Source organism: Prunus mume, linkage group LG2 (genome assembly GCF_029339155.1).
Source record: "Prunus mume cultivar Tortuosa linkage group LG2, ASM2933915v1, whole genome shotgun sequence".
In the NCBI taxonomy this organism is placed as follows: Eukaryota; Viridiplantae; Streptophyta; class Magnoliopsida; order Rosales; family Rosaceae; genus Prunus; species Prunus mume.
This window is the reverse complement of record NC_142699.1, coordinates 15,354,081-15,471,359: the sequence shown is the minus strand read 5'-3', so window position 1 is coordinate 15,471,359 and position 117,279 is coordinate 15,354,081. Positions and strand designations below refer to the sequence as shown.

The following is a 117,279-nucleotide window of genomic DNA, read 5'->3' as shown; positions in this document are numbered from 1 at the left end:
TTCTTTTTATGAATTATAAATGACTAATAATCCACTTTATAATTGTTTATGAATAAAACTGTACATACTGATTATGTTGAAAAAATAATGTACCTATTACTTGTTTATTTTATGAAAAATATAATTTACCTAGTATGAAAAGTGTACATAATTATCTATTCCAATATACCTACATTATACGACATCCAATACACCTACATTAATTTTAATGTACTTACAATTAGGATTTAGGTATTATATGCCATCCAATGTACCTACCATTTGAATAATATACCTACTACGAATAAAGTGACTATTATTTATCTAATTAACGTACCTATTTTCTTCTATAAATAATATAGCCTTTTTTCTCTGAATAAAGTACCTATTATTTGTTTTATTAAAAGCAATTTTTTTAAATGAACCTATTTTCTCTCTCCAAATAACGTACCTATTTTTTCCTCTAATAATGTACCTATTTTTCCTCTCCAAATAATGTACCTATACACATTTACAGGTATATTGTAAAATAATTTACCTGTTGGTAAATAATGTACCTATATTTTATATAAATTATTGTGTACCTATTTTTAATTATGAAAAATATACGCAATTACAAAATAACTGACTTTGTTTTTTTTTGGTAAATAATATACCTATATTTTATATGTATATATTTATATTATATTTTTCATAGGTACATTATTGGATATGTAATTTACATATATTTTTTTGTTTGCAATTTTAGTGGGCGAGATGTGAGAGGGAATGACAACTAAAAGAAATGGGGTGATTGATATGCTATTAATAGAGAGTATATTAATTACAATTATGGCAGTTAATGAAATGCTTGAAATAAAATTATAAATAAAATATGAAGTTTAGTGGCAATGATGTAAAAACATAGAAATACTATGACCTCTTATATCCTACTGGTCATTTAAATTTGAAATTGGGTTTTACACATAGATTTATAGAGTGATGGGTATATGTCTAGGAAATAGAAAATGTAGGGGTCTATATTGGACAAGCTCTATTATATAAAACTATATCCTCTTAGCCGATGTTGGTTTAAATCAGTTAGCTAGGACAATGTGTCCCCTCCTTTACATTCATATTTGATTTCATTCTTATATATAAATTAGTTTGGAACAATTTAGAATGGTTGCTGATTTTCCAATTCTCTTTTTGTCTACTTACACTTCTCTTAGAAATTCTGATTTTCATCAGGCAAACCATTTAAAGCCCGACACTCCTCTTAAAATTCTCCTTACCCCTCTTAACTTTTTGTCTCTTTCTCAAACAGACACATAATACCAGTGATTCACCATTTCGTACATTTAGATATGAATAAGTTTTGCAAAGGACCCACTTGTGTAATGGTTCGTAGCAATTGCCCCCTAAACAAGGTTCTATGTTTAAGTCCTAAGAGTATCTCCACCCATAAGGGCTAAGTCTAGGACAAGGGTAAACAAGGGCTGTTAATACTCACGTGAATAGTGGCAGTCTTACCTTTTTTGATTCCACCCCAAAAGACTAGGACAATGGCAAATACTATTCATTTTACTTTATTTTCTATTTTTTTTAATACTTAAACCATTAATTTTGATGAGCTTTTTAGATTATATTTTCGGCTGTCACTATTTATTATAAAATTCTCACTTAAAATTTAAGATAACATTTTTTGGATAAAATTTTCAAATAAAATTTTCGGTTGTCATGTGTCCATATTTATTATAAAATTCATATCTTACTCATCATACAATTGAAATACCTACTCACTCATCATACAATTGAAATATTCTCGGTCCTCATAGTCTGACACAATGGAATAAAAGGACAACTCAATCATTGGCGGAGGCGGTTCCACCGGATCACGACGTGGGGGAGTATTTTCCTTCGGAGGACATAATAGTGCCATTATTTTTGACACGGAACGCACCACTGGAACCAACTACGGGCATTGTTCACTTGAGGAACCATGTGTAATGGTTTTCCTCTTTTTTGTTTTCCCTTGAATAATCTATTTAAAAAAAAAGAAATTGGAAATGCAAGAAATATATATATATATATAATGATATTAAATTGAATAAAATGACAATTTTTTTTTTAATTTACCATGTCGCCAAGATTTTGACCTCCTCGAATGTTTGTCCACGACCCTCCAGCTTCGATGGAAGAGGCCATTTGTATTTTTGCACAAATGAAATTTTGTAGTAGATAATTTGGTGTGGAAAGTGAAAAATATTGGAATGAGATGAATTTGTGTGAAGATTTGTTGTGAAAAATTAATAATATTGGTAGGTATTTATAGAAAAAATTTCCAGAATTTTTTGATATATTTTTTTCAAATTTCTAAAACTAAAAATTGGACAGCCGTTGGATTAGGCAAGATTTTTTGATTGGAGGCTCCAGGAGAAGCCACGTGGCATATAACCATTGGGCTATGTGGGTTGGTGGGTCACGACGTCAGTGGTGATTTTCCAATTTTTACTGTTGCGCGTGGAGCAAAAAATTTGAAAATCAGCCCGATGTCAGTAGCCCTGTGGCAACCCATGCAGGATTTTCCTTGGGCTTGCCCGGCTGATTTTCCTGTCTTTGGAGATCCATTTTGAGCGGGGAGGAGGGGGAGCCTGTTGCCTGTCTAAGTGGGCTGCGGTGGAGTTGCTTCTAACATATATATAGTGTGCATGAGTTTAATATATTATCATCTTTTTTAATTTAAAAAAAGTCCTTAAAAAAATATGAATAAGTTTTTTTGACAAGATGATAAGTTCAGACTTATCAAACATGTGAAATGAAATGATAGTCATTTTTTTTCCGTGAACAAAACGCCTCCTCGGAGTACTGTCCCAGCCCCAACCCAGCCCAATCCCCTACCTTCCACTGGACCACTACCAAGTGTTGGCCACAAAAAATCAAAGAGCAATACGGGTAACGAGGATCTTGGGGGAAAAAAAAAAAAACAAAAAGAGTAACGAGGATGTTTTTTTGTCACCAGTAACAGTAATTGGTTAAAAACAGAAAGAAGAAAGTAAAGAAGAGGAAATACTATGTCAGAGATCAAAGCCGGACAAAATCTTGACCATGCTCACTCACACATGCACGCTATTTGATTTTGATTGATTCGGAATTTCGGATCAAATTGAAATGCATGCACAACTGCCACGTACGTATCTACCAGACAGTCAGTAAGTTTTCTTCTACCATTGTCAATAAAGGGAATTAATTATATTGATTTTAACTATCAAATTCGTTGTTTAAATTGCCTTTCCCATTTGTTTAAAGGTCTGTCTGTGTGTTCTTGAAGGGAAGCGGTCAGTGTGGTCAGGTCCCATTCACCGACAAATAGGACCCATCCCATGAATGATGATTGTTCAACTTCAACCAGGTGAAACCAAGAAATTCCCACCACGAAATTTTCCATCTGTCAATAAATTTCTGAGGTGGGTTCTTCCCTATTCTTCTATGCCTGAAACTGATTTTCTTCTTGTTGTTATTATACATAGACATAGGCCTGGCCTGGCCTTCATTTGTCGTTTCTGGAAATTTTTTTTTTTGGGGGCGAGGGGACTGACTGGATGATGTTTTCCTTTTAGATATTTTTATTTTCTTTGTTGTATTGATCGTGTACTTGGATAAGAATGTGGTCTAGGATTGACAGCGATTTCTGATTGATCTTTGTCATTGTTAGTGGGTTCGGATATTTGTGGCAAGTTGAGGAGGGTATTGATCTTCTAGCAATTTCCTGCTTACTTTTTCAACTGTAATAGCTTTCTGTTTACCCATCAAATCTTAGAGTTACAACAATTACGTCAGAATTTGAGCATAAGGTTCATCCTCACGTGATTTCGATTGATTGAAACTGAAATTGATGTCCGATTATAAAGAGCCAGTCATATTTTAAAATCTAAGATGTTGTATATGTTGTTGCCTAAATCAGAATCTGTCTTTATTTTCCAGATAGTCAGGGTGGTGTCTAAGGGTGCACTGCGAGGTGCTGCCCATCTATGGGAGATTGATATTCAGTAGGAAGAGATGATGGATAAGAAAGAGAAAAAGTTCCTTACTGTGGCGCCGTTTGAGTGTGCTTGGCGAAAGGATTTGAAGTTCCGGGAAGCGGGGCGGGGTTGCGTGGCTTTTGAAGCTTTTGCTCACAATGATGTAACGCTGGTGTTCCGGGAGAATGTGGGGAGCCAGCACTATCACTACAAAAGAGATAATAGTCCTCACTATACTGTTATTCTGGGTAGTCATAGGAATAGGCGGTTGAAAATCGAGGTAGATGGGAATACCGTGGTTGATGTGGAAGGTGTTGGACTTTGTTGTTCTTCTGCGTTTCAGAGCTACTGGATCAGTATCTGTGATGGTTTGATCAGTATTGGTAAGGGAAGATACCCTTTTCAGAATCTAGTCTTTCAGTGGCTAGATTCAAATCCAAATTGTAGTGTTCGTTATGTTGGGCTTAGTAGCTGGGATAAACATGTTGGCTATAGGAATGTCAGTGTATTGCCATTGACTCACAACCATATATCCTTGTGGAAGCATGTGGACTGTAATGAGTACATTTGTGAGGAGGATGGTGAAGAGGAGTTGGAAGATGAACAAACGGTTTATGAGAAATGGGGGATTGAAAATTTCCTTGAAAGTTGGGAGTTATCTGATGTTCTTTTCATTGTTGGTACAGAAGAAAGCCCTGTACCTGCTCACAAGACTATTTTGGTAGCATCTGGTAATTTTCCTTTGAGTTCATCGGAAGATGTTATCCAGCTAAAGGGGGTAACTTATCCGGTTCTCCATGCACTGCTTCAATACATTTACACAGGTCGAACACAGGTATGGCTTAAAAGTATGGGGAAATCAGAACTGCATATCTATTGAAATCTCAAACGCATGGGATAATTTGTATGAATATGCAAAAGATTACAAATATATGTTATTTTCTGCTACAGATGCTCGGGAATCCTTGAAAAGTACATGTTTTATTGCAAGAACCCTGTGTTTGTTTTTTTTTTTGCATGACATTCCTCTCTCTCTCTCTCTCTCTCTCTCTCTCTCTCTCTCTCTGATTATATATATAAGAAAAAACCTACATGTGTGTTGTTTTTATGTGCAGTTCATCATCCTTACTATTTGATACAGACTTTTATGCTAAATATGCTATCCTAGATGACTCTTTGCAGTTCTAACTTTGTTTCAGAGGTGCCAATTCTAATAGGTCTTATGGAACTGTTTGATATAGATTCCAGAACCACAACTTGGTTCCTTAAGGGCTCTAGGCTTACAGTTTGAAGTTATTCCATTAGTGAAGCAATGCGAGGAAGCAATGGAACGATTGAAAATAAATAAAAAGTTGTTTGACTTTGGAAAAAGTGTGGAACTGTCATATCCATACACTCGGCCACATTGTTGCACAGGCTTCCCCTTTGGAGTTCCCGTCGATGTACTGAGGCTTAAACAATTGTATTTAACGAGCAGGTACAGTGACGTAAATATCCACATCGAGGGTCATGGTCTTATTGCCCAGTCACATAAAATTATTCTTAGTTTATGGAGTCTCCCATTCACAAAGGTGAGCCTATTCATTTTTATTCTGCTTCATATTTTTATTATGTTTTGTGTACACCCTTGTGCTTCTCAGATAAACCACATATAATTTTCCTGGAGGGGAAATGCATCATTTTAAGAGCATGATGTTGGTCATAAATGTGCTCTTGGAGTGCACTCTTTTCTGTTCCTGCACATTTTGTTTCCTTAAGTCTCATGGATAAGAATTCTAGAAAAATGTTTCATCATGCAGATGTTCACAAATGGAATGAGTGAAACAATTGCCTCTGAGGTCTTTTTAAGAGATATATCACCTGAAGCATTCAAGGGTTTGCTCGAGTTCATGTATAGTGGGGAACTCAACATAGAAGCTACTATTGATTCTGGTGCCTTATTGCTCCAACTTTTTCTGTTGGCTGATCAATTTGGAGTCACTCTCCTTCATCAGGAATGCTGCAAAACACTTTTAGAATACCTCTCTGAGGTAGTTTGGTAATCTTTATCCTTCTACATAGTTTAATTCATCTATAGTAGTTCAAATCAGGCCTATGATTTGTCAGTTTTACAGTATGGCACTTGCATGACTAAAATAAAAGAACGGAGAAGTGACCTGCGGTTTCGGACTTCTGAAAACAAAAGAAGAGATTCCTTTTATGATAATGAATTATAGAGATATTGATACCTCTCATGTGCACATTATATGCAGGGATGGAGTTCTAGTGGAAGGTCATAAAGCAAGAGTTTTACTATTATGCACAAGTTTAATGGACGTGGAAGCAGACTGTTTTGGCAAATTAATTGGACTGTTACTTTTGATGCTAACTGTTGAGGTTTGTTGCAGGACTCAGTATGTTCGATCCTTCAAGTTGTTTCATCAATTCCATCATGTAAACTTATTGAAGAAACTTGCGAGATGAACTTTTCAATGCACTTTGACTATTGTACAACTGCAAGCATTGACTTCGTTTTGTTAGATGAGACAACCTTTAGCAATATCATTCAGGTAGGATGCCACTGTTCTTAAGCAGAGTTGTTAAATAAATTGAAGTTTGGTATGATAACCTAATATAATGGGCCAAAGTAGTTGTCACTTCAGCTGCTTAAAAAGATTTTATGAATATGGAGTTGGAGGAAACATTTAGAATTTGGTACCTTTTCATAATCTATTTTTGAGTATTTTCTTATAGTAGATTATGTTATTGCAGCATCCCGATTTGACTGTAACATCTGAAGAAAAAGTTCTCAATGCAATCTTAATGTGGGGTGTGAAAGCAAAGGAATTGTATGGGTGGGAGGTGGTAGATGAAATGATAATTTATTCCACCCCAGAACTTCTTTTTGGGGATAGGCTGCAGACAGTTCATGTCCTTTTGTCCTTTGTTCGATTTCTGTTACTGCCCTTGGCCTTGCTTGAGAAGGTATGCGGACCTTGGATATAGAGATGTATCACTAGCCTACCAAAGACTTGAAATCTTTTGTCTGACTTCACCATTATTCAATAATAATCTTGCAGTTGGAGAAGAGCAACATTAGCAGGAATATTTCTACATTTAATAATCTTGTGAGTTGAGCATTTCTTATGATTAGTTTTAGAAAAAACGAAGCTCTACTCCTGTGTGAAAATAATTATCATTACTGAAGATTTTTTCTTTTTTAATGCCAATATCACAGGTCAAGGAGGCCATCAATTGTATCAAGCATGGATTGGCAGGGCCAGAAAATGAGCATAAGTGAGTGTTGAAGTATTACATTGTTCTTTCATGTTCAAACTTTTTGATCTTTGCTTTAAGGAGGCCATCAAATTAAATTGTTTATTTGGTTGCTGAGAAGAGAAGAATGTACAGGAGAACCAACCTTTTACTTCCATAATTTCTCATGGTTCATGGAAATTCTACATGCATGAAATAGTTTAAAGAGAAATTATTACATGGTAGAGGGCCATGCACCATTATTATTGAAATAAGACCTGCATTATGTCAATTTTGAGGAGATTTGGAGTTTACATGGTGCATCAAAGTTGTATGGTGTTCATGATCCAAGCTTGGACTTTTGGATTTTTAATAATGTGCATGCTCTTTAATCCTATTGATAATGTGCTTGAGAAGGATTCCTGACTAATGTGTGGATGGATATTTAGTCAGTTAACATGGTTTTACTTTGTAGCCTGAGAATCCAACACAGACGATCTAGTTATAAGGAGCTCCAGTACATACGTGATGGGGACAGCAATGGAGTTCTGTACTTTGCAGGCACATCATATGGGAAACATCAGTGGGTTAATCCTGTTCTGGCCAAGGTCTAATTCTTTCATCTTTCTTCCCTTTTATGACTCTCCATGGGTTTAGTAGTTTTTAATGCAGCTGTCAATTCTTTATAAATTGCACGTTTCAGAGAATTACTATTACAGCCAGCAGTCCCCCTTCTAGGTTCACTGATCCCAAGGCTTTGGTCTCAAGAACTTACCAGGTACGGTAAATTGAAAGATTAAGGTACTGCGAATTGAAATAATGTAATAAGTGGTTGCTGGAGCTTCTTTGCATAGTAACTGAACAGTATATGTCTACATCAGGGAACATCCTTTGCTGGGCCACAGATCATAGATGGACACAATTGCACCTGGTGGATGGTTGACATTAGTGCAGATCATCAGGTATTTCTGAATGTTCGCTCTCTGTCATTCATTAATAGATATCATCAATGTGCTTTTTACATATAAACATCATCATTTTGTAGAACATCGTAATCTAATAAAGTTGACAAATTGAAAATGTTTTACGTCCTCGTAATCATGTTCTTTTGGACTACCTTCCTGTCTAGTGCATAGGAGTTTGTTTTGGTTGGCTCTCTGATGCATGAAAATTGGCTGATACAGCTTATTTGCAACTACTACACCTTGAGGCAAGATGGATCCAGGGCTTACGTGAGATATTGGAAGTTCCAGGTAAAATACCTTTTTTTCCTCAGTTACATGAGATGAGATATTGGATGGGAAAGACCTCCAAACATGAGATATTGGAGCCGTTTTTACAAATTTTTTTAATGATATTGGTTTTGGGGGTTTTATGAGTATTGCTGGATATGGAAGAAGAATGTATGAAGTGAGCCTTTGTATATGTCTATGTTAGGGATCTCTGGATGGGAAGACATGGACAAATCTGAGAGTACACGAGAATGACCAAACAATATGCAAGCCTGGGCAATTTGCATCATGGCCTGTTACTGGACCGAACGCTCTTCTTCCTTATAGATTTTTTAGGGTTGTTCTGACGGGTCCTACAACAGATGCTTCCAACCCCTGGAATTTCTGCATTTGCCTTTTGGAACTATACGGATACTTGCACTGATACTTGTGCAAATTTGGTCAGTGGTCACCAGTCTACTTTTTTTTCTCTCCATCCAATTTATGTCCTGTATATCCACATGTATAGTAGTTAAACTGTATAAATGATAAATGAAGGGAACTTAGGGGCTTGCTTCTTTCAATTGTTTGCTCGTTGAGCCCCCAAAAAAGCCCAAAAGTTGAGTAACAAAAGAGACATGTATACTTTCGATTCAATATAATAGATGTCATGATAATTTCGATTGAGCACGTTAATCTTCACAGGAATGGGTCGATTAAAAAAAACATAGCTATTACATTAACAATAGAAACTACATGAAAAACAGACACACAAGCGTCAAAAGATTTGGCATCCAATTCATGCATACAATAAGCCAAGATGCTCTCTGGTTTCCTCTCTTCTTTTACACCATTTTTTAGGGTTTTGAAGGTATGCACGCAACGGGCTGATTACCTCCGAACAGGTGGTACAACACCCCTACCAGCTGTTCCACGGCCGGCAGCTTGAGCCTGCACAACAATATATAATTAGTGAAGCCAATTCCATTTTCTTTTCTTTTTTTCAAGAGTCGGTCAGGCTTGACAAGCAATATTTTCAGAGTTTTGTATATCTATGCCTCAAATATGATGGTAAAAGACCAAACTAAGGAACACAATCTGCCTTGTCTCCACATTTCTCACACAGGAAAGTCCAAATGGAAGGCATCAGGCATGTCAATTTTTTAAACTATAACGTTTGTCAATGCACAGATTCTATATCACTATGCTTTTAATATAACCTGTTTTTAAAAGGTTCCATGGACAAAATAGGAAATAGATAAAGATTCAGTAAAGAACAGCTTACTTTAGCCCGCATTGCAACAGCTCTACCTCTGCCAACTCCTAGTGAAGCGCCCTTACCCTTCAAGATTAAAAATCAAAGGTTAGTTAAACAAAATGTACACACTATGGAGAATTCAATGATCATTAGAAATGAAATGTTACCTTGATTCTAGAATCCAGACGCTTGAACATTGGAGCATTCTTCAGCATGTCCGGTATGACCATAAACCTATCAAAATTTCACATCAATTTCAGAGGAACAGTCAATTTGGAGTAGTAAAGCAACATAACTTAGGAATGGATGCCGTCAAACCAAAAGCGAGCTATATACCTTACTTTGCTCCCTCGAATAAAAACATGCTCAAGCTGTGAAACCTTTCCGTCCTGTAGAGGAGTGTAACATGATCAGAAACTAAATGAAAGAAGAAAAAAAAGGATAAACCAATTGTTCAAGCTTTGAAAATAAGAACAACACAATAGCATATTCTTTTCAAAATTGAGAATCATCATCAGGACATGGAAGAAGATCAGAGAAGAGGAATGCATGTGACAGACAAAGGAATTAAGGTGTCAGTTTTTTCGGTAACAAAGAAAAGGTATTAAGTGCTTGGTTTAAGTCAAGGAGACCAAAATCCAGTTATATTGAAATCGCTTGATCCAGATGTAATCTGTACATCAAAGGAAAAGATTTTTAACCCCATGATAAGGATATTAGCGAGTTTAAACCTTACTGGCTCATTCTATTCCACATTTTGAAATTGGGCAATTAGACCATCTCTTAAGATTCTCCACCACCCTTTTTGAACCTAAAAAAATTGAAAAAATCATTCAGCTTTATCTAGGTCAATCGCCTCACACAGAGTAGAACTTCAGTTCCTTTACAATTCAATCCGCCTTTTTAACCGGATTTTAGGGCTACACCGCTAAAAGCCCAGGGTTTTGGAACACTATTATGCATCGATATTCAACCACTCTAGGGACTAAAACAAATTCGCTAATCTTGCAAGAGATAGGTCAGATTTATATAAAAGGTGCAGTGCGCGTGAAATCTAGGGTTTAACGTGGCAGCGGAGAATGCAGGGCTTGAAAATTAACAACACATTGAAAAAAAAGGAACAAAAGAAAGATTAGATTGAGTAAGTGGTACCTTGGCGGTGTAGGTTATGTTCTCGAGCTGACAGTTCCAGTTATCCTCGCACTCCACCATGCTTCCTCTGTAAAGCTCACCGCTCTTCAGCTCCACTGTTACCACGTGCCCTGACGCTTCGTGAAGAAGCTTCACTGGTATTCCCAAGCTTCTGCTCATGACTATCTTCTCTGCTGTATTTCGCTCTGCAAAACCCTAACTAAGACCCACCCTCACGGTTGAATTCCCTCTCCCCGTTATTTATAGGGCAAAATGTAACTTTTAGTCATGGTTTACCACTTTTAACACTATGGACCTTGTGGTTTCAATTTAATCATTTTTGCCCATGTAATTTTCAATTTAAGCAATTCAAGTCCAATCTCCAATTTTCTGTCAAATTAGGTTAATTGCTTTGCTGTTACTTGTTGAGGGGCATTTAAGTCCAAAAACAAGAAAATCTGTTTGGTAGTCCTATTTTTAGAAACTCAAACTCAAGAACAACTAAAAAACACCTTAATTATTAAAAACAAAAAAAAAATATTTTTTTAGTTATCTTTTCTAACATCCCACAAATTCTCAAATTTTTAAGACTTGAAAATAGTTTTCAAGTTGCATGTCAAACAAGTTTTTGAATCTTAAAAGTAGATTTAAAAACTCATTATTTTAAAGAAAAATCAAAGTTTTTAAGCTCTCTATTTTTTAATAGCGTACCAAACACCCCCTGAACTATCTGAAAGCTACGCGATACACGTAGCGCCCAACCAACGGTTGTAGACGACTTTTCACGGGCAGCGGAGGGAGCATATATACTTTGTTCCAATCGCAAGCAAATCCCTTACCCAGAAACAGAAACAATCGAATTGAACGACAAAATGTTGGGTATAACTCATGTCCCACGGTTCTTTCTTTCACGCATTGCCATTTTTTATTGCTTGATTTTTGTTACTTTATATTTATTTAGATTTAGGCTTCTACTGTAATTATATTACATCAGCAATGTAGTCGCTAAATATCTAAAAACATGAAATAACAGTCGTTGATGGAAAATTAAGATACAGAGACATGATAATATCAAATGCTATTGCTACTGTATTGAGAGAGATGAGATTTGTGTCTAGCTCCGACTCACAGTGAGAGTGAGTGAGTGAGTGACAGTCTGACAGATAGGAAGAGAGAGAGAGAGAGAGTAGGTGAAGAAGATGTTGGGTTCTTTGGTTCTTCATCATCCCACTCCTGCTGCTGCTGCTGCTGCTGCTGCTCTTGGATCCTTAACAAGCAACCGCTACCTGAGACTGAGGGTAGGCAACTCAACCGAAATGTTTCCTTTCCTAGTTTAATTATTAATTAATTAATTTCTACCCCCTAAACCCTAAACCCTATTCAGTTGGATTAATCAGAAAATACGTTTCTAGCCTTCCTGGATGGTAATATGCACTATTCATCATCTTCAACCACAACCACAACCACCATATAGATTTTTTTAAAATTTATTTTTATAAAGAATAATTTTTTCTTCCAGCCGCATAAATTGTGATCTTAATTAGTTTCTGTTTTGTCTTGAACCTTGAAACCTCTTCTTCTTATCATCTCTCTTTTTTACTACTATTATTACAGGCCTTGAAGATTAATCGACACTCTGGCAAAGAGCAAGCACCACTAGTGACCTCTGGATCTCAAAACTCATCGCTTGGGTACCGCAGACTTGTTTCCCCGTCAACAAGTTCAATATGTGCCAAGGTACCTAATACCTATGCTATGCTTCACATTTTTATCATCAACTACTAGACGACAGCCAATCTTTACTTCCCAGTATCGACTTTTAGTAATAAAAAATAACCCATGATCTGTGCTTTCCTTGTTAGGGGGAGGATAGTTTCAAAATTTCAGCTGTTTTTACAGAAGACAGCTCCGCAGTGGCAATGACTGATGAAGAGATGGAAAGTATTGGAATCTTGAGCATCGATCAAGCCTTGGAACCATACAAGGAGCACTTCAAGTATAGAATAAAGAAATATGTGGATCAGAAAGGGCTTATTGAGACATATGAAGGAGGTCTAGAGGAATTTGCTCAAGGTGAGGTGACTTTTATTGTTACCTTTCTTTTTGTTTTTGGTTTCTTAGAACAGATTATTGAAAACGTGTTTGCTTCATCTCTAGGTTATGTGAAATTTGGATTTAACAGAGAAGAAGATGGAATTGTGTACCGTGAATGGGCTCCTGCTGCTCAGTGAGTTCATTAGCTTCTGAACTACAATTTCATAACCTCTTGAGGCATAATATTTGTCTTAATCGCTTAAATAGAAGCTATATTTCTTGTACCTTAGGGAGGCACAGCTTATTGGGGACTTTAATGGATGGGATGGCTGCAAACACATGATGGAGAAAAACCAATATGGGGTTTGGAGTATCAAGATACCAAATTCTGGTGAAAATTCAGCCATTCCTCACAATTCAAGGGTTAAATTCCGGTTCAAGCATGGAAATGGAGTTTGGGTTGATCGTATCCCTGCTTGGATTAAATATGCCACCGTGGACCCAGCCAGGTTCGCAGCACCATATGATGGTGTGTACTGGGATCCACCACCATCAGAAAGGTGCCATTTATTCATACTTTCCTCTTCTAAGTTGCATTAGGTGAAAAAAATGGTTAATTGATATGCATAGTTTCCGGGGAACATAAATTCTTGCATCTAAGTCCAAAAGCTAGAAACATGCTTCATAACATATTATAAAAGTCAGATTGCAAATTACACTTAAATAATCTTTTGGAACTTCTACCTTGGCTTGGCCCATTTCATCCAAACAAGAGAGTGTTTTGACCATGCAGGTTTCAGTTTAAGCATCCTCATCCTCCAAAACCCAAAGCTCCGCGAATATATGAGGCTCATGTTGGAATGAGTAGCTCAGAACCCCGGATCAGTTCATACAGAGAATTTGCTGATGATGTTTTGCCTCGTATCCGAGCAAATAACTATAACACAGTCCAGTTGATGGCTGTGATGGAGCATTCCTATTATGCATCATTCGGCTATCATGTGACAAACTTCTTTGCCGTAAGCAGTAGATCTGGAACACCTGAGGACCTTAAATATCTAATTGATAAAGCCCATTCCCTAGGCCTTCGGGTATTGATGGATGTTGTTCACAGCCATGCAAGTAACAACGTTACTGATGGCCTCAATGGCTTTGAAGTTGGTCAAAGCTCACAAGAGTCCTACTTCCACACAGGGGATAGAGGCTACCACAAGTTATGGGATAGCCGACTTTTCAACTATTCTAATTGGGAAGTTCTCCGCTTCCTTTTATCCAACTTGAGGTGGTGGCTGGAGGAGTTTAAATTTGATGGGTTTCGATTTGATGGAGTAACTTCAATGTTATATCATCACCATGGGATAAACATGGCATTTACAGGGGATTATCATGAGTATTTTAGTGAGGCAACAGATGTTGATGCTGTTGTTTATTTGATGCTTGCCAACTATCTGATCCATAAGATTTTGCCAGATGCAACTGTAATTGCTGAAGATGTTTCTGGTATGCCTGTTCTTGGTCGGCCTGTCTCTGAAGGTGGTATTGGTTTTGATTACCGGCTGGCAATGGCCATCCCTGACAAATGGATTGATTACCTGAAAAACAAGAATGACGAAGAGTGGTCAATGAAGGAAATTTCATGCAGCTTGACAAATAGGAGATACACTGAGAAGTGTATCTCCTATGCGGAGAGTCATGACCAGGTATGAGGTTTTGCTTTTTGTGTCTATGTGTTGTTCTATTATGTATGAAGAAAGAGACAAAAAGAAGAGGAGATTTCAAGTTTTATCATAGTGAATAGGCTTTCCCAAACTACACTTATAATATCATTCCATTTGTTTCATTTTCTCATTTATTGTTGCCAAAATTGCTCCCCCTTTCCCCTTTTCTATCTCTTACTTGCTTTTGGTCGTAACCACTTGCAGGCAATTGTGGGTGACAAGACAATTGCCTTCTTTTTGATGGATAGAGAAATGTATTCTGGCATGTCTTGCTTAACTGATGCTTCTCCTACTATTGAGCGAGGGATAGCGCTTCACAAGGTTTTTTCTGTTACTTCTGTACAAGAAGCAATCTGACGCATATTGTTTTTTGGTTCATAGCTGTCTATCTGAACAGTCTCTTTCTTATACTCTTATGTTGTTTTTTGTTGTTTTTTTAATGTATGACTATCAGACTGCACCAATCATGTTCACCGCCTATATAACTGACAAAATTGCAATTTATTACTCTTCTTAACAATGATTGTGGGGCTGACTTGGATTTTTGGATATGGAGAACTGAACTACTGTCAGATTTGTTTGAAGATTCATCTCTTAAATGCTTTACCATAAATCTTCACTTCATTCTTCTTCTTTAAAAAAAAAAAATTCAATTTGTTGTCATTGTTGTCTCCATTTTTGCAGATGATACATTTTTTAACAATGGCATTAGGAGGTGAGGGCTACCTTAATTTTATGGGAAATGAGGTAAGCACATTGGCAAAGTTTGCAGCTATTGTTTTTTAATTGGAGAGGAAATTTTGAACATATGAAAAAGTACTGCTGCAACCCAGTAGAAAGTTTGGTTCTTTGTCACTCTTAAATTGCATGCAACACATGGAACTGAGAATAACGGGCGAAGGAGAGCTGGCTGTGTCCTTTATATTACCACCTTTTGTCAAGTGTGGGGAGGGAGAGACACTAAGGGTTACTAAATAAGTGGATGTGAGTTCCCTAGAGAAGGGCTTACTGGCTCTTCCTATCAATCATGTAAAACCCACTTTTTCTTAAGAGTCAAATGTACATCCCCATAATTCCTTCTGCTAGCTTTGTAGTTTCAAGATTTCTTTTGATAGTTTTCTTACTAAATGATTTGTGTAGTTTGGCCATCCTGAATGGGTCGACTTTCCAAGAGAAGGCAATGGGTGGAGTTATGAAAAGTGCAGACGCCAATGGAACCTGGTGGATACAGATCACTTGAGATATAAGGTTAGAAGACAAATTTTTAGTTTTTGGCATTTGCTATGTTTTGCATACTTTATTATTCTTTTTGTCAATGGGCTCCTTTTGCACTGTAATCATTGAAGGATGAAATGATAACTGGCCACATAACATTCACATAAAACTTTAATTACTATACTTACAATATACGCATATAAACTAACACAAATTAAATAGACAACTAGGCCGGCAAAGTATTATTTGTTTTTTTTTCTTCTGAGGTCACACTTATTGCAATTGAGGAACATACATGCCTTTGACCATCTGATCTATATTTCAGATCTGATGTCCTAGATTCTTCTGTTATAATGGTTTGATCAGGTGCCATATCTAACCTAGGAATCTGCGCATGTTTATGATTGATAACTTATGGCATGGAATCGTGGTGGGACATTATTGATGGACTCTGCCACTTCCACCTCTGTATCATGCAAAAGGGCACCCATGTGTACCATGTATTTTTGTAGGATCTTAATATATGATTTCATGTTGCATAGTTGAAATTTCTGCTTTTACTTGCAATATATTTACCATTTCTTACATCCTTATGCTTGGAACTTGTCCAGTTTATGAATGCATTTGACAGAGCTATGAATTTGCTTGATGAAAAATTTTCATTCCTGTCGTCGACAAAGCAGATAGTGAGTAGCACAAATGAAGAAGACAAGGTCAGATAATCTTCTTTTTTAACCCAATTAGAGATAAGCCAGTTAAATGATAATGTAAACAAAGATTGTTGTTTGAAACATTGAGTAATTGTTGGATGTTACAGGTTATTGTCTTTGAGCGTGGAGATTTAGTTTTTGTGTTCAATTTTCATCCAGAAAACACATATGATGGGTATGTTTGTTCTTACCTTTGCAGAAGTATCTGCATGCTTGTTTGCTTCTGCACAAATAATGTTGTTTATTTGAGTGACTTGTGTTGTGTGATGAAACATACAGGTATAAAGTTGGGTGTGACTTACCTGGGAAGTACAGAGTTGCACTAGATAGTGATGCTTTTGAGTTTGGTGGACATGGAAGAGTAAGTGATTCCTTTCTATACCTATTCCTGGTTGGGGTGAAGGAGAGTACTGTTAAGGATAATGCCTAACAAAAGAAACAAAAAAACATAAAAACAAAAAGGGAATGCATCATGTCTCTTTTTGATCAGATGCAAGCCTATTGATTATGTTGATTTCACTCTACCTGGCAGGTAGGCCATGATGTAGATCACTTCACATTCCCAGAAGGAATACCAGGGGTTCCTGAAACTAATTTTAACAACCGTCCCAACTCCTTCAAAGTACTCTCACCGCCTCACACATGCGTGGTATGATAATCTTTATAAAAAAATTTAAAAAATTATTTATGGTTTTATTGAACATTATTATGATGTATTTCTTATTTCAGTGCAAATACATATCTAAATGTCACGTCCTGCCTAAAACTTCACTAATGAAATATCAGTGATTGATTTGATTTTTAATTGTTTCTTTGCAAATTTTTAAGGTTTATTATCGAGTGGATGAAAGTCGGGAGGCAGATGTGGATGAGACATCAATAGCAGAAGTTGTGGTTGGGAAGGAGAATTTTGAAGAGTTGGGTTCCGTGATAGATGATGGCAATATTGGTCCAAAAGCAGAAAAGAGTGGCGAAGGGTCATCAGATGACTGAACTGAAAGTTTTACTCTCTGTAAATTGTGGATGTGAATAAAAATAATGGGGTTTGCTATCAGTGTTAAAAACAGTATAACTGGGGTCATCAGATGACTGAACTGAAAGTTTTACTCTCTGTATATTGTGGATGTGAGTAAAAATAATGGGGTTTGCTATCAGTGTTAAAAACAATAACTGGGGTCATCAGATGACTTTCAGATGACTGAACTGAAAGTTTTACTCTCTGTAAATTGTGGATGTGAATAAAAATAATGGGGTTTGCTATGAGTGTTAAAAACAATATAACTGTGGTCATCAGATGACTGTACTGAAAGTTTTACTCTCTGTATATTGTGGATGTGAATAAAAATAATGGGGTTTGCTATCAGTGTTACTAACGTATTATAATAACAATTGGCTTTATCACACAAGTGCTGCAGAATGAGCAATTTAACATATGTAAATTGGATGCATAACTTGATCTTCTCTTTTTGCCTCCGCAGAGAGCAAAAGGACATTTATTCAAATGAGCAACGCTCAACAACACGAAATTCCTTTTCACCCATTCAGCTAGCTAACCTTGCTTGGAGCTTAAAGCGATCCAGTACTTGTTCGGTTTTACCTAGCTTTGTACCGAAGTTGAGAAAGAAGTCTTTGTATTGGAAGCCTTTATAAAGTTGGGGATTGCTTGCATTAATAAGAGCTGCAGCAGGTTCTATAAGGCAGTCATTGGAAGGCATCACGAAAAACCCAGCTGAAATCCGAGCTTCACTTGAATTCGTCACTGCCCGATGTTCAGCACTTTTCAACTTGCCATTGCTGATAATCTACATCCCCATTCCAACCATAATTTGTCATGGTAAAGAAAAGAAGGAAATGAGGGACAATGCAATAATCTTCAGCATAAAGAAGGGTGCACTAGTCTAGTACTAGTAGTAGTGTAGTGTACCTGTAACTGGTAACCTACATTAACCACAAGTGCATGTGAAAGAGGCTCCACACCAATCCATTCCCCATCCTTGAAAACTTGAAGACCATTTACATCCCCTTGAAGTAAAATGGTTATGAGGTTTGGGTCACAGTGTTTAGGTAATCCCAGAGTCAAACTTGGTTCTGCGCAAGGTGGGTAATAATTAACTGAGAGTAACATTTGCTGGCTTAGTTCATCCCTAAAATACCCAGCTCCAACACCAAGTCCTTCGCCGATTAGCTCCAAAATATTCGAAGCCAGTTCCCTCACTTGTGTGGAACATGCCCCAACAAGCTCTCTGTAAATGTCATTGTCATCATCACTAAGTATATATATATATGTGATATATCTAAAGGTTGGTCTTGGACAATCATCATCATATGTCACTCACCCATATCTAATTGGTTTTTGAGGCCAAACATGTTTGCATTCCTCAAGAGGATGGCAAGGGTGTTTTAGGCAGTCACGCCAGATATGAACATCTTCCCCATCATAATTTCCAGTGCTGCTGCTGGTGAAGAGCCTGCAGCTTTTGTTGGGGTCCTCAGAGTAGAGGCTTGCTTTGTCCTCTGCAGGCAACTCTTCAAAAAACTCCTTGAACACACCCATTGTCTCACTCAACAAATGTTCTGATATGCCATGATTAATTACCTGCTCTATAAAATAACATTAACATAATTTTGTACTTAATTATGACAGTTTAAGCAGAGTTTTAAGTTACCAACCCTAAACCTAAGAAGAAGAATTTAAAGCCTAAGTAAAAAAATAACCTGAAAAAATCCAAATTCTTGGCTAGCCTTGAGTATTTGCTCGACTATATAGGTTCTTCGGTCATCAGATTCAGAAGCTTCTTCTGCTCCACCACCCAAATCGATCACTGGAATGTTGTTGCACAAAGGAACGGCAAGCTTCCCTGGTCTTGCATCAGGTGGGAATATGTAAGTCTCAGGCAAGGGTCTTTCCTTGTATCTGCTTGAAATAAGTTTCTCCATTGTTTTCATCCGAATCTGATACTCATCTCAAAATGGTTGGCCATCCTCACTCGGTTCGGTTGCATAAAGATAAAGTCGTCTTAATTTCACAAACATAAATAATATAAAACCAAGGAAATTGGCCCACCTTTTCTTTTCTACCAATCAGATGACAATACTGAAGTAGTCGAGTTCTCTTTCGTTAATTAATTTTTATTTTTTTTTGTTAGACCCAAGGGTGTCCACCGCGGACAGCAGTGACTAATCCCTTTCGCTGCGGGAGCTCTCCCAAAGGAGGTAAACAGCTGGCCACGAAATGTGCTCCATTCCCATGGGCGGGGATCGAACTCCCAACCTCATGGTTAAGGGATGAGGTTTCGTTAATTAATTTCTGTTAGTCTGCAGTTAGCAAGAAGCAAGCATCGGGCTCCAGCTTATCCAAAATGGCGGCTACTCAACTCTGAAGCTGAGCTCCTAATTAATTTTGATTGCAAAATGAAATCTGCTCACTTCTCACACCTCTCAGCCCCAATCCGTGCCCAAAATCCTAAACACACTTCTTCTTCTTCAGTTAATCTTCTCCGGCCCTGCAAATTCAGCTCTGTTTCTCTGACCTCGCCTTCAAAGCGGTCCCGTTTATTCACGCTTTGCGCTTCCAATTCCACTAAAACGTCGTCTTCCCTGTCCGAACCGGCCGTGACGGACCTCACCAAGGATGCTTTTCTTCAAATCGATAATGATGTGTCGCAAGGTCCATTGAATGTGGAAGTCAGAAACCCTAGCGTTCCGAGTCCGTCGGTGGCCAAATTGAGCTTGAGCGACCAAGCTTTCTTTCTCCTGACCTTCATCGCCTGCACGGTATTGGCCTCAATTCTATTCTTCCATATTTAGATCACTTAAATTTTTATTTTTGATGTGGAAATTGGGATTAATCTGTAAAATAAATGATAAATTTGAAGACTTTTTATATATTTATTTATTTTGATGCAAGAGTCACGGATCAAGAAGTTAATTTTGTTCATCATTGCTGATACGAGCATGGATTAATTTCATTGTGTGCAGACTTCTGTTGCATTTATGAGCTTTGTAATTGCAGCTGTACCAACGCTTTGTGTAAGTTGTCGTCTGCTCATTCTGCATTTCAGTTTAAAGGAAAAAGCAAGTGCTTAGAAAATCAGTTAATTTGTTTTAGGGAGTTTTGACTTTACAATGGGATAATATTTTTCACTTAAACCCTAAACCCTGAATCATATTCTATTCACTTCTATTTCTATCTTTCTACTATTTGTTCTTGGGTCTTGGTTCGTTTGCAATTGATCGTTCTATCCATTCTTTGATAGCTGTAAGTCACTTTAAAAATCTTTTCTTTGGTTTGAATCTCATGTTTGGAATTTGGTCCAAATTCTGGTTCCAATGTGGCTCGTTTCTTGTATATTCTGTAGGCAATGGGGAGAGCTGCAGTATCTCTTTCAAAGCTGGCGGATACAGCTCGTGAAGAACTCCCTAGTACTATGGTTGCCATTAGGCTTTCAGGCATGGAAATAAGTGATCTTACACTGGAACTGAGTGATCTAAGGTGATAATTACATCTTTCTTTCTGATTCGTTGTTATGATCCATTGATTAATCAATTGAGTGCTATTGAACCTTTCAGCATTACTTTATAGCTTCTCTTTATAATTGAATAGTGAAGATTTCATGAGGCAATTGGCTATCAGTCATATCTGTCAAACCTTTCTTATTAATTTTCTCCTTTATGTGTGTTTCATTCATGTTGTGTGAGTTTTATATCTCAATTGCTAAATTGTATTATGTATGTCATGCTTTTATTCCATTCTTCGCTCAGCCAAGAGATAGCTGATGGGGTCAGTAAATCCACTCAAGCTGTTCAAGCTGCGGAAGCTGGGATTCGGCAGATTGGTTCACTTGCTCGACAGCAGACTATGTGTATGTTTTAAGCTCCATCTTGTATAGAATTTGATCTGCTGCTGTTTTGCGTAATACAGGCTTTCCATTGATCTTCACCCACTTCTAAACAAGTACTAATAATCTATTGTGATACAGCTATGATTCAAGAGAGGGCGAGCCTGCCCATCATCTCTTTGCAACCTGCTGTTGTTGGAGCAGCAAAGAAGACTTCTCGTGCTGTTGGCCAAGCCACCAGGACGCTCATGAATATAATCTCTCGAAGGGACTTAGAGAATAAGGATGACATTGGAATTGATAGGGTGGAAATTTGAGTTTGCCGCACTTAAAATCAGTAACTTTATTCTCACCAACTTTGTGCACATACTTGTATGTACTCCATTATTTCCACCCTAAACCCTAAACCCGTTTGTGAAATAGTTTACACTGAAAAGTTTGCGCCCTTGATACAGCTTGTAGAGCAGTTATTGTAAGTGCAAATGCCCCGAAGTTAGGGATAAGTCGTCAAGATACCGTTGACTTCATAGTAGCTTATAAGCTCCCGTTGCAGTGGTGGTCCAGTTCTTCGAATTCAAGCTGTCAAAGGAGTAAGAAGTTCCTAAGCTCCTATTGTGATGCTGGTCCAAATGTGAGATTCCTTTATTACCGTTCCAAACTAAGGTTGGCCGGTACAACAACATTGATGATGTAATGGACTCTTTGTGGTACAGAGGTGCTGTAGAACCGAAAGAAAAAGAAATTGCAGAGAGAAAATGAAAAAGAGGATAAGTTTATTGTTCATTCAGCTGTTGTTTATTTATGCTTGCCAACTATCTGATCTGATCCATCAGCTGCAATTACTGAAGATGGTTCTGGTATGCCTACGCGTATGCTCTCTTTCTGAAGTATGAAGGTGGTATGGTATTGGTTTGGTCATTACCATCATACCTTTTTTTTCTTCGTAATTGCTCTTTTGTATTGCTTTCACAGTAGAAGAGACCTCCTCCTCCTCCTAATTCTATGGTTGACCGTCCCTTGCTCCTCTATTGTGTGGTTGAAAAGGAGCTAAGCGACTTGAGAAACAAAGAATATATCGCAAAAAAGATAAGGGTTATTTCAAGCAATAACATCTTCCTGTTCCAAATAATAACCTAAATTAAATAGCAGGAAGAAAGGAAAGAGGGTGATCTGATAATATTAATAGAATAGGCACGCAGGCACATCAATTTTATATAAGTTGAGTTTCAGAAACAGAGAAAACAGGGGCAAGGCAACCCAAATTTGCCTGCCTGAATGAGTAAGATACGGTTCATCAAATCAAGTCAATCAAGTAAAACATCCCAAACAAATGAAATCTTGCCTAATAATACCCGACCCTTGGAGATGGAGTTGGAGTTGGAGTTGGAGCTCCAGTTTTCCGTCCCCCACGGTTTGCAGATTTATGATTTTGATGAGAGGAGTACAAAGTAGGCTGAGGCAGAGGGGGCTTCATATTCTCTTTGTTCATCAAGCTTCTCAGCATATACCTGGGAGCCGGAGCCGGAGTTGGAGACGGAGCCTGTTGAGTCTCCACCACCGAGTAAGCAGCAGATACTGATTTCCTCAAGCTTTGAAGCTTCCTACTGCTAGTAGTAGTACGAGTGCTGGTTCTTTTGGCAGATTCTACTGTGACACCCAGCTTATTATTGTACTTATATTTAGAGCCGGACGCAGACGCGGCAGTTGTTGAATAATTTGTCTCACAACCGCCCCCCTTTACCTTGATCTTATTCTTCCTATTCAGCCGCTCATTCCTTCTAGCAGAATACTCCTCGTAAAACCTACCCCTTTCAAACAAAGGACTCGAATTCAACGAACTCAGCCTACGGCTGCTGCTGCTATCAGTATCTCCACCACCACCACAATAATCTTCCTTGCCCAATTCCTCTCCAGTTACCATCTTTTCTAAAGCCCTCAGTTCCCACGAAATGGAGCGGTATTCAGGTCGAAGCTCCGCTTCTTCCATCTCCCATGTGCCTGTGCGCCTTGCTTTCTCCGATTTTCTTAAAGAACCGCCTGAGCCAATTCCAAAACTATTTATATAATCAATTCACTTCAATACCAAAATTAAAAACCGAATTCGAAAACGAAAAACCAGACCTGTTAAAATTTTATCGGTTTGCTCGAACCCGATCTCGGACCGCCCTGCTGGGGTTGGCATACAGTTTGAGTTTGATCCGAGGACCCGACGGGGTCGAAGCCTGATGGGTGATTTAGCAAGCGGAGGCTTGCGATCTGGTTTCATCTTTGACATTGATGATTGATGGTGTTCAAACTTCAGAGCAGATTGCAAAATACCCAGAGAGAGAGAGAGCGCAGAGAAGAAGAAGGTGCTTAACTTTATCGTTGTATTGGTATCTGTGTTGCTTGGTTTTATTGTGTGAGAGAACCAGTGCCTTTGAAATATTAAAAGGTCTAGCGCCTCCAACGGTCATATTTTTTATCGGACGGTCTAGCGTGCATTCTTTGAAATTTAAACGGTAGAGTATATTTTTCATTAAATACCTGAATTTTCCTTTTAGTGTTTGAGGATTTGTCAACTAAAGCGCTCATCGATACTGAGAAATTATAAAGTGTTACTGTCTCACCACGTCAGTTGGTGATACCCCGCTCAAAATTTGTCTAAAAAAATTAAACTTTTAGCTGTATTTAAAACTTACATTCATAATAAAACTGAAGGAAAAAATAAATAGAAAAATACAGAGATTAAGATTTGGTGAAATAGTCTCAAAGTCAAAATTAAACTTTTTTGTTTTTTGTTTGTTTTTATTAGAATTCAAGAATACTATACTGGGTTACGAACAATGGGCTTTAGCTTTCGTTTAGGGCACTGTATTTTATAAAATAAGTTTGTACTTTTTTGGACTATATATACAGTGTGTTCGAGTTGGATTAGATACTCATCTCTGTGTGTTTAAGTCCATCCAATTCACATCACTGGTGCTGTTAATGTTAATCGCATTAACATCACTACTGTGAATTCAGATTCAACCACCAAGTGGAAAGTCGCAAGATAACAATCATTTTATACAAGTCTTATTAAGTTCCTGCCTCCCTTTCTTCCCTAGCCAATAGCGACACCTCTCCTTCCCTTCATTAGGATCTATCAAATATGCCTAACCGAGCTTTTTACTTAAGGGATTTGGTCGTAGAATCGACATTTGGAGGCTTGGATCGCCTCGTCGATTGGGTCAGGCCGAGGAAAAAAGGCTTAGACACTTCTTTTGTGTATTTTAAATGAAAATATTGTTCAAATTCAAAGTCACTCCTTTTGTTTGTTATATAGGGAAATTTGCTCCTCGCTTGTATAATTTGTGCAAACATGTCCTCTTTTTAAAATTATCACTAAAATATCCTCTATAAATACTTCATATTGTCTACATATCACTTCTTTTTCGCATTCCTTACTTTCTCCCAACCGCTTGTCTCTTAAGTCGCACTATGCTCCTTCATCATCTTCTTCACTTCATCCCCAAATCATCAAAACCAAAACCCTAATATGCATAAATTTAAAGCCCTTAAATGTGAAAATTATTTAGCGAAACCCTAAAATGCGAAAATTCATTGGAATCCCAAAATGCGAAAAACCCACTAGTGAAATCTAAAAATGTGAAAATGCATTTGCAGAACACCAAAGACTCCAAAACCCCAAAAGTGAAAATTTTATAACATGTCCAAAATGTGAAATTTCATTCTAGCAACCCATATAGGCAAAAATTTCTTCATGCCAAAATTCATTAGCAAAACCCTAAAAAGCGAAAAAATTCTTTCACATAGCCCCGAAAATGCGAAAATTGATTAGCGAAATGCTAGAAGGCGAAAATCCGTTCACAGAGCTCCTAAAATCTGCTTATGATTTTAACAAAATCTGCTTATGATTTTAACAATCTATGTAACTTTTTGTTTATTGATTCCTATTACTTTATATGTTTACTTGCTACAGTACCTCCTGAAACATTGGTGAAATCTTATATTGTCCTTTGGAAGTTAAAGTGATCCACTTTGACCTCTTGACTAGAGTTTGGTGTTCCATGTTGCCCCATGCCATTAACTCCATCTAAATCTCTGTCAATTTTGATCCATGGACAAATTATATGTAAGCCATGGGAAAATTCACCAATTTCCCTGTTGTATGTAGGAATAGCAGCAAAGTATTGATTCGATTGATCCATGGAGTACGTCAACAAAGTGGTTGATGGTTAGGACTTAGGACAAACACAGTGGCTTTGCTGGCGGAGCTTCTTATTAATCGCATAATTAGCATAGGGCGCCTAAGAGCTTAGCTTAGGAGAGGACGATACCCTATCTACACTACATGATATCAAGTTAATGGGGGTCTGTCTGTCTAAATCATGAATCATGATTAATTCAAGAGCTATATAGAAAACGAATAACTAGAGTGAGTGTGTACGTACGTACGCAGTTTGGTATCATGTCGATCGGCAATAACTTTCATATCATATGTCATATGTAATGGATTAGCAATGGCTTTTTTAACTACAAAAAGGTTGCTATCATGCTTTTCGTCGACTCTTATCTAACATGTGAAGTCATGGTGATCATCGATCGAGAACCAAATGCACGCACGCTTCACTCTGATAAACATCACATATATATATAGAGGGAGAGAGAGAAAAAATAAAATTAAAGAGGGTAGCTTTAGCTATGGAAAAGGACTGATATGCATTTCATATAATATTCCACAAATAATATGACAAACGAAGCTGGCGCCGCACCTAATGCAGAAAGATGCCTTTCTGCCGCTTATAAACTAGCTAGCTAGCTAGTTGAAATGACAAATTCTTTTGCCAAACACATTGAAAATGGAAGTAGAAATTATTTCCAAAGAGAAAATTAAACCATCTTGCCCAACACCCTCTCATCTGAGAATTTTTAAGCTTTCACTTCTGGACCAGCTCATACCAGCTCCCTATGCTCCCGTAATCCTCTTTTATCATCCTCCTATAAATGAAAATGACGATGATAATATTAATAGCAGGTTACATTTGCTAAAGACCTCTTTGGCAGAAACCTTAACTGGGTTTTACCCACTTGCTGGGGAGATCAAAGATGACCTGTCCATTGACTGCAACGACCAAGGAGCTCATTATGTGGAAGCCCGAGTTAACTACTCTAGTCTTGATGAATTTCTCAGCCGACCTGACCTTTTGCTTCTACTACATCGCTTCCTCCCTTGTGATGTAACAACTGTAGGTGCAAGTGTAACCAACATTCAAGTCAATGTGTTCAAATGTGGTGGCATCGCCATCGGCCTATGCATCTCACACAAGATCCTTGATGGTGCTGCTTTGTGCACCTTTCTCAAATCCTGGACTGCCATTGCTCGTGTGCGCAGCAGCACCAGCAGCCCTGGGCCCGGCTCTTTGTTAAGAACATTCTCCTCCTCCTCCTCCTCATCATCAGATTCAATATTAATATCATCATCATCATCATCATCATCAGATTCAGATGATCATCAAACAGAAGACGCAACAACATATGCAAGCGTAGCTTCTTCAATAATAGGAGGGCCCAATTTATTTGCTGCAACTCGTCTGTTCCCCACCAACGATGAATTATGGCTTAGAGATTCATCAATTCCGATGTGGGGTTCCTTGTTCATAAAGGACGGCAAGTCCTCATGCGTCACAAAAAGATTTGTATTTGATGCCTCAGCTATAGCCAACCTCAAGGACATGGCCAAAAGTTCATCATCATGTGTGCAAGTACTGAAACGTGGACCCACGCGTGTCGAAGTGGTTTCGGCTTTCATATGGCAATGCGCCATGGCTGCCTCTAAACAAAAATATGGTTTCCAAAGGCCTTCAGTGCTGACTCACACGGTGAACTTGCGCTCAAGGATATTCTTAGATGATGCTTATGAGGCTGCAGCAGCATCAGATACTGCCGCTGCTGCGGATTTAAATTTGGAGAATTCTATTGGAAACCTCCTTTGGATAGCGGCTGCCCGATGTCCGACGGTAATGCTAGATGAGGAGGAGGAGATGGTTGTGGTGGCTACTAATAATAATAATAATAGCTCCGCCTCCAGATCAAGAATATTGCATGGGTTGGTGAGTGAGTTGAGAAATGCATTGTCAAAAGTTGATGGTGGATTTGTTAAGAAAATGCGATCAGGCGAGGAGGGGAAGTCTCTCATGTTGACGTGTCTGAAAGAAATAATTAAAACAAAAGAAGAAGAAGAAGAAAAAAAAGATTATTATGGGTTCAGCAGTTGGTGTAAGTTTGGGTTGTACGAAGCTGGTGATTTTGGGTGGGGAAAGCCAATCTGGGTCAGCAGCATTGCTTCCACAGGTAATTCCGTCTTCATGAATCTCATCATTTTGGTGGACACCAAGTTGGGTGATGGAATAGAAGCATGGGTCACGTTGGACCAACATCACATGGCTCTTCTCCAATCCAATCCCCTACTCCAAAAATTCGTTTCATTCGACCCCACTCCTTTACTACTCCTTTGATATCATATTATTGTACAATATATCATTAATATTTATTTTATGCCAACAAACAAGACAGGTTAACTTGTTAATCTCATTTCACATTTTTGTGGTACAAAAATATCACCTTCCTACTAACATTACTCTTTCACAAATAATAAGCTTAACTCAACCTGGAAACATAACAGCTCAGCACTTGTAAATTACAAGCCTAACTGAGAGATTACTAACATATTTAATGAATACAATTCAACGGTCAAGATTAAAAGTATGTGATCAATTCTTAACACAAAATAGTTATTGGAGAAAAAAAAGAATTTTATTTCAATTTTATTTTTTTTGTTTATAATAATTATTATAAAAAAAGAAAGAAAGAAAAATAAAATACACATAATAATATTCATTAATTGATATGACATGACCACGTCAACTGCTACCTAAAATAATTTGCTATTATGACCAATTTTGTGTGTCTAAATAGCATTACTTATATATATATATATGTGTGTGTATGAGAGATTGTCTTCATTTAACGAAAAAAGCATACAATAATTTAATTTTAAAAAAATAAAATAAAAAACAACTGTTGATTTTTCGGGTCAATGAATTTCAAAATCTAACTGATCTCCTTGTTGTGGGACGATCCACAGTGGATCGAAACCAGCCAAGGCCGGTCTTCTTGCTCTTGGGGACCAATTAAAAAATGCAATGAGTGTCTGACTGACTGAATTGAGAAAAAGAAGTCGATCGATGTATACCTTGTGTAAATAATAATTTAAAGGGAAAAAAATGAAAAATTAAGCGAAGCTATCAAGACCGTTGAACGTGGAAGTTGGAACAACAGGACAAACTGACAGAAGAAGAGTTAACCCTCTTCCCTTTCTCTTCTTTAGCCACGCAGCTTGAAAATGGAATAATGAAAAATCAACGAAAAGAAAAAAAAAAAAAAAAACTAAATAAAAGAGATCAACTTTTTCCTTCTTTTCTTCTTCTTCTTCTTGGTTTTGGTCTGACTGGCTCTGGCATGGCTCATCTCCTTATCCTCTCCTCTCCCTTATCCATCAGTTTGTGTTTCTTTGCTTGGTTGCAAGGTTTCTTGGTCGTTCATGGCAATACTAATCTCACCCACTCTTCTTTTACGCCCATTAATCGTGATCTGTACCATTCCAGGTGACGTCTACTCTCTTTTTCTTTCCCTTATTCTATTTTTTACTGTGTTCCGATCTTTTTGCACTTCCCATATGTCTTTTTTGCCTGAATTAATCTGGCTCCTCTGGGTTGCGCTGAATTGGAAGTGTATTCATTGATTTTTCTTTGAATCTTAAAATGGGTTTTCTGTATATTTATTTCATTTCTTGTTTTCTTCGTGGAAGGAATTAGGGCTGATACTGACTGACTCTATGGTTGGTTGTTCAGAAATTGTAGGGAACTGAATGCCTGAATCTTGTTCTGGCTATTCACTAACAATTCATATCTTTGGTTTACTTGATGTCAACTTGTTATGAATTTCTCAGTTTTTTTAACCTTGAAAACATCGTATATATGTATATAACAATCAGACTTTCCTTTTACTGGTCTGCAGTGGGGATTTGATGGAAGAAATAAAAGCTTTGGTCTTTCGTCACCCAGACCGGCTCACTGTAGGTTGCCTTTGCCGGTTTATTGTTTTCCTGAAATTCATTTAGTTTCCTAAAACTTTGATGTTAATGACAGTTCGATACAATTAAATCTCGAAACAAGGGCTACTCTGCTGAGATCGCAGTAGTTACCTATTGCCGGAGAAGGCAAGAGACTGATGACAGGCCAAAGTTTCGGATACTTCTTGTAAGTTTTTAATGTATTTTTATGCGTTGAATTCCTATTAATTAGATTTTGCATTCAGGGTTGGCTGTTTATAGGCCTTAATGTTCTTTGATTTTTCAAGTTAAACAAAGGCGGGGATTTCCATATGCTTCAACACTATATCAAACTGTAGTAATGAATTACAGAATATTTATAATCTGTTTTTTAGCGTATAGATAATCTCAGATTGGTAATGGCTGGTGTTTTTGACAGATGATTCCTTGTCTTCCAGAGTTTTGGACAGCATGGAAGGGAGCTCATTACATCTGAGCTTGCTTTGCGAATCCTTTCAATCTTGAGTAAAGAACAGTTTCTACCCAACCTGGACCCATCCTCCTTAGACCACACCCTTGACAAACTCTTGATAAAGGTAACTTTTTGATAATGTGCAGCAAGACTCTTTCCCTAATAATTATTAATGTAGATGCAATTTGCTTTTACCAGATGATGTCAACTGTTTATGTAAACGCTTCTGCTTTTGCTTCATCCATCTAAGCAGCATACTACAACATGAGCTAGAAATATTAGGGTCACTAGAATTTGAAATAATGGATAGGCCCCTCCTTTGCATATCTTCATCTTCTTCCACTTCAAGTATCTGGCTTTCACTTCAATCTATCTGGCATTTCTTCAGAAATTATGAGCAATATTTTTATGCCCTCTGCGGTTTACCTCTAGTGTGAGTATATGAGCTCAAACTTACAAGTTGGCAACTCCTTATTTGGAGATGATTTGTTTCCATGTTTCTCGTGGATCCTTCTGCATGTATTGAGAGAAGTTTATATTATTTGTTAGGGGGTTTACAACTGGTACACTTGATCTATAGTACTTATCATTAGAACCTGATGCCCCAGGGCTTGAAATACTTTCCTCTTCAATTCTGATGAGCTATTTCATCGGAGATACTTGAAGAACTTTGGTATTTTTTGAGTTCTGATATCTAATTTTATGTCAGATGGTTCCTATGGAAAACATAAATGGCCGCAGAATTGTTGAAGCAGGAGATCTCTGTGAGAGGAGAAATGGTAAAGCAGTTGATTTTGTGGATTTTGAAATATACTTATTTATACACACACTCTATTATAAATAGAATCCTCTTTGTCAATCAACATATATGCAATATCAAATGTTCCCCTATTATTTAAACGGAACTAGTAATAGATTTTAAAAGCAAGGATAGCATGACAATTGTATAAATTACCCCATTTTCCAGTAGTCCGTACTTTTACTCCTGTTCCTAGACCAACTTTCTGCACTCACGTGTGAATATTGTTCTAGCATGTATTATGTATGTATGTGTGTGTGTGTGTGTGTGTGAGTGTGTGAATACCCCATATGTATGTATGTATGTATATTGTGTTTAAGTTTGCATCTTGTGACAGGGAGAGGAGTTGATCTCAACCGTAATTGGAGCGTAGATTGGGGCAAAAAGGAGAAGGTTAATCACGCTTGTTCATTTGATGCTAGTCTTATTTTCTTATTCATGCTATACCGCATATATCATGCTGCTTGTTTATTTCATCTTTTAGTTGTTTTCTTGAGGTGGACCTTGTTTACCATTTATAGCAGTGCACGTAATATATAACACATCATTAGATGAAGCTGTAGTCTCATTCATTGTTTTTCCTGCTTTCTCTCTTTAAATTAAATATTCAACTGTCATTTTGTTTCTTGTGCTATTTTGTGCTTAAGACTCTTCTTTCATTTTTATGTTGTTTTTCTACTACAGGATTATGATCCATATGAGGAAAATCCTGGAACTGCTCCTTTCAGCGAACCTGAAACTCAGATAATGCGGAAAGTTGCCATGTCATTTGATCCACACATATGGGTTAATATACACTCTGGAATGGAGGTACATCAGACAAACTTTCAGTTATTATTCCCTACTGTTGACTCCGAAATCATATTCACAATTTCTGGAAATTTCTGATTAAAGCACTTCTGTTTTACAAAAGTAGCAATGTCACCTACGATTTTATCACTTACAGTGTATACTTTTTTATATTCTTTTACCAATTACCATTGTAGTGACCCTTAATTTTTGTTTAATTTTTATTTTAGGGTTTGTGTACTCTGCATATGGCACATTTCTTATATAGCTTCTGTTTTTTTAGGCTCTATTTATGCCATATGACCATAAGAACACAACCCCTGATGGAGTTTCCTCGCACCAGATGAAGTCATTGCTTGAGGAACTCAACCATCTGCATTGCCAAAGGCGTTGCATGATTGGGTCTGGTGGAGGTTCTGTTGGGTTAGTATTACCAACAGTCACTATTTTTGTTCAGCTGTTCGTTGTTATTATTACCAATGATATCTTCTGTTTTTTGCTTGCCAAATATGATTGATTACATGGCGGGGATGCTAGCCTCAATAACCAATTGAATTGTGCTGGAGGATGAGGTCTAGAGGGTTTTACAGAGGAAATTTGGCACTCGTGAGGGCATAGTAGTAGTTGGACTGCAAGGCTGAAGGCCTGCTGGGTCTAAAATTTTAAGTAGTTTAGTTGGCTCATTAATCTTTACACTTCAACATGAGCCAGAGTTTAAAGAATTTAAAGCTCACTATTTTAAAATGCTTATTGTAAGTTTTTCCATTAAATTTTAATACGGCTTAATTGTAGGTATCTGGCACACGGGACATCAACTGATTATATGTTTGATATTGTAAGGGTGCCAATGGCTTTCACCTTTGAGGTTTGTCAAATTATCCCTCTTTTTCCTTCAAATTTATGATCTCAAGGAAAACTTGACTAAGACAAATCTGCATCCTTTTTCATTTTGACTAAGATATATGGAGATGGAGCAGCATCATCAAGAGATTGCTTCAAAATGTTCAATCCCACTGACTTTGGTACCTTCAATGTATGTTAGTTTTTTGGTTCATCTTTTAAGTTTCAGCATATACAGAACCAACAGTTAATGAAATGGAGTCTCAATGAACCAACAGTTAATGTTTAACAGTGTAAAATTTTCGCTTTCAGAGAGTTCTCAATGAATGGTCTGCGGCATTTTTCACAATTTTTAAATTGGGGCCAAACCAGCTTGGTGAAAATTATTCCAAGGCTTCTGTGCCCACCTTAGACAAGTGGGTATCCATAGATGAGTATCTTGACGGGTACTTGGTTGAGAGGAGTAGCAGATATGGAAAGAAGACGGAGGTGCTTGAATTAGGAATGCAGGAGATAAGAACATATTTCAGGCTCTTCTTGTTATCTTCCGTCCTGTTATTGTTCATGTTCTGTTCCAGAATTTCAAAAGGCAAGTGTGCTAGACCAATTGTTTCTGCTATTGCACTCTGATATTGAGAAACAACCCGGCGTCAGCAGCTTCCTGCCGCACTGGACTGATCGGATGTGGTTCTGCACATTCCACCACTTCTCCATTTGTTTCCAATAGTTTTAGTGAAACACCATGAGCAGCAAGAAGTTGAGGTCCGTAATTTGAAGTGAATTTTGATTTACCCGTTCCTAGTCGTCATGGGAAGAACAGGAAAAATAAGAATATATATGCCAAATTTTTGAGATAGGATCTCTTCACATTTTCATATGTACAAGTACACACAATACGAACAATTTTTCTTAACTCATAGTGTAATTGTTTACTCTGTAAAACTCGTCATATTCTTTTCAAGTGAAGCATCAATGTATTTGCTTACTGATTCTTCGGATGTCTTAATTTTGCATATCACAACACCGGACTAAAATATAATGCACATCTCTTTGCAGACATAGAAAAAATGTGGAAAACAAAATGCTGCCTAAATAATCACGCTCTTCCAATAAAGACATGAAGAAAAAAAAATATAAGCCGATTTAGTTTTATAATTACATTCCACTTTATGATAAAAAGTAATTGGCAAATTTTTACAGGATACAAGCAACAATTTATCTGGTGCTTAACCTATGATTATATTGAAGGGAAGGGGGTTGTTTCTTCAACTGTTCTCGTGTTTGTTAAGAGGGTGTGGCAGGTCTCTTTCTTCCCAATCTCTGGAACATGATCGTCCTTGAGGTTGATTTACATTGCATGATGGCCAGCCTAAATCATGGTTCCTGCAAAATCATCAGACAGAAAGAAAAAAGAAATGTTTGGAGATGCTGACATTTGTGAAACTTAAATTCATGCTTGTGTGTGTAAATACGCAGCTTTGGCCTAACCTTCCTATTAGACCCTAAACTACTGAAGGAAGAAAAAAATATGTCAATATACAGTTTGGGCCTAACCTTCATATGAGACCTGACTAGATCAAGCATGATTAGGTGAACACAAGTAAATTTGGCTATACGATATGACTCAAATCATATCATTCATCATCTGAGTGTCTGTTTCATGTATTTCAGAGCAGACCGCAACATTGCCCTGGCTTTCCTATCTGGAGTGCATCTAGACAGAATCATTTCTTCATACACAGCTGGAACCTGAAACCAAACAACGCAACCCATGTTGAAATATACCAAACATCCTCAGATACTGGAATTATCTAACACGTATATAAGTCACATGGCAATATGTACAATTAAAACTTTATATTAATGCAATAAGAAATGGAGGCACCACAAAAACTGAAGGCCTATTATGCATACAAAATGCAGAGGTCATCTATGATAATGGACATTATACAAGATTCATATACCTTGTAAAATTTATCAACACGGATAAGGGTTTTCATAAGTGTAGTATATGTAACTACATCTGGTTTCAGGTCCTGCAGTTATAAGGAAGCAAGTGAATTGTAATAAAATGGCAAGATCAAATGTACCACTTTGTGCAGTAATAATAAATTAGAAACTGTGAAAAACATTAGAAATTAACTTACATTTTCCTTCATGTACTGCAACACAGAAAAGGCCTCAGCATCCCTTCTATCTTCACCAAATGCATTGATTAATGAATTGAGAGCTAAGAGACTGGGTTTTAAGCCATCTGCTCTCATGACCCTAAATGCATTCAGTGCTTGCTCAGACAAACCCTGTCAAACATTCACATGGAAGATCAAAAAAATGCTCTACCATCACACTCATGATAAGACTATCCAATTCATTATCAGAGATCCAAATAGAAAGATAAAACGGTAGTTTGAATTGAAGTAATGAGAAAAGCTTTCTGGTTGGAAATTAATCAGCATATCTAAAGCTTCAGCAGTCCAAATATAAGTAAATAAATGGTATATTCAGCAATATTTTTGAACTTCGTCACTGGTAGTACTGAGGACAGGTTTGAGATTGTGTCAAAGCTAAAAACTGAGGGAGTGCAACTTTCTCAAATGGTAGGAGAATCCACTTGAAGCTGGTCATGTCATTACGAATAGATATGACACTGAATAAAAAAATTTGCCATATGATGGTTTCACAGAATAATGTTTTTTCAGAAAGAAAAAAAGAAGAAGAAGAAAGATCAATTGTATAATGCAAGGGAAAAGTGAAGGTAAAATCACCTAGGATAAAATGGTTATATGCTTGACATATTCCAGTATTCTACATTCTGAGAAATGCCAGCAAGTGTAATGTAACTCAAGTGAGGAGGGTGCATAATGAAATTACATAAGGTGTGTCAGAAGTGTAGAGAATACAACTTACTCTTTGTGCATAGGCATTAATTAAGGCATTGTACATAGTCGGGGATGGTTTCAAGCCTGCAGACTTCATGACCTCCAAGCACTCTATTGCATCATTAAATCTCCCCGACTTTCCATAAATATCAACTAGGGTGGTATAGGTAACTATGTTGGGCAGTAAACCCTGAGCCTGCATCTTCCCCAACAAGCCCTTCACCTCAACCCATCTCTGCTGCTCCCCAAAGGAATTTATCATGATGTTATAGGTGGTGGCGCAAGGGGCGCACCCACTTTGGTGCATTTCCTCAAATAATTCCTCTGCCCTTTTATGGTGGCCTGACTTGCAATGACAATCTATAAGCGTATTCCAGGTGACGGTGTCGGGTTGAATTCCCTCGGATAGCATCCTTTCAAAGGTAGCCATAACATGATCAAGACAGTTAGACTTTCCAAATGTGTCAATCATGACATTGTAAAAATGCCTGTCGGGTCTTACCCCGCTGCTCTTCATCTCCCTCAATACTTGGAACGACTTTTGCCACTCTCCTCTATCACGGTAGCTGGCTAAGATCCTACTGAAAACGTAGGAATTAGGCTGCACATTGCTGGCTTCCATCTCTTTCAGCACAATTCTTGCGCTTTCCCACCTCCCTGCATTCGCATATGCATCAATGAGCAGGCTGTATGTGTGCTCATCGGGTGAAATGCCGCTCTTCTCCATCTGAGACACGATGGATTCGGCGTCTTTCAATTGAGCAGCCTTTACATAGCCTTTGAGCAGGGCATTGTAAGCCCTGGTCCTGGGCTGCAATCCTCCTTCTTTCATCTCCTCGAAGATAGCTTCGGCTTCAACCACCCTACCGCAATTCCCCAGGGCGGAGATGAGGGCAACCAGAGTGGCAGTTTTGGGGCTCAAGCCAGTGGCCTGGACCATGGCGAGCAGATGCATAGCCTGCGTGGGCTCACCGGCTTTTGCGAAACCAGCAATGATGTCGTTGTAGAGCTGGCCATCAATCTCAATGCTCTCCGACTCAATCTCCCGGTAGAGCTTGAGCATAATGGGGGAATCAATCTTGTTGGAGCGGGAGAGGGATTGAATGATCAAGCTGTAATTGACGAAGTCGGAGCGATAACCGTCTCGGCGCATGCGGGACATCAAATGGAGGGCCTTCTCGAGGTCGCCGTTGCGGGCACAAGCGCCGATGAGAGCATTGTAGGTGAGCGGTGTTAAGGATTGTCGCTGGGAGAGCAAGAAAGCCTCGTAGAGTTTCTCGGAGCGGCCGAGGGCGTGGATGAGGATGGAGTAGAGGAGTTCGTAGGAGAAGCAGAGGTTGTGCTTTTGGAGCCAGGAAACGACGGCGTAGGCTAGTTGTATGTCGGAGGAGGAGGAGGAGCAGAGAGATTTGAGGAGGGAGTGCCAGAGTGGGGAGGGCACGGCCCGGTACGACTCGGCCAGCTGGAACTCGGCTGGGTCGAGTGAGGTTGGGGAGGAGGCGGAAGATGACATTGACATTGACTTGGCGGCGAGGAAGGTGAGGAGGGGGCCGAAGTCATAGCGGGAAACGGCAGCTTGGTGGTCGTCAAAAGAGCGCCGTCTTGAGTTTGAGGTTGAGGTTGAGGATGGAATTGGGGGTAGATGGGCTTGGGATGAGTTGGTAACGGCAGCGGCTGTGGTGGCGGACAGAGACCACAAATGGAACATATGGTGGTGGTGGTGGTGGTGGTGGTGGCGGATGAGTATTGGAGAAGCCAATTGAAAGGAAGGGAAGCGAGTCGACCCTGGTACTGGAACCGGAAGAAGAAGCATGTTTGTTTGTTGATAATATTTGACTGCTTGCTTGCTTTACTGAGAGACTATCTAATATCTGTCTGTCTCTGTGTTAAGCCAGACAACCCCGGCCCAACTAGCATACTATTTTATCGGTTTCGTTTCTGGCTCTGGGGATAGTTTTAGTGGAGGGAAGGCGAAGAAGAACAATAGCCAGCCAACAAAACATACTTGATAGTAAGTAAGTACACTAAAGGGAGGAGGGCTTATCCTCTGTTTTCCGGAACAGGGATCTGCTTTCCCCGTATCAATCCTTCACCTGCCACGTAAGATTTATAAGATTCCTTTTGTAATCGGGCGTGCTTCTTGCGGAACCACTTGATGAAGTTGGATTATTTTCCAAAATCTCGCACTCGCAGTATAAAAATGCTTCGCCTTCGAACTTTTTAAACCCTTCCTCACCCCCTCACCCTTGCTTGCTTGCTGTCCATCAGGCTTAGGGTTTCTCTGCAACAGTCGCTTTGCGAGCTCAATTCAACGAGCACCATAAGGCGCGCTATTCCTTCAAATCTACGTGTCGCCTCCCCAAAGAGAAACTTGAGGTTCTATCTTTCAGTTCTTTTTCTTTTTCTGTTCTTTCTAAATACCACTGCAAGCAAGGCAAGGCAAGGCAACTGAACTGGTTTTAAATTTGAGCGAGAGTGTCGTTGCTGCTTCAGATAAGGGTAGGTAGGATCATTGCATTTTCAATTTTAGATTTGAAATTGGATGTTTTGTGTTGATATTAGAGTTATTAGCACTCTTGCTAGATTTCCAAAGTATCTAACTCAATTTATTCTTTAGATATTGAGATTTGAAACCACCTCGTGGACATGGAGCCTGAGATCATGTATGGAAATGGCCATTACCCCGCTTATTCTGACACCAAACTTGTGTTTGAGTTGAGTTGTAGCTTGCTCAATGCTGATAGATACATCAGCGCTGTTGTTGTTGTTGTGGCTTCAGCAAGCTCTACATCTGAAGAGTCCGACTACATTGACTCATTGGGAAGTCAATGTCCTTCTGTATTTAGGTCTCTTGGTTTCGTGTTCATTTGAACTACAGGCTACAGCTAGGTATAGGCTTTCACATTTGATTATTATAGCATTGTATTTAGGTCTCCCTTCCTGTATCCAACTCTTCTATTATCGGATCATAATTATTATATTTGGATTCAGGTTGAGTCTGATGATGATGATCACGACGAGCCATGGCCTCCCAAGCTTTGAGAAAGACACTGAGCGAAGCCCCATCCAGGAGCATGTGTGAAACGGTGGCAGCAATGGCTAAGCAACTGGAGCACCTGGAGTGGGAGTATCCCATGTTCTTGGAGATGGAAGAAATTTTGAGATTAATGAGAGATTAGGACTGTTGAGAAAGTGATTCAAATGGGAGTCAGTGCGGGCCTCAATATAGTAAGCTCCTTGGTCGTTGCAACTTGCAATCTATGGAAAGGTGGCCCTTGATCTTTCCTGCAAGAGGGTAAAAATGGGTTGAAGTTTTAGACACAGGCTGCTTTAGCAGCAGCAGCAGTTGCCATCTTTTATCATCCGCCATCTCCACTATAGGATTGGGATTGGGATAATAAAGGAGCTTGGGGAGATAGACGAGAGGTGCGAACTGGTCCACAAGAGACAGATTGTATATATAGCATGGCATCTAGCTGCTGCTAAAGCGCTAACGCTCGCTCCACCGTAGTTTCATGTACCCGCAAAATCTTTATTAACTTTCCCCCTTGCAGCCATAATCTCCTATTAAACTACCTGTCACATTAATGCAATTTTTTATTCTTCATCAGTATGGTTAAATATATTTATTTATTTATTTATATCTGGCTTAAAAGCTAATAGCCGAAAAAAAAATTTATGGTTAAAAATAAATAGGGCAAAAGTCTTTAAGTTTATTGCTAGAAAAAATTGTTGTTGGGGCTTATGCTAAAATTCCCCAGCCCTCCACCTAATTGGTGTCTGGTCATCTCTCTATTGGACCCTCATCTACTTCCAGATTCTAAAGGCACACTCACAGACTAAGTAGTTGATCTAGTATCACCATTAGCCAGGCCTTATGGAGCCTTGTGATTCATGAACTTGTGCCACTATTGAATTTGAAATTCCACGACGAGTAATTGTAATTAAACATTTTCTCCTGGAGGCAATTCTGCGAGCTTTGGAGGAGTCCCAAGTACTCTCTCCATATCAAAACGAACTTCAATATTGCGAATGCTGTATCCCACAACCATCAGCCAATACAGCAGCTTGGCAAGTTCCGGTGCACTTGTCTCTGTTACACTTGTCTGCAGCAACAATTCAACAAGCTTAGGTTATATTCAATTTAAGTGATTCAAGACAACTTAACTTGATTAGAACAAACATCACTGATTTTGAGAATAAATAATATGAGATGCTCGGCTTCAGTTCATGACATAAATTGACTTCGATCCAGGGTGCATGTAAAACAGTTACTCTAGTTTTCAAGTTATTCCCCTCCAACAGTCCAACCCCACTGCCCCCCACAGTGACTCTATTTCACCTTCTTCTTTTTTTCAGTACATAACATATTATGATATAAAGAAAATTTCGGAAAATACTTCACTGAAACTTCAACCAGAATCTAAATACAGCTCATTGCTAAAGGCAAACCTTCATTTGGCCAGGATCTGAAACAGCCAAAAGCCGCTTGATGAATGTATTCATTGCAACCACAACATCGTCTCCAGCACTGCTCGTCAACTCCTACAAATTTGAACACATTTAACCAGAGGTCACAAAGAGATTTATGGCCCCTTCAATACTAATATACAAGCAATAATAGCTGATTCTCATGACATGAAACAGAGCACAGTTCACATTATTCCGCTACCATATCCTGGGGACAATGCCCCAACTGACTAGTAGCAGGTAGAATCTTCCCAATCAGTTTTACCTCAAACAATAACAGTAATAATAATAGTGCTCGTCTTGAGATATTCCAACAAAAAGCACCTAGCCTTTAGCCACAAAAGAACCATTCCTCAGCTACCAGCCACGCACCTAGCATCTAACCAATAAAAAGCAGTTCAGATAAACAGAGGGGAAGTTGTTTACCTTTAAATTTTGGGGCTCAAGAGACTTGAGATACTCCAACAGTTCATTTTGTCCACTCGCAGATTTCCTCCCAACTTGATGATTTAGTTCCTCAATCTCTGCTTCAAGTAACTCAATGTACTTCTTAGCATCTATTCTCTCAGGGCCAGAAACATTATTCCACCTAATAACTTCACCTGACACATTCTTCTGTGTCCCAGGTGCATAATCTGCTGCATCCTGTAAGTCACAGGGTACCAATTAAAGGTTGTACAGAGGGACCTCTCGAAAATAAAACAGAAGCCTCAAAATGAGTGAGTGAACAACATAACTAAATGAAAAAACAAATTGAAAAAAAAGATTTATTGTTTACAGCTTTATGAATTTTCATTGACAAAAACTGCCTTAATTAGAACACCAATAGCTAAAAGTGCACAGCTTTGAAGATTACATCTCCATAAAGAATCATTGGAATTTCACAAGCTCTGCAATTTACTTAAAGATGTGGTACTTTCCACGTTAGTAAGACAAGGGTCAGATAATTAGGAGTGGCATTATAGCCTAATCTAAATGCCATCAGAAAATACAAAACAACTACATGGTAAAGAAAAGCCTTCCCAAAGCACACAGGTCCGAGAGGTAATGTCTGAAAGTGTGGCCACCACAAGGTTTCTCCTCAGCAAATGGTGATGTAGCAAAAGGTTTCCGCAACCACCCAAGGGATAAGAACGTTCATAAATATAAACTGAAAGATATGAAGGGAAAAAATATTACCTTTTTATCTTGCACATCAGGAAGAGCAACTGGCTCTAAACCTTGCTGGAGTTCCAACCTGTACTGTGCATTCTGAAACATATATCCAGTCATCATGATACTGTACATGAGTTGTGCAAGATTTTCCGCAACCTGAAATGGAAGTCAACCAATCCCACTGAATATATAAATTACTTAAACACAGCTATTATGAAAACATGCACAAAAGATTTGCATCAGTAAATCAGTCAGCCACCAAGTATAGAGAACCCATCAGATCGTATGATACTCATGCTGCGAATATTAAAAGCTATATACTTACGGTGGTGACTGTGACTGCAAAAAATTGTGGGGGTAGAGTTCCAATCATGTTTGTGACTGTTTGGCGCATTGCATCAACCACCTACATGAGTAACCGTGAAAAGTGGTTTGATTTCAGCCGATTAGTCATGGAAATAGAAATCCATAGCCTCTATCTTTGCATTAGTCAAACAGATATTTTATTCATTTTAATGGGTTTGTGCCGAAGACGTATAAAATACCTGCTGGGGTGCCCTTTTTACAAAGAGCTCCATGAATTCTGGCTGCACATTTTTGACATATTCCAAAAGAATTTCTCTCCTGCTCTTTGGCTGTTGAGTTCAAGAAATTTAGTCAATCATATGAGTTGGGTTGGCAACAATATGTGTGTTTCAACTAGACAATGGGTCTACTTTAGTAAGATTAACAATTGAGAAAAGAGAGAGGGAGGCATCTAGCAGGCCAATTGGGAGAGATAAAGAAATACCAGAGTGCCGTTGGGAGGCTTGGAATCGCCAGACGCATTGGGACTGTCGCTCTTTGAAGACTCGTAAGCGTGAATTCTCAACCTGCTTCCTCTGTTTTTCGTCTTTATTCGGAAGGTAACCGAAGAAGAACACGACCCAGCCCAAAAATGTACAGAAGAAGAAGAAGCCGACGAAGAAGAAGTAGAAAATTTTGGTAAAAAGAAAGAGGGCTTCACCGTCAACGAATACATGTTAGTTAGCATAGCAGCCTCCACAGAATCCAATAAACTTGGAAAACCCAAAACTAAGGGATTTACTAATTCCTTGTTCCCTAATATCCTTGTTGGTCTGCTCTTGCCATCAACAACACCACCACCACACACATACACAGTGGGTGAGGGTGCACAGTGCAGGGGTGGATGAGGAGGGTTTTCACGTTTGCATAAATTGAGAGCGTGTAATACAGTCCATGGAAAGTACCATGCGGCTGCAGTATTGGATGATACCTCTGTCCCTTTTTTAAATTTATGGGATTTTTGAACAAATCTCATCCGAATTTATATCTCAGTTTTAATTTGTCACTTTAAATAAAAAATTTAGAGAAATGTAATCTTTATTTTTCAAAATCCATAATTTGTCATCTCACTTTAACACTATTCAATTTTCCATCCATTTTCAATGGTATTTTAGTCTTTTCATTTTCAAAAAAAAAAAAAACGAAAAAAGATACCTCTTTCCCTATTTCCACCACCCCAACCCCACCTGTCCCCAAAACACATCGCACAGGACCCCCCTCCCCTTCTACTCTCTCTCTGTCTGACTGTCTCTCTCTTTCTCTCTGAGCATGTATAAATTTTTTTTTGGTATTCATTGAGCATGTCTAAAATTTTCAAAAATAAAAAAGAAGAAGGTGGACTCAGTTTGGGTGGGTTGAGGAAATTTGTGTGGAGGGTAGGTGTTCCATGGTAGAGAGAGAAGGATAAAGGGGAAGAGTGAAGGGGGAATGGAGGAAGGGGTTGTGAAGAGGTTAGAGAGAATAGATTTCATGGTGGGTGGGGTTGGGTGGAGTTGCCAGTGGCGCATAAGGGATGGGGGAAGGTGAGAATTTCTTTTTTCAATTTTAATTATTTAAAATATATACAATGTTTTATATAATGATTTTTTCATTTTTAAAGTACCCTTTAAAATGGATGAAAAATTGGATGGTGTTAAAGTCATATGACAAATCATGGATTTTGAAAAATTAAGGTGACATTTCTCTTAAATTTTTCATTAAGGTGACAAATTGAAATTGAGGTATAAGTTCAGCTGACATTTGTATAAAAAATCCCTAAATTTATTTTAGTTTTCTAAAACAAATATCACTCGTTGCCCTTTCAACATAATTGATAGCATCTACTTAATAAGTAAATAAACAGAGGACAAATTTAAGCAATAAAATTGTGAGTTTAAAACTTGCTAATTAAAAAAGAAAATAAAAGAAAAAAATGATTTTGACATAAAAATAAGAGGGGAACTAATTAGAAACAGATAACTGAAAATAAGCCTAAACAATTACCACATACCATCATCAATTCGACCAAACCAAATTGTATTACAGGTTTGGTTTGGTTTTTACCTAAAAAAAGTCAAACGGTTTAAAAATCGAACCAGATCATATATGGTTTGGTTTGATTTGGTTTTGAATTTTTGTAAACCGGCCTAAACTAAACCGAACCGTTTATGTGTATATTTATTCATTTATATTATATTTTACATGTGTAATACTCTAATTAGGTAATAACTATATATGGATATTTGAATTGAGCTATATTAGTTATTGAAATTTGAAGTTTTATGGCATATTAAGCTTTATGACAGTTTTGTACTCTAGAATGATTAAGTATAGAGCAAGTTGTGAATTTATTGGTTGTAGTTGGGCTAACAATGTTGAAGAAATGCAAAAAAAAAAAAAAGAATTGGGCCTAGGCCCAAACTAGCCAAACCAAACTGTCTTAAATTGAATTGGTTTGGTTCAGTTTCCTTCATGACTTTTTTTTAAAATCGAACCAAACCAAATCGTTATATTGTAATTGGTTTGGTCATGGTTTTAAGGTGACACTAATCCAATATGAAACGTGCCTACTCCTAGCACAGGGCATCAATGAGGTGCACATTCATATTATTTGTTTGGCAATCAAATTAAATAAAACAATGTACTTATAAAGTAGGGGGTTGTTTTTTGTCTTAACTCGTAATCCAACTTGATATATAGTGGTTTATGATTTCTTGAACTCAAGATCTACTAGGGATAGGTTCAGTTCGGCAACCAAATAGAGAGGTACAAACTGACTATCGAACAAATGGTGGTTAGAATGCTAAAAATGAGACTGCTACCAACACCGACGGCGGTTTGACGATTGTCGGTTGAAATGATGGTTAAACGGGTAAGAGAGAGAGAGAGAGAGAGAGAGAGAGAGAGAAGGCAGCTTTAGGGACTATAATAGTGTTAGGGTGATATTTCTAATAAATCTCTTATTTTTTTAATTTTATCTGAATGATACCACTAAATATATTAGCAGTACGTAATTTGAACAAAGAAGCGTTGTGGTGCAATGGTAAATGGTTGAGTATGTGAATTGGAGGTTAGGGGTTCGAAACCTTATGTCGATTCAGTTCAGTTGAACCGACGGTTTGCAAAATCCAAGCCAAGGCGTCGAATTGGTTGACAGCTGTCCAATTCAATTTCTGACACCCGTCCAATTAGATTTATGTGCCAAAACTAAACGTTTTAGAAATAACATCAAATTGGACCATTTGGTTCGATCAGTTTCCTAGTTCGAATCAAGTTTTGGGTGAAAAATACCAGCTCTAAGATCCATTCATTATTAGGCTAACCAACTCAACCCAATTCTTTTATAATCGAGTTGGGCGGTTCGATCGAATTAACTCAAAATTAAGCCCACTTTTAAATTTTTATTCAAATCTATAACTCAACTCGTACATATTAGTTTATAATTTTTTAAAGCTAGGACATGCTCCAAATCCAACCCAACCCACCAAATTCTCTAATAATTAAATTGAACAGTTTAATTAGGTTGACTCGAAATTGTCCTCTCCCATTGTAAAGTAGGGATTAAGAAGGGATCATTTCATTACATGTACACCCTATTTTAAGCTCAAAACTAAAAACTGGCTGGGTTAAAACAGATTTTAAAATTTTATATTTGATTGGTTGTTTATTGGGAGTTTCACTAAAACACCCAAAATGGAGGTTGAAATTATAAAAAAACCCAACACCCAAAACACTTTATAAACACACCCAAAACCCATCATTACACACACTCAAAACCCATTTATAAACACACCCAAAAAGTTGACTTTGAGGTTGATTTTGGGTGTGTTTCTATGTTTAAATAGTGCTTTTTATAAATACATGTCTAGGATTGGGTTTATTTATAAATTTGTATTGTTTATTTGTGTCCCCCGGTGAAGGGAGTATTTGATTTTGATAGGAAAGGAAAGACGGACACGGCAGCACCAGAGCAGAGGAGAGCAGAGCAGAGAAGTAGTAGTAACAGGCTGGCTGCCAACCACAATCACAAGCACTCCTCTCCTCCTCCTCATCCGAACGGCCAAAAAGGCCGAAACTCCAAAGCCAAGTCTTGATTTGAGAGACAATGTTGTATTTGTATTTGTAACAGCAACAGTCAAGTCTGCGGGTGCGAGGGAGGGACGGAGGGAGGGCGATTTGTTTCTCCGTGCTCTCTCTGTTTGCGTTTGTGTTTATAGCAGCTCATTCTCTTTCTTTCTTTCTTTGCCTCCCTCGTTCATTTCATTCATCCAAATTCCAAACCCAACGGATTCATTCATACACAGGAGACTGAACGACTCCAAAATACCAACAAAAATAAAAAAACGAAATGGCCTTTCATTTTCAACGCCGCCGCCTCCACTACTACCACCGCTTTCGCTTTCTTCTTCCCCTCATTTCCGCCATCTCCGGAGCCCTTCTCATCCTCTTCGCTCTTCTCTTGGTTCTTGCTCCTTCTCCTTCTCCTCTCGATGTCAATCACCTCCATCAACCACGTCACCAACACTCTTCCTCTTCGGTACGACAGTACAATTTCACAATTAATTTCATTACATTCTTATCCTAATTGCTTCTATTTTCATATTTTTTTTTCCAGTTCAATGTTGGCGTGGACGATGATGCGATTGGAGTTCCAGTCTTTCGTGTTCCGGTTAGGTTTTTCCTTTTCTTTTCTTTATTTCTTCACTTCGTTATTTCCTCCGGATTTGAGTCTAACAGTGTCAGGTATTGGTTGGATCTTTACGCTTCTTGCTTACTTCTTCAAAATCAGAGCCGCGGAGGGAGATCAGATCGCGATATTTGGACTTCTAGGAATTCAAACTTCTACTATGGATGCAGCAATGCCACCCACAAGTTTCCAAGTGCGTATATTATTCCGCCGTTTTCTTCTTCTTTTATTCCAATTATCTTTCCATTTTAAGTATTACCAAGGTCTAGGGTTTTGCAATTGATTGACAGTGCTGACTGTTTGCCGTTTCTATCATTTTTCTACTGTTATGAATTTGTGTATATGATTCGTAAAATGACAGTTCTGTATGTGTTCACAATGACACTCTTGTTTTCAATTTGATCCCGAATAGCTGTCGTGTTCATATTTGCAGATGTTGATGAAATTACACCCCCTAATAGGTACTTGGCAATTGCAACCAGTGGAGGTTTGAATCAACAAAGAACTGGGGTAACTTTCCTTACTTTTTTTTTCTCAACTGCAGCATTCCAATCATAATTAGTGCATTGATGGTTCGTTCAGCATGTCGGAGAGGATGTTTGATTCCACCTGAACTCTGACAGTTTAACTGATGGCATAAACGAGGGTAAATGGAGTAATTAGGTAGACTAGGAGTTTTCCTTGTGTTAGTTTAGATATTTGATGCTTGGATGTATGCATTTCTAACCATTTTATTCCCTTGTATTTGTGAGAACTCTGGAGACACAATGCTCTATTGAATTGGTTGATATGTTTTCTTAATCCAAGAGTAGAATTTGTGACGCAGTTAGTTGCCTTTGATTTAGTTGATTTTTACTGTAAATAGTTTAGTTTCTACTTATATTGGAATCCAGAAAATGCTATTCAGTGACATATCTTGTGACCTATCTATGTCACATTTGTGCTAGAGTTTTGGCATAATCTTTTTTACTTTTGGTATGGAACTTACTCTACCTATACTTTGGGCAGATTACAGATGCCGTTGTTGCTGCTCGTATACTGAATGCTAGTCTTGTTGTTCCAAAGTTGGACCAGAAGTCTTTCTGGAAGGATGCGAGGTCAGTCATTGAATTGCCTACATATGCTGCCCTCTTTACTTACAATCTGAATTTTGTTATTACAGTAACATGTGACATGTTAGAGGTAGTGTTTTCTTAAATTAAAATTTTACAAATCAATTGTTTTCTTTTGCAGTAATTTTTCAGAGATCTTTGATGTTGATTGGTTTATATATTTTCTATCAAAAGATGTTAAAATCATTAAGCAGCTCCCTAGAAGGGGAAAGGGAGGTAAAACGTGGACACCATCAACTATGCGTGTCCCAAGGAAGTGTAGTGAAAGATGTTATCAGAATCGTGTATTACCTGTTCTTTTGAAAAGGCATGTAAGTTTTCAGTTCTCTTAAGCTTCTAATTTCTTGTAGAGCGTAGAAAATTTTATTATTTCCTCTCTAAGTTGCAGCAGTACTACCTTCTTTTTTGCTTATTTTTGTATCTTGGTATTCACTTTGCTTTTCAGTTGTTACTTTGAAGTATTCACTTTGCTTTTCAGTTGTTACTTTGAAGTACATGATATTTCCATAGTTCATGCATCACATTTATCCAGTGCCCAATCTTGTGGACCAAATGACAGAGTTATTTTCCTTTTGTGAAAATCAAAACATTTCTTAACTGCTATGAATCCAATGCGAAGTAAACACGGAAAGGCATAACAGAATGAATTTCTTGGTCAGACGTTTTGTTTTCCCTAAGGATAATATTTGTAAACTACCAACCCTGTTCATTGATACGAGATTAATAGATTGATGTATCTGCACATATCCTGTTAAATCAAAAGACACTTTCTTATAGACTCTTAATTCATGAAGGTTTCGCGTTTTGTAATAAAAAAAGGTATTAACTCCCAAACTTATATTCATATCTAAAATGCTCAAAAATATGAATCGTTGTAATATTCTTTATTGCCGATACCATTTAGAAATGTCCCCTTTCAGGCTCACTTCCTTGTATGTTACCCAGTTTCAAATTGAGTTCCTATCATTTCTATAATACATTTAAGGCTGCAAGCAGGGGAGCTGAACTGAGCTTTAGGCTAACTAGACTCAGGTCTCTAGTCCTTTATCAATCCCTTGATGAGTGGCTCCCCTTTTTTGGCACCCTGAACGTCTTCTTGAATAATCTTTGTACAAGTATCTAAAATTTATAGAAAGGCACTTATTAGTTTTCATTATGTGACAGGCTGTTCAGCTCAACAAGTTTGACTACAGACTTGCAAACAAGTTGAGTACAGATCTTCAAAAATTAAGATGTAGAGTAAACTACCATGCTTTAAAGTTTACTGACCCAATACAGAACATGGCTAAAAAGTTGGTTCATCGAATGAGGATGAGAAGCAAGCATTATATCGCATTGCACCTGAGGTAATCTTATCTGTCTTTTAATTTTTGTGTTTAGCACTACCATATGGTCTTGGTTTGTTGCTGTCTTTCTTGGATATATGTAGATTAATCCATAGAATTGCATGTCGATTCTTTGTTCCAACAATCATATATTTCTGTGTACATTTGTATACTTGGATTTCCATATCTATTTGATATATCATACATTTATAGAAATACATGTTCATGAGTAGATTAACAAAACCCATTAAATTCCTTCACACATTTAGGCAAGTAACAGGTTGTGCCCCCATTACATATAAGGTTCTGCAAATTTTAAGGGTTACTTGTGAAATGGTTTCTTGATATAATTAAACGTTTACTGTTACAGGTATGAACCTGATATGCTTGCATTCTCTGGATGTTATTATGGTGGAGGAGATAAGGAAAGGAAGGAACTGGGTACAATACGAAGGAGATGGAAGACTTTACATGTAAGGCTTAAGTGATGTTCTTTTGGACTTGTGTAATCTTATGTCTTACCCTGAAATCAAATATTTAAGAATAAGACATTTAAAACCTAACTTTCTGTTTTTAAAATTTTCAAAAATGTGCAAGCGCAAGTTGTATTTACGTAGTGAAGACTAACAAAAACGCTACTATCAAAGCAAATGAAAAGAAAATGTTAATCGATCATGCGTATGATGTGTGTATTGAGTTGATTTCTATCCCATTGATCTGGATCTATAGATTGGTATGTATAAATGTATTTGGATGGAGTTGCAGATAAGCAATCCTGATAAGCCAAGGAGGCATGGGAGATGTCCACTTACTCCAGAAGAAGTTGGTCTGATGTTGAGAGCACTGGGTTATGGCAGTGATGTTCATATCTATGTGGCATCAGGGGAAGTGTATGGAGGAGAAGAAACATTGGCACCCCTTAAGGCACTATTCCCCAACTTTTATTCAAAAGATACAATAGCAACGAAGGAGGAACTGGAACCATTTTATTCATTTTCTTCTCGCATGGCTGCACTTGACTTTATAGTTTGTGATGAAAGTGATGTCTTTGTCACCAACAACAATGGTAATATGGCTAAAATATTAGCCGGACGAAGGTATGTTGTCTTTCTTTGCCCTTTCTACTTCTCTTCTCATCTTATTCTTCTTCCCTCTGCCTGCTTAGTTCACATTTTTTATTTTTTGCAGGAGATATTTTGGACATAAGCCTACTATTCGTCCAAATGCTAAAAAACTCTACCGGTTGTTCCTAAGCAAAGAGAACATGACCTGGGGAGCTTTTGCTTCTAGCGTTCGTACTTACCAGAGAGGCTTTATGGGTGAGCCAAATGAAGTGAGGCCAGGCAGGGGTAGTTTTCATGAGAACCCACACACCTGCATATGTGAAGATTCGCAGGCCAAGGTCAAGAGGGATGTGGGACCAAGAAAATATGGTAAGGGTATTAATGAAACAAGAAGAGATGAAGTAGAATCTGATGCCCAAAACGTGGAAGATGATCCAGAATGGCCTGATACTGATGAGGATGAAGATCAAAGTGGCCCTCTGGACAATGATATGTTTAACAGAACAGGTGTGGATTATGACGCTGTCAGCTCCGAGGAACCTGAATTGGAGGAGATGCTTTCGGATTAGATGATATGTTTAACTGATTATAATGTGCAATTTCTTCCTCATATCTTTCACTTTAACTATTTCCAGCTCTAAGCCTGCCCAAAAGTTTTGAATATGGACCCTCCTACCTGCCTATGTCAACTGTATATAAAACTGAGGATAGGTAATGTGCATCCCCTACTTTTGTGGGTACTGGCACGAGGCTCATTTGATGACAGCAAACTGATTTTCGACCTCAAAACTCGCGAAGCATCCTATGTGCAATTGCAAGGGTCACGAACGGAAGATGGATTTTGATGGAGCAATGAGTCGGAAGCAGATGTGAGCAGTCAGAGAATGGGTGTTTGGAACCAAGGTTGGATTGAGCCTCGACGCTTATACTAAGAATATTTGAACTACTCACAAGAATGTTTGGCTTCTTTCCAAATCACCTGAGAAACTAGGTGCAAGGGAAGTTGGTTTTGGGGGGTTTGGTTTACAGTCTTTCTAATATTTTTCGCCGAATTGAGAGACAGATGGCAGTTGTAAATTAATTATAAGACTAGACCAGTTTTTTCCTGTTTCCTTTCGTCCGGAGGACTTGACCAGTTTAAAATCTAGAGATATATATTTTCTAGTGCTTAAATGAAAATGTGTGTCTAATGTTTTTTTCTTTTTCTCATCTATATGTACGAAGGGAGAAGACTTTGAAGGTGAAAATTCAAAATACCAAGAAATGTTATTGGTTCTCAAATATATTAAGAAGGAAGAAATTTATTAAATGAAGATAATATAATATCAACAATCTTTTAAACTGAAAAGTTTTTTAAAATATTAATAATAAAATAAAGCATAAAACATTTCCTCAAAAATAGGAAACGGTTTTCTTTGTTTTCTTTTCATTTGTTTCCATTTAGACTTTAATTAATATTTGCATAACAATGAGAAAAAGGCCGCAATAGAGTGAAAATATTAAATACAAATTTATAAATAAACCCAATCCTAGACATGTATTTATAAAAAAACTCAAGCACTATTTAAACATAGAAACACACCCAAAATCAACCACAAGTCAACTTTTTGGGTGTGTTTATAAATGGGTTTTGAGTGTGTGTAATGATGGGTTTTGGGTGTGTTTATATGTTTCAATAGTGCTTGGGTTTTTTTATAATTTCAACCCTCATTTTGGGTGTTTTAGTGAAACTCCCAATATTAAATTAGACAGATTGAACGAGATAGTTCTTTGACCCAAAAAAAAAAAACCAAACTAGTTCAATAGCGTTGGATTTTTAGTGTAAAACCACAAATAGGACTTTCAACCATATCTGAAACTAAATTTTGACTTGGCATGGCGAACTCTAAATTTTGATTTTTAGTCCAGCGCCTGAATACTATGACTCTATATTGCGCCGATACTCCTAACGGAGGGGTATACTAGTATTCAATACTCCGATACGGGTAAGATACGCCTTCGATACAGATATAGGAGTGTCGTTGATGTTTTTGAAAGTTTACCTTACAATACGTTTCCGAAACTTTAAGGAGTAATTTTGAAAATATGTTTGGTCATTTTCAAAATTATAAAATCCTATGGATTTACAGATTTGGGAAGTGACTTCTCAATGTTTTAATTTGTTTTTGTGGAGACTTATATTTTATGTTTTGTTTAAAGACTTATATTTTATGTTTTGTTTAAAGACTTATATTTTATGTTTTGTTTATAGACTTGTATTTTGTGTTTTGTTAATAGAGACTTGTATTTTGTGTTTAGTTTTATATTTGATACTTACGATGGATGATTATAATACAATGGATGCAATATTAATTTTTGCTATTTATATTAATTTTTAAATATATATTACCGTATCGGTGCCATACTTGTATCCTAATTTTTGGAATTTTGCCGTATCGTATCAGCATACCCGTGCAACATAGCTATGACTTGAACCCCAAGCCTCAAACGATGGTTAAGATATCGTTGCAATAGCAGCTAGGCCTAACTGCCAACTTGGTCGGAATGTTTTAAGTCTAGCCCAATCAAAATTTACAACACTCTACTTGTTTTAGGTTTTTAGCGATAAACCCATTTTAACATGACATATTATAAAGTTTATGTGAAAGGAAAACCCCAAAACTAGTCACTTGTCATTTTCTAATTGGTTTTTAGAAATTTTTTAACACACTAAGAACCAATTAGAAAATAACAAGCGACTAGTTTTATATTTTTCCCTCCAAAAAGGCTCTATATAGGTAATTATATAATATGTCATGCTAAAATGAACCTATTAATGAAAGCCCTTCTTCTTTTCCTCCCCCACTCAAAAATGTCAAATGAATCTTTTACAAAGATCACAACTTGAAATAAATTAATCCTAATGTGTAGATTGCTAACAGAATCCTCAATGCCCACTTTGAACCCTAGCAATCTACGTTAGGCCAGGAAAAATTACAATGCAACTCCCAAATAAATAATCCGAAAAAATGTAGCAGTCGCCCAAAATGAAAATAATGACGATTGAAAGAATGAATAAATTAAAGACTAAGGTTTCCGTTACATGAGAAGAGTTTCAGCCAACATAATTGGACTTGGAATGGAACAATATTCTAAACTAAGGCACCCTAAACTTCGTCACCTTTTCATTGTGGAGAAAATTCCTCTGGTGGTTCATCAGCTGGAGGTGGCGTTGATCCAAACTCAAGGTTAGGGTAGACGCCAGGTGGCCTTTCTCGAGGTTTAATTGAAAGCAACTGGCTAGAATCGCCAACCACATCTGCCCATCCGTAATGCGGCTCAGCCCTTCATAAAAAAGTGAAGATCAAAATTACTATACAGTAGGCAAGCATTAACAGAAGACTTTAAAATCTAAATTTTTATTTGATCCCCAGAGATCCTCTTCACTGCTTCAATATACTTAATCTCTAGATAGAACCAACTTTAGAGTGTAAGTGTGTGGAGAGAGAGATACGGAGAGCAACTCTTACTCGTAATAGGTCTCCTCATCCACAACAATATCCCAGCTTTCACCTGTTGTGCTTTTCCCATATTTGTGCACCTTGCTGCAAAGAGAAAGGAAGTTGACTTCTCAAAACAACGTTTATACAAGGCTGATTTCTAAGAATAGATAAAACTGCAGTTCAGCAAGCTTATCCCTTTTGCATACCCATTTCCGAAGTGCTCTTCTCCCCATGTCCTCGACCAACCTAGACATGAGAGAACAGAAAACAGAGTTTCATCAAACTTCATAAATGAAAAAACAAATGAACATGAAGATCTGAATAATTGGAAGGGATTCAAGACATTTTCTAATTTTAGGGAATAGACAACTGAGAAAAGCGCACTTATCTCCATCAAAACATGAAAGAATCCTACTATAAACTAATTTTGCACGGGAAGATTGATAAGGCCACAAACAATTTTATGGCAGTAGTAACATAGATATTCCTTTAACATCTTGAAAGAGAGGAACAATAAATCAGGCCTGTTACATTTGTGTCAATGATTGTACCCTGCAAATCAGGAGTGCTACAGTGCATAAACACTCACAAAAAGCAAAAAATAATAGGAGGCTAACATTATGTCTGATACGAAGTATCATAAATGGAACAGTCTTGTAGCTCTCCAGGGACAAAATAGGTGGCCGGGCTTGCTTATATAAGCATGTAACCCATGACCTGTGGCTGAAAATATATAGGTACCAGCTCATTACTGGAGGTTTCAGCAAGGGTGATGTGTGTTTATGTGCAGTGATCATGGAATAATCCTTCACCCACAATATAATACATCATGTCTTCCATCAAGACTATAAATGAGGCTTGAAGAATGAGGCAAAAATTTATTCCAGAATATAATATTTCCAGCATTTCTCAGGTTTTGTTGCCATATACCTTTGAAAGCACACCGTACGCGTGACGTGCACTTAAATAGATAATGTAGTGAGAAAATTTGTATTATAAATTGTGATTTGCTAGAAAACCTTAAGGAGAAAAAAATATGGATACTAGTAGCTACACAAGGAAATTCTAAAACATAATATAAGAATGCTGCATGATGTAATGGTTATAGAAGGAAACAAAAGAAAGGCAGATAAACTTTGTGGGTTAATCATAGTTCAATTTGCTTGCACATACGTTCACCACTAGGAGATACGTGCCATGTCTCCCCTTGTCGCGAACCTATTCCAGCAAAGAACTTCTCTTCCCACTTGTCTCCCCATTTGGTTCCAAGTTCAGTCTCAGCCCATTTATCAGTCCTGAAAATTATAACAGCCCATCTATCAATGACTGGATACTTTTAGTTGGCTGCATTCAGCTACATACTTTCAATTGTAAATAGAAGATGCCAAAAATTTTTTTTAAATTTCAGAGAGGAAGGATTGCACAATGAAGTTTCTTTCAGTAAAAAAAAAAAACACTATGAAGAATTAAATCAAGTGGATCAGAAAAGGTAATTAGAGGAACCATTTGAGAACAGATCCCCTTCCGTCATAATGCTCTCCCCACTTCTCCCACCATGACTGCTCATTGAGTCTACCATATTTGTGTGCTCCTTTCTCAGTCCAGCCTTTAGCGTCATATTTCTCCCACCTGTATCCAAATTATAAAGTATGATCGTCCATATCTTCCACATATTTCATCATTTCTTTAAATGCATTATCATATGAATAAAGATGAATTGGCATCCAGACTTTAGCTTACCATTTCTCATACCATCCAGCATTCTCAGTGCCTGATTTTGCTTGTTTCTGTGCACTTCTCTCAATCCTTGCTAGGTTACTGCACTTTCAAAGTTGCCACATTTATTGTTTTGGGAAAAAATGAAACAAGTGGTTCAAAAATCCTATAACTACAGCTCAGTTAGTAAGTTACAAGTAATTCTCTAAATTTTAATATGAAAAAAAAGAGATAAATAAAGACCTCCATTCATCTTGATGAAGAACTTCTTGCCAAGTTTCCCACCATGAATCGCCTTGAGCATTTCTACCAGATTTCTCCACACCTATGAAAAGATAATAGATGTGAACTATGCACGCCTATTTGTATCCATGCCACATGATAGATAGTAGTGGAATTTTCTGAAAGACTACTGACGGTAAATGTATACATGACAGAACAGTGGCTTCACAAAAACAGATATTGATTAATTAATCTCGTATGTTATGAATGATTGTCGCTCAATGCCCTCAGACATTTGGCCTGTTTGCCACAGCAGTGGGAAGTGTTTAGTTGAAAAATTCTAGAAAATGGATGAATATAGAGACTACAAAGACAGTGCCTACAATTTTTATTTATCAGATGACCCACAATGTTTAAAGTTGGTAAAAAAAATTCTCCCGTATTTAAAAATGATTGTGTTGCTTTGTTTATGTGGATTCCAGTCTAAAATTTGTGTTTTTATTGGGTAAGAAAAAAATATACAAAACATAAATAAATCATTGAAATGTCATGGTGATGGATACTGATAGCCAGCATTTGAACTTTGAAGATAGACAAGAAAGACATACCTAGCTCTTTGTATCCAGTCCAGTCACTTTTCTCCCACCACTGTCAATGAGATCAATAAATCCAATTAAATGCATCCACCTGGGATGATACTTAATGGGGTTATAAAAACAAAGCCAATCTAGCAGAGTTAGTTTTTATGATAATGATGATGATAGTTTACAGGTAGCAGGATGTCTAAATCCCCTCTAGTTGTTTAAAACTTCCTGAGTACGAAACAAAAGGAACCTAGAGAGTAGAAACGTAGAATTTGGTCATAACTATTGCTAAAGTAAACAAATGAGAGAGATTCCAGATGAACTATGTCGTGTTTTGGTCGAGTGCCAGTCCCAGTCCCCAGAGAGGTGAATAAAAAGGATAGTCAAGTCAGACATGGCAAAGGTTAACAAAAAGTAAAAGTAAAAGCCGAAACCATTATGATACCGTTTCTTTCCATTGTGAAGAAGCATCATGGGAGGTACCGCCCATCCTTGTCCACCTACATCTGTATCCATTGTCGCCAATGTCCTCCCCACTTTCTCGATACCATGTACTGCCATCTTCATTAGTCCCAGACTCGTTTACATTTTCGGTTAACAAGCTGATGCCCCAGTCCTTCTCATTGGCAATACCAGTATCTAATAATAAAGTAGAGTGAATCAATATCAAGATGCACAATCGCCAACCAAATATGTTATTCTTGTTATCATCCATGGAACAAGAACAAACCACTAACTAACAGCAATCTGATTATGCGTAGTACAACATATTAATATTACTATCTTATATCCTCAAATAGATAGATTGATTGATTGATATAATTACCTCGTTTGGGTGGGGTGTCACGAGATTGTGGACCAGAGTTTCTAGGGGTACAGCGGGGGTAATTTTTCTCTTGTCTGGACAAAAAATGAGATCTGCAGCAATCAACAATAGGCAATAGCAATTAGACAATTGATTCATTATAGACACTAAAATAAAACCCAGCTAGCTACAAAACAAAACCAGCAGAATAGATTTGAAGTTAATAAGGTACTGAGCAGAAGAAGAAGACGAGGACGACGAAGCAAAGAAGGGCAATGCAGCAGAGGCTTGCACTCCAGCTCTAGGAGGCCTTTTCTTCGAATCGAACCGCCACTCTTCCGCCTTCTCGGCGTTCTTTCCGGAGCGAATCGGAACAACCGAGTCTGAGCAGCAGCAACTGATTCGACTGACTCCGCGTCGGTCGCCCCGAAGGCTGAACCTCCTCCGCTTCCTCAGCTCCTCTAGGCCGCCATTGCTAGTACTAGGGTGAGGGCGCGGATGGAAAGCGAGGCGGCGGAGCTTGAAATCGAGGTGAGAAGCGAACCCTCTAGAAGTGGCCGCCATTGCATTTACGAAAACGCCATTCTAATTCTCAAGTGAAGGAAGTTGAGGAGTCCTCAGAGAGCTGAGTTGAGGGCTGAGAGAGAGAGAGAGAGAGAGAGAGAGAGAGAGAGAGAGAGAGAGAGTGTGAGTGGTGTTGTGTTGGTGATTGTTTGATTGTTTCTTTTAATTAAGGAAAGGAAAGGGGAAATAATAAGGGAGTGGAGAGTGGAGACTATACTCTCTCTTGTTTTTGGGTTTTGGGGCAACTGATTAATTAATAATAAATAGTAATCTCCTTGTTAATTTATTTACATAGAAACTGAGTAAATTGTATATTTATTTATAAAGAGCCAGCTGCTAGCTAAACAAGGGAAGGAAGGAGGGGGGGCCAATGAAAGCAACAGATAGAACATTTGAGCCATGATTGAATGATTTAGGGCTTTGAATGCAGAAAAATTTACCTGTAACGAGAATAATACTGTTTGATTATTCCTAACCAATAACATAATGATACGTAAAAAAATTATTTTATATGTCATTCTGTTATTAGTGGAAAAAACAAAAAATGTTATCCCCTTGTATGAAAATCTTTCTCCTAGAAATGGGATGCAGCAGAGCCAAGAAGGAGCTCCCCTCTCTCAAGTCCAGTCTCCTCAGCTCTCCTATGAAAAAGGTTGGCAAACTTGCGGATGAGATCGGTGGTTGCAACGCATCGCAATCGGCAATGACTCCGCATCCAATCCCGCAATTTAATCTCATCACCGTGACACGTCAGCATGGTGGACCCACTTTGAGTTTCTCTCCCTTCCCCCTCATGGCTCTCTCTCTCTCTCTCACTCTGCCACGTGTTACAAGCTGAGCCATCAACTCCTATCTTAAAAAATCAAATCAAATTCATTCCACCTGTGAATTTTATACACACATGTTCGGTGTTCACCTATTTCAATTTGCACTCATTATCACATAAAAATATGCGAACAAAAGGTTTTCCTGAAGGATGAAGCATCAATAATACATGTTATCATTTTCTATTTTCTCAATTACGTAGCTACTAGTTCGAGGAACATTGAACCATTTTCAACTATGCATGTTGAGGTGACAAATTATAATTTGAGTTAAAGTTCAGTTGTGTAAATTTTCCTTACTGTCAAAACATGCCATTACCTTTTTTTCATCCTTGTTTTTCTGTTTGGCTCAAGTTTGTTATTGTTTTCCAACTAATTCAATTGAAGGAGGTTTCTTCAAGTTATCCAGAACAAGATTCAAAAGGCTCTATGATTATGGTTCACTTATCCAGAATAAGTTTCAATTTAAAGTTTGGTTTGTTTTAAACTCAAACAAATAAAAGATACATGGTTGGAGAGACTTGTAATAAAGTTGCAAAGTTGGTAAAAATATAAGGGGAACTTGCTAATTCCAATTCCCAAACAGCGGATTTTGCCTAGGAAATGGAAATGGAAATCCGTGTTGGGAGAGAAACGTGGAGGAATAGGAATGAGAATTCAGGAACGAGCAAAACTTTATCCATTTCCAATTTCCAAGCAGGAAGGAAGAGAGGGATCCGCTCCAATTATCCAATCCAATCCAATCCTAGAAGTACTAGTCAATCCGAGTCCCTCTCCACTCTACTAGCCCCCAGCCACTAGGCAGAGTAGTTAGTAGTTAGTGGGCACTTGTTCGCCGGGCCACGCGTCAGCAGTTGGCACCATGATGACATGGCGGGGGCACCTGTTGACCATGAGCTTCTGATTTGAGCATTTGTGGATAAAATATCTTACGTGTAAAGCAGAACGTGTCAGGTAAGCCGTGGTCAAATGAGTGCCACGTGTCTGGCTGATACAACATGTGGGAAAACTTGGATCTCTGCTGGTGCTGTTGGACGAGGAAACCAAACACATTTTTGTGATCATGATACAAATCAGCAAAAGGGCACGTGTTTGGATAAGCTTAGTGTCACTTCATGAAGAATATTTAGGCGCCAACAAATCTATCTTTGTCTTGGCATGTTACAGCTTTTGACAGTCGAAATTGAAATTTGACATCCAACGGAGTGCACGAGTAAATGAACTATGGGGTCAAAAAAGTTTCTTAAAATGAGTGCAAAAACGAGTGAATCGTTGAATTTATATCAAACAGTGGGTGACTATAAATCTCTTGAATTTCTGTAGTTTAAGATTTCGGAACTGCCAACTTATAAACCAAACAAAAAATCCATCTTCAACAGTCTCCTCCAAGTTTGATATATGATTGTGGGAGCAAATATTTTCGTCTCCAATCATAGTGCACCACGTGGAAAAAAAAATTATCTCTTAAATTAATTAATTGAACCAGTTTATCTGTCCAATTAATTAATTGGGATAAATTTATTAATTAATATGATATTATCTTTATTTAATAAGATAATATCATTAATTCAGATATTATCCTAATAAAGAGAAGATAATATCAATAATTCAGATATTATCTTCATAAAAAGAGATAATATCATTTAATTCAAATATTATCTTCATAAAAAGAGATAATATCATTAAATCAGATATTATCTAAGTCTGACTCGATCCCTACGAATTTGGGTAGAGAATAAACTCAGCATATTCTCTACGAAACCCTAGCCCCAAGGCTCTTATAAATAGATGACTTCATTCATCATTCAAGGTACATCTAAACCTACTCCTAAACCCGAGAAAAATACCTGAAGCTCTCTCTCCCTCTCTACACGGCTCCGGCCACCACACACGACTCCGGCCGCTTGGTTCACACCATACATACAACTCTGTACCCTTTGCTTAGCTATTGTTTTCCTACAAACACTCGAACTAACTTAGGCATCGGAGGGCCTTTGACCAATACTCTCTGAGTGTGGTCTATTTACTCCAGTCTTTTTTTACAGGAAACGAGGAAGAGAGATAAGGAAGATTGAAGGTTGAAGGATCTAGAAGCGAATATTCTCCCGCGAGATTATTTGCACAAACAATGATCTTCTTTGCTTAGCCCGGCCATCAATGTTAACCTTAAGAAGCTCCAAAATCGAAGGAGAGAGGTAACAAGGTTTTCACGGCTCAGTAAACATTTACCACATGAATCACTGATTCGTTTTTCTTAATTCTCTCCCAATCGATTAAGAAAGGAAATCAATCTTTAAAATTATAAAAAATTAAAAAAAACCAAGTCCAAGAAGGAGGAATTGTACTCTTAACACATAAATGCCAGTCCATCTCACAACATTAGCCGCCTCTTTTGCAGTTTTGTATTCACAGCACCCAAAATTCTGTTGATGTTTGAATCGGAATAACATATATTGTTGTCATGTGAGGCATGTAATCAGGGCGTATATAGCACACTCAAAAAATCTGGAACTAGAATCTGATCGTTCAGAAGAGTTTTCGTGGTCTGCTTGAGTGATTTATCTACCAGAGACGAGACAAGAGGCAAACAAGGATATCTAGAATCACGCACCCAAGTAGACCCATCATAGCAATCAACCAGTGTGCCAAACCTTATTTCCTCGAGATAAATGGTTTCACTGATTCTACAACTACCTGTTTTCCATGGAAAAGAAGGAATTTACATTAAATAGACTGAGTTCAAATGGTCCTACGACAGGATGCAGCATTTGACGCATATGCAAATTGCAATTGAAACTAGCGTCATTTAATATGAAAGAACTAATAGAATTTAGTGTTACTAGTGTTCTTACCCTCCCATCATAAGATAATGATGCAAAGATCCAAGGCTCGCGAGAGCTCCAAGCTAGGCCTGAAGTGTCATGTAAAAATATTTAGTTTATGATAGAAGTTCAGGTATATACCTACGGAGTTGCAGCAATTACCATAAATACTATCTTCATAGTCGCTGTAAGAGTTCAGCAATGGGTCAATCCGCCTAGTTGGTGAATCAACCAGACTGCCAAAAACATGATAAGAACGACCGGTATAATCAAGGAATGTAATTAGTCAGCACAAAAAGTATTCATGGAACATCGGGCAAGAAAACTACCTTTCAGATATTAAGCCATCATTGCTAGATGGAGAAGCCAACCACAGGTTGACAGTTGAGTCTGTACCGGAACTCTGCAATAACATATTTTTATCAGAAAAGCTTCAATTAAATAAAACATGTAAAGCAAGGTTTTTAGTCTCCTCAACAAAGTCAACATGTCCAGAGAAAGAGAGAGAACAAACCAAAATCAGCCCATCATACTCAGGGTTATACCTGACAGCCCACGTCCTGGAAACATTTCAATGGGTAACAATCAGAGCATTAAAGTTTGCAAGTATTGAAACTTCTTCAACACAAGTATGAGCATCCCAGAATTTCTGAACCAGACACTGATACACAAGGGCTCATCAAGCAAAAACATGGTTGAAGAGACCAAAATGCAACAGTACACAAAATAGTTACCAGTGTGTGTGTCCAGGAAGCTCCTGGATAGGGACCTTCGGCTTCCTAAGATCCCATATGCGTATCCCAGATTCATCTTCTGCAGTAATCTGTAAAAGTGTTAACAATTTGCAGTAAAGTAAAGGAACAAAAGGTAGTGATATGCGTCGTATTGAGAAATGAAAAAAAAAAAAAAACACTTCGTCTTGACTTGGAAGATACAAATGCATCATGTAAATCCATCCTTGTTTGTGTGAAAATGTTCTAACGTCATTTTACTAATATTGTAAATAAATATCCGTACAAAGTTGAAAGAAGATATATTTCTTATGAGATAAAAAGCACTGTTACTCATTTTCTATGCAACACAATAAACTACTAATCCATGTCTTTGTGTGAGTGCATGTGTACAGATATGCAAGTTATTTGAACATGAGCATACTCAGAGAATGGATAGAAAACTAAAATCTTACAAGCACGTGTTTCTTCTTCGGGTTATAATCAACGTTGCGGACATGAGCATGCTCAACTGAATTTGTCTTCCTGCATATAAACCAGTACTATTATTAATCAAGAAAGGATATTGTTGCCAAAACCTCAAACAAGTAACAGCCCCTGAAATAGTTTCCTTCATTCTTGGTTGATATAAAATCTAATTTGCAAGATGATGAGGCAGTCCATATAGCAGTATGGCAGTACCATGGTAGCCATTTGTACAAAATCCTTAGTTTGAGCTATTTCATTGAAGACACACTTCACATGCCAAAGACAACATGTTGTGACTATCAACTGGAACATTAGTTTGTAAGAAACACTTGGCAATACTTTTGGTTCATTATAAATTTCCACTGTTGAGAATCAATACAAAACACAAAGCCTGGAGTTGCAAATGACTAAGGACACTGTCCACAACAAAAGCTACTTGACTTATGTGCTGAATTTACCAAACAGAAAAAATAAGGAAAGAATACATGCTTCAAACACACACTCGACTTTTTAAGTTTTGGACATTCATGTTGGTCCTGATTAACAAATAAAAGCAATGCAATTACATAGTATCAAAAGAAAACATACTTCATTGTCCGCAAATCCCAAAATTGGATGGATGATTCACAAGTTGCAGCAACAGCATTCATATCATGAGGATCCCATGCACCACCAGATAAGTAGTGCATGACGCCAGCAGACTCCTGTGATTGTACCTGGACCCGGAAACAAGACCTAAATAAGAATCAGTCTGAAATTCAAAGTGATACTCCATAAACTACTAAGGCTTTTGAAGGAAAAGCTTTTAAGGTCTTAAAAAGCCCATTAGGTTTCTTATGGTAACAAGATTGAATACAAAAATTCTGTGTGAGAGAGAGAGAGAGAGGACAAACGTCCTGTCTTTTTTCCTCCCCCGGTTCCTCAATCATATCCATATTTTCTCCTTCTACAGTTCATGCATAAGTAAATTTTGATGAAACAGGAATCATATTAATTTCAAATCTTGGAAAGAGACAGAAAACTTATCCTAAAACATATACTATTACTGCAGATGATTGACAAGAGATCTCATCATGAATTCATTATAAAAATACCTGAGCAGCTTTTTTGGATAAATCTAAGCTCCACAAGGACAGATTTTCTTCATCAATGCTGATCAGCTTATCATGTCTTCCAGATGGCCACCAAAGAATGCTGTTCAATGCATATATACATTGAATAAGAGAGCCACGGAACAACATGCTAGGATCAATGAGTCCAACAGAGGACACACAGTTCATACCAAACTAAATCTCAAAACAAATAAGACGAGTTTAAGCTCAAGTTATATTCCAAGAAGTTATAACAATATAACACGTGTTACCACAATAGTACACGAGTTACTTCAAAAGTGTACATGATCCAAGAGCATTACATGAGCATCATATAAATGATTTTGTACCTTAAAACTTAATTATTAGAAGCAATGATTTATTAGTAGTCCTTTCAGTTTCATTCAATATTTTTACACGCTGTAATATACAAATTAAGAAAAAAGATAAAACTGAAATTCATGAAACGCAATTGGGAAATTAAATATGCCCAGGGATAGACGAGGGTAAGCATACTGACCATTTAATCTTGCCAACTTGTGAGTCAAGGGAGGTAATTCTTTCCAACTGAGGGGAATTCAGTTCACCATATAACTCGGGGATCTGCCATATTGCTGCTCCATGTGACTCACCTTCAAGCACATTGAACTTTATATAAAGAAAACAATCCCAATGTCCGACATACCAGATTTGCAGAGAATTGAAAGAAAAAAAATATATAGAAACGATAAATTAACAGATGATGATTTCTAGCTAGCATTATTAGCATAAACATATAGAGCAATAAGAAAAATAAAAGAGTAAACCATCCAACTAATAGTGGAAATATGTAATCAAAGTATTTTGGCAGATATACTCACTCAAAAAAGAAAAAGAAAAAAAAAAGTCCAAAAAGTTTTGTTGAAAGGTTAATATTTGGATTTCAACACTCAACCAGCCATCGTTGTTTATATTTGGATTTCAGCAATGCAATTGACAAGCTTATCCTAATGGGTTCAAATACCAAATTAAGAAGCAATCAAATTCCCAATTCTGACTTTATGGACCACAGAACCACAAAAATATGATCCAGCTTCATGCATTACTAACAAATCATTCACAATATGGCAATGCATAAGCATCAGGTTGAGCGCCAATCATATTGCAGCAACACAAAAGGTGGGACAAACAAATAAATAAATAAATAATAAGAAAACAAAAATGGAGAATAAATTACCCGTAGAATAAACAGTAGAGAAGATGCGCTGGTCGAAGGGACAGGAAGCAAGGTCCCAGATCTCGTTGGGGTGCGAAAACAAACCCTCGCATACGAGTTCGGTTCCATCCGAAGAGAGCCGAATCAAATGCACCTATTCAATTTCAATCCCATTCATTAGATTAAAAGATCCAGATCCAGAATGCGAACTCCCATTTTATATATTTATTTATAAAATTTGTGGAAGACGAAGAAGGTGAACCTCATTTTCTTCTTTGAGACTGAGAGTGCCGGTGATGAAGCTAGTATGATCTGTGTCACCTTTAACATCTGATATACATCTAGCCTGGACCTCTCAGAACATGGGGATAGAGTTACAATCAGAAATTCAGAATCAGAGGGTTTATGAATTTGGGAAAGGACAAAAAGAAGAAGAATGGAATTGACCTGGTATTTCAGACCATATCCGATGCCCGACGATCCTCCTTGCATGGCTGCTGCTGCTGCTGCACTGCCTGATTACACCACCACAATCTTTGTGGACTTGTTGCATGCAACCCAACCCCGCGCTTACAACACCGACTGACAGAGATTGATTCCTGCATTTCACAACGGCCAATTACCAAACAAATACCTTCCATTTTTCATTTTTTTCATTATTTCATATTCCATTGTGGGCTAATTCGTAAAACCAACGTAGAAGCCCAACATGAAATGTTGAAGAGTTTGTTCCATGTTTAAGTCAAACCAAAGCCCGACAAGCAGAAAACATTTGTAAGCCCAGAGCCCAACAAGCCACACTAGCATCAAATAAAAGACCAAGAAAACCCAGCCATAGGAGTGAATAAAAAGTAGAGAGAAAACGCTAGGTCAAAGATAAACAGCGGTCTCTGCAGGATAAAGGACCTATGAGTTGCTTATGCTCTTCAAACCTTTTACTTTTCCTTCGAGATACTCTTTCTTCTTGTGAATTATTATCTAATATATGTGCAAAAATAATTTATCAATTACACAAAAAGAAGCAATTATACACACATATCATCTCCGCCCAATAACATAATGACACATCAGATAATTTTTTCACATATCATAATATTATTGGTCAAGAATAATAGAATAATGTTATTTACGTTATAAATAAGTTTTTTTCCCTACTTACATGATAACAAGGGAAATATTTTTCTAAATAAAACCACCATGCCAATATTTCTTTAGGTAAAAAAAATCATTTCTTTCGTTTAATATGGAAAAAATTAGAATTGAAATCATCGAATATCACATAATTATCCTCTAAACCTCATGAGACTCACACCAAAAGTCCTTGCCATCCTCCTTCACACCCAAAAGAGAGTTCAGGAAAGGAAAAAGGAAATAAAAAAATTGTGATTAAAGTTCAGGTGAGGAGTAAACCCAAAGTCACCCAATTTTCTCTATGTGCGCGAATTGGGTGGGAATGGAAAAAATTGGATCCAACATCATCTACAAGAGAAGGAGGTAAAGAGGAGTTCCTTGAGCATCAGAGAATGATGGCCAAGTATTTCACAAAATGGTTTTCCGATCTTGATTGGCGGCTACTTCTGTTAGTCATCCCTCCCCTCTTTTTTATCGTCTTCCTCTCACTCTCATCTTCTTTTTCTTACTCTCCCACCAATTTCCCCCTCTCTCCGTTTGCTCCCATTCGATCTTTCCTTCGCGGCCGTGCCTTCCAGTTCCAGCAGCCGCCCCTCAACATAACAACCCTAAACACTCTCAATTCTACAACTAGTGAGTCCAATCGGAATGGGACCGACGAGTCGTTGAAGAAGCGCAAGGATGACGATTTGCATCGGTCCAGAATAGCCGTGTGTTTGGTTGGTGGGGCCCGGAGGTTCGAGCTCACGGGGCCGTCCGTCGTGGACAAGATTCTAAACCAATATCCGAATTCCGATCTTTTTCTGCACAGCCCTATGGACCCCAACGCCTTCAAGTTCTCGCTCCTCAAGGCCGCCCCTAGGATCGCCTCCGTCAGAATCTTCCACCCCAAACCCATGTTCGAGACTGAGTTCCAGCTCCGAGTCCTAACCGCTCACAACTCGCCCAATGGCATTCAGGTTTTCTTTCTCACTTCTTGTCCCCTCTTTTCTTTTCTTTTTCCTTTTTTTTTTCCTCAAAAAATTATAATAAATATTTACTGATTAATGTGATTAATATTTGATTTATGATAGTTTTGGCATGTATACAGTATCTGAATTTGATGAACAAAGACAAATTAACGATGAATTAATTTGGGTTTGTTGACCAAAAACCACAAAGAAACGAACGTGTCTAATCGTCGTATCTGTTGCTTTTGTAAATGGGAATTGGGAGTAACGCGTTTGCATTTATTTCTTCTTGCTGTCGTTTTAGTTGTCTATTCCCATTTTTCTTGCTACCATAGCCATTTAAAAGTAAAATTTGAAACTTTTTTTTTTTTCAAATTAATTCATTATTGTATTTCAAGTTTTTTTTTTTTTTTTTTCATTTTTCTCCGCCAAATAATTCAAAAGTGTTTCGCACACTTACCAATATTAAATGTTTCAATAAAGTCGTATGAGGTCACTGTTGTTTTTTAGTTTTTTTGTTAAGAATTTGTTATACATTTCTAATCTCGGCTCTTAAATTACATTTAAAAGACTAACAACACTTTTAATGAATCTACAATCAACTGCAAAAATTAGAATTACGTAACCGATGAATGTGCTTGTGTCTGTTATCTTAATTTCTGGGTCATGTGTTGACAATGTGTATGCAGGGCCTTTTGCAATACTTCCACCTGGTGGAAGGCTGCCTAACTATGATCCAAGCATACCAAACACAAAACAACTTCATCTACGACTGGATAGTCCGAACCCGAGTAGACGGCTACTGGAACGCCCCGCTCCACCCTAAACACTTTGTGCGGGGACAGTACCTGGTCCCTCCGGGCTCCAGCTTCGGCGGACTCAACGACCGCTTCGGAGTTGGCGACCTCAACAGCTCCATAGTCGCCCTGTCGCGCCTCTCCCTCATTCCCAAACTCGACGCGGGTGGGTTCCGCCAGCTCAACTCGGAAACCGCCTTCAAGGCCCAACTCACCACCCAAGGGGTGCCATACGTCACTAAACAACTCCCCTTTTGTATCGTAACGGACCGCCAATACGGCTTCCCACCAAGCCGTTTCGGAGTGCCAGTGGCGTCGCTGTCAAGCCCAGGCCCATTGAGCGGGGCCAAGTGCAGGCCCTGCAGGCCTGTGTGCCAAGGCCCTTGCGTAGCGGATGTGATGCTTAGCCTGCAGAGAGGGTGGAGCTGGACCCCCTGGGCCAACGGCACGCTCCAGCTTTGTGATGCCCATGGCGCATGGGAAAAGGGTTGGCAGAACACATTTGACCGAGTTGCTGGCCGGAAATTCGCTGCCGAGCGAAAGCGAGTTTTGGGGTTGACGGTGAAGCAGTGCATTGATGATTTCAACCAAATGAAAAACAAAACTGCTAACTGGGAGGCACCGCCAGTGGACGAGATTTGTAGCATTGGGGTGCTTGCGCCACCCCACTGAACAAAAATCCTGCCTGGCTCGATAACTTTTTCTCTTCTGTTCAACGATAGGGTAAAGAAATATAGAGAGTAATTTTGGATTCGTAAATTCTCTTATTTTAATGATATAGAATATTGTTAGGACAGAGCATCTCTACTCTACATGTGCTTCACAATTCAAAACTTGTACAACTTACGATGTGATTAGGTTTTTTTAATGGAATTTTGGGATTTCTTAGTCTCTGTCTTGTTGGGTTTTCTTGGGTTTAAGGCTTGAAGCCAAAAAAATACATTTTTTGTGGAGAATTTCCGATGGCCGTGAAATATTTATCTTCCTGGGACGCCTCAGTCAGTGGCACAGAAGCCCTTCTTCACTTATGATTTCGCCACTTATAATATGGTAAATGGCTGAGTACCCTTTGCGTGTGGCCCAATCAAAAAGGCCGTGGTAAATGGCTACAACTTAAACACATACACCAAAAACAACAAAAACCACTAGTATGTATGAGTACGACTATGTAGTGGCTCTTCGAAAACAAGTTTTGAAATTTATTTATTTATTTCACATGGAAATGGAAATGGAAAGAGGGGTAAATTGAAATATATAGTAGGCAGATGCAGTGCAATATACTGATATTGTACTACTTACTGAATATAGGTTTGGCCAGTGATATCAAGGTCTCGGTCGCCGGTGGATGCTTGGGGGGTCGGGTGGTGGCTTCATCAGGTCCGTCAGCACTCTGCGTCTCACTGGCCGGTGGCTTATTTGCCGCTATTTCAATTTCACCCTCGTCTCTACCGTACATTCCACCACCGTAGGCTTCATATGTTAGTGGCTTCGTCCTTGATCCGTCTTCCTTCTCTTTCTGCTTTACCTCCTCCCTTCTCTGCTTCGCCCTCTCCTCTTCCCCTTTTGGATGATGATCATCATCCATTATTATTAATTCATCAAATCAAATCTTTCTATCTACTCTCTCTACTTACTTGAAATCGATAAAATAAATACTGGACCAATCCACCGCATGTCCTGAAAATTAATAAAATAAATACTGACATAAATGTGACACATTCTTGGTTGTTATAATAAGTAAATAAGGACCCATGAGTGTAGTTGGTTGTTATAATAAGCAAACAAAGGAGCCATAAGTGTAGTGGTTTAGAGCAATTGTTATTTTAGGAAAGGTCTTGAGTTTGAGTCATAGTATTCGTGTAGTGTCTGTGTGAATTTAGTATATTATTGTTCATCTTAATAGAAATTTTTTTCAAAAACTAATAAATAAATAAATAAAATAAGATACCTTTCTATTCTACATCGTGAGGTGACTTAACGCCACTGTGTATAATCTAACGGTATGTGTTAAGTTTATCGTGTGAAATACAATACAAGTGGACCCTATAAAGATGTCCCTCAAATAAGCTTATTTCAAAAATTCTTCAATGAAAGATATATATATATATATATATATGTATATGTATGCTAAGCCTACCGTTTGACAAAATATACTTGATCATCCATATGCTAAGCCTATATGTACCATCTTCACTTCACGTTGCCGTTATACATAATCAAATAATGCCTAATGGGAAGGATGGGAGTCATGACTCATGGCCCGTCGTGGGACACGGAATTTCTGACTTAATTTCGAATTCTTGTGTAAATACAAAATGAACATCCATAATCATTATTTGACATCTTATTAGGCATGTCTGTCATGTCTGGATGCCAATGGTATGAGCATGCAAGTTGCAACGCTGCGTTTGGAATTCCAAAACTAGGGGAGGCCATCTAGCTGGTGAAATATTATTTTATTTAACTTCAATTATTAAGAGCTAAGGACGTTGCAATGGACCGTAGACACACCCCAATTTATGACTGACTCTGACTGCCAGCGTTTCTTATTATTTTTTTCTTCTTAAAAAGTTGCAAAGAAAAAGAAAAAGAAAGATTGAACTGACCACGTGGAACTGTTCCCTCTCCCACACCACATGATTCGTTGAGGGAGTAGACTGTGGAGTAGAAGGAAGAAGATATAAAAACAGCTAAGCGATCAGCTGTATGATTAAGTTAACTTGCCCATACATACAATAGATCATCAATTCATCCAATGAATAATATTATTCATTATTATTGATTATTGATCATCCACATACACAGTATATATATACACTTCGATCTCAACAACGTTCTACAAATTAATACAGCCTGTACGTACGTAAGTCGAAGACATTATGACAGGCGTTTTCCGGCGGTCGCTTTCTTTCCCCAACAAAATCATTCCAAATAACCGTCAGGCAAAAGTGCGAGCACCCATGTTGTCTCATCACACCAGATCCATCAGTCTCCCAACCAGATCTCACCCCTTGATTTCCCAGCTCAAGGATCACATCGCTCACCTTCAATCATGGGCGACGGCCTCTTTCTCCTTCTCTGATTGGCTCTGCCATGGCTTGACCCGCCTCAGAGACTTGCACCACTGCCTTGACGACACTCTCCGCCTTCCTCAAACCCAAGACTCCCTCCGCCGCCTGCGCTCCCACTCCGCCAGCTGCTGCTGGCTCGACAACCTTCTAGACCAATTCCTTCGCTTTGTTGACGTCTATGGAATCTTCCGTACCTCAGTTTTCGCTCTCAAACAGGACCACTCTGCAGCTCAAGTCGCTTTGAGGAAGAGAGACGACTCCCAGATAGCATTGTACGTCAGAGCTAGAAAGAGAATGGCCAATGAAATGATCAACCTTGTCAACGCAGTTCGTTGTATTGTTGGAAGGCCAGGACCGGCAGCCGCGCCGTTGGAGCATGTCGGCGATAGTAATTACTATACTACTAGTAATATTGTTGATCATGAGCTGGCTGGGGTTATGAGCGAGGTTGTTCAAGTGACGGTGATGGTGTCTCTTGCCCTTTTTAACGGAATCGCTGCAGCACTCTCATCAGGCGGCCCAACAACGTCATTATCAAAATCGAACATCTTGTCGTCAAGGTGGTCGTGGATTATATTATTTTCAATGGGTTTGATGAGGTGCAAGGAGGCCGTTGAGGATGGCGAGTATCATAGTAGGATTATTGATAAAGTAGTACAAGTCAATAATATTGGAGTTGAGAGCTTACGAAATTTAAGAAAGAAAGGAGAAGAAGAGGTGAAAATAACATTGAAGAAAATGCAGGAACTGGAGGTCTCTATCGCCGCCATTGAAACTTGCTCTGAAACAGTTTTCAGGAGTTTGATTTACGCAAGGGTTTCGCTGCTTAACACTCTCACCCTACTCTAAGTTTGGGATTCATTAATTTCTTGTGTAAATTACAGTCGACCAATTGCTTGCCTATTTCTTCAAATTAATTAATTATATTAGTTGTATTTTCTATACTAGAAATTAAGGAATGTTAACTATTTTTCCTTGTTGGGATGTTCTTGTTCTTGTCATTTTTAATTTGTGTATGTCGAATTAATAGAATTGTGTGGTGTATATTGGCAAAGGGATGAGAAAGAAAGAAAGAATATCATTCCCGTTGAAGATTGATGAAAAGATTAATGCTCGACAATTAATCAATAATGGACCCTTCACCCTTGTAATTAAGCATAATGCATGCCCCATCAACTTTCTCTTGTTCTGTATATGTGTGTGTGTGCGCAATATTCTCCACCGTCATTGACAGCTGATTTTAGCTAAGGCTACAGCAAAGCAAAGAAATATGCATGTTTTCCTTCTTCCAAACCAACGCACGCACACGCACACATGTATAAATATATAGAGAGGTAAGGGGTATCTATGGTCCCTAATTATTCCCTAGCTAGCTAATTAGCTAATACTAATAACTAATGTGCGTGTGTCACATACCCGATGATTAGCGAATGACTAATTATGTGAAAAAGAGGGAAAAAGCGTAGTGCACGAATTTTCAAGTTAATTATTGAGGTAGCTCTTTTAATTTTCCGGGTCCATATTGTTATGTTTCTGAGGTTGAATGGGAGGCAGATTTTTACTCATTGCAGTTGTGCTAGCTATAAAGAAAATATAAATATTCAAGAAAAAAAGAAAAGAGAAAAGAAAGGGCGGGGCAGTTTGAATCCAATCATCATTAAGTTAACTAACAGGCTGAAAGTAATGCGTAGATTTTGGCATGGGCTGCCCAGGATTGATGACCATGGACTTGACTGGATACGTGACTCCATTGTAATTTGTATATTGGACTCTTAAGTCTTAACCAACCAATGCATTATGCTCTCGTCTCGTTCAGAAACAAATCCGCATTTTCTGTGACAATTGTAGTCGATCCTCCCTCTTGGCTCTTGGCTCCTCTCCAATCCAATGATGTTTTTTTTTTTTCTTGAAAGGATCGACATGGGATGGGTGGAGGAGAGGTAGAAGAAAGTGTGGCTTTACCTAAACCCTAGAAATGCATAGATTATGGGATTCAATATCAAATCAATACATGTAATCGTACACACAGAGAGGGTCAGGGACCATGTCTTCTGGTTCTTTTTTCTTCTCTCCTGGTCGTCTCCGTACGTCTCCCTACCCCCACTTGAAAAGCAAAGCATAAAAGTGAGACACGAACAGAATCAGACAAAGTTGATCCAGTTGGAATTGCACCACCATATCCATCCCATATATTATGATATGAGAATATGCCGCTGCAGCAGCATCTCCTCCTTTTATGAAAGATATCTTCATCAGATTCAAGAATCTAACCGCTTTTTAAAACATCACTAGCAGAGCACTCTTTGCTACCTTGACTTCATATGCTTTACTATTAGACCTACCTACCTACCAATCCTGGTTATTTTGAATTATTTCCTTTCCTTTCCTTTCCTTACCAAATTTGCTTCTACAGTTCCACATGCATGCCATAACGGTTACTTACCATAATTTGTCATTAATTGGACATCATAATTCATTATTTGACGCTTTTCCCTATTTTCTCTTTTTCGCAGAAACCTTTTACTCATGAATCATCTTTCTTTGTTTTGAACATGAAATTAAAAGAAGAAAAAAAACATACCTTTTTTATTTTAAGCAGTTTTCAAATGTATCATAATGCAAAATGGATGGCCTTCAACATCAATCCCATTCCTGTTTCAATGAGTATGAGTGCAGATAAGAGCATCTCCAACCGATGTGTCAAAAGTGGCACATAGATATTTAACGGCTAGAAATAACATTTCACATTACTCCAACCGATGTGTCAAAACTGATGTGGAATGAAGGCTAGAGGTTGATATGTTATTTTTGACATATCAAAAGCAAGATGTCAAATGAATATTTTATTATTATTTTTCTTTTCTTTTCTTTTTAATTAAAATTAAATCAACACTAAAATGTAATAAAATAATAATTTAATTTGACATATCGGGTAGAGTGTAAAGCTGTGTAAGATGTGAAATTACCACATTTGCTATCAAATTTAAATTTGATGTTTGGTATTTAATATCTCTCTTGGAGATAGAAGATAAAAAGAAGGCAACAATGCAAAGAGACGTTAAATTTTCCTGCCTCGGCCTCGACAGCCTCGCACACAAACACACACAAAATTAAGGAAGGAAAGATAATTAAAACTCACGCGCATACCCATAAAAATGCCAAATTACCAATTAAGCCTCCTTTATCTACTTAAGTTGTGCACTCTGAAAACCCAAAACAGAGAAAATCAGAGAATGTTGTTGGCCTAGTATCCCGCAGCGCACTGTCTTCCTAATATTTATTTCATTTGGTAAATTATTTTATTCACTCTCTCTGTCTCTCCCTTTCAGTGTTGTGTCAAGACTTGTGAACATGGGGTGCGCTGCCTCAAAGGTGGAGGATCTTCCGGCGGTGGCTTTATGCCGAGACCGGTGCAAGTTCCTGGAGGAAGCTCTCAGCCAAACCCAAGCCATGTCCGATGCTCACGTGGCTTACTTGGCCTCCCTCAGGACACTTGGCCCCGCTCTCCACCGTTTCTTCGATGATGTTAATACCATTCAGAATCATTGTAATTGTAATGGACCACCAGAATCAGAATCAGAATCAGAATCCGACTCGGCCTCGCACCTCCAATTCTCTTCCGACTCCGAATCCGAAACCGAACTCAAGGGCCCCCGTAAACAGTCGGACGAAGCGCCAACTCCAGTTAATGATGGTGATGAATATTACAGGAATTTAGGCGGCGGCTTGGCTTCCAAACCCCCTCCTCCGCCACCGTCTCCAATCAGCTCCACGTGGGATTTGTTTAATTTCTTTGACGCCTATGACAGGGAGAGATACTCACCATCCCCGCTTTATTCTTCTACTCATTTGGAGCCTGAAGAAGCTGCTACTCCTGCTGCTGACAAAATCAAACATAAAAATATTAATATTAATAATGACATTGGACAGCAGGAAGAACAACAGACTAGGCCGAAAGAGAAGAGTAAGAAGACGATTCATTTGGCCACGTCTTTCGAACACAACAAACAGAACGAACAGAACGAACGGGGTGTCTCCGCAGAAGCAGAGGCCATGCGAGAGCTTCACTTTCTGTTTGACAGAGCGTCTGAGTCCGGCAATCAAGTTTTGAAGTCGCTGCAGTCTCACCATCACACAATTTCTCTACATCAGGGTATAATCTCTCTTTTTCTCTTCCTTTCCAAATAAAATAAAATAAATTTTAATATTAATAACTAATTTGATGCGCTCGTTTTGGAGAAACAGAGTATGGCTTTGGTAACCATGAAGGCTTGGGGATGAGCTCACAGAGCCTATCTTACACTCTGAAGACGCTCTTCTTGTGGGAAAAGAAACTTTACGGCGAAGTCAAGGTACGCTTAATCTGTCATGGGGTGTCTTTTTTTAAGGCTTTTGAGCATATTCGTCTGCACTTGAGTTTGTTGTCAATGTCATTTATGATTTTATACATCCTGCTTGCTTATAATGAAATGAATTAGGCTGAGGAAAGATTGCGCGTAACGCATGAGAAGAAGAGTCGAATGCTGAAACAATTGGAACACAATAAGGCCACCGCTGAGTCTCCTAAAATTGAATCTGTTCGGACTGCACTTCGCAATGTTTCAACAAAAATGAAAATTGCAATTCATATTGTTGACAAAATATCAGTTACCATAAACAAGTTGAGGGACGAGGAGTTGTGGCCGCAGATTGTTGAATTCATTCACAGGTACGTACCACGCGTCTGTCTGATTGATTGAATTCTGTTTTGAATGAGGAGTAGGTACAAGTCATACAAAATGTCCCAATATACTACACATCATGATCATGTGGTATGGATAATTGACTTGTTGTGCAGATTACTTGGAATGTGGAAAGGTATGGTCGAATGTCACAAGAGTCAATACCAAGCAATTGCGGAAGCCTCCAAGGGTTTGGATGCAATTGCAATATCCAACGCGAAGTTGAACGGTGTGCATGATCTTGAAACCGCAATTCAACTCAAGTTAGAGCTTCAAAACTGGAATGTATGCTTCTCCAATTGGATTGCCACCCAAAAGGGGTATGTAAAAGCATTAAATGGTTGGCTTCTCAGATGTCTTCTACAGGAACCATCACCGCAGTCAGATGAGGAGGGTGATGCAGCAGAAGTAGTACCTCTGTCTCCTGGTAGACTCGGTGCACCCCCAGCTTTTGTGATATGTAATCAGTGGTCTCAAGCTATGGATAGACTCTCAGGGAAGGAAGTTATTGAAGCTATCCGGGGATTTTACACTCGTATACATTTGCTTTTAATGGAACACCACGTTGATGCAGAAACATTGCTGCAAAGAATGGTAATTGAAAACAAAGATGTAGCAAGGAAACTAAGACTTGTGGAGGAGGGGAAGGAGGAGGAGGAGGAGCAAAGGATAATGCAAAAGGTGCTGATGCGAGGTAGAGGAAAAAAGAATATTATTGGTTTGAGTTTGCAGGCAGCACAAGAGGAGGGTGGAGAGAGAGAGTATAATAATAGATCAAGGAATCTAGTATGGGATCTGAAGCAGACATTAATGGCCATGGAAAAATTCACTGCAAACTCACTGAAAGCATACGAAGAGCTTGATGCACACATTGTACAAGTCAACAGCCCCGGCCTGTGTGTCTGAATAATTACAAGTCCAGGACTTGTTTCTCCTACGTAGTATGTACTTTATAAATTAGAATTACCTAGAGTCTTACTTTCTGGCATGTAATCTTCCATGATCCATCTAGATTCTAGAGGCTTGTTCCTGAATCTGGAATCTAGTGATGATTATTTATTGTAATAGAAAATTAGGTGTGTGGTTGTCCCTCCCTAGCTAATTTCTTGATATCAATTAATTGCATTATATTTGTTGCAATGGGTGCGTGCTTAATTAAGGTTTTGTTCATGATATATATATATATATATATATATATATAACATAAGATTAAGGGCCTGGAACCTGGAAGTACATAAAATACATGGTGCCTTTGAAGTTGATCATGTATAAATGTGAATCAAGAAGAGTAGAGGGGGAAATTTTGAGATGCCAAGATTGCTGAAAGACAAAACGAATTGGTTCAATTATTTGAAACTACCTACTGATGATTAAAAGGGAACTTTTATTACATACAAATTACAATACAACAAGGCAGACTAAAAGCCTTCATCTGTGCCAATGGGTTCCCACCACAATGGTGGTGGCTTCCCCCTTACCCCCATGGCACTCCAGTTCGAACCCCAGGGTCGAAGACTTCCCTTTTCTCCCATGGCACCCCACTTTGAACCCAAGGTCGAACTCTAATGTTAAAAAAAACAAAAACAAATACTTCATCCGTCTTTTTGCATATTTTGATTTAAGACTGACTATATAATATATCATATGTGCTATGACTCTATGACTCTATGAGAGCGACTGAGAAGGTTGCTTTGACGAATAGCATAAATAAATAATTAGACTGGTTTTTAGGTCTAATGGTCCTTGAATTTTGACATGATTCACATTTTGGTATCTCAATTTCCAAAATAGTTTATGTGGTCCTTCAACTTCAATTTTGTTAAGACAAATGGTCATGGATTAATTTTATTATCTTTTCCAATAAATCCAAGGGCAAAATGATCTTTTTGTATTATTTTTAATTTCTACTATCTGAATATTCCTTTCACACCTTAAAAAATAAAAAATAAAAAATAAAACTAAAAACTTAAAAACCTTCTTCCTATCATCGCCATAGTAACAACAACCTCTCCAACCCAACCCACTGAAATTTTCCTATGCACCCTAAGACACTACTCAAAAAATAAAAATAAAAAGGTGGCAACAGTCACCATTTTTTTTTTTTTTTTTTTGATAGTGAGAGTGATAGCAATTTTCAATTTTAACCCTTAATACTACACCATGTGCCATGTACATGCTCAAATTTAACAGAAAATTTTAATAAAATTAACGATAAGACTAGTGACGGCACAAGGCCCAAATTTGAGAGGGACACACAAATCTTTTATAGCCCATATATTGATGGCCCCAAAAACCACTGAATAATTGCAAACTTAAATACAAAAGTAAAGACTCATTCTTCCCAAGGAGAGCAGCCGCGTGCTATAGAGGATGAATGTGTTTTGACTTTCTCTATGAAACTGTTTACAATTTAATATTTATTCATCTCCCTCTCTTCTTGTTCTTTTTTGTTTTCTTTCTGCGATTTTCGCATCTTTTTCTGGTTTTGACCTTCTTCTTCTTCTTCTTTTCTCTCTCTCTCAAGTTAGATATGAGATCATATCTTATTAGCAGATTGTGTGATTGTGTTGCTTTAATTAGGGTTTTATTTTCCTTGCAAGTTTGAGATCTTTAATCTTGTTTATTTTTTGTTTGTATTCGGATTTTGTTTATTTTTAATTACTTCCACGGTAGTTGTCTCTATTGCTAATGATTTATTCTTTGTAGATGACTACCATCTATGTTGCACAAATTATCATATTATGCACAAATGATTCAATCCTTTTGTTACTTTTATATGGCGTTAGAAAATGGTTATTGTTATGTTATTGTGTATTTTGAATGTCATTTGTGCTTTCTAGATTTGTAGTGTATAATTTTGGCCGTAATTGGAGGGTTTGGTAGATATTGTGCAATTGATTGAAGAAAATGGCATATTACCAAAAGTTATCATCTCAATGATTAATTTTTCTATGAAGGGCACACTTTAGACTTTTGCATTGGGTTTTAGATGAGTCAGGACTGATTTTGATTATTTGTCCTAACGAAACTACAGTTGAAAGATCATAAGAATAATTTTAAAAACTAATGAACAAAAATGCGAATTAGATCAAAATTCAAAGACGATAAAACCTAAAAACCCATAATTAGACATAATTTTTTGGTCAACCCCATAATTAGACATAATAGTTTGAAGTGAAACAAAGAAAAGAGATATATACAATACAAAAAGGTCCACTTGGAATTGGCAGCAAGTGGAGCTTCAAACGAGAAGAGACGAGACGCACCCTCTTATCTTTTAGGCTTCATATGATCACATTCACACGTACGCGTATACGTATTAGCTGATATAAGTCAGTCCCTTTGTTTAATTGTTAGAGCATTCACAGTATAGGGATGTAAATTTAGGGGTATAAAGTCATTTTTATATTCCTTTACACTTTTAGAGTGTAAATATGTTTTTTGCTCTAATGAGAGGTGTAAATTTGAGGGTGTAGTCGTAGGTCCCAGCCTTTTATGTTGACTTTTCTTTATTTTTCTTCTCTTTTCTCGGATGGATCCACTGCAAGAGATGTAAAAATAGATGTAAACTCATTGTGGTGATGTATATTTACATCCATTTACATCTTCCTATTAAACTATTCTAGTGACTTCGGAGTGTATATTTAACATACACCTCTATATATACACCCCCTGTAGATGTTCTTAGGGAAACAAATTAAAACAAAACTAATGGAGAAAAGAAGAGTATATAATAATAATATTAATGCATTATGCATGCTCTTGAAAAAATAATAATTAGACACATAATGAAAAAAGCTGTTATATAAACGAAAATTAAATAATGGCATGTTTAAAAAAAATATAAAAAAATTAGTATCGGGATTTGTGTGGATTGTTCTTTAGACATTAGTCATTAGTCAGATATATTTTTTTATAAATATCTATAATAAGTAAAAGACGATAAAATCATAAAAGTAACAAGTCTTTGCTATTTAATCTTAGGATACTTGTTTAATGATGTCATTGTCAACTTTTGTTGGGCACCGCCAGCCTGTGTCCATAAGATTAAGATTTGGATGTTACTTTTGTCGTGCCTGCGGTGCTGTGAGATTTTGATGGTACGAGACGAAACGAGACGAGACGAGACGAGGCTGATTGAGTACCATAATACTCTTTACGACATAGAAAGAAAGAAAGAGAGAAAGGACAATTCAACAATAGTTAGGATGGGAGGAAACAGAGGTTTTGTCAGTGAAGAAAGAAGAGAAAGAGAACGCAAGCAAGCAATGAGAAGGAAAAGAAAGCTGCAGCTCAACGTCACTTCTCCTTAGATAGAGATCTTTCCCCTGCGGCCGCTGCACTTCCCTCCCTCCCTCCACCTCTCTCTCTCTCTTTTTCTTTTCTCTGCCTCTCTACATATCTGTGTATATATTACTTTACATACATCCATACATACATACATGTTTATCAAACAAGAGCTGGCTGAGGCGGGTCACTGAGTCAGCTCGGCCGAGTTATGGGGTGCTGTGAGTCGTCGTTTATACGTGGACGTCAGCACCAGTACCTGCACCGCCGCAACACTACTGCCACCGACAACAACCAGGCTCCTCAAGCCTCCAACGGAACCGAGTCCGCGGGAGCCGTACTGGGATTCTCGGAGTTCTCGCTGGCCGACTTGAAAAACGCCACCAATAACTTCAGCTCCGACTTCATCGTCTCCGAGAGCGGCGACAAAGCCCCCAATGTCGTCTACAAGGGCCGCCTCCAGAACCAAAATAGTCCTAGTTGGATCGCCATCAAGAAATTTACCAAATTGGCCTGGCCTGACCCTAAGCAATTCGCCGTATGCTCACTATCTTCTCTCTCTCCCTCTCTCTCTCTCTCTCTCTCTCTCTCTCTCTCTCTCTCTCTCTCTCTCTTATTTTTCTCCCTCCATTTGCAATTTTGCTTAGGGTTGCCATTTCCAATTTAATTAGATTTCTTTTCTTCTCTTTTGGGTTGGGGGTTCAGGATGAAGCTTGGGGTGTTGGGAAGCTGAGGCACAAAAGGCTTGCCAATTTGATCGGGTATTGCTGCGACGGCGACGAGAGACTGCTGGTGGCCGAGTACATGCCCAATGATACCCTTGCCAAACATCTATTCCACTGTATGCTTTTAAAACAAGGAAAAAATAAAATTCTTTCAACAGTTCGATTTATAACTCTTCCTCTTATTCTTCAATGATTTTGTTTGATTCCTTTCCTCACCACCAACTCAATTCTTGGCTTTTATTTTCTGCACGAGAAATCAAATCGGTTTGACTAATTGCCTGAAATGTGAGGAGGAAAGGAACGCCCTTTTGAGTTTTTTTATAACTGTATTTTAAAATTGCATTGCGTTTCAGCGAGTTAGTAGAATTTAGAATTCAGCTATAGGGACTATTCAGTTGAGAGAATAGGAATACCATTGGTTGTATGTATTGTAATTTGTGTATAATCAATATTTGATGTGAAAATCCATGCAAACTTTAATTTGCAATTTAGGTTTGTTGTCAGTCCTGCAAAGATATATAACTTTCTCCTCTTTTCCATAGATGTTGATTTATTGGGGCATCCTGGCTTTTGAGAGCACATATGTTCTGTTTGTTATTTCCATTTCAAATTATGATTTCTATTTCGTTTTTGACCTCTCAGATTTATTGACTAGAGTTTTTCAAAGTATTTCGGATATAAAATTCTGTTCACACTTTCTTGACAGGGGAGAATCAGACCATTGAGTGGGCCATGCGGTTAAGGGTTGCTCTATACATTGCTGAAGCATTGGATTATTGCAGCGGTGAAGGCCGCTCATTGTACCATGACTTAAATGCATATAGGGTTCTCTTTGATGAGGTGCTGTCTCAAATCTTATCCCAAGTTTGAAGATTTAGTTTTTCAGTATTTACAAGAAGTAAAATAATGTCATCGCGTATCTTTTTTATTTTGTTTTTTTTAATGAGTAGACATTTCCTTTTGTGTTAAAATATGTCATCCCAAGAATACATGGATTTACTTGAGATCAAAGTGGTAATTTTGTGGATGGTCTTGGCAGAATGGTGATCCTCGGCTTTCTTGTTTTGGGTTGATGAAAAACAGTAGGGATGGAAAAAGTTACAGCACTAATCTTGCGTATACACCCCCTGAATATCTAAGAAATGGTAGCTGCTTATCTTCCTTCTTATTATCTATTAGAAATTTTTTGAGATACTCTTTTCGTTGTATGAGATAAATCTGAATCATTAAGAAAGTTTCATTTTTTAACACATGTGTCTGTAACAGTTTGGATATAATATAAAATGATTTGGGTGCAATATTCTTTGTCAATGTATGCTTCAGATATTTATGCTATTGTTTGGGAGGAATGCTTTGATGCAAATTGGTATGTCTTAAGGTTGTCGTAAGAGTTGGCAGGACGACGTTACTAAGTTTTATGCTGAAAAGAATTAAGAAGATTGAGATCCATGTAATTGGAAGATTTTTTAAAATTCCATGCCAATAAATACATAATTGAAACTGCTATTATGATATTTATTTATGTATGTGGCATTAACATGTTAGCGTACTCATCAATAACTGAGTTTGATGTTTCTGTAGTACGTAAGGTTTCTGATTGTGCTAGCAGACATAAGGCTGTCTTTAAATAAAAATAGTAATGTGAGATAACTTAAGAATGTAAACTGAACACATAGTGAGGCAATGAATAAGACTATTGGAAGCAGGTAAGCCTTGGTCATTGTTTTGAAAGTTTTGTGAAATGCCCTTGCTAGTTTGTGTAAGAAATATTTTGCTTCATAACTTGACATGATATAATGTGATAATTTTCACCGCATGGAGATTATGTTTTATGAAGAGTCCTTCTTGGCTTTATGAATTACTTTGACTTCCCTACCAACTATAATATGTGTATGCTGCAGGAAGGGTGACTCCGGAAAGTGTTATCTTCAGCTTTGGGACTGTCCTTTTGGATCTTCTCAGTGGGAAACACATCCCTCCTACTCATGTAAGTATTTTACCATGTCATGCCCTTGTTCTCCACTCACTCAGTTTGGAATGGACCCATGGTCTTTAAAAATTAAATTGCAGTTCTTCTGCCAATGAGTTATGCGGAAGTCCATACGCTGTATGGTAAATTGATAATAGAGGAGTTGCTTGTTCAAATGCCCCTAACTCGGAAGTCTTAGTACTCGGCAATAAGGGGTCCTTTGTCTGGATGATCTTTTAGTTTTTAATAAATAATTATGTAGGCTGACTTTGGATTACGGAGTCTCCTTATAATTTATGTTTGTGTTGCAGGCTCTTGATATGATTCGTGGCAAAAACATTATTCTCTTAATGGATTCACACCTGGAGGGAAATTTTTCTACTGAACAAGCGACTGTGGTTTTTGATCTTGCCTCACGATGTTTGCAATATGAACCCAGGGAGCGGCCAAATACCAAAGACCTTGTTGCAACAGTTGCCCCACTGCAAAATAAATCTGATGTAAGTCTTCCTGCCTTTTCTCCTCATGGATGCAATTTCATGTTGTTTTCGTTCTGTTTGTTTCTTAAACATTGCCTTTTTAAAAATATTATCACCACCAACATTCTGAACCAAAAGTAGTGCAACTATGCTCCCTAAATAAATGCAGTTTATTTTCTTTATACTTTTAACGTCCTTGTATGTTTCCTGTTCTTATCATTCTCTGTCAAGCAAAATCTCACTCCTTCCCAGTCTGATTTTGTTCCCTCAAAGCAATTTCAACTACCTCTACATTTTCTGAAACATGCGTAGTCAGCAATTTTTTATAAGGACAATGCTTTGTAGGTTCCATCTTATGCGATGTTGGGAATTCCGAAGCACGAGGAAGCACCTCCGACTCCACAACATCCTCTTTCTGCCATGGGCGATGCCTGTTCAAGGATGGACCTCACAGCCATCCATCAAATTTTGTTAATGACACACTACAAAGATGATGAAGGAACCAATGAGGTAATTGGATTGTGCACAGGTAGGTTCAGATGGTTCTCTGATGCCTCTCTGAAACTGTTTGTCTTTGTGCTAGTTGTCTTTCCAAGAATGGACTCAGCAAATGAAGGATATGTTGGAGGCGCGAAAGCGTGGTGACTTAGCATTTCGTGACAAAGATTTTAGATCAGCAATGGACTGTTACTCTCAGGTATGCATTCTGCAATAGGAGGTAGAGTATGCATTCCTGTCCCCCATTTAACAAGTTTACACTTGATTAGTATTTTAATGCCACAAGGGTCAGGCACTTCATTTCTTCTCTCATAGATAATGAGTTCCGAACCGGTATTCATATCAGAGACTCTACCTAATAAAAAAGCTGTTTTCCTATTAGAAAATAGGATGGCCATCTTAATTTATTTTAGGGTAATTGCAACTATGCATAATTAATTTCCTTCTATTTATAATGCAGTTCATAGATGTGGGGACCATGGTTTCTCCGACTGTCTATGCACGAAGAAGTCTATGCCATCTGCTTTGTGATCAACCAGATGCTGCCCTCCGAGATGCAATGCAAGCGCAATGTGTCTACCCTGACTGGTCCACAGCATTTTACATGCAGGCCGTTGCTCTTGCCAAGCTAGATATGCACAAGGATGCAGCTGATATGCTGAATGAGGCTGCTACCTTGGAAGAGAAAAGACAACGGGGAGGGAGAGGATAGATAGATAGAGAGGAGGAGAGGAAAGACAACGCTGAATGAAATGCCTTGTAATTATTTTTGTGACACAATTGGCGCCATAGATTTTTTATTTTTTACTTGGTTCTTTTTTGTATTGAAGCTGGAGCAGCAGCAGTTGTAACAAAACATGTAGATCATGTATGATGGGGTAGGGGAAATTTGTCAGTCCAACTATTGTGCCATTATTTCGCTTCCTAATTTCATTGAAAAATTAATTGGTTCGTAATGTGTACTTGTGTATATGAACTTTATAATACAACATTTTTACGCTGACTGATAATACATGAATTTGCTCGAGTGTCCCAACTACGCAACATATAGCTCAGCTTTCCCATCAATGAAGAGGCTCATGAACTCTTCACCATCAACAGTTTCCTTCTCCATGAGGAGCTGGGCTAGTTTGTGGAGGATATCGATGTGGGTTGTGATGATCTGCGTGGCCCTTGAATAAGCTTTCTCTACCAACTCCCTTACCTCTGCATCCACAATATCAGCAGTTGCCATGGAGTAATCTTTTTGGGACGACATCTGCAATTGAAACACATATACAAGCCATGGGCAGTTAGTTAGTTAGCTAGCTCATCTTTTCCATCAGTTATCTTGCATCCCACGGGCATAAGTAAAACACACATCAAACGAGAATAATCCATTAAAGTCTAGCCACTGCTCTACCTGTTGACCTAAGAAGGGATTGCCACCACCAGCACCGATAGCAACTTGTCCGATCTTTTTGCTGAACCCAAATCTCTCAACCATCTGCCTTGCCACCCTTGAAACTTGCATAAAGTCACTTGATGCCCCTGTTGTCACATTTTCCTGACCAAAGATAACTTCTTCGGCAACCCTGCAATGCCAATAGTGTGAGGACACAATTTCTCATACGCACTAGGATTTTTAATTCTGAAATTGAAACGCTCTTTTAGGACATTAAAACTGAAGAGTTTATAGAACTAACCTTCCACCAAGGGCAACAGCCATTTGATTCTCCAGGTAGCTTCTACTGTACAGTCCAGACTCGAGTCTCTCTTCACTTGGAGCAAAGAAGGTTAGACCACCGGCTTGGCCACGAGGGATGATGGATATCTTAGCTACAGGATCATATTCTGGCATTAAAGCACCAACAAGAGCATGCCCGGCCTCTGCAAAGAATAGTGATAGATGAATAAACAATCCCAAAAAAAAAAAAAATTTGATTGCAAAATAACAAGTTCTATGGGATGGGGAGAACGGGTCTTGTTCTATATACCATGGTAGGCGACTAATTTCTTCTTGTCTTCTGAGACCACAGCATTTTTCTTCTCAGGTCCAGCAATTATTCGCTCCAGAGCATCAGAGATCTCATCTTTACTTATTTCTTTGAGGTCGCGTCTGGCTGCAAGAATGGCAGCTTCATTCATCAGGTTTTGCAGATCAGCCCCCGTGAAACCAGGTGTTCTCCTTGCAATCTTTTCAAAGTCCACATCCTTTGCAAGTGCCTTGCCTCTAGAGTGCACCTGCCATTAAAAAAAAGAAAAAAAGAAGTGCTTTAGTTGGGAATATGGGTACAGAAGGTTTGGATTCTCAGAGACTTGAAACATTGCACTCTAGCTTGTTGAACTGGAATACATAATTCTACTGAAACAACTTTTAACCTCACTAAAACATGAAACAAATATCTAGATATGCTTAATTAAAACAAACGAAAAAATTCGATTTATAGAGATACCTTGTGTGAAAAATAAGAATAGATACTATACAAATGCATACATATGTATGTATAGATTTTATGCTTCACAAGACACACTGAATTAGTGATTAAACAGACTTGAGATACATACATACATACATCAGCTGCTCATGTTCTTGTGTGTCAATAAGCATACTGTTTTGTTAACGACTAAATTATCTACTATGGTCCGTGGGAAAGGATGAGATAAAATGAAATGAAGCCAATTGAACTGATAGTGTAGGCATTGATTAAGATTTAAAACTCACTAACCTGCAGGATCTTAACTCTCCCAGCAACATCAGGCCTGTCCACGGTCACCTGTCGGTCAAACCTACCGGGCCTCAACAAGGCCGAATCAAGAACATCCGGCCGGTTGGTAGCCGCCAAAACTATGACACCGGAATTACCCGAAAAGCCATCCATCTCCGTCAACAGCTGATTAATGGTCTGCTCCCTCTCATCATTCCCACCTCCCATACCTGCTCCTCTCTGCCTCCCCACCGCATCAATCTCATCAATGAACACAATGCACGGCGCTTTCGACTTGGCCTTCTCGAACAAGTCCCGCACTCTCGACGCACCCACTCCCACAAACAATTCCACGAACTCTGAAGCTGCGCAAGAGAAAAACGGCACCCCAGCCTCGCCGGCTACGGCCCGAGCCAGAAGGGTCTTGCCGGTACCAGGTGGACCCACCAAAAGACAGCCTTTTGGGATTTTGGCTCCAAGGGCAGTGTACTTATCTGGGTTCTTCAAGAAATCAACCACCTCCTGCAGTTCCAGCTTTGCTTGGTCAGCTCCAGCTACATCAGAGAAACTCACCCCCGTCTCTGGAACTTCTTGGAATTTGGATTTGGACCTTCCGAAGTCCATAGGCCCACCAAGCCCACCAGGCCCTCCGGGACCACCTCCCGCTCGCCGGAAAAGGAGGAACAATCCCGCGAAGGCCAAGATTGGGAACAACAAGTTCCCGATGAAATTGAACAATCCATTGCCCGAATCGCCCTCGGACACTGAAATATCGACGCCGTTCATGGCCAAAATATCGATAAGGTCCGGGTCATTGGGAACAATGACGGAGGCTCGTCGGCCATCCACGGCAGTGAGCTGGAGGCCAGAACCGTCCTTGCTGAACCTGACTCTTTCGACCTTGCCCTTCTTGACTGCGTTCAAGAAATCGCTGTAGCGCCATTGGCTGCCTTCAGGGAGATCAGTGGCGGCCTGGGATTGGGGTTTGGGGGCTGTAACGAGGAGATTCTGAGAAAAAGGGGAGGAGGCGTTGGGTTTGGTAGGCTGGGCTTGGAGAACAGGTGGGGGTGTGGGGGTGGGTGTGGCGTCTAAGGCTAGGGCTTGTGGGGTGAGTGAAGTGACTGAAGAGAAGAGTAAGGCAGCTAAAGTGGCTTGGGATGTTGCGGATTTGAGGGGCTCGGAATTGGGTTTCTGGTTGAAAATGTTTTTGGTGGTAAAAAGGTTTCTCTTGGAGAAGAAGGGCAGAGGAATTGGTGCTGATGTGCATCTGGAGGTGGTTTTTGGGGTTGGAGGAGAGTGTAGGATTCTAGTCCCAAAAAAGTTAGAAGAGAGCAAGGTGTTGGTGGTTGAAGCCATGGCTCGGAAGAGCAAAGGAAGTTGGTGTTTTTGGTACTCTCTCTTCCCCTCCGCTCCTTCTTTACTTGTGTTATCTCTTCACTAAATTCAGCTATCTTCCAAATAATAAATTCAGATTTGCGTTTGCCTTTCCCTTAGGATATTACACTCACCGGACGGGTAATGAATTATCATACTTTATAATGGAGGGAGTGTGAGTGTCAAATCAAATACGTATATCGTGGCAAAGCTTCAAACGTAGAACTTTTGCTTCTTCAAACAGAGTTGAAGCAAGCCACACCATAAAAATGATCAACTTTGGACGCTTCTTCGGCTGTGCCTACGTGTTCGACATGCTATCCATTCATTATTTCATTTTCTTTTTATTTCATTTTTGGTTTTCTTTGATTTGATTTGATATGATTTAAAACAAAAAACCAAAAAATGCAGTAGAAATGAAGCCCAGCTCGATTCATATCATATGATTTATGGGCTGATCATTTGTTGGGTCATGAATCTGGAGTGATGAGCCCATTGCTTTTTCGTATTTGGGCTACATGAACAAAGAGATTGTCAAGGTCATTCTCTCTCTCTCTCTCTCTCTCTCTCTTTTTTTTAAGACAAGGAAGAAGGAGCTAGCTAGCCCTGACTCTGTGTGAACGTGAATGAACTTTGACATGATCAACTTCTTGGAAGGTCGGTCGTTTAACTTGTCCAACTGTGGATTTTGGTGTCAGTATATATATATATATATATATATATACAAACATGTACTAAGTCGTACGTACATTGAGAAAACAAAAGCATATGCACAGAGACAAGAGACAGCACTGTAAAGTAAATGAAGTGATCATTTTATAACAAAGTCTTGATCATTGATTAATATGTTCATCAGAAACATCTCTTGTCTGGTTTCTAACAACCAAAACCAGGCTGGCAGCCTTCCCTCGTGCATGTATGATTAGCCTTATGGCTCTAATCACCAACAACAATATCTCCTACTCCGATATCCTACTGGATATTTTGTATATACATATATACATTCATTTCTGGAAGGTTCGAACAATACAAATTGGTGTCCCTTCCTTCCCTTAGGTTAGGCTTAGCTGTCCTGTTAACTATACAAAGGAAAGGGATCTCCAACTCTGTCCGTACTCATCCAAAGGATTCTTCCGAGTCCTTTCCTTTCCATGAAGATCTCAGATCCAAGTCATAATATTATTCAGCCTAAGGCTAAAGCTGTGTCTTTCTTTTAGCTTCATCACTATGTAGGGTAGGGTCAGACGATGTAGATGTAGAGGTATATATCGCACACTGCAAACACTAGCTACTGCATATCATATCCACAACCACAACTCTCTACGTACCTTAAGCTTAGCTACCACCTACTACGTACATCATCATCATCATCCTCATCTCACTCAAAGTCATCAAATTAAGAATAGTGACCATGGCAATCGCATGTCCAAACTTTGAAGCTCTGAAAGACCTGCACAACTCTGCAAATAACCTTCTCTACTCGCCCATGATCCAACAAGGACTCGTCCATGACAGACAGGAGAAATGGGTTCATCAAGTCTCAGAAGCATCTCTGCGAATGTTGGATGTGTGCGGCATTTCCAAAGACCTTTTAATGGTAAAAGAGCGTCTCCGAGACCTTCAATCCTTCTTGCGCAGAGTAAGCAGCGACCAAGAAGCGGATATTGATAACAAAATGGGAGCCTACAATTGCTACAGGAAGAAGCTCAAGCAAGAGACGCTCAAGTGCTTGAATTCTTTCAAAGGGATCAAAAAGAACAAGTCGTCCATGTGTATCTGTACTGCACAACCACTACTAGAGTCATCCCCCATATACATGGACCACAACCTTAGGGTGGTGGTAGATGTGCTGAGACAAGTGAGGGTGACCGCCGTTTCCATCGTGGAGACTCTCTTGTCCCTAATTTCCATACCTTGGCTCGACCGGAAATCAGCTACTAGTACTACCAAATCCATATTCATGAAGGCCAAGTTCATGCGTCCAAGTTGGAGTTGGGGAAACAGACAGAGAGTGTATGACATATGCGACGCAACCGCGCTTCAAAGTGCCAGCAAAAGATTGGACGCTGTAGAGATTGCCATTCAAGATCTTGAAGCCGAGTTAGACTGCATGTTTAGGCGTCTGATCCACACCAGAGTTGCGCTTCTCAATATACTTACCACCACCAACTAGCCAGCCCCCTCCTCCCAGAGTCCTAGGCCTAGCTAACTACCTACTATCAACCCAATCCTTCTATTTTTTGTTTTGTTTTTTATTTGAATATGTTAACAAATTCTTTGATTCTTTACAATTGACTCATTTTTTTCATATTATTCACACCTGTGAGACCGTTTTATCCTATAAAACGAGTTATACATTGGCTAAACATTTCGCATACCACCTGATTTTCCTGTTTTATTATACATATGATGTTTTGGAACTGTTCATAACACAGTGAACTTTCAAATGAGTTGCAAAGAAAGAAATGAAGTCAAAGCAAAATGCAACTAGTTTCAACCTCACAATGTGTTTACAGGATAGCAGCATACAAACATCATAAATTTAACATTCTGAAACGTAGTTTCATGCCATCATGCTCATCATCTCTTTCTTCACAATCACTTTATTAAACAGAAATCAACAAACAAGTTCCACACGACATTTTCATTAGTATCCCACCGGAAAAGCCCTTTATGATTCCAATTCTTCGCTCTTCAACAGGACCCCTGCAACAATACACTAAAGATGATTTCATTTCACATTCCTTTCAACGCAAATAAATTACTTATTGAAAGTCTAATTGATAAATAAATTAATTAATAAACCGAAACACAAGCTAACAAAGATAAGACAAACCTAACATAAACTGTAACCAGTATGTAAATACTTAAGCCTGGTAGCTAGGAAACCCACAGATTTCCCATATATATAGCATCACAATCCTTGCATCTACCACATTCAAGAACCCATAACTACTAAGCCTAGTGCATGCTTCTAAATCAAAAGACATGTGATAGTTAGTGAACAGTGTGAAAGCACGGCTACAACATTGCCAAGTTTGTAGCCAGGTCTCTACTCTAAATAGGAGTTCATGAGGATGACTCCCACTCCCCAAATAATAAGTATCACATAAAGCAAATAAAATACAGTGGATATTACGAGTATAAGTGCTAGTCAAGTAGTTATAGCTGAGACAAAAAAGGATGACCAGTACCTAATGATCACCATGGGAATGATCACCATGCCCCTCCCACGGATGTCTCCAACCCTAAAAGACATAATAAGAAAGTGAGTAATGTAAGTATATCGAATTACAGAGAAATTTGAAACAGGAGAAGCTCTTACCAGAACTACAGGACCATCTTGCTTGGCCCTGTACAGCACCCAAAACCTGATAAATTAAACAAAACCAGTAAGCTACAAAGAATTCAAAAGGAGAGAGAGTGCGAGGCGGAAACATAAACTCACATGCAATATTTATCCTTATAGTTGCAACACAGAGAACCAAAATTCAAAAGGAAGAAAGAAAAACTATAACTTAGTGGTAGACTTAGATGAACCGAGTAATGATTCATTACTGGAATATTTGTATGCACGAATCACCTAAAGAAAACCTCAATCCCCTACTTCAACTTTATCCCATATTGCACGATTCCAATTACTGGTGTCTTCTATGCTAAAAATCAAGCACCAAAGCCACTAGAAGTCGGCCTAGAATATAAGCTTACCCACAAGGAAAATACAGAAAGTAATGTTTGATACTATGGTTCCATTTCCATACAACCTTCTCATCAACCAAATGTTACTCACAACAAGAAATCCTATGAGTCAATTTCAGCTCCCAAGCCACCCAAATTCAACAGCCAGATACCCCAACTTCAATCCCAAATGTTTCAGTGAATTCTCATTTCTTCCCGTTAGCATTTCTCCATGTCTAAGTTGCCCCCAAAAAAAAACGATGCTTTAAGATAAACAACAAGGCACGCAGATCGGATATGACAAGGTGCATTGAATTGAATGAAATTTGATCAATATTTGAATTGTGCAAATTCAAAATCAGTGGAATATAAGTGTAAGATATAAAACGGAGTCAATCAGTCAAGAAGAGTTGTGAGAAAGATGAAGAAAGAGTATGTAGACAGAGAGCTGAGGGATTACCACATCATAGCACACATGCCTTTGCCGGTGAGCGCGTGCCATCGCTTAGGCTGATGCACCGTGAAGCCCTTGTACGTAGTGCCCTCTCCATGTCCTCCCCCCATTTCCTAGATCACTCACTCACTCTGTCTCTCTCTCTCTGCGCGCAAGGAGAAGCCCTAGACTCTCAAATCTCAAATCTCAATTCAGAAAATGCTCCGCACCTGACAACCCATCTGTCAACCAGAACTGAGCTGACCCAGTTTTGGTTCTAAATTCTAATGAGTCGACGAAGTTATGGGCTTCGCTTCACCAATGTTGCTCCAAACCCAAATCGGCTTACTGAACCAGAGCCCAAGAAAAGGCCCATTTTAAAAAGCGAGTTTTTGTTCTGCCATGCCACCCAGAACTGAAAAGTCATAATTGGCTCGATCGGCAACCAGTATACATAGTAAATACAGAATTGTGATCTCTTTCCAAAAGAAAAAATACAAAACTGAATGAATGAATGATGTGACCACATACATTTCATTACGCATTGGTTTTTGGGTAGTAGAAGAAAGAGGAAGAGACATTTTCAAACAACATAACATAAAATAATTTATTTTAATATGTGTGAGACATGTCGCAGGCACATATAAAACAGATTGAAAATAAAAAATATCCACCCCCGTTCATATAAAAATCATGCACTGTGTAACCCAATTAGTGTTCAAATTCCATTGTGAGTAGTCTTTGTTAGTGTACGATTTGTGATTTTTAATATAAATCTATACCAATAACATTTGGCAATTGAATGCCACCATAAGTCATTCCTGCTCGAAATTGGGGATCTACTCTAACCCAGGTAGTAAGGGCAAACCATAAAAATGTTTGGGTCATACAAGTATTTGAACATGTGTGTCCCGTGCACAATAAGAGAAGACGAGAAAAACCGTGTGTCCAGTGACCAAACAGGTGAGCGGTCAAAGGTCAAATATTCAATTTGTAGTGGTTATAAAAGGAATCTCGCATTTTGAAACGTTTGGATTGGACCAACAAACAAAAAAGAAATTTTGGAAAGAAAGTCGAAAGGCAACTCTTCTCTAATCTAATCCTAAATCGCAAATTGTAGTGATGACGACGACGGCGGTGATGGGCTCTGCAAAGGCGGATGGCAGAAGCGGATTTTGCAATTACAGCTCGACATTCTACAGCAAGCGCAAGCCCATACCACTCCCTCACAACGATTTTTTGGACATCACCACTTTCATTTCGTCTCAGGCCCACCGTGGCACCGTCGCCTTCATCGACGGCTCCACCGGCCGCCAACTCACCTACGCTCAACTCTGGCGTGCTGTGCGTTCAGTTGCCTCCTCTCTCGCCGACATGGGCATTCGAAAGGGCCACGTCGTACTGCTGCTGTCCCCAAACTCCATCTTCTTCCCGGTGGTGTGCCTGGCCGTGATGTCGCTGGGTGCGATTATAACAACCACCAACCCCCTCAACACGACCGGCGAAATTGCCAAACAAATCGCCGATTCCAAACCGGTGCTGGCCTTCACAACCCGTCAACTCATCTCCAAACTTGGCGGTTCAACTACTAATCTCTCCATCGTGCTCATTGATGACGACGAAATTAAAGCTCCTAATCATGGAAATGGAAAAATTGTGTCGACCTTGGCAGAGATGATGGTGAAAAAGGAAAGGCATGGGAGTAGCAACGGAGGATTGAATTTGAAGGAAGAAATCAATCAGGATGACACAGCGACTCTGCTCTATTCGTCGGGGACTACGGGTGCGAGTAAAGGCGTGGTGTCGTCTCACAAGAATCTGATAGCGATGGTGCGGGTCGTTCTCAGCCGCTTCAATCTCGACGATGGGGTGGAGAGGTTCCTGTGCACGGTTCCCATGTTCCACATCTACGGCTTAGCAGCGTTCGCCACGGGTCTACTGGCCTCCGGATCAACAATCGTGGTTCTCTCCAAGTTCGAGATGCATGACATGCTGTGGGCCATCCAGAAGCACCGTGTCAGTTACCTTCCGCTCGTTCCTCCCATACTGGTTGCGCTCATCAACGCTGCAGATCAGATCAAGGCCAAGTACGATCTGAGTTCCCTGCGCAGGGTTCTGTCAGGTGGGGCCCCACTCAGCAGGGAAGTGATTGAGGGATTCGTGGAGAAATATCCGAGCGTCACCATTCTTCAGGGGTACGGATTGACGGAATCAACGGGCGTGGGAGCGTCGACGGACAACCTGGAGGAGAGTCGAAGGTATGGTACGGCGGGGCTGTTGTCGGCGAGCATGGAGGCCAAGATTGTGGACCCGGACAGCGGTAAGGCACTAGCAGTGAATCAGACGGGTGAGCTTTGGTTGAAGGGTCCCACCATCATGAAAGGTACAAGGCTAGCCACAGCCACTCACCATTTGCTCTATTATTTTATTTATGAATTGATTGGTAATGTCACTAAGATATATTTGAAGTATCTAATATTAATATTACCCAAAAGAAAGTATCTAATATTAATTATTATTATACAAGCACGAGACAGATAGGGAGATTATTGTAATTAAATTAAAGTACTGGATGATATAATTACGTGTCTCTCTTAAACAATAAATAAAGAGCTATATATACTACTTAACTAGGAGTTGAGACGTCTAGTCTCTTCTAGCTATAATGCAATGAAAAGTTATTTCTCTTGTCACTGTGCTATTCATCGAAATAGCGTTGCATGAAAATCTCTTGCTTAATCTAAAGTGAATTGAAATTATTATATATGCGGTTAGTATTGGTTGAGTTTCATATATTATTCATTTCCATTTTTAATTCATAATGAATATATGTTGGTTTTGATTGATGACGTATTTTATTTACCTTGGAGTGGTAATGTATAATATTTCATGGGTGGGTTGGTACGAGTGCAGAGTATTTCAGTAACGCAGAAGCCACTGCAGCGACCCTTGATGCACAAGGATGGTTAAGAACTGGAGACCTGTGCTACATCGATGAGGATGGATTCATTTTTGTGGTTGATAGGTTGAAGGAGCTCATTAAGTACAAGGGATATCAGGTAGTTTTGATTATATATGTGCATGCATATGGGATAATGGGATGGAAATGTGTATGGCACATTTGATAATTTGTATACACTCGTTTTCCAAATAGCTCTAGTTTTTTTGTTTGTAAGGTAAGAAATATTTAGGAGATGTTTGTTTATCGATCGCATGCGGCATACCTAATCTAATTCGATGAATATTAAAATAATACAAATTTATAAATAAATCCAATCCTAAACATGTATTTATAAAAAAATTCAAACACTATTTAAATATAGAAACACACTTAAAATCAACCTCAAAATTAAGAATTGTATATTTTTTGAGTGTGTTTATAAATGGGTTTTGAGTGTGTGTAATGATGGGTTTTTAGTGTGTTTATAAAGTGTTTTGAGTGTTGGATTTTTTTATAATTTCAGCCCCCATTTTGGATGTTTTAGTGAAACTCCCAATTAATAATTATGTGGATGGTTTAGGTCCCCCCTGCGGAACTAGAAGCTTTATTACTGACGCACCCTCAAATTGTTGATGCTGCTGTTATACCGTGAGTCTTTCTCCATATTTTATTACGGCAACAAAGCAAGTATCGAATTAATTACATACCTACAAATCTCCTATTTATCCTTTCCGTACTCAATCTGTTTGAATATTTGTAAATGTTGTTGGCAGATTTCCTGATGATAAGGTTGGACAGTATCCGATGGCATATGTGGTAAGGAAAGCCGGAAGCAATTTGTCGGAGAAGGATGTCATGGAATTTGTCGGGAAACAGGTGGCGCCGTACAAGAAAATCAGGAGAGTGGCGTTCATAGCTTCCGTACCTAAGAATCCATCTGGAAAGATTCTCAGGAAGGATCTTATTCAGCTTTCAACTTCTTCTTCTTCTTCTTCTAAACTTTGACTGCTGCAAATTAATTTGGAGCTAGCTTTCGCATGCGACAGGCAGTGGAAGGATCCTTGAAATAACATGGGATTCTCTCTCTGCATCCCAGCCAGAGCCATTTTCAATAATTCCTATGATATGTTATGTGTCATGTCATGTAATCTTTGCTTTCGTTCCTACTATGAGATATATCCATATCCAATCAGCACATTTATGTGGTTTTGTTGGAACGTGGAAAATGCTGAGCACCTTCTTCTTCTTCAAGCCCTTAACCTTAGCGCGCTGTGCAAGGCAAGCACACTGTGCAGTGCATATGCACGTATGAGTTGTTTGGTATTGAAATTGAATGAAGACCAAGTGGGCTGGCTTATCCTTGCAAGGCAATCAAATCTGCTGCCTGGCCTCTGGGCTTTTTCTTTAAAAATCTATTGAATTGAAACCAAACAAGTGGCCCAACTGTAACCAAGACAAAATTAAGTCGCGCCATGCTTTACTTGTTCACTTGCTTATCGCGTGCGCCATCGTCTCTAAACCTAGCTAATCCAGCAGATTTTGTTTACAAAAAAATTCAGGTTTCTTAAACCTAATCCAGCAGAGGCAGAGCCGCAGAGCAGGTATTGAAGTTACCATACCAGATCGTTCGCTGTCCCCAGAGTTATTATTACTGATGCTCTAATTATTTATGCATGCATGATTACAAAGCTTTCGGGGAGAAGTGGATGGATGCTTCCAATCAAATAATTAACAATTTGGATGGATGCTTCTAGTAGTTATAGACATATAAGCTACTAGAAGGCATGTATAACGCGCTTGTTTGACAATCCTGCAATTGAATTTCCTGAGATTGACTTATGGACTGCGTCTGAGCACGCTGCTGCATGTCCCCATTGCTACAGAAATTATAAATGTTATTGCCCCTCTGATTTCAAACGCATTTTTCTAATCCCACAAATGTGGAATGACATGGAAAGGTTTCCCCCGGTTTTTCAAACTTTCTGGAAAGATGGCGTTGTCAGAGCGTCGTGGCAAAGAGGTAGCTTATCCAACAAAACATATTTTTATATTCACAAATTGCAAACTGATGTTACAGTTCGCTCATTGATAGCAGCTCTTGTTTTCTTCTTCTTCTTTTTTTTGGGAGGGAGGGAGGCAGGGGAGGGAAATAGTCCCAACATATATATATATATATATATATATCACTAAAAACATCAGGAGTGAGTTGAATTGACTGAATCCGGTCTCCTAAAAGACACCGTTAAGAGGCTAATGATTCAATTGAATTGATGATTAACTGATTCATTTGAGACTTTACTTGTCTAGTATATGAAACCTTATTAGTCAACTCAAGCAGAAACGACCTTCCCCACTTTAAGGCTGATCAAGAAATAAAATATATATGGTATGGATGTCCCTCTTCTTTTTCTTACATATTTATTTATGATTCGTTGTAGAAACAAACTGATGGGAGAAGATATCTCATTAAATTGTTGAACGACATGTGAGGACCCTACCCTTTGAGGAAATTTAAAGTTTGTGCGCGTTTTGATTCCCTGAGTGCCGGTCAACAAAAGTTGTCGACCCACAACCATAGTAATTGATGCATGTCAGTGTCACCACTCACCACACAACATGTTATGCCAGAAAAAAGACTCACAACTGAGTCATTCTATACTCTATATATAGAAAGCTAATTAGCAATGGCCATTTTGTGATCAAGTGTTTGTGGGGGAAAAAATAAAAAAAAGGGTGAGAGGTGCATGAGAGCATATATATACATGGGAGATCAGAATCAAAACCGGAGAGAGATGGGTGATGAGTTAACAACAGTGGAAGACAATATTTCCATTACTAGTATCGAGCCTAATGATGACCCTAGGATCATCATCACGATGAGTGCCACACAAGTAGATGATGATGATCAAATATTGGAAGCAGGTGCGGGAGATCATCATGATCATGGTCATGTGGTTGATGATGATGCGGTGTCTGCAAGCGCACCTCCCATGGAGTCATCATCACCAGAGGGCACTAGCACTAGTACAACTTCACCATCTGTGTCAACGAAGCCCCTTCTACTCTCTATTGTACCTCCAAATAATATCAATAGGGCAGCAGCTACCCCAAAGTCTCACACTCCCAATTTCTTCACACCATTGGGTAGCCCAATTAGAAGGGCCATCCAACTCACCAAGTTTGACCCTCGTAGTCAGGATCACGACGCTTGGCTCCCCATCACCGAGTCAAGGAATGGCAATGCCTACTATGCTGCCTTCCATACCCTTTGCTCTGGTATTGGAATTCCAGCCCTTGTGCTCCCTGTCTCCTTCACCATTCTTGGATGGTACGTCATCTTAATTATATACATAAATATATATATTTTTATTAATATTACTTAGTACGTAACATACCCTTTTCCTTGTTGTGTTGTGTCTTGTGTGTATATATAAATTATAATATAATATATATGCATGCAATTTGCAATTTGGGGTATTTGCAGGACATGGGGGGTGATAAGCTTGACACTGGCGTTCATATGGCAGCTTTACACCCTGTGGCTTCTGGTGAAGCTCCATGAATCCACGAAAACTGGGATGCGTTACAGCAGATATCTCCAGCTCTTCAGTGCTACCTTCGGTGACAAAATGGCTAAGATCTTCGCCGTCTTCCCCATCTATTACCTTTCTGGGGGAACCTGTTGTGCCTTGATTATAGTGGGCGGCTCCAGCATGAAGCTCTTCTACGAGATTGTGTGCGGCCACGACTGCACTTCCAAGCCTCTCACCGCGGTCGAGTGGTATTTGGTCTTTACCTGCGCCGCCGTGCTTCTGTCTCAGCTCCCCAACCTGAACTCCATTGCCGGTGTCTCTCTAGTTGGTGCCATCACCGCCATTGGCTATTGCACCATCATGTGGCTCGTCGCGGTCACTGAGGGAAGGCTTGACGGAGTCTCTTATGATCCCATAAGAGAAAACACCAACACCGCTATGGTTTTCAGCGTTCTCAATGCGCTTGGCATAATTTCCTTTGCTTTCAAAGGCCATAATCTTACCCTAGAAATTCAGGTAATTATATCTCTAATTAATTAATTAATTAGTTTGGGCTTGGGCCGCTTGTTCTAGGTACCGTTGGAACGTTGACCCTTGACTGTGATCAAGTCAAGTGGCCCAGAAACCTGCCCTGCCCGTTTCTAAATTAATTTCAGGCCCAACAAATTTAATAATGTTAACATGGTGGTGGTATGAAATGAATGAATGCAGGCAACCATGCCTTCAAGTGAGAAAAAGCCATCGCACGTGCCAATGTGGAGGGGGGTAAAGGTTGCATATCTAATTATCGCAATGTGCTTGTTTCCTCTAGCAATTGGAGGATACTGGGCATACGGACACAAGGTGCATGCCTAATTGATTTATTTTATACATGTGGTATGTGTTATTTAATTGCTCATGTTTGCAAGTGTGTTTGGAAATAGATTCCACCGAATGGGGGAATGATGACTGCAATATATGAATACCACGGACGTGACACTTCCCAATGGGTTCTTGGATTGACCAGCTTATTCATCGTAATGAATGCCGTGAGCTCCTTCCAGATATTTGGGATGCCCATGTTTGATGACATGGAGTCCAAATACATCAAACGCATGCGAAAACCGTGCCCCTGGTGGATCAGGTCGATTTCAAGAGCCATGTTTGGATACGGGTGCTTTTTTATAGCAGTGGCAATTCCATTCCTAGGTAGCTTTGCGGGTCTGATCGGAGGGATCTCCATTCCGATTACCTTCGCTTATCCTTGCTTTCTGTGGCTGAAGGTGAAGAAGCCCAAGAAATACAGCTTTATGTGGTGCCTCAATTGGGGGCTTGGCCTTTTGGGCACCGTTCTCTCTATTATACTCATAGCTGCTGGCATTTATGTTGTCATTGACACTGGAATTCAAGTCAGCTTTTTTAAGCCCCAATAGTTCCTCTATTCTAGCTACTTCATCCCTTCATCTCATCCTGTATTCACTTCCCTAATCAGCAGGATGATTATTTCTTTTTCATTTGTTGCCTTCCCTTTTATAGACATACATGTATGTTTTTGTACGTACACTTCAATAAATCCTTTTTCTAATATTATTATTTTGAGTTTTCCTAGGAGTTTCACTAAAACACCCAAAATAGTTGAAATTATAAAAAAACCCAAGCACTATTTAAACATATAAACACACCCAAAATCCATCATTACACACACTCAAAACTCATTTATAAACACACCCAAAAAGTTGACTTTGGGGTTGATTTTGGATGTGTTTCTATGTTTAAATAGTGCTTGGGTTTTTTTATAAATACATGTCTAGGATTGAGTTTATTTATAAATTTGTATTATTGTAATTGTAACATTATCAACATACATAAGAACAACTTTTTTAAGGAAAAAGGACAACCACCAACACCAACAAACAGAAAAGTAGAAGAAAATAACCAGACAAAAGCAATTTGAATAAGATTCAGTCAGTCATAAAGCGAGAGAGAGAGAGAGAAGACACCAGGAAAGCTCGCTGCAAGGCCACATGAAGGAGATTATTATTGAAGAGCATCCTACCCTTCAGCCAATGAATATGCAAGACACTCCCAACAAGTTACAGCAGTCTGTAGCCATATTCAAGTGTGACATTTTAGACCAAACAAAAACCAGACTATACTTGAAATCGCGAGGTATTCTTCCTATTATATTTCTTATTCTTCTCTAAACTCTAGTCATTTGATTTTCAAAATTATGTAAGCCACCAAAACCTATACCAATCTATGTTGTTTTATTTGATCTTCTTATAATTAAATGTACTAAACTATGTTAGTTTTAGTACAACATTGCTCAAACAACATTAACGGGTTCTTCAAATCCACTCATTACCAACACTCATGAGTTTGTAACTTTAGTTTGTAACATTGGTGTATTGCATTTTCTTTTAATTTGTAACTTTAATTAACTTTGAATTGGATTTTTCTTTTAATTGTAACTTTAATTCATTTTGCTTTGCATTTTCCTTTTGGTTTGTAACTTTAAATGATTTGGAATTAGAATGCTTGAGAAGTTTAACTTTAATTGGAATGCTTGGAATTGTAACTTTAATCGGTTTCTAGGTTGTGCAAAATACGTTTGAGGCTAAAAAGTAATGAGGAGCTCATTGTGAATTTATATATACTAAAATCCCATAAAAGTTAAGTTGTGTATTTATTTATTTGTTGTGAATTTAAAGCCGCCAAAAATTATGCTTAAGAAAATGATTTTGAAAACCCATTTTTCATACTTAGTCAATATTTTTACATAAAATAACTTTTCATCTATAATATGAATGCATGAAAAACCTAAGATCAATCTATATTCAAGATGTTCAATCCGAATACTTATGGTATTCTTCCTATTATATTTTTATGTCTAAACTCTAGTCATATTTCTGAACAATTATGTAAGCCACCAAAACCTACTACCTATGAATCTCTAATGTCTCACAATATAATTAATTACTTTAGTTTAGTACAAAGACTATAGAAATTGTAAGTATCCATTATCATGATTAAAGCAGATAACTTTTATGTTGATGAAACTTCTCTTTTAACGATCGTACAATGAGGATATTAGTGAGGTGACAAGTAGGTGAGGTCCATACAAAATTAGAAATTGAATTTCTGGTTTTGGAGGAATTCAATTATTGGGTGGGAGATGGTATTATAATTTTTGGATAACTAACCCATTAGGAATTCATCTTTTTCACTCATTATATCCTCACATAATTTTTAAAATTCTATATTTGCCATTTACTTTAACCTAATAACGAGGACATTTTAGTAATTAGAATCACTCATACCCAAATTCTATATGATTTAGTAAACAATTTCAATAGGAACCTAAAATCTAACTCTCCTCAATCAATATGGTTTAATAAACAACTTCAATAGGAATTCAGAATCTAATTCTCCTCAATCTAACTCATCCTCAATTCAATTCCTCATAATTCAATTACAGATTAATAAACATTCCATTAGTGATGAGACTGAGCTTTCCATGGAAATGAATGGCATGGACCAGGCGGGCAGGGTGGCAAATGCAATGTTCTTATTAGTTGAATAAAATGTGGTTGAAAGTCCCTCCTACCAATCCCAAACGGACAAACCCGAAAAAGAAAAAGTGCCCAATAACACTTTGACGACTAGTAATGGGCTGTGACATCTTCATCATCTTTATAGAAAAGAAATGCATATCACGTACGGCAGGAGCAGCCAAACGTGGCCCAGTCAAAAGAAGCTTGCTACTTTCAATTCGATTAGCTAAGGGCTCATCACATTCACAACCTTCCTTCCACATTCCAGTCCATTAAATTATTAATTCACCTACTCACCATCCAGCCATCCAGCCATCAATCCATATGAATCATTATCCGCCCCCAGGTCTGGGTAAAAATGTATAGGAATATCATTTTTTGCTATTTTCAGTTAATAACACATTAATATGTAGGATAATTTTTTCATATGTTGTTGTGTTATTGGCGGGAATAACAAAAAAATGTTATTCCTATTACATATAAGTTTTGTTGCGAGGCCAGGCCAGGTCCCTTTCCTTGACCAACCCTCCAAAAAGATAGCTAAAAACCAAACAAGGAGAAAAAGCAACCCTCACAATTCAAAGCCACCTTACTTAATTTTGTCGCTTTATCACTTCTCTCTGTATATATTCAACAAAAATTTTGGTCTTCTTCAGAAACCCTCCTCAACTCTCAACAAATTCATCAGTTTGAGAGAGAGAGAGAGAGAGAGAGAGAGAGAGAGAGAGATTGATTTGGGCGATGCGATGGAAGAGGTGGAGGAAGTAACGTTGAGCCCAAAAACCCCTGCAAAGAGCCCATTTGGTTCGCGTTTTATGGCGACTCCTCTAGCCAGCCCCAGGATGAAGAAGGCCGTTGCAAGCATGAGAGGCTACTTAGAAGAAGTTGGTCACTTGACAAAACTTGATCCTCAGGACGCCTGGCTTCCCATCACCGAGTCCAGAAATGGTAATGCCTTTTACTCCGCTTTTCACACTCTCAGTTCAGGCATCGGAATTCCATCCCTCCTTCTTCCCCTCTCTTTCACCGCTCTTGGTTGGTAAGTACTTTCTTAATTCTTCCTTTACGTTACTTATATATTAGGGTACCTCGTTATGGCAACTTCACTGACGTGAAAACTACATCCTTTTTCTGATGATGATATATCTAATGCAGGGCATGGGGAATTATATGTCTCTCACTGGCTTTCATATGGCAGCTCTATACTCTCTGGTTACTCATACAGCTGCATGAATCTGAGTCTGGAACGCGCTACAGCAGATACCTTCGCCTTTCCATGGCTGCTTTTGGTAATTCTATGCGGTCATTCACTCACTCACTGCTAATCTACGACCAATTATTATTAAACTTTGCAACGTCTTCACAGAGTCCCCACTTTCCAAATTAATAATAATTAAACAATAGTGAAGATTATTAATACTAAGGAAAAATCAATATGCGGTTTTTAGGGTTCGCATGAGTCGTCACCTCAACAAGAAACAATATAAAATGTATACGGTTTCGTGATAATTAGTATGATATTATTGGCTTTGAAGAATTATAACTATATACAAGCTTTGGTTAATTATCCATCACTTTCACCTTTATTATTAGTTCACTAATCGCTAGATAATGATTAAACAAGTGACCGATGATGCATGCTACTAGCCCAGATCTATATTAGGCAAGAAATCTCAATCATTCAACTATATATATATATATATATATATATATATACACACAGTTTCCATTAAGGAATCCCTCAAATTAGTTTATTTGAGGAACACCCTTGTAGAGCCCACTCCGCATTGTATGTCACTAATCCAAACTGTCTATGTTTTAGATAATCATTCAAAAATTATCTCTATGAAAGATCACTTGAATCCGATATCGTGTGTCCACTTAATTGTGTTATTGAAATTTTAGTACTTTCTTGAAATACCGTATTCATTGATTTTGTAGGATACAATTGAATATCGAAACGGTTCCGATTGTCTAATTTTTTGCAAGGATAATCTATAATGTAGACCTAAAAATAGATTGTTTGGATCAGTGGAAAATCGCTAGATAAAATTATTTGAGGGATCTTTCACCCTACGAATTAATTTTCAATGATCCAAACCATCTATTTTTCAAGTCTTCGTTCATAGATCATCCTTGCAAAAAATCAGATAAATTGAAAATCATTAAAGCATCTAATTGAGACTTACAAAATCAATCAATATGTTGCTTCAAGAAAGTACTTAAATTTTAATAATTTAATTGAACTGTAAAATAATATCAGATTTAAGTGATTTTTTATAGAGATGATCTTTGAATGAATATCTACAAAATAGATGGTTTGAATGAGTTAAATACAATTTAGAGTGAGCTTTATAAGAATGTCTCTCAAATAAAGCTTATTTGCTAGATACCTCAATCGAAACTCTATAATATATACTAGCCCATTGGCACATGCTCACACATGTGCTAATTGGCTTTCTTTTTTATTTTTTATTTTATTTTTAGAATTAAAAAAGATAATGGGTAGTTGTGTTCTATAAAAATAGGATCCATTATCTCATTTTTCTTTTAATTTTAATTTTTTAATACTTTTTAATTTTAATTTTAATTTTTAGAATTAAGAAAAGATAACATAGGTAGTTATGTTCCATAAAAATAGGACTTATTATCTGATTTTGTTTTTATTTTTATTTTGTTTAAATATGAAGAAAAAAAATGTGAATTTACCATATTATCATCATTTAATTAATACAAATTTATAAATAAACCCAATCCTAGACATGTATTTATAAAAAAACCCAAGCACTATTTAAATATAGAAACACACCCAAAATCAACTCCAAAGTCAACTTTTTGGGTGTGTTTATAAATGGGTTTTGAGTGTGTGTAATGATTGGTTTTGGGTGTGTTTATAAAGTGTTTTGGGTGTTGGGTTTTTTTATAATTTCAACTTCCATTTTGGGTGTTTTAGTAAAACTCCCTTTAATTAATAAAGGAAATTTTTAATGTTTTAATTAACCAATGGTATTTTCTGGTATTTTGAATGTTTCACTATTCTCTGCATTTTGCTTTATATATATAGATATAGAGGCGTAACAATCTTGCATGAATTGAATTGTGTGATATTGACCGACGGTGGACCCTCTTTTGAATCTACGATATTATCTATTAGTCTAAAAAATAAATAATCTTGCTTACTGAGAAAGTAATTTGGTGTCTTTAGATTAAAAAAACAAGGAAACAAAAATGTATTCAAAAGATTTTTTCCTTTTAGCAACATACTTAGCTAGCCTATTTAATTTTGAAAACTAATCAAGTGCATGCATGTGTGTTGTATATATGCGTACGTCACAGGTGAGAAACTGGGGAAATTTCTTGCGTTGTTTCCAATCATGTACCTCTCAGGTGGCACGTGCGTAACCCTGATCATGATCGGCGGTGGGACCATGAAAATATTTTATGAAATCGTGTGTGGTGGTACCGGCGTAGTGAATCCACTGTCGACGATAGAGTGGTACTTGGTGTTCACCGGCTCTGCCATCCTTGTTGCTCAGCTTCCTAACCTCAACTCCATCGCTGGAATTTCCCTCATTGGGGCTCTCACCGCCGTGAGCTACTGCACGCTCATCTGGGTGGCTTCCATAACCAAACATAGGCCACTGCCTGCTGTTTCCTATCAGCCGCCGGAACCAAAACCTAATGCAGCAGCAGCCACCGTTTTCAGTGTTCTAAATGCGCTTGGGATAATTACCTTCGCTTTCAGAGGCCACAATCTTGTGCTCGAAATACAGGTATCATGGAATTTAAGAGAGACAATAGACGTAGTTATATCTATATTTATTTATTATCGTTCGTTTTAGGGGCCCTTTTAGAATAATAATCAACTATTTTCTACTTTTGGAAATTCGGTAAGAAAAACGCAAATCCTTTTTCGGTAAATAAAGAAAAAAAACCACTCAACTTTCAAATCAAAACATACAAATGTATTGGATTACCCTATTAAAATCAATTTATCCAAAAACATTTCACAAACCATCTTATTAATTTTTTTCTGTCAATTATTTTTTTAAAGAACATTTGCTTCTTTTAAACACAAAGGACTTTTTTTTCTATCTCCTTTTTTGTTTTTTTCTAAAATGTCCCTATCGTTCGTTAAAAAGGACATGCATGCAGGGAACCATGCCTTCTTTAAAAAAAAATTAATAAGATGGCACCAAGAGCCCCTCGCGCTTGCCAATGTGGAATGGGGTGAAGTTAACGCATATCTCATCATCGCACTATGTTTGTTTCCCCTAGCAATTGCCGGCTACTGGGCTTATGGAAATTCGGTAAGAAACAACGCAAATCCTTTTAGAGAGAAGGTTTCTCGGTCCAATATAATCTTTTCTTGACCCGGATTGATTATTTGGATAAATCGAGGTCACTAGGACAAATTATTAACGATTAATTTTATAGATGTAACAGTCGGGTTCTTTCTTTTTGGCAAAATTAAAAACATAAATATAAAAGCGATTATAAATCCTGCTTCCCCAACTAACTAACGTATCGTAATTGTATGGCAGATACCTTCAAATGGAGGGATGCTAAATGCTTTGTACAAATTCCACAGTCATGACACATCAAAGTTTGTCCTGGGATTGACAAGCATGCTCGTTGTGGTGAACAGCCTGAGCTCGTTTCAAATATATGCAATGCCAGTCTTTGACAATCTGGAACTCAGATTTACTAGCTGCATGAACAAACCATGTCCACGGTGGCTCCGCTCTGGCTTTAGGATATTTTTTGGCTGCTTTGCCTTTTTTATAGCGGTCGCACTACCATTCTTGCCCAGCTTGGCAGGATTGCTTGGAGGAATTGCCGTACCAATCACCTTGGCATATCCATGCTTCATGTGGATATTGATCAAGAAGCCTTGTAAATACAGCGCAATCTTTCACTGGCTACTCGGATCCTTGGGGATTGTCCTTAGCATTTCAATTGTCACTGGAGCAATTTGGAATATAGTGACCATAGGAATACAAGTCCACTTCTTCAAGCCTGAATAAGCAACTGCAGCAACAAGAGCACCACAAAGTCTAGAAATGATATGCTATCAACCAAATGCTATCAATCGGACCTCTTTCACTTGGTCCTAGTGATATTACCATTACCTTGTAAAGAAACAGACCCAACGCTGAATTTAGAGAAGGAAAGCAACAACTTCAACAACTGTTTGGATATCTAAAATAATTGTACTTCATGCTGCAAATCCACGCTGCAATAAAAACACTTTGAGCATGCATCTGAATGCCGCAACACTTTGTTTCTCAAGTCATTGTATTGTTTATAAGTAAAACAAACATCATCAATCATCAATCATCAATGCCTCAGTAGTAATAGCCCCCCACTCACTAAATCTTCCTATCTCGATCAATGAACTTGCTGCCACTCGGATCAGCATCTTACAGAGTAATCACATCCGCTTTTTACTAATATTTCGAAGGTGTGATTACACATTCCAATAACAAAAAAGAGGATATAGACCAAATGCAATTGGCCAATAATTTTCAAGATTTACACCATAAGGTTGGGTAGTATGTGACCTTCATCTAGTATTACATAGATAAGGGAAGAAGCATCCTTCGTTTCTTTTTCCTCGCCAATCTCACTTGCTTGGTAATTTTTATGCACAAAAGCAAAAGCATTGCTATGCATAGTAAGAGAAAAGCAAGTCGCATATGCCTAAAATATAAAGAAACAGCTGAAAAAACCACGAAAGCTAGGATTACCAGTTCCCATATTACAAAGAGCACAACATCCACCCTGCATCCACAAGTTGGGGAGAAAAAGGAATATTATCATCAACAATAGTATACCAAAAAGGATTAAAAACAAGCACAAATGAGATAACTCAACCACAAAACTTCCACATGGTTAGCAATGGTATACATGGATAAAAAAGATACCTCAACCCCAGTTCAAACCAAGCTCAATAAGTACAAAAGGCAATAGTACGATCAAAGACAACATTTGTGCTCAAATGCACACTATCCAAGATAACTCTTTTCCTATTTGTTGGAACTTCGTTTAGAGAATGCAGACAACAATTTGGGAAACTTCCCTCCCTAAAATGAATCAATCATCTGGATTTATGTGCATCTAAAGAGGCACCTGAATCCTGATGGCAGACAGCCACTCCCAAGTTTGAGAAACAGGCAGGCACTATACCAACAGAAACTTTTGATCCTCATTATATTTTCCACTTCTATTTCAACTACCGTGATTCTATCCCTTATTTTCTACCATTAGCGTACTAGGAAAATAGATGACATGGCTTCTTCCAGACAACAATTATTTACCACAAAGGAAAATTTCACAAATTCCCAAGTGATTTTTTTTTTATATAAAAGAAAAAGGAAAGAAATGAAAAAACTATAGTCCTAGAGGTATCAATTTATCCGAGCTTCAACGACAGGGATTTAGGTATCGAAGCTAAAGTTTCGCCTATAAAAGCTTAGCAATTATCAAAGCCAAAATCTGATCTAGCTCAAAATGGAGAAGCAAATTTAATGGAACGATAGGTTTCGAATCAAATTGTTAAGAATATAGATCCCACAATCAGACAGCAAAGAAAATAAAAAATCAAAGGTTAAAGGAGAAACGGAAGGGGTAGGCAAACCTCGATAAAGTATGATTAGAGGTGGAGGAGAAGAAGGAGACGGAGGCCCAGTCATGCTTCGATCGAATCTGATACTCTCTCAACTGCTCTGCCAGATTCGATCGCGTTATCATCTCTCTCAACTCAAGGTCAAGCCTGCAGCCCCTTCGCTTTCCTTCTATCTATTTATTTTAATCTCCACAGCAGCTCCCAGGTCCCTCCTCTTCAACAATGGATTTCAACGACGAACGACGAACGACGAAAGACAAACGACGAGTATTCGAATCGCTGGGCTTCGTTGCGTCTCCCCGCCCCGTGGACCTCCCCTCTCACAATAACTTTCCTTTTCCTTTCGTTTTTTCTTCCTTTTGTTCCCTTTTTAAAATTCTAAATTAATTTAAAGATTTTAAAATTAAATTTAGGACGGCTTGGCTGGCTGGGCTGGCTCTTCACCCGGCTCAATTCTATTGCAGATGGGCCTTTCTAAGTTACTTTGAATTCCAAAAGCCCTAGAGATAGAAATTAGAATTGGCTTAAGTATTTTTTATGGTCGAAACGAATTGGCTTAAGTAGGACAGTCCATATCGGAGTGGAGCCAAATGAATGACATACCCACATGGAAACAACGGACCCTTCCGATAATCTTCCTAACGACGTCGTCTTCGACGAGTCATCGCCGGAAACCGACCTAACACTCTCAGGCTCAACCCCTCACGACAATCACCATTCCCAAAACCACTCGTCGGAAAACCCGTCCGCACCTCCCCGAACGACTCTTGATGCTCCGATATCGGACTCTCAAGATGACTCGTCCGAGCCCATCCCCGAAGGCGAAGACTCCCTTCTTGATCAACAAGGCCTTCCAAACCCAGCCGAACCTGGTCCAGCCGAGCCCGGTCCGCCGGCCAAGAGACGTCGTCGCAGGAAGAAGTTCTTTACGGAGCTCAACAGCACTCCGTCGTTGGCCAAGAACCGCCGGACCGACCTCAACAAAGACGTTGACGTAGAAGCCCTAATTGCAATCTCAGTCGGATTTCCGGTCGACTCGCTCACGGAGGAGGAGATCGAGGCAAACGTGGTCCCCACCATTGGCGGCGTTGAGCAAGCCAACTATATCGTCGTGCGGAACCACATTTTGGCTCGGTGGAGGTCCAATGTCTCTTTCTGGTTGACCCGGGAGCTGGCCCTGGAGTCGATTCGCTTGGAGCACAAAGGCCTGGTCGACTCAGCTTACGACTTTCTGGTGGAGCACGGCTACATCAACTTTGGGCTTGCACCGGCGGTTAAAGAAGCCAAATTGAACTCCTTTGATGGGGTCGAGAGGGGCAATGTGGTCATTGTGGGGGCTGGTTTGGCCGGTTTGGTAGCGGCGAGGCAACTGGTGTTCTTGGGCTTCAAAGTTGTGGTCTTGGAAGGTAGGAACAGGCCTGGTGGGCGCGTGAAGACAAGGAAAATGAAAGGCGAGGGCGTGGAGGCTGCAGCGGATCTCGGTGGCAGTGTCCTCACCGGAATCAATGGAAACCCGTTAGGGGTTTTAGCTAGGCAACTGGGTTTGCCTCTTCATAAGGTGAGGGACATTTGCCCGCTCTATTTACCAGATGGGAAAGCAGTGAATTCTGAAATTGATTCTAGGATAGAGGCTTCTTTTAATAAGTTGTTAGATAGAGTGTGTAAGCTAAGGCACGCAATGATCGAGGAAGTTAAGTCCGTGGATGTTTCCTTAGGGACTGCACTTGAAGCTTTTCGACGTGCTTATAGTGTTGCCCAAGACCCGCAGGAGCGTATGCTCTTGGATTGGCATCTGGCTAACTTGGAATATGCAAATGCTTCCTTAATGTCCAATTTGTCCATGGCCTATTGGGATCAGGATGATCCCTATGAGATGGGTGGTGACCATTGTTTTATTCCGGGAGGCAATGAGACCTTTGTGCGATCCCTTTCAGAGGGCCTTCCAATCTTCTATGAAAGGACTGTGCAAAGTATTAGGTACGGCTCTGATGGGGTTTTGGTTTACGCAAATGGTCAGGAGTTTCGCGGGGACATGGTTCTTTGCACAGTCCCATTAGGTGTGCTTAAGAAGGGTTCCATTGAATTTGTCCCAGAGCTTCCACAAAGGAAGAAAGATGCAATTCAGAGTTTAGGATTCGGATTATTGAATAAGGTTGCCATACTATTCCCTTATAATTTTTGGGGTGGAGATATTGATACTTTTGGGCATTTGACTGAAGATCCGAGTATGAGAGGTGAGTTCTTTCTGTTTTATAGCTACTCTTCTGTATCAGGAGGGCCTCTTCTGGTTGCTCTTGTTGCTGGAGATGCTGCCATTAAGTTTGAGTTGATGTCTCCTGTGGAGTCTGTGAATAGGGTGTTGGAGATATTAAGGGGTATTTTCAACCCGAAAGGGATTGCTGTTCCAGACCCTATTCAGGCAGTGTGCACTAGGTGGGGGAAGGATGCCTTTGCATATGGTTCTTATTCGTATGTTGCGGTAGGGTCTTCAGGAGATGATTATGATATTCTTGCAGAGAGCATTGGGGATGGGAGAGTGTTCTTTGCCGGAGAGGCCACTAACAAGCAGTATCCAGCAACAATGCATGGAGCCTTACTCAGTGGAATGAGAGAGGCTGCTAATATACTGAGAGTGGCTAAAAGGAGGTCAATTATCCCATCAGAAAAATTAAACAATGTTTATGGGGGGGAAAGCGACGATTTGAATAAATTATTTGACACCCCTGACCTAACGTTTGGGAGCTTCTCTGTTTTGTTTGATCCCAGGTCAAATGAGGTTGATTCTAGTAACTCACTATTGATGGTGAAATTTGGAGGGAAATATTTGGACGTGGGATGTCTCAGTCTCTGTCTGTATGGCTTAATTTCAAGGAATCAAGCCATTAAGCTGAGTGAGGAAGAAGGTGAAGAGAACAGGATGAGAATGTTAAATCAGGAATTTGGGGTGAGGTTGGTTGGGAGGAAAGGTTTAAGTGGTGCCGGGGAGTCTCTAATCACCAACATTAGATCAGCAAAATCCAACCTAGAAGATGGAGGAATTCAAAGATGATACTTGTTTACCTGAACATTGAAAAGAAGCTACATCTGTTAGCGGTATCAAGTATGAAAGCAGTACAGTAGGTATACGAACTGGATGGAATTCTTGGTGAACTGATTTGGTAGCTGCTAGTAGAAGTCATTGTTCATGCCAAGAAGAGGAAGAGGGTGTGATTCTGGTTGATGCTTGAGCAATTCAGCATTCTTAACCAATGCCTTATGCCTTGTGAGTTTGTTTGCCTAACTATTTATCTTGCAGGGGCAAAGCTGATTGTGAGTTGACTTAAAATATATTCATCCTCCCACATTGACTTTGTTGTACACCCTCATCATCAATTTAGTTAGTTGCACTATGATATGATTTTTTTTTCCATTATCAATGTAGTTAGTTTGCATTGCAGTATATGTTGCTGCTGTTGTCTTGTCTCTCTCTAACCCCTTGCTTGATCTTAACTGGGCCAAATACTTTGTCCAACCCGATCCAACACACTGGATTGAACGGCTATTAAGGACCCCTCATTAAAAGTTATAAAGCTTCATAATAACCCCTCATTCTAGCCTCCCTGTACCTTGGTCCCAAGAGCGAAGAGAAGGGGGATGGCTTGGACTTATTGGATCAGTTGACAGACCTTATAACTTTGACGACAAATGTGAGCTTCTGGCCTAATAATAATAATAGTAATTGAGCCAGGCCAAATTCCGAAGCCCAATCCAAAGTGTTTTTCTGGAGCCTTTTCCCGTCTGATCTTATATTTGCCATCATTTACTTATTTTTCAAATTCTCTCTTTTAAAAATAATTGCCAAGTGGTAGTCCAGAGTTGAAATGTTTTCTTGGGTTTTTATAAATACATGTCTAGAATTGGATTTATTTATAAATTTATATATTTGTTATTATTCTTGCGAGCAATCACATCACATAGCCTTTTTAAGTAATTACTTTCAACTGATTCGAAATTAAACTTTGAATACGCCTTGGTGGATAAGGTTGGCCTATGTGCGCGAGAATGATTCAATGAAATGGGGCCATGTGAAACCAACTTACCATTTAATAGTATCAGGCAGAAAAAAATGACAGCCTAGCCATTGGAGAGAAATTCTCATGTAATGCGGATATAATTTTTTTTATTTTTGATCAATAATACAATGACATGTAGGATAACTTTTTTATATGTCATTGTGTTATTGATCGAAAATAACAAAATAGTGTTATTTCCGTTATATATAAATTTCTTTTCATCCATTGAGCTACCATTATTTATACTGACAAACATCCCCAGTCATTGAGCTACCATTGGAGTTTTTATCAATAATAGCTAAAATGTATATCCCAATTTTATAAATGTCAGTTTTTATAAAAACTTTCAAATACAGTCAAAAACCCACTTAAATTGACACAAATATCCTCAAAATTAAATCAAATAACAACGAACTTACAAACCAAATAACTCAGAACTATGGTGTTGAATAAAATGCTTATGCCTGGTCGTATGTGATTTTTCCTTTTAATTTCAAACTATATTAATATAATAATATCTCCCTTGCACTCTCTTAAATTAAATAAAATGATTCTGCGTTTGTATTCTTTTGGAACAGAAAAACCAACAGAAGGCAAATATTGTTGGGATTTTGCTGTGTTTGCTTGATATGGGTTCCATTGTTTTTTATTGAAGGTTTTTTATTCTTATATGAGGAAATTTTTAGATCTACAAAAGTCGAGCAAAAACAAAATGGGATTTTGATTTTCTTCATGGTCAATCTCTGAGGTTCTATGTTTGTATTTGTGTTGAGAAGCAACAGAATTGGGACTTTAGTCTTCGTTTGTGGAAAAAGAAAATACAAATTTATAAATAAACCCAATCCTAGACATGTATTTATAAAAAAACTCTAACACTATTTAAACATTGAAACACACCCAAAATCGTCAACAATTGTATATTTTTTGGGTGTATTTATAAATGGGTTTTGAGTGTGTGTAATGATGGGTTTTGGGTGTGTTTATAAAGGTTCAGTTGGGTGTTTTAGTGAAAACCCCAAAAGAAAATTCCTCTTTTAGTTTTGTTGTTATAGTAATATAGTTAATACAAATTTATAAATAAACCCAATCTTAGACATGTATTTATAAAAAAACCCAAGCACTATTTAAACATAGAAACACACCCAAAATCAACCCCAAAGTCAAGTGTTTATAAATGAGTTTTGAGTGTGTGTAATGATATATGTTTAAATAGTGCTTGAGTATTTTATCAATTTCAGTGGGTGTTTTAGTGAAAGCTATATTTGAAAGTTTTTATAAAAATGACATTTATGAAATTGGGGTGTAAATTTTGTCTATTATTGATAAAAACTCCTACCATTGGGCCATAGTACACCATTATTATTCCAGTATTTTAAAAATCTCAGGCACTATTTGTGATAAAAGGAAAATGACCTGTCAGCCCGTCCAAAAGTTGATTAAAATTAGAGTTTTTCTATTTAAATCTTGCACTTATCTTTGTTTACCCTCTATTTTAAGTTCACCTCAATTTCTAATTTAAATTTTTACAATTTCTAAGAAAACCATACTATCTTCCCAAACTACCCCAAATACAAACCAAAAGAAAAATAAATAAATAACTCATCAACCTCACATTCCACACCCACATCCAATAGAATAATTTTGTTTATTATGTGCTATTCATAGATGACATTTGGAATGTTGAGAGGTATTTTTGCTTTTCGAGTGTTGTATTAATTTGTTTGAGTTGACAACATGTTATTGGGTGTGGTATTAAGAAGACCGACCCATGACATTGACATCGATTATCCTTTCATTGAGTTTATGCAATGCCTCTTACTTTGGTTTGGAACGTAAACATATTAGTGTAATTATGTTCGAATCTTTTTGGATGAAAGTATAATCGGTTTCTTGTATTAAAAAAGAAAAGTAATTTGGTAATAGTGTGTAAAGGAAATTTGTGTTTTTCTAAAGCTTAATATGAAGAGTGTGTGGGGTGGGTGTTTCACGTGTGTATAGATGTACTATATTAAATATTAAGTTGGATGACCTTTTTTATCTTTATACACAATAATAAAATTAAAAAACTTAATAATTTAAGTATTATAATTAACAAGGAAAAGTGTGATGTAAACAGGAGAACAACTCTTGAAATTATTAATGATTATTATTTTCTTGATATAGTGATTGATTTAATTCTAGGGACTGAAACCAAAGCGAAAACGGTACGGCGCTTGTGCGATTTTTCGAGAGTTGTGGCAAGTGGCAACACCTAGACACTCCCAGCCTAGCCCAGCCCATTTTGTTCCAATAGACTATGGTATAAATATACTGTACCCCACCCAAAGTGGACCCAACTAAACGTATGCCGATGCCCACTATGTGCTGCTGGCAACATAACAACCGTCCATCCATCATACTTCAAACTGATGAAGATGAAAAATGGCCCACCATGAAAGCTTACCGTGCACCTACCTACAAGTGGCAAATCTCGAAGACACCCTCCTCCCTCTCCTCTTTCCAACGTAAACTGGCTGCCACGTGGGCCACTCATCACACCGACCTTCTCACATTTATCCAAACAAGGCCGACACTAGAAGGGTCCCACAATTACACCCCTCCCACGTTCATATGACACGTTGCAGCCATTTATTGGTCCATCGTCTCAGCACTAGCCCACTGACTGTACACCGTGTCCTTGTCCTCTCTCTACTGGCATGGCATCTTTTCTACTTTCTTCTTTGGCCTTTTGACTGTTTGGTTTTGCTTATTGATTTGCGTACGAAACAAGCACAACTCGCGCTGGCAACTGGCACATTACTGTAGAGACACGTGTCGGAAAGGTACAGCGAGTGACAAGCGATTGTGAAATGTGGTGTGGGTACAAATGCTTTTCGATTGATTATGATTGAATGCACCACGTCGGTCGGTTGGACGAAGGAAAAAGGGGAAATGGTACAGGATTTGGTGTAATTTATCAAAAGAAAAAAAAAATGGTTACAGGGGATTAGGATTTGGGAAGCTACGGCTAACAGCTCATCTAAGTGTTAATTATAATAAGTGGTTTTAACTTAATCGCGTCATATCCGCGTTGGGTGCTACTATAAAAGCTCACACCCTCCTCCATAAGCAAAGAACATCAAAGCATATTATAATTCTCTTGCTTGCTTATTTATTTCATCATCATCGTTAGAAACATTTATACATAAATATACAGATAAGTATGGCGGAGGAGTACAACAAAAGCCAAGATCGTGAGTATGAAGGGAAGGTTGGTGAATATGAGGAGGGATCAGGCGCGCGCGCAGCTGAATGTGGTGAGATCAAGGATCGGGGCTTGTTTGATTTCCTGGGGAAGAAAGGGGCGGAGAAGCCTCAGGAGGAGGTGATCGTCACTGAGTTTGAGAAGGTCAAAGTGTCTGATCACGAGGCACCTCATCCTCATCATCATGAACCAGAGTCATACAAAGTAGAACAAGAGGAGGATAAGGAGAAGAAGCACTGTAGTCTTTGGAGAAGCTTCACCGATCCGACAGCAGCTCTAGCTCTGTAAGTTTTTTTACTCGATCATTAACTTAATTGTATACATGTGTGTATAGTTATTTGCAAGATGTTCCATTCCATGTGGCAGTCATGATTTGGCAGATGATCTCCTTCTGCATATGCCACCTGTATCTCAAAACGACTAATTAATTGTCAAGTGTTCTTTAGGTTTTCCCTTTCTAGATATATAGATGGTAACCTAATTAATTATATAATTAAAGTTGTTTGAACTGATTGAAATATTATCTAATGAATATGCAGTCGAGCGATGAAGAGGAAGGTGAAGGAGAAGAGAAAAAGAAGAAGAAGAAAGAAAAGAAGGGATTGAAGGATAAGATCCAGGAGAAGTTCCCCGGTGATCATGATCAGAAGGTGGAGGACACAGCCGTCCCAGTGGAGAAGATCTACGAGGAGCCAACTCATGAAGAAAAGAAAGAGGAAGAGAAGAAGGGTTTCCTTGAGAAAATAAAGGAAAAGATACCAGGGCAGCAGAAGAAAGAAGAGATTCCAGCTTCTTATGATGATCAGCAGTGTCATGATCAGCATGCTGAGCCTGCAGTAGTAGGTTGCGAGCCCAAGGAGAAGAAGGGTATCTTGGAGAAGATCAAGGAAAAGATTCCTGGTTACCACCCTAAGACGGAGGAAGAAAAGGAGGCCATCAAGGAGAAGGAGAAGGAGAAGGAAACGTCTTCCTATTAAATAAATGAAGAAAAACCACTTATACAAACCTGTGTTCATGTGATTGTGTGTTGGCTTTTTCTGATGAGTGGGTTTATTTGCATTTCTTCTTTTGAGTTTGAGAGATAAGTATGTGTTATATGTGCTTATTATTGTTTTCATGTTTGTTTAAGACTTCCAAGTCCACACTACTGTAGCTACCATTTCCATTTGCTTCTTTAATTTCTATGTGATATTTAAACATTGTTCATTATTAATAATTGCTTCTTCCTTTGTACCCTTTTTCTTCGTCTATATATATATATATATATATATATATATAATGAATACAAATGTGGATCAATTTAAGGTGAAATATGTATTGATGCAACTCATGAAGAAGTATACTTTACTGAACCAACATTTTCCTAATAATCAGAAAGATAAATGTATTCAATATTGTGTGTGAAGCTCGAGAGTAACATGAGTTGTGGAGCCGCATAAAGTGGTGTTTTTATTAAACATCATAAGAGCATTCACAGTTGGGAGGTGTATGTTAAATATATATCTTGAGTTATCGAAATCGTTTTTAATGGGGAGATGTAAATAGATGTAAATATACATTACCACTATTAAGAGATGTAAAATAAAATATATATTTATATATATTTTTACATTCCTTGCAAGCGAAATTCACCTGAGAAAAGAGAATAAAAATGAAGAAAAGTCAATATAAAATGCTGGGATTCACAGCTACACCTCTGAAGTTACACTCCCTATTTGAGCAAAAAATATATTTACACTATCCAGAGATGTAAAGGAAATATAAAAGTGACTTTACATCTCCGAATTTACATCCCCCACTGTGGATGCTCTACGAGTATACAGCAGAGGGGATGACAACCTCTTTTGTTTTTATTTTCTTATTTACTTTTAAAAGCATAGATGAATGATCCCACAAAATGGGGAAAGATTCATGGATTTACTCTTTAGCTTTGTTTGTTGTGGTAGGGCTGCAGAGTCATAATAGCCTTTGCTTTTTTTGCTTTTTATTACTACATTCAATTTGACCAAAATATCAAGCCTGACATTTCCCTCCTATTTGCCCTTACAACCTTTAGAAACTTGGGATGATCACTGAATGCATTTGTGTCCAGTATGTCTATGAAATCAATTAATTTAATTATATTATAGTTTGCACGTCTCTCTACAAGACCTGAACGTTTTATAGGTAAAAAATCCACACCCAAAAAAAGAAAAGAAGCGTCTCCATGAAGGATGAAGCCCGCAATCATAGGCATTGAACAAAAGGAGTAGTGACCGAAACAATCTCATGGATGACAGTATTGGTGTGGTGGTCTAGTCCATGCCAAGCTTTTTGACGATGAACATTACTACTACAATAATGTATTAGAGGTGGACTGTGATAGTCTAAACTGCATAAGGAATGAGATTTCACACATACTACCGATGTGATATGTGGATTTGAATTTAAGACCATTTGTTCGTAAATCAATGTATTTATCTATTAGACTAGACCCAATGGGAGAACTACAGCCAACATTGTGGTGGGCTGTAGGTTAAGAAAGCTTTGAAGAAAAAAATATTACCTACATCTATATGGCCCACCAAGTTTACTGCCTTTTGCTTTGATCTAATCCTCCAATCAAATTGAGCGAATCATGCATTTGCTTAGTAGCCTTGGTTTTGTTTTTTTCCCCTCGAAGCATGCAACCTTTTGCTTTTTATTGGTTGGCAAAGTCAATAAT

At 38.4% G+C, this 117,279-nt stretch overlaps 25 protein-coding genes, 1 long non-coding RNA gene and 2 pseudogenes across 38 annotated transcripts; 17 read left to right on the top strand and 11 right to left on the bottom strand.

Moving 5' to 3' along the window:
* Positions 1-3,267: 3,267 nt before the first annotated feature.
* Positions 3,268-9,112, top strand: LOC103321142 (BTB/POZ domain-containing protein). 4 transcript variants are annotated; one of them, XM_008222911.3, is made up of 13 exons: positions 3,268-3,425; positions 3,943-4,815; positions 5,222-5,551; positions 5,780-6,010; positions 6,368-6,529; positions 6,732-6,944; positions 7,040-7,087; positions 7,198-7,256; positions 7,690-7,822; positions 7,918-7,992; positions 8,096-8,176; positions 8,399-8,467; positions 8,652-9,112. In XM_008222911.3, the coding sequence occupies exons 2-13, from the start codon at positions 4,018-4,020 to the stop codon at positions 8,868-8,870; spliced, it is 2,418 nt and encodes an 805-aa protein (XP_008221133.2). In that variant the 5' UTR covers positions 3,268-3,425; positions 3,943-4,017; the 3' UTR covers positions 8,871-9,112. The 4 variants fall into 4 exon arrangements, with proteins under 4 accessions (XP_008221133.2, XP_008221135.2, XP_008221134.2 ...); XM_008222913.3 differs by having other exon boundaries at positions 3,272-3,370; XM_008222912.3 differs by lacking the exon at positions 3,268-3,425 and adding an exon at positions 3,515-3,705.
* On the bottom strand, positions 9,078-11,076 carry LOC103321141 (small nuclear ribonucleoprotein SmD3b). The gene is made up of 5 exons (XM_008222910.3): positions 10,836-11,076; positions 10,020-10,072; positions 9,851-9,917; positions 9,711-9,767; positions 9,078-9,376 (listed from the first exon to the last, which is right to left on the bottom strand). The coding sequence occupies exons 1-5, from the start codon at positions 10,992-10,994 to the stop codon at positions 9,317-9,319; spliced, it is 396 nt and encodes a 131-aa protein (XP_008221132.2). The 5' UTR covers positions 10,995-11,076; the 3' UTR covers positions 9,078-9,316.
* Positions 11,077-11,650: 574 nt separating this feature from the next.
* Positions 11,651-17,752, top strand: LOC103321143 (1,4-alpha-glucan-branching enzyme 1, chloroplastic/amyloplastic-like). The gene is made up of 14 exons (XM_008222916.3): positions 11,651-12,112; positions 12,429-12,551; positions 12,677-12,887; positions 12,972-13,041; positions 13,139-13,408; positions 13,642-14,548; positions 14,771-14,887; positions 15,251-15,313; positions 15,707-15,814; positions 16,393-16,494; positions 16,599-16,666; positions 16,771-16,852; positions 17,024-17,140; positions 17,320-17,752. Exons 1-14 carry the CDS (start codon positions 12,014-12,016, stop codon positions 17,482-17,484), a joined length of 2,502 nt encoding a protein of 833 aa, XP_008221138.2. The 5' UTR covers positions 11,651-12,013; the 3' UTR covers positions 17,485-17,752.
* Positions 17,753-17,901: 149 nt separating this feature from the next.
* LOC103321144 (2'-deoxymugineic-acid 2'-dioxygenase-like) lies at positions 17,902-19,501 on the bottom strand. Its single transcript, XM_008222918.2, has 4 exons — positions 19,207-19,501; positions 18,828-19,087; positions 18,416-18,734; positions 17,902-18,293 (listed from the first exon to the last, which is right to left on the bottom strand). The coding sequence occupies exons 1-4, from the start codon at positions 19,435-19,437 to the stop codon at positions 18,033-18,035; spliced, it is 1,071 nt and encodes a 356-aa protein (XP_008221140.1). The 5' UTR covers positions 19,438-19,501; the 3' UTR covers positions 17,902-18,032.
* Positions 19,502-19,680: 179 nt separating this feature from the next.
* LOC103321145 (uncharacterized) lies at positions 19,681-22,112 on the top strand. 3 transcript variants are annotated; one of them, XR_513381.2, is made up of 6 exons: positions 19,681-20,265; positions 20,470-20,520; positions 20,850-20,983; positions 21,253-21,353; positions 21,471-21,701; positions 21,785-21,939. XR_513381.2 is itself a non-coding variant. In XM_008222919.2 (5 exons), exons 1-5 carry the CDS (start codon positions 19,903-19,905, stop codon positions 21,644-21,646), a joined length of 825 nt encoding a protein of 274 aa, XP_008221141.2. In that variant the 5' UTR covers positions 19,681-19,902; the 3' UTR covers positions 21,647-22,112. The 3 variants fall into 3 exon arrangements, 2 of the variants coding, with proteins under 2 accessions (XP_008221141.2, XP_008221143.1); XM_008222919.2 differs by having other exon boundaries at positions 21,471-22,112; XM_008222921.2 differs by lacking the exon at positions 20,470-20,520 and having other exon boundaries at positions 19,768-20,265; positions 21,471-22,112.
* A 396-nt stretch (positions 22,113-22,508) lies between these two features.
* LOC103321147 (uncharacterized) lies at positions 22,509-23,727 on the bottom strand. Its single transcript, XM_008222922.2, has 2 exons — positions 23,451-23,727; positions 22,509-23,366 (listed from the first exon to the last, which is right to left on the bottom strand). The coding sequence occupies exons 1-2, from the start codon at positions 23,602-23,604 to the stop codon at positions 22,672-22,674; spliced, it is 849 nt and encodes a 282-aa protein (XP_008221144.2). The 5' UTR covers positions 23,605-23,727; the 3' UTR covers positions 22,509-22,671.
* A 2,446-nt stretch (positions 23,728-26,173) lies between these two features.
* Positions 26,174-27,874, top strand: LOC103321367 (epi-neemfruitin B 7-O-acetyltransferse L7AT-like). Its single transcript, XM_089046622.1, has one exon. The coding sequence runs from the start codon at positions 26,174-26,176 to the stop codon at positions 27,827-27,829; it is 1,656 nt and encodes a 551-aa protein (XP_088902748.1). The 3' UTR covers positions 27,830-27,874.
* A 781-nt stretch (positions 27,875-28,655) lies between these two features.
* LOC103321148 (Zn-dependent exopeptidases superfamily protein) lies at positions 28,656-33,315 on the top strand. Of its 2 annotated transcripts, none has more exons than XM_008222924.2 (11): positions 28,656-28,978; positions 29,391-29,448; positions 29,522-29,632; positions 29,883-30,020; positions 30,606-30,675; positions 31,033-31,088; positions 31,380-31,505; positions 31,768-31,907; positions 32,277-32,349; positions 32,443-32,517; positions 32,637-33,315. In XM_008222924.2, exons 1-11 carry the CDS (start codon positions 28,725-28,727, stop codon positions 32,952-32,954), a joined length of 1,419 nt encoding a protein of 472 aa, XP_008221146.2. In that variant the 5' UTR covers positions 28,656-28,724; the 3' UTR covers positions 32,955-33,315. The 2 variants fall into 2 exon arrangements, with proteins under 2 accessions (XP_008221146.2, XP_088901367.1); XM_089045241.1 differs by having other exon boundaries at positions 28,659-28,978; positions 31,828-31,907.
* Positions 33,316-33,406: 91 nt separating this feature from the next.
* LOC103321149 (Pentatricopeptide repeat (PPR-like) superfamily protein) lies at positions 33,407-37,173 on the bottom strand. 2 transcript variants are annotated; one of them, XM_089045240.1, is made up of 5 exons: positions 35,232-37,173; positions 34,472-34,624; positions 34,289-34,360; positions 33,879-34,073; positions 33,407-33,693 (listed from the first exon to the last, which is right to left on the bottom strand). In XM_089045240.1, the coding sequence occupies exons 1-4, from the start codon at positions 37,014-37,016 to the stop codon at positions 33,966-33,968; spliced, it is 2,118 nt and encodes a 705-aa protein (XP_088901366.1). In that variant the 5' UTR covers positions 37,017-37,173; the 3' UTR covers positions 33,407-33,693; positions 33,879-33,965. The 2 variants fall into 2 exon arrangements, with proteins under 2 accessions (XP_088901366.1, XP_008221147.2); XM_008222925.2 differs by having other exon boundaries at positions 33,407-33,707; positions 35,232-37,136.
* A 13-nt stretch (positions 37,174-37,186) lies between these two features.
* LOC107880456 (uncharacterized) lies at positions 37,187-38,810 on the top strand. 2 transcript variants are annotated; one of them, XR_001677304.2, is made up of 3 exons: positions 37,187-37,702; positions 37,821-38,092; positions 38,195-38,810. It is a non-coding gene; the product is annotated as an uncharacterized LOC107880456 (long non-coding RNA). The 2 variants fall into 2 exon arrangements; XR_016123848.1 differs by having other exon boundaries at positions 37,570-37,706.
* A 53-nt stretch (positions 38,811-38,863) lies between these two features.
* Positions 38,864-42,070, bottom strand: LOC103321150 (uncharacterized). Of its 2 annotated transcripts, XR_016123847.1 has the most exons (8): positions 41,619-42,070; positions 41,374-41,463; positions 41,154-41,234; positions 40,853-40,984; positions 40,100-40,318; positions 39,939-40,002; positions 39,656-39,748; positions 39,294-39,309 (listed from the first exon to the last, which is right to left on the bottom strand). XR_016123847.1 is itself a non-coding variant. In XM_008222926.3 (7 exons), exons 1-7 carry the CDS (start codon positions 41,859-41,861, stop codon positions 39,148-39,150), a joined length of 1,020 nt encoding a protein of 339 aa, XP_008221148.1. In that variant the 5' UTR covers positions 41,862-42,062; the 3' UTR covers positions 38,864-39,147. The 2 variants fall into 2 exon arrangements, 1 of the variants encoding a protein (XP_008221148.1); XM_008222926.3 differs by lacking the exon at positions 39,939-40,002 and having other exon boundaries at positions 38,864-39,309; positions 41,619-42,062.
* A 2,959-nt stretch (positions 42,071-45,029) lies between these two features.
* Positions 45,030-50,519, top strand: LOC103321151 (O-fucosyltransferase family protein). The gene is made up of 10 exons (XM_008222927.3): positions 45,030-45,689; positions 45,768-45,821; positions 45,942-46,032; positions 46,273-46,349; positions 46,848-46,936; positions 47,073-47,262; positions 48,116-48,297; positions 48,647-48,749; positions 49,042-49,373; positions 49,465-50,519. Exons 1-10 carry the CDS (start codon positions 45,501-45,503, stop codon positions 49,907-49,909), a joined length of 1,752 nt encoding a protein of 583 aa, XP_008221149.2. The 5' UTR covers positions 45,030-45,500; the 3' UTR covers positions 49,910-50,519.
* Positions 50,520-52,376: 1,857 nt separating this feature from the next.
* LOC103321152 (inactive purple acid phosphatase-like protein) lies at positions 52,377-56,847 on the bottom strand. The gene is made up of 11 exons (XM_008222928.3): positions 56,382-56,847; positions 56,171-56,262; positions 55,790-55,983; positions 55,369-55,408; positions 54,782-54,863; positions 54,563-54,640; positions 54,326-54,451; positions 53,996-54,117; positions 53,029-53,068; positions 52,850-52,924; positions 52,377-52,664 (listed from the first exon to the last, which is right to left on the bottom strand). The coding sequence occupies exons 1-11, from the start codon at positions 56,711-56,713 to the stop codon at positions 52,505-52,507; spliced, it is 1,341 nt and encodes a 446-aa protein (XP_008221150.2). The 5' UTR covers positions 56,714-56,847; the 3' UTR covers positions 52,377-52,504.
* Positions 56,848-59,810: 2,963 nt separating this feature from the next.
* DWA2 (DWD (DDB1-binding WD40 protein) hypersensitive to ABA 2) lies at positions 59,811-64,459 on the bottom strand. The gene is made up of 13 exons (XM_008222929.3): positions 64,292-64,459; positions 64,107-64,190; positions 63,866-63,998; positions 63,170-63,281; positions 62,653-62,752; positions 62,147-62,274; positions 61,546-61,615; positions 61,094-61,182; positions 60,874-60,919; positions 60,689-60,762; positions 60,522-60,595; positions 60,390-60,448; positions 59,811-60,231 (listed from the first exon to the last, which is right to left on the bottom strand). Exons 1-13 carry the CDS (start codon positions 64,334-64,336, stop codon positions 60,190-60,192), a joined length of 1,056 nt encoding a protein of 351 aa, XP_008221151.2. The 5' UTR covers positions 64,337-64,459; the 3' UTR covers positions 59,811-60,189.
* Positions 64,460-65,131: 672 nt separating this feature from the next.
* Positions 65,132-67,613, top strand: LOC103321154 (uncharacterized). The gene is made up of 2 exons (XM_008222930.3): positions 65,132-65,934; positions 66,615-67,613. The coding sequence occupies exons 1-2, from the start codon at positions 65,368-65,370 to the stop codon at positions 67,392-67,394; spliced, it is 1,347 nt and encodes a 448-aa protein (XP_008221152.2). The 5' UTR covers positions 65,132-65,367; the 3' UTR covers positions 67,395-67,613.
* Positions 67,614-67,889: 276 nt separating this feature from the next.
* Positions 67,890-68,373, bottom strand: LOC103321155 (transcription activator-like protein). The gene is given in 2 exon segments (XM_008222931.3): positions 67,890-68,067; positions 68,070-68,373. Coding segments are annotated over 2 exon segments (288 nt in total). The 5' UTR covers positions 68,308-68,373; the 3' UTR covers positions 67,890-68,017.
* Positions 68,374-69,601: 1,228 nt separating this feature from the next.
* On the top strand, positions 69,602-70,642 carry LOC103321368 (DUF241 domain protein (DUF241)). The gene has a single exon (XM_089044416.1). It carries the CDS (start codon positions 69,602-69,604, stop codon positions 70,640-70,642), a length of 1,041 nt encoding a protein of 346 aa, XP_088900542.1.
* A 2,379-nt stretch (positions 70,643-73,021) lies between these two features.
* Positions 73,022-75,654, top strand: LOC103321369 (uncharacterized). Its single transcript, XM_089047333.1, has 4 exons — positions 73,022-73,946; positions 74,039-74,145; positions 74,272-74,501; positions 74,631-75,654. Exons 1-4 carry the CDS (start codon positions 73,145-73,147, stop codon positions 75,418-75,420), a joined length of 1,929 nt encoding a protein of 642 aa, XP_088903459.1. The 5' UTR covers positions 73,022-73,144; the 3' UTR covers positions 75,421-75,654.
* Positions 75,655-78,684: 3,030 nt separating this feature from the next.
* Positions 78,685-83,428, top strand: LOC103321156 (serine/threonine-protein kinase BSK1-like). Its single transcript, XM_008222932.3, has 9 exons — positions 78,685-79,339; positions 79,507-79,642; positions 80,233-80,366; positions 80,566-80,671; positions 81,428-81,513; positions 81,807-81,995; positions 82,320-82,484; positions 82,558-82,671; positions 82,933-83,428. The coding sequence occupies exons 1-9, from the start codon at positions 79,013-79,015 to the stop codon at positions 83,182-83,184; spliced, it is 1,509 nt and encodes a 502-aa protein (XP_008221154.1). The 5' UTR covers positions 78,685-79,012; the 3' UTR covers positions 83,185-83,428.
* Positions 83,377-86,769, bottom strand: VAR1 (FtsH extracellular protease family). Its single transcript, XM_008222933.3, has 5 exons — positions 85,181-86,769; positions 84,449-84,695; positions 84,158-84,341; positions 83,875-84,046; positions 83,377-83,730 (listed from the first exon to the last, which is right to left on the bottom strand). The coding sequence occupies exons 1-5, from the start codon at positions 86,513-86,515 to the stop codon at positions 83,509-83,511; spliced, it is 2,160 nt and encodes a 719-aa protein (XP_008221155.1). The 5' UTR covers positions 86,516-86,769; the 3' UTR covers positions 83,377-83,508.
* Positions 86,770-87,821: 1,052 nt separating this feature from the next.
* Positions 87,822-88,706, top strand: LOC103321370 (DUF241 domain protein, putative (DUF241)). The gene has a single exon (XM_089044415.1). It carries the CDS (start codon positions 87,945-87,947, stop codon positions 88,704-88,706), a length of 762 nt encoding a protein of 253 aa, XP_088900541.1. The 5' UTR covers positions 87,822-87,944.
* Positions 88,707-88,999: 293 nt separating this feature from the next.
* On the bottom strand, positions 89,000-90,906 carry LOC103321158 (NADH dehydrogenase ubiquinone 1 beta subcomplex subunit). Of its 2 annotated transcripts, none has more exons than XM_008222935.3 (4): positions 90,672-90,906; positions 89,859-89,904; positions 89,728-89,781; positions 89,000-89,252 (listed from the first exon to the last, which is right to left on the bottom strand). In XM_008222935.3, the coding sequence occupies exons 1-3, from the start codon at positions 90,773-90,775 to the stop codon at positions 89,728-89,730; spliced, it is 204 nt and encodes a 67-aa protein (XP_008221157.1). In that variant the 5' UTR covers positions 90,776-90,906; the 3' UTR covers positions 89,000-89,252. The 2 variants fall into 2 exon arrangements, with proteins under 2 accessions (XP_008221157.1, XP_008221156.1); XM_008222934.3 differs by having other exon boundaries at positions 89,000-89,239; positions 90,672-90,904.
* A 749-nt stretch (positions 90,907-91,655) lies between these two features.
* On the top strand, positions 91,656-94,836 carry OPCL1 (OPC-8:0 CoA ligase1). The gene is made up of 4 exons (XM_008222936.3): positions 91,656-93,027; positions 93,558-93,703; positions 94,166-94,233; positions 94,359-94,836. Exons 1-4 carry the CDS (start codon positions 91,767-91,769, stop codon positions 94,588-94,590), a joined length of 1,707 nt encoding a protein of 568 aa, XP_008221158.2. The 5' UTR covers positions 91,656-91,766; the 3' UTR covers positions 94,591-94,836.
* Positions 94,837-96,209: 1,373 nt separating this feature from the next.
* On the top strand, positions 96,210-98,687 carry LOC103321160 (lysine histidine transporter-like 8). The gene is made up of 4 exons (XM_008222937.3): positions 96,210-96,913; positions 97,070-97,634; positions 97,830-97,961; positions 98,042-98,687. Exons 1-4 carry the CDS (start codon positions 96,330-96,332, stop codon positions 98,528-98,530), a joined length of 1,770 nt encoding a protein of 589 aa, XP_008221159.1. The 5' UTR covers positions 96,210-96,329; the 3' UTR covers positions 98,531-98,687.
* Positions 98,688-101,318: 2,631 nt separating this feature from the next.
* On the top strand, positions 101,319-105,914 carry LOC103321162 (lysine histidine transporter-like 8; annotated as a pseudogene). Its single transcript, XR_016123497.1, has 5 exons — positions 101,319-101,690; positions 101,807-101,940; positions 103,988-104,424; positions 104,807-104,961; positions 105,196-105,914. The product of XR_016123497.1 is annotated as a lysine histidine transporter-like 8 (transcript).
* Positions 105,081-107,642, bottom strand: LOC103321163 (NADH-ubiquinone oxidoreductase chain). The gene is made up of 2 exons (XM_008222939.3): positions 107,292-107,642; positions 105,081-106,435 (listed from the first exon to the last, which is right to left on the bottom strand). Exons 1-2 carry the CDS (start codon positions 107,402-107,404, stop codon positions 106,228-106,230), a joined length of 321 nt encoding a protein of 106 aa, XP_008221161.1. The 5' UTR covers positions 107,405-107,642; the 3' UTR covers positions 105,081-106,227.
* Positions 107,643-107,843: 201 nt separating this feature from the next.
* On the top strand, positions 107,844-110,718 carry LDL1 (LSD1-like 1). The gene has a single exon (XM_008222940.3). The coding sequence runs from the start codon at positions 107,887-107,889 to the stop codon at positions 110,326-110,328; it is 2,442 nt and encodes an 813-aa protein (XP_008221162.1). The 5' UTR covers positions 107,844-107,886; the 3' UTR covers positions 110,329-110,718.
* Positions 110,719-114,428: 3,710 nt separating this feature from the next.
* Positions 114,429-115,808, top strand: LOC103321165 (uncharacterized; annotated as a pseudogene). The gene is made up of 2 exons (XR_016123498.1): positions 114,429-114,859; positions 115,115-115,808. The product of XR_016123498.1 is annotated as an uncharacterized LOC103321165 (transcript).
* The last annotated feature ends 1,471 nt before the right edge of the window (positions 115,809-117,279 follow it).

Coding starts and splice junctions, on each gene's coding strand:
- LOC103321142 (XM_008222911.3), top strand. CDS start 4,018: ATGATGGATAAGAAAGAGAAAAAGTTCCTTACTGTGGCGCCGTTTGAG. Junction 4,816..5,221: donor TTTACACAGGTCGAACACAG/GTATGGCTTAAA, acceptor TGTTTGATATAG/ATTCCAGAACCACAACTTGG. Junction 7,823..7,917: donor TTAATCCTGTTCTGGCCAAG/GTCTAATTCTTT, acceptor TGCACGTTTCAG/AGAATTACTATTACAGCCAG.
- LOC103321141 (XM_008222910.3), bottom strand. CDS start 10,994: ATGAGCAGAAGCTTGGGAATACCAGTGAAGCTTCTTCACGAAGCGTCA. Junction 9,768..9,850: donor GTCTGGATTCTAGAATCAAG/GTAACATTTCAT, acceptor TTAATCTTGAAG/GGTAAGGGCGCTTCACTAGG. Junction 9,377..9,710: donor CTGTTGCAATGCGGGCTAAA/GTAAGCTGTTCT, acceptor ATTGTTGTGCAG/GCTCAAGCTGCCGGCCGTGG.
- LOC103321143 (XM_008222916.3), top strand. CDS start 12,014: ATGTTGGGTTCTTTGGTTCTTCATCATCCCACTCCTGCTGCTGCTGCT. Junction 13,409..13,641: donor GATCCACCACCATCAGAAAG/GTGCCATTTATT, acceptor TTGACCATGCAG/GTTTCAGTTTAAGCATCCTC. Junction 16,853..17,023: donor AGTTTGGTGGACATGGAAGA/GTAAGTGATTCC, acceptor TCTACCTGGCAG/GTAGGCCATGATGTAGATCA.
- LOC103321144 (XM_008222918.2), bottom strand. CDS start 19,437: ATGAAAACAATGGAGAAACTTATTTCAAGCAGATACAAGGAAAGACCC. Junction 18,735..18,827: donor CAAAAACCAATTAGATATGG/GTGAGTGACATA, acceptor TGACATTTACAG/AGAGCTTGTTGGGGCATGTT. Junction 18,294..18,415: donor ATGTAGGTTACCAGTTACAG/GTACACTACACT, acceptor ATGGGGATGTAG/ATTATCAGCAATGGCAAGTT.
- LOC103321145 (XM_008222919.2), top strand. CDS start 19,903: ATGAAATCTGCTCACTTCTCACACCTCTCAGCCCCAATCCGTGCCCAA. Junction 20,984..21,252: donor CTGGAACTGAGTGATCTAAG/GTGATAATTACA, acceptor TTCTTCGCTCAG/CCAAGAGATAGCTGATGGGG. Junction 21,354..21,470: donor TGCTCGACAGCAGACTATGT/GTATGTTTTAAG, acceptor ATTGTGATACAG/CTATGATTCAAGAGAGGGCG.
- LOC103321147 (XM_008222922.2), bottom strand. CDS start 23,604: ATGTCAAAGATGAAACCAGATCGCAAGCCTCCGCTTGCTAAATCACCC. Junction 23,367..23,450: donor AACCGATAAAATTTTAACAG/GTCTGGTTTTTC, acceptor GAATTGGCTCAG/GCGGTTCTTTAAGAAAATCG.
- LOC103321367 (XM_089046622.1), top strand. CDS start 26,174: ATGGAAGTAGAAATTATTTCCAAAGAGAAAATTAAACCATCTTGCCCA.
- LOC103321148 (XM_008222924.2), top strand. CDS start 28,725: ATGAAAAATCAACGAAAAGAAAAAAAAAAAAAAAAACTAAATAAAAGA. Junction 28,979..29,390: donor CGTGATCTGTACCATTCCAG/GTGACGTCTACT, acceptor ACTGGTCTGCAG/TGGGGATTTGATGGAAGAAA. Junction 29,633..29,882: donor CAAAGTTTCGGATACTTCTT/GTAAGTTTTTAA, acceptor CTTGTCTTCCAG/AGTTTTGGACAGCATGGAAG.
- LOC103321149 (XM_089045240.1), bottom strand. CDS start 37,016: ATGCTTCTTCTTCCGGTTCCAGTACCAGGGTCGACTCGCTTCCCTTCC. Junction 34,625..35,231: donor TTAATGCCTATGCACAAAGA/GTAAGTTGTATT, acceptor AATGTTTGACAG/GGTTTGTCTGAGCAAGCACT. Junction 34,361..34,471: donor TGCAGTACATGAAGGAAAAT/GTAAGTTAATTT, acceptor TTATAACTGCAG/GACCTGAAACCAGATGTAGT.
- LOC103321150 (XM_008222926.3), bottom strand. CDS start 41,861: ATGCTAACTAACATGTATTCGTTGACGGTGAAGCCCTCTTTCTTTTTA. Junction 41,464..41,618: donor AGCCTCCCAACGGCACTCTG/GTATTTCTTTAT, acceptor TGAACTCAACAG/CCAAAGAGCAGGAGAGAAAT. Junction 40,985..41,153: donor TTGCAGTCACAGTCACCACC/GTAAGTATATAG, acceptor CTTCCATTTCAG/GTTGCGGAAAATCTTGCACA.
- LOC103321151 (XM_008222927.3), top strand. CDS start 45,501: ATGGCCTTTCATTTTCAACGCCGCCGCCTCCACTACTACCACCGCTTT. Junction 46,937..47,072: donor TCTTTCTGGAAGGATGCGAG/GTCAGTCATTGA, acceptor TTTCTTTTGCAG/TAATTTTTCAGAGATCTTTG. Junction 48,298..48,646: donor TATATCGCATTGCACCTGAG/GTAATCTTATCT, acceptor TTACTGTTACAG/GTATGAACCTGATATGCTTG.
- LOC103321152 (XM_008222928.3), bottom strand. CDS start 56,713: ATGGCGGCCACTTCTAGAGGGTTCGCTTCTCACCTCGATTTCAAGCTC. Junction 54,452..54,562: donor GCTGGATGGTATGAGAAATG/GTAAGCTAAAGT, acceptor ATTTGGATACAG/GTGGGAGAAATATGACGCTA. Junction 52,665..52,849: donor GATGAGGAGACCTATTACGA/GTAAGAGTTGCT, acceptor TTTTTTATGAAG/GGCTGAGCCGCATTACGGAT.
- DWA2 (XM_008222929.3), bottom strand. CDS start 64,336: ATGCAAGGAGGATCGTCGGGCATCGGATATGGTCTGAAATACCAG. Junction 60,920..61,093: donor CTTCCTGGACACACACACTG/GTAACTATTTTG, acceptor AAATGTTTCCAG/GACGTGGGCTGTCAGGTATA. Junction 60,763..60,873: donor AGTATGATGGGCTGATTTTG/GTTTGTTCTCTC, acceptor ATGTTATTGCAG/AGTTCCGGTACAGACTCAAC.
- LOC103321154 (XM_008222930.3), top strand. CDS start 65,368: ATGATGGCCAAGTATTTCACAAAATGGTTTTCCGATCTTGATTGGCGG. Junction 65,935..66,614: donor ACTCGCCCAATGGCATTCAG/GTTTTCTTTCTC, acceptor ATGTGTATGCAG/GGCCTTTTGCAATACTTCCA.
- LOC103321368 (XM_089044416.1), top strand. CDS start 69,602: ATGACAGGCGTTTTCCGGCGGTCGCTTTCTTTCCCCAACAAAATCATT.
- LOC103321369 (XM_089047333.1), top strand. CDS start 73,145: ATGGGGTGCGCTGCCTCAAAGGTGGAGGATCTTCCGGCGGTGGCTTTA. Junction 74,146..74,271: donor AACTTTACGGCGAAGTCAAG/GTACGCTTAATC, acceptor GAAATGAATTAG/GCTGAGGAAAGATTGCGCGT. Junction 74,502..74,630: donor ATTGTTGAATTCATTCACAG/GTACGTACCACG, acceptor CTTGTTGTGCAG/ATTACTTGGAATGTGGAAAG.
- LOC103321156 (XM_008222932.3), top strand. CDS start 79,013: ATGGGGTGCTGTGAGTCGTCGTTTATACGTGGACGTCAGCACCAGTAC. Junction 79,643..80,232: donor TGCCAAACATCTATTCCACT/GTATGCTTTTAA, acceptor CTTTCTTGACAG/GGGAGAATCAGACCATTGAG. Junction 80,367..80,565: donor ATAGGGTTCTCTTTGATGAG/GTGCTGTCTCAA, acceptor TGGTCTTGGCAG/AATGGTGATCCTCGGCTTTC.
- VAR1 (XM_008222933.3), bottom strand. CDS start 86,515: ATGGCTTCAACCACCAACACCTTGCTCTCTTCTAACTTTTTTGGGACT. Junction 84,047..84,157: donor GCTGTTGCCCTTGGTGGAAG/GTTAGTTCTATA, acceptor TTGGCATTGCAG/GGTTGCCGAAGAAGTTATCT. Junction 83,731..83,874: donor ATCCCTTCTTAGGTCAACAG/GTAGAGCAGTGG, acceptor TTTCAATTGCAG/ATGTCGTCCCAAAAAGATTA.
- LOC103321370 (XM_089044415.1), top strand. CDS start 87,945: ATGGCAATCGCATGTCCAAACTTTGAAGCTCTGAAAGACCTGCACAAC.
- LOC103321158 (XM_008222935.3), bottom strand. CDS start 90,775: ATGGGGGGAGGACATGGAGAGGGCACTACGTACAAGGGCTTCACGGTG. Junction 89,905..90,671: donor GGCATGTGTGCTATGATGTG/GTAATCCCTCAG, acceptor TTAATTTATCAG/GTTTTGGGTGCTGTACAGGG. Junction 89,782..89,858: donor AAGATGGTCCTGTAGTTCTG/GTAAGAGCTTCT, acceptor TATGTCTTTTAG/GGTTGGAGACATCCGTGGGA.
- OPCL1 (XM_008222936.3), top strand. CDS start 91,767: ATGACGACGACGGCGGTGATGGGCTCTGCAAAGGCGGATGGCAGAAGC. Junction 93,028..93,557: donor GGGTCCCACCATCATGAAAG/GTACAAGGCTAG, acceptor GTACGAGTGCAG/AGTATTTCAGTAACGCAGAA. Junction 93,704..94,165: donor TTAAGTACAAGGGATATCAG/GTAGTTTTGATT, acceptor TGGATGGTTTAG/GTCCCCCCTGCGGAACTAGA.
- LOC103321160 (XM_008222937.3), top strand. CDS start 96,330: ATGAGAGCATATATATACATGGGAGATCAGAATCAAAACCGGAGAGAG. Junction 96,914..97,069: donor TCCTTCACCATTCTTGGATG/GTACGTCATCTT, acceptor GGGTATTTGCAG/GACATGGGGGGTGATAAGCT. Junction 97,635..97,829: donor ATCTTACCCTAGAAATTCAG/GTAATTATATCT, acceptor GAATGAATGCAG/GCAACCATGCCTTCAAGTGA.
- LOC103321163 (XM_008222939.3), bottom strand. CDS start 107,404: ATGATAACGCGATCGAATCTGGCAGAGCAGTTGAGAGAGTATCAGATT. Junction 106,436..107,291: donor TCTAATCATACTTTATCGAG/GTTTGCCTACCC, acceptor TTGTGGATGCAG/GGTGGATGTTGTGCTCTTTG.
- LDL1 (XM_008222940.3), top strand. CDS start 107,887: ATGGAAACAACGGACCCTTCCGATAATCTTCCTAACGACGTCGTCTTC.